This window comes from Leucoraja erinacea, chromosome 29 (assembly GCF_028641065.1).
Source record: "Leucoraja erinacea ecotype New England chromosome 29, Leri_hhj_1, whole genome shotgun sequence".
In the NCBI taxonomy this organism is placed as follows: domain Eukaryota; kingdom Metazoa; phylum Chordata; class Chondrichthyes; order Rajiformes; family Rajidae; genus Leucoraja; species Leucoraja erinaceus.
In genome coordinates this window covers 12,369,988-12,499,368 of record NC_073405.1, presented here as the reverse complement: position 1 = coordinate 12,499,368, position 129,381 = coordinate 12,369,988, and the positions used below count along the sequence as shown (strand labels likewise).

Sequence of the window (129,381 nt, the reverse complement as noted above, 5' to 3'; positions counted from 1 at the left end):
CCCAGCCTGTCTGTACAAAACATGATGGCAAGTTAAACTAATCTCATCTGCCCACCTGTGATTCATACCCCTCTATTGCCTGTTTATCCAGGTGCCTATATAAAAGCCTCTGAAATGCCACTATCGTATCTGCCCCACACATTTCAACTTTGTCCATCTCACATTAACGTTTTTTCCTCTAGTCTTTGACATTTCCACCTAGGGGAAAAAAGGTTCTGAATGTCATCCTTATCCATGCCTCTCATGATTTTATATACTTCTATTCCTCCACATCCAGCGTTCCAGAGAAAACAATCAAATTTGTCCAACCTCTCCATGTGGCTAATACCCCCATAATCCAGGTCAAATACAGTTCTTCTGCTGGAACCCTGATATTTGATTATGGACGAGCATTGAGACTACATCAGCCACAACATGTTACTCGTCTCCACAAACACTCGCTCCATGTGCTATTGGCGTATGATACATAATTGGGATGATTGGTTAGTCCAAGCTTGGCAGGATATCTGTTATCCTCACACAGTGAACCTCTGAAGAGATCAGTGGAGCAGTTTATCCAACTGTCTTCCTTTAATGTGAACCTTATGTCAAACTGGTGTCAGATTGATGCCTTTATTTCTTAAAACCGTGCAGACCTGGTGATTTGATGACAATTAAAAACATTTCGTAGTGAAGAGAAACAAATTTATTTATTTTATTCCATATTTACAATGCAATGTGCTCGGAATATGGAAGTTTGCTGCATGTCTGGGACAAGGGGTCACAGCTTAAGGATAAGGGGGAAATCCTTTAAAACCGAGATGAAGAACTTTTTTAGTGGAGAATCTCTGGAACTCTCTGCCACAGAGGGTAGTTGAGGCCAGTTCATTGGCTATATTAAGAGGGAGTTAGATGTGGCCCTTGTGGCTAAGGGGATCAGGGGGTATGGAGAGAAGGCAGGTACGGGATACTGAGTTGGATGATCAGCCATGATCATATTGAATGGCGGTGCAGGCTCGAAGGGCCGAATGGCCTACTCCTGCACCTAATTTCTATGTTTCTATGTATGGGTCCTGTCTCATTGTCCAGTTAAACTGTGAACTATTTAGAGAAAATTTAACAAAAGAACAAATCATCAAAGGCTACCTATTTTTGTTACAGATGGGTGACTTTTTTATTTGACCAGCCACGACCTCGGTGATCTGAAATTAGCAAAGAGCATTGCGGTCCAATACAGGCTTTCGCGAATGAATGAATGACGGAATGAATGAACACTTAGTCACAGTGAAATTCTTTGCTTGCATACCCAAGGTATACAAATAGTCACCCACAAAAGGTGCTTCCAAAGTTACAAAGTATCCCCGCCAGGTCCTCCTTTGATCTCCCACCCCCCCCCCCTCCCCCTCACCTCACTGCCCCCCCACACCGGGGGGTCTGCTGTTTTGTTTCCTTGCAGCGGCGTCCTCACTTCCACATGATCCGACCTCGTCCGTCCAACGATCGGCGCCATCATCGACCCTCGCACCGACCTTTCCACTATCGCTGCTGGGTCTTCTCCAGGCGCCTCCGTGGCACCGAAACAGGACTAAATGTAGATCATCAGAAGCTTCTGACTGATTGTGTGTGTGTGTCTCTATGTATAAGTTTATGTGTGTGCGTGTGTGTATTTGTCCATATGTTTATGTGTGCCTGAGCACCCGTGCCTGACTGTTCTTCCAGGGTAAGAGTATGCATGGAATATCAGTCACATATAAATTCTTTGCCTGAGGAACACATCCATGTTCTCCAGAGATGCTGCCTGACCTGCTGAGATACACCAGCATCTACATTCTACTGCTTTGCTGCTAAATCTTCTCAAGGTTTGCTTACTTTGTCTTCAGGCTGATTGTAGGGGGGAGGGGGGAAGGGAGGGCGATAAGCTGTAGAAGCGTTTTGTGTTCGACCCAGGGTGATCAGGTTTGTCAAATCACCTGAAGGAAAAATGACTAACAACATTATCTTGGATTCTCAATTCTCACATTGGTATTGGTTTATTATTGTCAAATGTACCGAATTATTGTGAACAGCTTTTGTTTGCATGTTGTCCAAGTAAATAAGATATCACTGTACATGAATACAATCAAACCATACACAAGTAAGGTAGAGCAAAGGGAAAAATACCAGAGTGCGTAATGCAGTTTTTAGCATTGTAGTATTACAATTACAATACAAGGGCAGCACGGTGGCGCAGTGGTAGAGTTGCTGCCTTGCAGTGCCATAGACTCAGGTTCAGTCCTGACTATGGGTGCTATCTGTATGGAGTTTGTACATTCTCCCCCTGTCCTGCGTGGTTTTCTCCAGGATCTCTAGTTTCCTCTCACTACAGGTTTGTAGGCTAATTAGCTTGTTATAATTGTATATTGTCCTTTGTGTGTGTGTTGGACAGTGTTAGTGTGCAGGGACCGCTGGTCAGCGTGGACTTTGAAGGCTGAAGGGCCTGTTTCCGCGTTGTATCTCTAAACTATCAAAAACGAAATTTCAGGAGAAAAGCCCAATGTCCGCAATAAGATAGGTTGGAGGATTGGGACTACACTATAGTTTATGAGAGAACCTTACGGCAGTCTGGTGACAGCATGGAAGAACCTGTTCTATAATCTGATGGTACGTGTGCTCTCGAGCTTTTGAACAGGACCTGGGAAATGCTGTAAATCATGGAATTTTTATTTCAAGAAAATCCAAAACATAATGGGTTAAAACACTGTTAGATTTTAGATTGCTGTGTGGTAGCAGTGAACAGTTGCGGTCATGAAGTGGAGTATGAAGGTTGTGCTGAGAAGATCTTTAAATTGTTTCCATATATAGTAATTCACCATCAGGTTTCTCTGCAGCCTCACTCCGTGAACAGGTGGCTACACCACACCTGTCCTGGCATTCCCATGGGCAAGTCTCAACCTGATTTCCTATTGAAATGTATCTTTTAATTGGTCCATGCATGCTTTATTAACACTCACCTTGCCTCCTAGTAACCTTGCTACAAGTTTTATCAGGAATAAAACCATTAAATAAAAGTGGTCATTTGCAGCACAGTGGTGCAGCTGGTAAAGCCGCTTTCACTGCACCAGACACCTGGGTTCAATCCTGACCTCAGGTGCTGTCTGTGTGGAGTCTGCACATTCTCCGTGAGACTGCGTGGGTTTCCCCTGTTTGCTCCAGTTTCCCCGCACATCCCAAATACGTGAAGGTTTGGTGGTTAATTGACCTTTGTAAATTGTCCCACCTGTTTAGGGAGTGAATGTGAAAGGGGGGAATTACATAGAATTAGGGTGAATGGGTGAATCATCACATTCAGGGCAATTTGTTTGTTTACAGAGGTCAATTACCCAACAAATTTGGGTACCAGGCACTGTGAGACGGCCACTCTACTGCTCCTATACTGATTATACTAGCATTAATACTGGTAATCCAGAACATCCAGAGAAAACAATCCAACTTTTTTTTTCCAATTATCCTTTTGTCTGTTTGGTAAAACAGAGACAGTTACTTTTCCTGTACAATCAGGTCCCTAATGCCTCGTTTTCTTCGAAGCGATGTTATTAACTTGTGCATAGCACACAAGGAATATAAAACCTAAACGTCCAAGGTCAAGTCTAACTAATGATAGGCTGTGTTAAATACTTCGGAACCTCAAATGGCCAATGCAGAATTAGGTCAAACCCTGCAGTGATTGGAATATGAAATTATATGTTATCTGCATCATAAACCACTACTTTACAGATTCAGATTCTTCATCATCAATATCACTTTATTAATTTATTAGACAGAACAAATGTAATATGCATGGTCCAGGGGAAGAAAATAGAGTCACTGAGTTATACAGTTCACAAACAGCCCCTTTGGCCCAACTAGTCTGTGCCAATTAAGATGACTATCTAAAGCATCTTCTTCTAAATCTGTTCTATACATCTACCTGTCCAAATGTCCTTTGGACAGGTAGATGTCCAGATAGACAGGTAAACAGGTGAAGTCCCGACCATGGGGGAAACTGGCCAAATTTTGTGCCTTCCACCACAGTGATGAATGCTGTGGTGGATGTTTTAAATTTAAAAAAAAAATTGTTTGCGTTTTTGTGGTTTCTTTTTCATTGTACTGCTGCTGGCAAATCCATTTCACTTGCACTTTATGAAACTGAATGATAGATTAAGCAAGATCATTTTGCCTACCTCTACCATTTCCTCTGGCAGCTCATTCTGTATACCCACCACCACCGGTGTGAAAATGTTGCTACTCGGGTCTCCTTTAAATTTTTTACCCTCTCACCTTAAACCCATGCACCTTCTAGTGTTAGACACCGCTACCCTGGGTAAAAGACTGTGACCATTCACTGTATCTATGCTCTTGAATGAGGAATGTATCTCTACAAGGTCACCTTCAACCTTCCTACAACCCAAGGAAAATGCCCCACCCTCTCCAATAGATCAATCTCATGAATTTTGTTCACCATTCCCATGCAAGTTATTCCCTCTCATATGTCCAGCAACCCTCCCAAGATTCTCTTGCCATCCACCCAATATGAAGAAGGGTCCCAACTCAAAACACTACGTCCTTTCCCTCCTCAGATGCTGCCCGACCCGCTGAGTTTCTCCAGCACTTTATATTTGGCTCAAAATACCAGCATCTGCAGTCTCTTGTGTCCCGGCCATTTATAATAGCCAGGTAATCTACCAGCGTGTCCGTGAGATGCGGGAGGGGTGTGAGACTGCAACCTTCGCGTGGTCCGCCCTTGTTTCGACGAATGCAATCAACCTGGCGTGCACAATCAAATAAGATCAAATAGAACAAGTTGTCCTACAACTTTAGACTGTGCACGCCATATGCAAGAAGAAGAAGAGATGTGGGAGGAAAGCAGAGAACCCATATACTTGAGGGCGTAGCTTTAAGGTGAGAGGAACATGGTTTAAAGGAGATGTGCGGGGCAAGTTTTTTACACAGATTGGTTGGTGAGTGCCTGGAATGTGCTGCCGGGGGTGGTGATGGGGGCAAATACAATATGGCATTTAAAAGATTTTTGGATATGTAGGGAATGGATGGATATGTCCAGTCCCTGGAAAACAAGCTGGATAACCTCAGGGCGAGGATCAGATTCCAGCAGGACATAAGGGACTGCAACATCCTCTGCCTGACTGAAACATGGCTGACCTCGCTGATTCCGGATCGGGTAATCTGCCCAACCGAGTCCTTCACTGTCCACCGTGCTGACAGAACAGAAGCATCTGGGAAATCCAAGGGTGGAGGAGTCTGCTCCATGACCAATAACAACTGGTGCAACCCTGGAAATATCAAGATGCTTTCCCGTTCCTGCTCGCTGGACCTGGAGCACCTGACGATCTCATGCCGCCCATTCTACCTTCCCCGGGAGTTCGGCTCAGTGATCGTTAGAGCCGTCTACATTCCACCGCAGGAGGACACCGACGTGGCACTATCGGCCCTACACGATGTGCTATGTCGACATCAAAACAAGTACCCGATGCAGCTATGGTGGTGGCTGGAGATTTTAATAAATCAAATCTCAAGAAGGTCATGCCGAACTTCTATCAACAGATCACGTGTGCCACCAGGAGGGAGAGAACTTTGGACCACTGCTACACACCGTTCAGGAAAGGCTACAAGGCCGTTTCACTCCCTCCCCTAGGAAAATCTGACCACGCTGCCATTTTCCTGCTGCCGGAGTATAAACAGAGGATAGTTCGGGAAGCAGTAGAGACGAGGGACGTAAAGCGGTGGTCCGGCCAGTCAGAGGCCATGCTGCAAGATGCACTGAGTGATGTCGACTGGAATATGTTCGAAGCAAGTTCCAGTCACGTCAGTGAGTTCTCGGAAGCAGTCACGGACTTCATCGCAACAGTAACCGACAACATCGTCCCCACGGTAAGGGTAAGCAACTTTCCGAACCAAAAACCCTGGGTAGACAGGTCCATTCGTGTGGCCTTGAATGCTCGCACCGCTACCTACAACTCGGGCCTGGCATCAGGAAACATGGACGTCTACAAGGCAGAGTCCTACCAACTGCGAAGGGCGGTGAAGGACGCAAAAAGGAGGTACAGGGACAAGATGGAGTCACAGATGGAGCAGCAGGACACCAGACGCCTGTGGCAGGGGTTACGGACTGTAACCAACTACCGGAGCACCCCACCCTCATCCGCAAGTGCTGGCACCTCCCTGGCTGATGACTTGAACTCCTTTTACGCTCGTTTCGAGATGGGCAACACCATCCCAGGTCTGCCGACTATCGACAATACCGCCAGCGGGCTGGCTACCGAAGCTGAAGGGACGAATGTGCACACATTCTCGCTGTCCGAGCACGACGTGAGGAGGGCTCTGACACGGGTGAACACGAGGAAAGCTGCAGGCCCCGATGGCATCTCGGGGCGAGTACTCAAGTCCTGTGCTACGCAGCTAGCTCCAGTGCTCACTACAATATTCAACCTCTCCCTGGACAAGTCCGTGGTCCCTGCCTGCTTCAAAAAATCCACCATTGTACCGGTACCAAAAAATGCCTCCCCAGCCTGTCTGATTGACTACCGTCCAGTGGCCGTCCGGTGGCCCTTACCGTCCGGTGGCCCTTACCTCGGTAGTCATGAAATGCTTTGAGAGACTGGTGAAGAATCACATCTGCGCCTTCCTCCCTCGGAACATGGACCCGTTGCAGTTCACATACCGTCCGAACAGATCCACGGACGATGCGGTCTCCCAGGTTTTGCACACCACTCTCTCCCATCTGGACAGCCAGAAGGGGGGCTACGTGAGGATGCTGTTCATAGACTACAGTTCAGCCTTCAACACGATAGTCCCTACTAGACTGGCCGGGAAGCCACTGGAATTGGGGCTCAACACCTCCCTATGTGCCTGGGTCCTGGACTTTCTCACCGATAGGCTTCAGGTAGTCAAGATGGGAGGGAATACATCGATGTCCCTCACCCGGAGCACAGGATCGCCCCAGGGTTGCGTCCTCAGCCCCCTATTGTACTCCCTGTACACACATGACTGTGTGGCTAGGTTCAGCTCCAACTCAATAATTAAGTTTGCTGATGACACTGTGGTGGTGGGCCTGATCTCAGACAACGATGAGAAGGCCTACCGGGAGGAGGTGGCTGATCTAGCATTCTGGTACCAGGACAACAGCCTTCTCTTGAACATCAAAAAAAAACTAAGGAGCTGATCGTGGACTTTAGGAGGGCACACCATCCGAGGACGTACACTCCATTGAGGATAAATGGGGATACTGCGGATAGGGTGAACTGTTTTAAATATCTGGGAGTCCACATCTCTGAGGATATGACATGGACATCACACGCCTCAGCACTCGTGAGTAAGGCAAGGCAGCGCCTTTACCACCTCAGGCAATTGAGGAAATTCAGAGTGTCTCCAAGGATCCTCCAGTGCTTCTATGCAGCGGCTGTGGAAAGTATCTTGTCCGGAAACATTACCATCTGGTTTGGGAATTGCTCTGCCCAGGACAAGAAGGCTCTGCAGAGAGTAGTGCGTTCGGCCGAACGCACTATGGGAACTTCACTTGCTCCCCTGCAGGAACCATATAACAGGAGGTGCAACTCCAGAGCAAATAAAATCATGGGGAGACCCCTTCCACCCATGCAACGGACTGTTCCAGCTGCTACAGTCAGGCAAACGCCTCCGTTGCCATGCTGTGAGAATGGAGAGGTTGAGAAGGAGTTTCTTCCCAGAGGCCATTCGGACTATAAACTCCTATCTCACCAGGGACTAACTTTACTGAACGTTTTTCCTTCCAATATTTAATATGTAAAAGAATATGTGTGTGTTTATGATTGTGTTTATAGTTTGTTTGGTTGTTTGTTTGTTTGTCTTTTTGCACAAAGTCCGCGAGCATTGCCACTTTCATTTCACTGCACATCTCGTATGTGTATGTGACAAATAAACTTGACTTGACTTGATGTGGATTATGTGCAGGCAGATAAGACTTTGTCTTGCCATCATGTTCAGCACAGCCAACATGGTCCGAAGGCCTGTTCTTGTGCTGTTCTGTGCACTATGTTCATTATGATTGCACAGCTGAAAGCTATCAATTAACCCTCATTCGTTTAATTGAGTTTGTCTTGCCATCATATCCAGCACAGACATTGTGGGCCAAAGGTCCAGTTCCTGTGTTGCACCTTTCTATGTTCTAAGCATTGTGAATCATCACCATATTTTATATATGCTCCTAGAAAAATATTCTATAAAGAACTTTTCTCTCCGCATTGCAATCTTGTTTTTGACACTAAACATGTGAAGCAGGTGGATGAAACTAAGAAACATCATCTCTCTGCTGTATTATTTTGCGTCACATTCTACACAGCGAGTTTCAAGCTTTGACCCAATTCCTGTGTCCTGCTTTCAAGAAGGCAAAAGTTGATCTGATCTAATTTCTAATAATCTAATCTAAGATTCTATTGGGAATTGTAATACTGATTTATTTTTTTTCTTGGGATAAATTAGTAATCCATCTTGTGCACAGCTTTCAGGACTTAACGATACAGAAAGCGTAATGGGAGGAAGGTAGGGACTATTTTTATAATAATATTCGAAAATATCTCCATAATATTTTTATAAGCCGGCTTTACTGGAGAACAGGCTTTGTTCACTGTGCAAATCTCACACTAACCTCTTCTTGTGGTCTCTCATTATCAACATTGATGGCATCAAATATGTAAGGAGATTATACCCAAAAAACTAGTACTATTTCATTTAGCAAATGAACATTACATTGGCACGTGGATGAAAACACCTCAACATCATCCTCTCTGCTGTATTATTTTGCGTCACATTCTACACAGCGAGTTTCAAGCTTTGACCCAATTCCTGTGTCCTGCTTTCAAGAAGGCAAAAGTTGATCTGATCTAATTTCTAATAATCTAATCTAAGATTCTATTGGGAATTGTAATACTGATTTATTTTTTTTCTTGGGATAAATTAGTAATCCATCTTGTGCACAGCTTTCAGGACTTAACGATACAGAAAGCGTAATGGGAGGAAGGTAGGGACTATTTTTATAATAATATTCGAAAATATCTCCATAATATTTTTATAAGCCGGCTTTACTGGAGAACAGGCTTTGTTCACTGTGCAAATCGCACACTAACCTCTTCTTGTGGTCTCTCATTATCAACATTGATGGCATCAAATATGTAAGGAGATTATACCCAAAAAACGAGTACTATTTCATTTAGCAAATTAACATAACATTGGCACGTGGCATAAAGTGCTAGTGAAACTCAGAGGGTCAGGCAATATCTGTGGAGGAAGATGGACAGATCATGTTTTGGGCTAGAACGTCTGTAAAATGGTCCCAACCTGAAATGTCGGCAGTTCATTTCCACCACAGATGCTGCCTGACCCACTGAGCTCCTCCAGCATTTTGTGCTTTACTCAAGATTCAGGGCCGCACTCTAGGTGATGAGAGGGCTGTTCACTTGCCCAATAACAGCTAGGAAGAAACTGTTCCTGAATCTGGAGATGTGCATTTTCAAACCACTGTCCCTCTTGCCTGATGGGTTAGGGGAGAAGAAGGAATGACCGGGATGAGACTGGTCCTTGAGTTGGAGTTTGAAGTTGAAATAGTTGACAAGTACGTGAGATCATCACAACAATGAACACTAAAATTCTTCCAAGACTGAGTCATCAGAAATGCCAAAGTGTTATATAAGTGACTCATCCCCAACTCGCATCCATCATGGTTATATTTAGTTTAGTTCTGTTTGCCTGCAGTTTCACTGGGATATTACCTGCGGGAAGTACCCAGTCGTATAAAGGCCGCTTTTCATCTCTAGCCTTCGTTACTATCTCTATCTCTCCTTGCCTGAATCCTGAATCATGGATCCGCCCATTACTGGCCCCACTCTTTCCCTTCATGTCTCTATCCCAGATTTCTCCTCCCTACACCATCAATCCGAAGATGGGTCCCAACCCAAAACGTGGTTTGTCAATTTCCCTCCAAAGGGGCTGCCTGACCCGCTGAGTTCCTACAGCAGTTTGTTTTTTGCTGCAAAGTATTGGGTACTATGTTGGTGGAATAATTTACCGGATGGAATTTATTTTTGATTTCTAATAATAGAAAAGAAGGTCTTACCTTAATCCTACATTTGTTATGTTGTCTCATGCTGTTACCTTCCTTTGTCCTTGCTGTACTTTGATGTGAGCGGAATATATACTGTTCAATCTATTATTAATTCCAATTATATTCTTACATAGAAGTAACATATCTAAATCTATTTCAGTTCCTTCCATCTGTGTGTTGATGAAGAGGCAGACAGAGACAGGGAGAGAGCGGGAAAAGAGAAGGAGAAAGAAAAAGAGTGAGACCAGCAGGGACAAAGACAGAGGGAGCAACAGTGATAGACAGTGCAAGAATGAGAGAGGTAGAAAGAGAAGGACTGGAGAGAGGGGGAATAAAAGGAGAGGTGAAGAGAGAGAGCGAGAACATCCTTGTAAATCTTCCCTGTACTCTTTCATCTTTCCTACAGCAGAGAGACTAATACCAAACCAGTATTCCAAATGTGGCCTCACCAAAATCTTGTACAACTGCCTCTCATCATTTTAAATCATCCAAGTTTGTCCAACCTCTCCTTTTAGCTAATGCCTTTTAATCAAGGCAGCATTCTGGTAATCCTCTTCTGCCCAAAACGTCACCCATCCTTTTTCTTCAAAGATGCTGCCTGACCCGCTGAGTTACTCCTGCACTTTGTGTTTGTCTTTGGTATAAACCGGCATCTGCAGTTCTTTGTTTCTACAACTAGCCTCTTCTGCACCCTCTCCAAAGCCTCCACATCCTTCCTGTAATGGGAAGTTCTAGTATAGCTTTTCTGTTCAAAAAAGCAAGCAATTCTGGAAGTGCCAGTCTGAGGTTAGTGCTGGAGAAATTTCTAAGGTGCAGTATATTTAATTATGATTACCAATACAAATACAAGATGCTGATATACTAAGCAGGTCAGGCCTGATCTGTGGGAAGTGGAACAGAGTTAATGTTTCAGATCAAAATTGATTTTCACTATTTAATTTGCATGCATTGCAAAGTTATGAAACATTATAAATTCAGCTTAAAGAGCTTGGATCTTCTTCTCTCACGATCCAGAGTTAAGGTTTAGGTTTATTATTGTCACGTACCAAGATTCAGTGAAAAGATTTGTGATGCGTGTTAGCCAAACAGAGCAGAAGTACCATACTTGGATGCAATTAGTTCAGCCTCAAGTACAATAGATAGGGCAAGGGGTTAATGTATCATATGCACTAGATATTAACCAGAACAATGAAATTCTTATCTGTTGCGGCTTTTATAGGCAGATAAGATGCAACAGCAACAACTACAAATTACCAGTTATTCTTGGTAAACTAGACCATGATAGTGCAAAAGACAAAGTATGTAGAGCAACCGTCGTGCTGTTAAGTCCAAAATGGTTCAGTGGGGTTGAGGTGGTTTGACGGAGAATTGTGGTTGGGGTTGTGCTGGGTGGTTCAAGTACCTTGTTGGCACAGTGGCACAGCTGGTAGAGCTACTGCCTCACAGCCTCAGACACCCGGGTTCAATCATGACCTTGGATGCTGTTTGTGTGGAGTTTGCACGTTCTCCCTGTGACCGCGTGGATTTTCTCCAGGTGCTCCAGTTTCCTCCCACATCCCAAAGACGTGCGGGTTTGTAGGTTAATTGCCCTCTGTGTGTAAGTAGTGGCGATAAAGTGGAATCGCGTAAAACCAGTGTGAAGGGGCAATCAGTCCTTGGTGGTATCTCGGTCCTGTATCTCTCCACTAAATGAAACATGATTGTTGAAGGGAAGAAGCTGTTCTTAAACCAAGGGGTTATGGTTCTCTGGCTCTTATACCTTCCTTCCAATGGTTGCAGCAAGAAGAGATTGCGGCCAGTGGTGTGGGTGGTTGACATTGGCTGCTTTCCTCAGGTAATTTGTCCTGTCTTCTTGCAAATGGCGTGCACAGCCTAAAGTTGTAGGTCAACTTGTTCAATTTGATCTATTAATTTGTGAATGTCGGGTTGATTGCATTAGTTGAAACAGGGTGGACCACATGAAGGTTGCAATCTCCCACCACAATTTGTCCTGTAAACATCTTCGATAGTGGAGTCCTAATTATAAGTTACACTGTGTGTGTGTGTGTGTTCATGTGTTCGCTCATGTGTTTGTTCATGTGTGTGCATGTGCTACATGCACTTGGAGGAAATCTATGCAGTGACGGGGAGAATGTGCAAACTACACACAGACAATACCCAAGATCAGGTTTGAACCTGTGTCTCAGGCACTGTGAGGCAGCATCTATAGCAGCACCACTGAGGAACTAACACCTAATGATCCTTCAGTCTGAATTGTTTGCAGGAAATTCATCTGACAGAGCTGAGTCGCATCATTGTTGTTCATGAATGTTATCAATGTGTATAAAGTGGCTTTTATCTAACCTTCCTGTAAATGATTATTTACTTTAATGCCACTGGTGGAATTGCTGCTGAGCGTGAGATGATAACACTAAACGCTCTCACCTCAGCTTTCAAATGACAGCAGGTTCTCCCCCCTCTTAATCATGGACATCCACAGTTCATTTATTTTAAGGATGTATCCTGTCTATTGTCTGAGCTGAATTTGAAATTGGAATCCCAGCAGTATATTTCCTTGTAGAAACAGGGAACGGCAGATACTGGTTTACAGAAAAAAGACACAAAGTGGTGAAGCAACACAGTGGGTCAGGCAGCGTCATTGGAGAACATGGGTAAGTGCTGCTTCAAGTCTGGACCCTTCCGCAGACTGATTGTATAGGGGAGGGGGGAAGAAAGCTGGAAGAGAGGATGGGCAGGACAAAGCAAGGCAGGTAATATGTGAAAGGCACAAAATGCTGGAGTAACTCAGTGGGACCGGCAGCATCTCTGGAGTGAAGGAATGGGTGACGATTCAGGTGGCTGATCGTTAACACAGGTGAGGGAGGGTGTTTGATAGGCAGATGGCTATTAGACAGTGGCCAGAGATGAAAAAAGGTGTCGGACAATAGAATTGAAGAGTTGCGAATTGTGCTGCCAGTGGAGGGGTAGAGGAGAAGTAGGGGCAAGTCTGGGTGGGACACAGTGGAGCGTGAGTGTGGGGGAAAGAGTGTAGAGGAGAAAGGAGATATATTTCCAAGGTGTTCCCATGCATTGTAACACAGAGTTTATGGTAATATGATAATATAAATATGGATTAGTGTAAAGAGATGCTTGATGTTTGATGTGGGCTGGATGGGCCAGAGGACATATCCAAGTGTATGACAGAGAATGAATAATGAGTAATGAAGTTATGTTGAAATCTACTGGCATATTTGTCACTATGGTGGACTATACCAATAATAAACCAACACTAGTATCAATTCCTACTCGTAGCAGATGGAAGCACTTGGACTCTAAGTTTAATAGGAATTTGAGAGTTATCTTTTTCACACAAAGGGTGGTGGGCATAGGAAACCAGCTGCCAGAGATGGTAGCTGCGGCAGGGACTAGCCCCACGTTTAACCAAGTTAGACTGGTATTTGGATAGGACAGGTTTGGAGGGATGGGCCAAACGTGGGTAGGTGGACTAGTTTAGCTGGGGCATGTTGGCCGGTGTGGCCAAGTTGGGCTGAAGGGCCTGATTCCACACTGTGTGACTCTTTGGCTCCACAACTGTCTCTGTGCTGTTCCTCATACAACATTCGTAGAACTTCTTATTCATTGCCAGGTACAGTGGCTTGCAAAAGTATTAATACCCCTTGAACTTTTCCACATTTTGTCACGTTACAACCACAAACTTAAATGTATTTTATTGGGATTTTATGTGATAGACCAACACAAAGTGGCACATAATTGTGAAGTGGAAGGAAAATGATACATGGTTTTCAAATTGTTTTACAAATAAAAAACTGAAAAGTGTGGCGTGCAAAATGTATTCAGCCCCCTTTACTCTGATACCCCTAAATAAAATCCAGTGCAACCAATTGCCTTCAGAAGTCACCTAATTAGTAAATAGAGTCCACTTGGGTGTAATCTAATCTCAGTATAAATACAACTGTTCTGTGAAGGCCTCAGACATTTGTTAGAGAACATTAGTGAACAAACAGCATCATGAAGCCCAAGGAACACACCAGACGGGTCCGGGATAAAGTTGTGGAGAAGTTTAAAGCAGGGTTAGGTTATAAAAAAATATCCCAAGCTTTGAACATCTCATGAAGCACTGTTCAATCCATCATCCGAAAATGGAAAGAGTATGGCACAACTGCAAACCTACCAAGACATGGTCGTCCACCTAAACTGACAGGCCGGGCAAGGAGAGCATTGATCAGAGAAGCAGCCAAGAGGCCCATGGTAACTCTGGAGGAGCTGCAGAGATCCACAGCTCAGGTGGGAGAATCTGTCCACAGGACAACTATTAGTCGTGCACTCCACAAATCGGGCCTTTATGGAAGAGTGGCAAGAAGAAAGCCATTGTTGAAAAAAAGCCATAAGAAGTCCTGTTTGCAGTTTGCCACAAGCCATGTGGGGGACACAGCAAACATGTGGAGGAAGGTGCTCTGGTCAGATGAGACCAAAATTGAAGTTTTTGGCCTAAATGCAAAACGCTATGTGTGGCGGAAAACTAACACTGCACATCACCCTGAACACACCATCCCCACTGTGAATCATGGTGGTGGCAGCATCATGCTGTGGGGATGCTTTTCTTCAGCAGGGACAGGGAAGCTGGTCAGAGTTGATGGGAAGATGGATGGAGCCAAATACAGGGCAATCTTGGAAGAAAACCTGTTAGAGTCTGCAAAAGACTTGAGACTGGGGCGGAGGTTCACCTTCCAGCAGGACAACGACCCTAAACATACAGCCAGAGCTACAATGGAATGGTTTAGATCAAAGCATATTCATGTGTTAGAATGGCCCAGTCAAAGTCCAGACCTAAATCCAATTGAGAATCTCTGGCAAGACTTGAAATTTGTGTTCACAGGCGCTCTCCATCCAATCTCACTGAGCTTGAGCTATTTTGCAAAGAAGAATGGGCAAAAATTTCAGTCTCTAGATGTGCAAAGCTGGTAGAGACATACCCCAAAAGACTTGCAGCTGTAATTGCAGCGAAAGGTGGTTCTACAAAGTATTGACTCGGGGGAGCTGAATACTTTTGCACGCCACACTTTTCAGTTTTTTATTTGTAAAAAAATTTGAAAACCATGTATCATTTTCCTTCCACTTCACAATTATGCACCACTTTGTGTTGGTCTATCGCATAAAATCCCAATAAAATACATTTACGTTTGTGGTTGTAACGTGACAAAATGTGGAAAAGTTCAAGGGGTATGAATACTTTTGCAAGCCACTGTAGGTATGCTGATTTACCTACCAGGTGTATACAGGCTATTTCATCACTCATGCAAACACCTTATGACATTCAACATGCTTTAGGAACTCAGCAGGTCAGGCAGCATCTGTGGAGGGAATGGACGGACATCGTTTTGGGTCAGGACCTGCCAAGGCCTCATCTGCCGAGTTCCTGCAGCACTTTGGGTTTTGCTCAAGATTACAATGTTTTTTTGCCTCCATCTTATGGTGCTCCTTGTTTTTGACATATTTTGTTTCTCTACTGGAAATAGTTGCATCTTTCATTACAATTTTCCCTCTCCGTGAAGATGCAGCTTAGCATAAATATTCACTTCGAACATGCTGACATTTGAAATATGAATGACTGAATTTAGTGTTCCTAATTTACATGCATCACACATTCAAAATAAATGTCCAAAGGTTGTATACATCAGCAAGAAATTTCACAGTTATATTTGTGGCAGGGATGCACTGACTTCTAATTTGGAATAGTTTTAATTCCACAGAATCCTGCTTATGGATTGGAATGTTTTTAACCTTATTTCCTACCTTTCTCTGTCTCACCCTCTCTATAATACCCCACCCTCTCTCTCTCTCTCTCTCTCTCTCTCTCTCTCTCCTCTCTCTCTCTTCCCGTCTCTCCATCTCTCCCCCCCCCCCCCTGTTTCCCCCCCCCCCCCCCCCCCCCCCCCCCACCCCCCCTCTCTGCAAATCTCTTACTTCCCCGCACTTTATTGTGCTTTTTGAATCTGATGTTGAATTCACTGTTCTAATGGGCACTTTCAGACATTTCATAAATTCTTCTATTGGATTAATTAAAGAGGCTGTTCACCCAGTGCACAAAGATTGCCTGATGCAGGATCACAACTTCAAATGTTGACTATCCCTTTACCTCGGCAGACGCTGCTTGACCGACTGAGTTCCTCCAGCAGGTGTTCTTTGCTTGAGATTTCAGCATTTGCAGTCTCCCCTTGATTCTCTGAAAGTCTGCACTCCATTACTGTGGCAATTTGCTAATTCCCATTGGACCCATATCATTAATTGTGTACATCATTCTAATCTCCCACCCACAGCAGCAAGATGCTGACCTTCATGCAAATTAGAAAAATCTAACAAATGAGGGATCATTTTCCTCATGAGTAACTTCTGGCCAATTTTGATTCTTTGGGTGGAATTTCTTGGAATGGTGGATATCATTACTATATGACATCTTGCTTCCAGTAGGTTTGTTCTTGGACATTTGACTCGAGTAGATCATTTCCCTGGAGACACTAAAGACTGCTGATGCTGGAATCTTGATCAGAACACAAAGTGCTGGAGGAACTGAGCAAATCAAATGGCTTCTGGGGAGAGAATGGACAGACAATGTTTTGGGTCGGGACCCTTCTTCAGACCGCACCTTGTGGTGATCCTTCAGTCTGTAGAAGGGTCCCAAACCAAAACCTTGTCTGTCCATTCCCTCCCCAGATGCTGCCCGACCCACTGAGTTCCTCCAGCACTTTGTGTTTTATTCTTTTCCTGGTATATACTGGAAGTGTGATCTGACATCACATATTGTGGGTATCAACATGTCTGGAACCCCAGTAAAAAAACAAAGACAAATATTTGGGGCAATCTTTTGTAAGGAAGATAAATTAGAAGAAAGGGATTTAGTATAGAATTATTTGCAGAAGGGGAGCAAAAGATAAAAAAATAAGACATGGAAAGGAAAAGTAACGGAAAATCACGGATAATCATTCACTGTGTGAGGAATTGAGCCATCATACTTCTGCATGTGATTATTTTTTTACAGCAACGCCTGAGCAAAAAGTATTTGATTGTTTTAGAGAAAATGCCCATATTAATTAATGGACGTTAGAGTCCAGTTGCAGCAAATTTGTACTTTATTAAGAAATGTTATGCTATGCTGTATCCTGGTAAATCAATCATTCTAAATATTTGAATAATGTGTGTCCACAGGCACTTACACTGTGCCAGTTAAATGAACTTTTGATACCGTGAAATAAAATTTAAAACTACTGGAAAGGGTTTTCAGTTCAGACACCATCAATAAGAGAAAATTACTCAATATTTCAGGATGAAGAGCTCCATTTTATCTATGTAGTCATGGCCTCTTGCGTGCATTACACAGTTGTTTGAATTTCTGATTTAGGGCAACACTATCTTCCCATTAAGTGCATTGCATCATTCCTTTTATGTTAATAGCTCCAACATCTAAAATGTATCTATCTGTTCTTATTACCCACACATCTTCCTGTCGTGAATGAAGCTGTTACATTGAAGTCTGCCTTCAGTTCTCTGCAGTTGGTTTACTGTCTCTCCAATTAACTCGTTCAGGTACTACCTTTGGTTCTCTGTTATTATCTGAAGGTCATCCATTTTCAACTGCACATATATCATCTATTTTCAGCGGCACCTCATTAACATTTTCATTACATTAGGCAGATTTGGTACTCTGGTCGCCTTCTCTGTGTTTCCTTACATCTCTGGATTAATTCTGCTATTTATGTTGTTTCTTCTTTGATTTTGCTTTTGGATCTTTGGTAGACATTTGCTGAATGTTTGCTTAGTTCTTGTTGGAGTATTTTCAACATATATTTTTTTAAATGTTTAATGAACACATACCCATTGCCCATTTCTCATATTCGTAGGACAAAGAACAACGAACAGTACAGCGCAGGGACTGGCCCTTCGGCCCACAATGTCCGTGCCAAACATGATCCCAAAGTAAAACTTATCTCCTCTGTCTGCACGTAATCCAAATCCCACTATTCCCTGCATATCCAAGTGCCTATCTAAAAGCTTAAATATCACTATCGTATCTGCCTCCACCACCACCCCTAGCTGCACATTCCAGGCCACCATCCTCCATATTTAAAAAAAAAAAACTTGCCCGGCACATGTCCTTCAAAGTTTCACCTTCTCATTTTAATGTTATGCTCTCCAACATTTGATATTTCCATCCTGAATAAAGGTTCTGACTGTCTACCCTATCTATGCCTCTCATAATGTAATATATTGCTATCAAGTCACCAGAGAACACAACCCAATTTTGCCCAACTTTTCCTTATAGCTAATACCCTCTAACCCGGGCAGCATTTGGGTAAACCTCCCCTGCACACTCTCCTACACGTCGGTAAACCTCTTCTAGACACAGGGCTACACGTCGGTCCTGTAACGGGGTGATCAGAACTATGCACAATACCCCACATGCAATCCATCTAATGCCCCGTTTTCTAACTCTTATGTTCAATGCCCCAACTGATGAAGGCAAACATACCATACATCTTCTTTACCACGATCTACTTGTGTGTCACTTTCAGGACAATTAAACATCCACTCCAACTAAACTCTGAACTACAAACTACCTTGATTGCACTAGGGACTTGGCAGCATAGTTTTATGTCATTGTACTTTGTTTTTTACATATTGAGATTATTTTTGTCATTTACTATGATGTCTACTGCGTTTAAATATCTGTTGTGCTCCGACATAGAAAAATAGAAAATAGGTGCAGGAGGAGACCATTTGGCCCTTCGAGCCTGCACCGCCATTCATTGTGATCATGGCTGACCATCCACAATCAGTAACCCATGCCTGCCTTCTCCCCATATCCCTTGATTCCACTAGCCCCTAGAGCTCTTTCTAACTCTTTTACATTCATCCAGTGAATTGGCCTCTACTGCCTTCTGTGGCAGAGAATTTCACAAATTCACAGCTCTCTGGGTGAAAAAGTTTTTTTTTTTTTTTTCATCTCGGTTTTAAAAGGCCTCCCCTTTATTGTTAGAATGTGGCCCCTGGTTCTAGACTCCCCCCATCATTGAGAACATTTTTCCTGCATCTAGCTTGCCCAGTCCTTTTATTTTTATATGTTTCGATAAGATTTCCTCTCATCCTTCTAAATTCCAGTGAATACAAGCCCAGTCTTTCCAACCTTTCCTCATTTAACAGTCCTGCCATCCCAGGGATTAACCTCGTGAACCTACGCTGCACCGCCTCAATAACCAGGATAACCTTCCTCAAATTAGGAATTCCTCCTGCAAGTAAGGATTTCATTAATCCATTTCAAGAAATATGACAGTAAAACATTCTTGACTGTGGACTTGAACTATTCTCTAACTGATTACTCTCTTCTTCACATAAAGGGTACTTGGACCTCCAATTGGTAAATATTGAGATGTTTCCCCTCCGAGACTGAAGTTTTACATTAGATTTTGATAATGAAATGTAAAATTGAATCTTGAGATGAACAGCTAATATTATTCCAATGTATATAATTCATAGAAGCTGTTATCCTGACATCCTGTGCAATTACAGATTGGCTCCATGTTTTATATGGACAGGCATTGTGACTATTTACACAGAATATTTGATATGAACCTAATATTAAAGAAAATAAAAGTACCAATGTAATGTAATAGAATAATATTTATTTGTAGTTAAAGTTAAAACAAGTGTAGATTAGAATATTTTATTGAAAAATAACAATTCTGCAAGGAATTTATTCTATGTACAATATTTTCTGTTGTTAGACGTTTTATTTTTGATTAGGTAACATTTTTGAACATTTATGGTACAAATATCCCACAGGTATTTTTGACAATCATGTTAATCATGAGTGTCATGTAATCATTATTAGCAGATGGTTGGGCAAAAGCCAGAGCAGAAAAGACATGAAGTGTGAGATAAGAACCTACTTGGTTCTTCATTTCATAGTTTGCAATGCATGTGTGAATTTCATGTTGCTTATTTAGTCACAGATCTATGTTGCATGGAAGCAGATTCTTTGTCCCATCTTGTCCATCCTGAACAAATTGGCATTCTAGGCAAGTCCCATTTGCCTACATTTGGCCCACATCCCTCAAAACCATTCCTATCCATAAAATGATATCTCAAGCATGGCTACATAGGAGGATAGGAACACAAATTGGAGGTAGCCATACAAACTATCTTATCAGACCTGCCATTCAACAAGATTCAACCTCAGTGCAATTTCCTGCACTATCACCACAGCCTTTGATCAACTTAATCTTCTGTAATAAATGAGCTTGATGAACCGATTCTCAACAGCAGTGGAGGAGATTGAAGATGAGGAAGAGGATATTGAAATCGATTTCCTGAGAATGGAGTTTGAGAGAATTTGGCTTGAATGGGGTGTACAGAGGGAGGGAATCATGCTACTGAATGACGAGTTGGGTAAAATTACTGCAGCATGGGTGGATTAAGCTGGTGGCATGAGGGAGATGGGAAACGTTAACGATGATCTAGCAAGAACCAGGGGCCTGTCCTATTGCCCTACATCCCTCTGGGCCTGTGTTCAAATGTTCAATGTTCAAACTTGTTTCTCCCAGCTTTTTGAAACCTACAACCTTCTCCCAGCTTTTTGTAAAACCTACAATCCCTTGTACTCTTCATGTATGTGGACTCGCTATTTGTCCTGTAGCCCCTCCCCATCCCCGATATTCCTTCCCCTGAACAATTCGCCATTTCAGCTGCCAACTTGTCTTTTCATCTCTGGCTTTGTCCCATCTACTCTAAAATACCACCCCACCCCCCCCCACTTCAAACATAGACCTCTCTCAATCTTACAATACCCCCCCATAAAGGACCTGACCCTCCCATCTCTCCTGTCTCCACGACTGCCTGCGAGTTGTGTCCCACTTTTATTTTGTCACAATCTGGGTAATGTATCTTCATTGGACTCGCTCCTGTACCCTTATTCTTCACTCCCATTTCAGGATCCTCATTCCCCATCTGGCACCCACTGAGAAGAGCACCCCTCCAGACACTCCCATCCTCCTGCCGACCTGCAATGTGTTAAATATCACAAGGGTAAGCGCTTTATTTCAGGGATTAATTTCACTGAAAGGCAAAGACCCTAATGTGACATGATGTGTTAAATATTCATAAGCGCTGAAGGTAATTTCTGGCCCTGCGATTGTCGGTGTGTGTGTGTGCTGACACTGATAATAAACTGTTCTCCTGCAAAGCACTCGATGCGTTCTGCTCCATGTGAAATGGGGAATTTTATGCTGCAGGGTGAATATTTAATTTCCATTTACATATCCTTCCAGCATATTTCACTGGGGCGCCAGCATTAACAGCTGTGCAAGCAGCTGAGACACAAAGGAGACATTGTCTTCCAAAATCAGTAAAATACAAAGAATTTGCAATGTCATGAACACCATCCAGAATGGAATGGCAAGCCTGCCTATCCCAGCAGTTTAAACATAAGATGCTTCTGAAACATAACGTTTAGGGTGTACATAGGGATCTTGTGTAGTGTGGCAAATCCACAGTTCCCTGAATGTCACAGCACAAGTGGGCAGGGTGCTAACATGCTACATGCAATCCTTCATTGGTTGGGCCATTGGTTGGCAATTCCTGATGCAGCTGTTGGTTAATTCACATCTGGGGTATTGTAGTTTTGGTGGCCATTGTCCAGGAAGAATGCGGAGGGCTTTGAAGAGGTTCACCAGGAATTTGTCTCAATTGTAGTATATTACCTACATGGAGAATTTGGAATAACGTGCTCTATTTTGCCTGGAGCCAAAGAGGCCGAGAGGAGACGTGATTGGATTATATAACATTATGAGAAGCATTGATAAGGGTCAGTCTTTTCCCCCCAGGCTGGAAATGTCAAATATTAGAGGGCCTGGGCTTAAGGTGAGGGTGGAAATGTCTAAAGGAGATTAGCTAGACAAGTTTTTTACATCGAGAATGGTAGGCGCCTGGAATGCATTGCCAGGGCAGGTGTGGAAACAGATACAATAGCGTTGTTTAAGAAGCATTTAGACAGGCACATGAACATGGCCCTGAGCGGGCTGATAGGAGTGGTTAGACTGGCATCATGGTCAGTGCGGACATGGTGGATTAATGGACCTGTTCCTGTGATGTACTGTTTTGTGTTCTATGATCATAAACACAGGAGTAAACACTCCAGAGAGACAAGGACAATCAGTCATTAACATAGAAACGATAGAAGAGGTGAGCTTGGAGGCCATCTAGCATTCGTGGAAGCCACAGAGCCATTCAATATGATCATGGCTGATCATTGGACTCAGTAGTCGGTACCTGCCTTCTAGGATGACCCCCTGATCCCCTTAGCCACAAGGGCCACATCTAACTCCCTCTTAATATAGCCAATGAAAGAGACCTCAACTACCTCTGTGGCAGAGAGTTCCAGAGATGGAAGAGTCCGATTCACAGAGGTGAGCTTGGATCTAGCATTCGTGGAAAGACAGAGAGAAGGCAAGACCAAGGGGTTTGGAGAGGAGTCGGTACATGAAAGTGTTGCAAAACATGGTTTAAATTAGTTGCAATTTCTGAAGGGCTGCCATTGGCCAGTCAGCATGGAGAACTTTGAACACTCCAAGTCTGACAGTGATAGAATCCTTGTGTCACTGGAGATCGAGTGGAGAGAGAAAGGTAAATGTGTAAAGTCAGCAAGTGTTGGCCATATGGTGATTATCGGTGGTGTATGTAACTTAGATCAGGGTTGAATTGGACGCTACATTTCACCCCAAGAAGGTTGTCTGTGCAATGGATGGAGTAAGCACCGTTACAAGTAGTTTGTGTGAAGTTGATCAAGAATGTCTTTGCATGTGTTGAGTTTAAGGCTATTTGTGTTCAATACTAGCTGGACAGATGGACTGTTGGGTCGCAACTGAAGAGTCATAGCTGATGGAAAAGACATGCACTTGGGTGTCAATAAATACATTTAAAAACCAAAAGAGAATTTAATTGAGTAAAAAATAGTGCTTTGATATGGAGAGACAAATTTACAGTGGATAGGAGAGAACTGTTGAAGGGAGGATATTATGGAAGATGGACCCCTTGTGAATTTTAATGCAACCAACTGCATCAGCAGCTTAGCGTGGAAATTAAGAATCAGGGAGGAACCTCACAGCTGGAAGAACTGCCGCCTCACAGCATTTGAGACTGGGGTTCAACCCAGACCTCAGAAGCTGTTTATGTGGAGTTTGCATGTTCTCCCTGCGACGTAGAACACAGAACCGTGCAGCACAGGAATGGCCCCTTCGGCCCACAACATTTGTGCCAAACATGATCTCATCTTCCCGTGCATGATCCATCTATTATTTGCACTTCCCTGGGATGATACCTAAAAGTCCCTTAAACGCCACTGTCATATCTGCCTCCACCATCATCCCAGACAGTGTGTTCCTGGCCCCCGCCACCATCTGTGTGAAACAAATATATATCTGCACATCTCCATTCCCCCTCTCATCTTATAGCTATGCCCTCTAATGTTGGACATTTCTACCCGGGGGGAAAGGGTGGGCTGTGGGTGAAACACTCATGGGTTTTCTCTGAGTTCTCTGGTTTCCTTCCACACCCCAAGACATGCAGCTTTGTAGGTTAATTGGCCTTTGTAAATTACCCCTAGAGTGTAGGAGTGGGTGAGAAGATGGGATAACATTTAATTAAGGTGAACGGGTGATCAATGGGTGGTCAACATGGACTCATTGGGCCAAAGGGCCTGTTTCCGTGCAATTCTGTTCAATTGATGCAAATGAGGAAAGAAAAGTTGCTTGAAGGATTCAAGAGAATGAAGAAAATGTTCAGCAAAATGCACTGAGAGGGGAGTTCTTAATATCTAAAAGTAAATGTTTTCAGGGTGGGGAAAATCAGGCAAGATTATTAAATCGCTTTACCAAGTGTGAGATTATAAAGTCTGAAATTAATGCACATTTTCAATGAGTAAGATGAGCCATGCATGAGAGTTTAACTGTCCCAGGTGCCCACAATTTCACTACTTGCTGTCAGGATGTGATTCCATGTTCTTGAAATGATGACTGAGTGGAATATCCAGAGGAGGCTCGGAAACATTTATCATGTCAAATCTTTTAATGGTGCTGCCAGCCATGTCAGGCATTTGAGATACAACCTGCCAGCCAACTGTGGATAATTTCAAAAACACAAAACATTCACACAGCAAGTGCAGCTTTGAAGCCCGGTTTGCCGGCCCAAACCTTTGTGATTCCATTTGAAAGAGGAAGAATGGAGGGGACAGGTGACAGACGCACCCAGCTATCTGTTCCATCCCCATTCCTGTTGCTCCCACCTCCCTGCTCATTATTGCTCAATAGACAATGTAAAAATCGTGGGGCTTGAGGACACTATCCTCAGGTCAGGCAGGATTCCAGGCAGAAGACACGAATGAAAGCGTGCGGACATCTGCCAGATTTACGAAGATCCTTGGCAAATCTCACACCGCTTTTCCATTAAAAAAAAAAACAAAGCGCTAATCTACCTGATCAGGCAGTTAAAGAAATTAATCTTTGATTAAAAGTAGAATTGAGTTTAAATTGAGTAGACTTGAAATTAATCTTTGAGTAGCACAGTGGCGCAGTGGAAGAGTTGCTGCCTTTCAGCGCCAGAGACGCGGGTTTGATCCTGACTGTGGGTGCTTGGCTGTACGTATTTTGTACATTCTCCCCATGACCTGCATGGGTTTTCTCCAGGAGCTTCAGTTTCCTCCCAAACCATACAGGTTTATAAGTTCATTGGCTTTGGTAAAATTGTAAATTGTCCCTCGTGCTAATGATAGCGCTAGTGTATGGGGTGATCACTGGTTGGCATGGACTCTGTTGGTTGAACGGACTGTTTCTCACGTCTAAAGTAGCTGAATCGCAAGACCGAGGAAAAATGAAGGATGATATATGACGAAGTTGGGTTTTTAATGTAAGAGTCAGGAAGTCCTGTTGCAGCCTCTATAAAACTTTGGTAACGCCACATGTAGAGAGTACCGTGCACTGTTCTGGTCGACCCATTACAGGAAGAGTTGTGGGGGGTTTAAAGAGAGTGCAGATAACGGCCATCAGGATGCTGCCCTGATTAGAGGCTATAAACTACAGGGAGAAGTTGGACAAACTTACTTTGTTTTTTCTGGTGGGCAAAGTTGGACAAACTTGGGTTGTTTTCTCAGGAACGTCAGAGGTTGAGGGAAGACCTGTTGAATTATAGAAGGAGGAAGGAAAGAAAGCACCGAGCCAGAAACAAAGTAAAAGTTGTATTAATGAGCTTTGGGAAAACAGGTAGCAAGAGGGGAGGGATCGTGTGAAACGGTGCAGATTGAAATCAAATTATTCTGCTGTTAACAGTCTTAACAAAACAAGAAGTCTAGTCTTGCACTGTAGCAACAATGAGCCACTTCATGTCAGCTCAAAGATTGTCTAGATCTTGCTGTATTTCTACATAAATTACTATGTAAAATGGCAACAACAAAATCCTAATGGTGATACCAATGGCATTTCCATGTTCAAGACATCATTGAGCATTTTATGGACCTCATTCCTAAATGTTACTGTCATACAGAAATGACTGGTTCGTTCTAATTTCAAATAAGCCAGGTTCTAAATAAGCCAGCCACAGTCTGTTGGGATCAACAACCTCACCTCCTCCACTCTAACACTGAACACTGGCGTGCCACAGGGCTGTGTGCTCAGCCCTCTCCTCTACTCCCTCTTCACCCATGACTGCGTCCCTAAGTATGGCTCCAATGCCATAATAAAATTTGCCGATGACACCACGGTGGTAGGACTGATCGGGGACAACAACGAATCAGCCTATAGGGAGGAGGTCCAGAACCTGGCAGCCTGGTGTACCAATAATAACCTCGTCCTCAACTCTAAGAAGACGAAGGAAATCATCGTTGACTTCAGGAAGACCAGAGGTGGCAGACATACCGCCATCCACATAAACGGAACTGAGGTGGAGCGCGTCTCCAACTACAAATTCCTCGGGGTACACATCTCAGAGGATCTGTCCTGGTCCCTCAATACCACCAAACTGATCAAAAAGGCGCAGCAGCGCCTTTACTTTCTGAGGAGGCTTAAGAAAGCTCACCTGTCCCCCCAGATCCTGTCCAACTTTTACCGCTGTACCATCGAAAGCATCCTGACCACCTGCTTCACGGTATGGTACAGCAGCTGCACCACAGCTGACAGGAAGGCACTGCAACGGGTAGTGAAAACCGCTCAGCACATCATCGGTGCCCCGCTCCCTGCCATGGATCCCCTCCACCGAAAACGGTGTCTGAGACGGGCCGGGAAAATCATCAAGGACCCCTCTCACCCTAACCATGGACTGTTTGCCCTCCTCCCACCAGGGAGGTGGTACAGGAGCCTCAGGTCTCGCACAAGCAGGCTGAGGAACAGCATTTTCAATAACACCATTACACTCACAGTCCCGTCGCTAGCTATCTTTTATACTCTCCCATTTGTATACATTTATTTGCCTATGTACCAGTTTAATTCATCCATAGTCCACACATTGTTAACTAATATTTTTATTTCTACTATCTTGCACTATGACCAGACGCTAAACTGCATTTTGTTGTACCTGTACTCGTATTTGTGCAATGACAATAAAGTTGAGTTGAATTGAATTCTATTCACGATACATTATAGTTTTTTAAATTCGATTTGTCCCAGGCTGTGAGTTGTTCTTTGGCAGAGGGAAGTTACATTTGAACTCTCTTTCTGACGGGCATCATGCTCCAAAAGTGGACAATTCTGATGTGGTTGTATTGTGGTTCACAGTGGACTCTCCTTGGATTCAGCACACTGTCTCTTCACACTGGTCAGCCTCTTTCAGTGTGTGATCGATCAATTTAACAACAATACATTCTTCTGCAGCTTCTGCAAGTTTTGTCAAAAAATAATTGAATTCATACTGTGGGGTTGCATCACAGCGTGGTGTTGGAACAGCTCTACCCAAGCCTGCAAGAAGTTGCAGAGAGATATTGGTGTAGCTCAGTCCATCACATGGACTTAAATTCCCACTATTGATTCCCATCTACACTTTACGCTGCCTTGGAAAAACAGCCAACATAATCAAAGACTTGTCCCACCCCAGTCATTTATTTTGCTCCCACCAGGCAGAAGATACAGAATCGTGAAAGCACGCACCACCAGACTCAGGAATAGATTCTTCCCTTCTGTTATCAGGCTTCTGAACGATCCTTCCATAAGCTAGGGTACAGTCCGATTCACCTCTACCCCATTGTGGACATTGGACTTTGTCTATGGAACAGACATGCTCCAATGCTGAGAACTATATTGCACGCTGTAACTTCCCCTTTGCTCTCTATTGTACTTGAGTTTAACTTGTTTTTTGTTTTGTTTATTTTATTAGAAGTTAATACAGCACAAAACAGTACAGTGGTACCTAATTTTAGGTGCCAACTATGTAATACCGTAATCCATTCTATGACCTTTTTATGTTATATAAGCAAGACAAGAAAAAAGAAAACAAAAAAAAAAAAAGCTAGATGGTTCATGAAGTGTGTATATAAAAAAGAAAAAAGAAAGAGAAAGTGGAAAGTAGAAATAGAAGAGAAGGCCCCTTAAAAGAGAATTTTTCAAATCTGTATTCAGAGATGTAGATCTATCCGCGTCATGAACTGAAATCAGCAATCTTTACGGTACCGAGTTTAACTTGATTGTATTTATGTATAGTATTATCTGAATCTGATTGGGTATAAAGCAAAAAAAAAAAAAGCTTTTCACTATACTTCCGTACACATGAGAATAATAAACCTCGGCCATCCCTCACGAAAAGCAGTCCTGAATGCTAACCCTAAAACGGAGGTGCTGAAACGGCGGTGCCGAATGGTACCATTCCGTGCAATTCCACAGTTTCCCCAAGTCCTCGTCCTTCTCTCTGGCTTCACATTTCACTTTCTACTCTCCTTATCTTGTACAGTTTTGTCTCCTATCAATTTCTAGCCTTTGTCCACCCATCTGTCTGTCTAGCAAACAGCCCCCCTCCCCCAGACATAACTTTTTGACATAACTATTAGATACATTATCTTGCATTCTGTGGACATCCGCACAAACTATAAATATATTCTCTTAATTTAAGTGTAAATTTTTACTTTGAACAACTCATGAATCTCTTGCTCTCTCAGCATTCACACAATCAACAAATTCATTTCCTTCCTTATTCTTCCACCATGAGTTAAAGAGGAGGTTTGCAAATGGCACAGGAGTTGGCAGTGTAGTGGACAGTGGGGAAGATTGTTTAAGGCCACAGCAGGAAGTAGATCAGATGGAAAGTTGGGCAGAGAGTTGGCAGATGGAGTTTAATCCCCAAAACTGTGAAGTAATGCATTTGGAATGTCAATAGGAGTAGAGAGATTTTGGGGTGTCTCAAATACCATTTACCAACTGAATTTACAATTTTGCAGATGACACCACCTTAATGGGCCAGATATCAAATAATGGCGAGATGGAGTACAATTAGACAAATTTATTTGTCACATGTACAGTGAAATGAATTTACCATGCAGCGATGCAATTGAAAAAAAGAACACACAATACACTTGTGTGAATTTATTGTGAATTTAACACAAACATCCACCACATCATTCTTCACGGTGGTGGAAGGCAACAAAGTTCAGTCAATCCTCCTCCAAGAAGAAGATTGAGAATCTCGAAACTTAAGCGTGGCAAGTGCGACATAACTCATCCATGCTGAACAAGATGACCCATCTAAGCTAATCCTATTTGTCCATATTTGGCCCATGTATACCTCTAAAGCTTTCCCATTCATGCACCTGTCCAAATGTCTTTTAAATTGTATTATCAACTCGTTCGATTTACCCTCTGTGTCAAACAGATGCCCCTCGGGTTGCCTTTAAATCTTTCTACTCTAACCCTAAGCTTATATCTCATGGTTTTAGACTTCCTAGCCTGGGAAAAAAGACTGTAAATATCTCCCCTACCCCAGCCCCTCATGTTTTTATAAACCTCTAAGGCGTCCCCTCTCAGGCTCCTTTACATCAGGAAAAACAGTCTCAGCCTGTCCAGTCTATCCTGATAACTCAAGCCCTCCAGTCCTGGCAAGATTATTGTACATCTTCTCCGCATCCTCTCTTGCTTAATCGTAGCCTTCCCATAGGGTGTTTGAGTTTGACTTGATTCTATATCCAAGTAGTATTATCTGATCTGACTGGATAGCATGCAAAACAAAGTTTTTCAGTTCCGTTTATTGTCACGTGTACTGAGGTACAGTGAAAAGCTTTTGTTGGATGTTAACCAATCTACAGAAAGACAATACATGATTACAATCGAGTTAATTACAATGTATAGATACAAGATAAGGGAATAAAGTTTAGTGCAAGGTGGAGCCAGTAAAGTCCGGTCAAAGATAGTCCCAGGGTCACCAATGTGGTAGATAGTAGTTCAGGGCTACTCTCTAGATGTGGTAGGAAGAGATCACTGTAGTTTGGTATAACAATAAACCTAAACCTAAGACATTGCCTCCACTGCGCAAAGAAGCTGCAGACATCTGTCGGGGAGGATGGGCTGGTGTTAAACATTTAGTAGTTGCTGTCGTTGTAATTAACAGGGACGGAGCAGATGTGGAAGTGAATTGAGTTTTACAATCCAGAAGCTGGCAGCAATGCCAGTAGCATCCTTGAGGGGTCATTGTCAGAGAGATCCCTTATGGGAAGTGTGCGGCATGCTGGAGTGTTGCTGGATTCTCTTAGACTTGACACTATTTTTGAATCGCTCTTCCATTACAATGAGAGAGAATGGTATACCCACCTATATCTTTAAACACACGCACAGTAGTGCAGCTGATAAGAGATGCTGCCTGAGCTTCAAAGACCTGTATTTTATCCCAACGAGTGCTATCTTTGTGGAGTTTACACATTCTTTCTACACAGAATAAAGTCCCAGCCTTCCTAATCTCTCACTACAGCTCAGGCCCACACGTTCTGGCAACATCCTTGTAAATTTTCTCTGCATTCTTTCTAGCAGGGTGACCAGAAATTAAAACAGAACTCCAAGTGGGGCATCACCGATGTCTTGTACAACTGTAACATAACATCTGAACCTCTATACACAGTAGCCTGATTGAAGGCCAATGTACAGAAAGCCTTAATGATCTCCGTATCTACCTGTGATGCCACGTTCAAGGAACAATGTACCTGCACTCTTATATCTCTCTGCTTTACAACACTCCCCGACACTCTGACATTCACTGTGAAGGTCCTCCCCTTGTTTAACTTCCCAAAATGCCACCCTTTACACTTATCTGTATTAAACTCCATTAACCTTTCCTCAGCTAACTTGGCCACCTGATCAAGATATTGTATAATTTCTGATAACCATCTTTGCAACCTATGACACCACCAATTTTAGTGCCATCTGCAAACTTACTGATCATGCTTTTTAGATTCTCATCCAAATGGTTGATATAAGCAGCAACCTCAATGAGCCCAGCACCGATCCCTGAAGTGTACTCCAATGTGAAAAATAACCTTCCACAATCACCCTTGCCTTCCTTCCGGGGCTGCACGGTGGCACCGCGGTAGAGTTACTGCCAGTGCTTGTAGCGCCAGAGACTCGGGTTAAATCCCTACTACTGGTGCTGTCTGTACGGAGTTTGTACGTTCTCCCCGTGACTTGTGTGGGTTTCCTGACCTCCCACACTCCAAAGATGTACAGATATGTAGGTAAATTGGCTTGGTAACTGTAAAATAAAATTGTCCCTAGTGTGTGTAGGATAGTCTTAGAATAAGTGGCTACAGTCTTAGAATATAGGGGAGGTCATTTAAGACTGAGGTGAGGAAAAAAAAATTCACCCAGAGTGTGGTGAATTTATGGAATTCCCTGCCACAGAGGGCAGTGGAGGCCAAGTCACTGGATGGATTTAAGAGAGAGTTAGATAGAGCTCTAGGGGCTAGTGGAGTCGAGGGATATGGGGAGAAAGCAGGCATGGGTTATTGATAGGGGATGATCACGATGAATGCGGTGCTGGCTCGAATGGCCGAATGGCCTCCTCCTGCACCTATTTTCTTTGTTTCTATGATAGTGTTAATATTCAGGGATCACTGGTCGACGTGGAACCGATGGGCCAAAGGGCCTGCTTTGGCACTGTATCTCACAACCAATACTAAGCTAAATCAATTCTCTACCCAATTGGCTGGTTTTCCCTGGATCCCATGCAATCTAACCAGAGCAGACTACCATGCAGAACCATTTCAATGTCTCGCTGAAGTCCATATAGCCAACATCTATGGCTTTGCCCTCATCATCAATTTTGGTTACTTCTTCAAAAAGCTCAATCAGAAACCGTGGTGACTATCCCTAATCAGCCCCTGCCTATCCAAATTCATATATATCTTATCCGTCAGAATCCTCTCCAGTAACTTGCCTATCACATATGTTATGTTCCTGGGATGTCCTGTCTTATGAAGAAAGATTGATAGACTTGGTTTACTCTCCAAATTAGGAGATTGAGAGGGGATCTTATAGAAACTTACAAAAATTCTTAAGGAGTTGGACAGGCGATCAGAAAGATTGTTCCCTCTCCAGGGGTAACTTGGATATCACGAGAGATGTTTTGTTCACACAGAGAGTGGTGAATCTCTGGAATAGTTGAGGCCCATTGGCTTTTCCTTGCAGCCTTCCTAAAGAGAGAAGGCAGGTACGGGATACTGAATTGGATGATCAGCCATGATCATATTGAATGGCGGTGCAGGCTCGAAGGGCCGAATGGCCTACTCCTGCACCTAATTTCTATGTTTCTATGTTCACAAGTGTATAGTTCCCAGGCTTTTCCTTGCAGCCTTCCTAAATAGAGGCACATCATTAACCACCCTCCAGTCTTCTGGCACCTCACCCATGTCTAATGATAATTTATTGAAATATTTTTCTCTCTCAACCTTTCGCCAGGCAATGAATTAAACTGACATCTCGGGAGACAAGGAAACACTACTAGTATATAAAGCAGCAGCAGCAGCAAGCTGAATGTGAGGTCTTTGTTCAAATTACCTGCAGTTCTGTGTCTGTTCACATCGCTCGCTGCTCATTTGCTCTCCGTGAAATAACTTTGGCAACCGACCAAGAATTGTGTTAGCTGAGCAAGGTTACCATCCAAACCAGCTCCGACAGACAGCGTGTGTGACACATGAGAAACCAGAGCTGCCTTTGTTATTTTCCTTGCTGCCTGCGAAGATTACCTACAAATTATGGCGGCAAACCATTAAAGGCACCTCTGAAGACTCGTGGATATTAATACATAGATATAATGTCTATTTCTACAGTGGCGTTCACAGCCAGGGCAAGGGCATCTGGCTGCAGTGAGTGACAGGTGGTTCTCCGAACACCTCTGACAGATGTAACCTCGGCAGAACATTGAAGTTTTGGCTGGAAGCAGATCGGAAGAAGTGAAGGTTGATTCTGGGACATCAGCTCTTCCCCGAGATGTCCCCAAAGGGTAGAGGAATGAGCAAAACATATCTGCATTCCTAAAATAGCACCAGGCAGTGTGGGCTGGCTGGACAGCAGGAGGAAAAAAAAAACATGAAAAGTACCTTCCAGTCATTCCATTCAGATTTTATTTTGTTCAGTGTTTCACTGCAAGTCGCTCACAGTCCGCTTATGGTCAGCAGCTTAGACGAAAGCTGCAGCTGCTACTAATGCTACCCACGATTATGGCATGGACTGCAGGGATGAACACAAACCTCGGTAAGTGCTGTGTTGCATTGATAAATACTGCTTCATCGTTTCCACTGACTTTGAATATGTTGATGATTGCAGCTATTCCTGTTTCTCACTGTATTCTTCCATATGCGAACAGATAAGCAGAAATATTCCCCCCCCCCCACCGCTCTGTATTTTTGATGCTACACATTAAATCTCCCGCATAAAAGGAGATGTTACTGAATTTTTAATTCCCATCAGCTCCAGAATATGTCAACAAAATCAGCAGCCCACGAGGCATTCCGCACAATGAACTGCAGCAAAGCTGGGATTCAGTAATCTGCCTGAAAGTGGGATATTTGAGAATATGGTGAAGCATCAAAATTGTCTGTTAACCTGAATTAGAAACTGCATCCACATACCAATGATGCACATTGCTATTCATGTCAGACAGGAAGATCTTTTAAATCATTCCGCAGTTTTGCAAAAGGCTCATAAAAGTTATTTTACATGTCAATGTTATACTGTTGCACCAAAGCCCCTTAATTAACTGCTATTAGTGGTTTAGATTGGATTTATCAAAATTTTTGATTTGGATTACATTTTACTGAATGTCTTATTACCCAACTCACTAATAATCAGTGTTATTAATTAATTATACAGATGCGAAATTGGATAAATGATTCTGTTTCAATCTTCAATTTAAATATCCGTATGGTTCTTCAATAGATATTTTATAACTGTATTCTGTCATATTAAGAAAATCTCACATGTTTGGATAAATGATTTTGATCGCAGCTTTGCAGGGAATTTCCGCGGTAGTTTTTGTGAATTAAATTAATTGCTTCGGGAACAAGATTAATCGCAAGGATTAAATGAAGTAACTATTAATATTATATGGCAAAGAGAATTAAAGTTCAGCAACCAGGAGATCAGGTAGGTTCAGGCGGACTGAACAAAAGTGTTCAGCAAAACGATCGCCCAGTCTACGTTTGGTCTCGCCGAAATATCCACATCTTGAACAATGGATACAGTAGATGAGGTTGGAGGAGTTGCAAGTGAACCTCTGCCTAACCTGAAAGGAAGGTTGGGGTCCCTGGACGGAGTCGAGGGAGGAGGTATAGGGACAGGTGTTGCATCCTTTAATTCTTCTTCCCATTCGCACAGATACATTTCTCTTCCATTGTCAGAGTGAGGCTAAATGCAAAATGGAGCAAAAGCATCTCATATTTCACTTGGGCAGCTTACAGCCCAGTGGTATGAAATTTGATTTATCGAATTTCAGGTAGTCCCGGCATTTCTTCTCTCTCCATCGCTCCCCCACCCAAGTCGCACTAGCTTCTTATCTTCACTCTACAAACAGCAAACAATGGCCTGCTTCTTTTATCATCATTACTTTTTTGCACATCTTTCATTCATTGTTCTTTATCTCTCCAAATCACCGTCTATATTTCTCATTTCCTTCATCCCTAACCAGTCCGAAGGAGGGTCTCAACCCGAAACATCACCCATTCCTTCTCTCCAGAGATGCTGCCTGTCCTACTGAGTTACTCCAGATTTTTGTGTCTAATGTGCAATTTGTTGAGGTCTTGGGAAGAGGTATTCCCAAACCAAACTGTGATACAATCCCATTGCACACTTTCTGTGGTACATCTATAATGGTTTAAACTAGCTTGCCTCGATTATAGCAGACATGGAACTCTTAAAGAGACAGAGCTTTGTAGCTGGGCTTGGTGATGGAAGTCATTCCAGTGGTCCTGGTAGCATCTTAAGGGATGATGAAACATTGGAGTGTGTGGGCAAGTAACACAGAAGTCCTTGGTCTATGTGTAGGAAAGAACTGCAGATGCTGGTTTAAATCGAAGGTAGACACAAAATGCTGGAGTAACTCAGCGGGGACAGGCAGCATCTCTAGCGAGAAGGAATGGGTGACGATTCGGGTCGAGACCCTTTTTCAGACTGATGTCAAGGTAGTGGGCGGGACAGAGATAGAATGTGCAGGTTTAAATCGAAGGTAGACAAAAAATGATGGAGTAACTCCGCGGGACAGGCAGCATCACTGAAGAGGAGGAATGGATGACTTTTCGGGTCGAGAACCTTCTTCAGACTGATGCCGGGGGAGTGGGTGGGACAAAGACAGAATGTGCTGGTTTAAATCGAAGGTTTGATGTGAAGAGGAAACGACTAGTCCTCTGATCTCAGAGGTTCATACAATCTTAGAGTACCACAAAACAGAAACAAGTCTTTTGGTTAAACAAGACCATGTTAACTAGGATGCAACAATTAACACTAATCCTACACTATTCCCATTTTATTCTCTCTATATTCCAATACTGTCCCACCAACCCTGTACAGATTCTAATACTCACCCAAACATTAGCGTCAATTTAGAGTGGCCATTTAAACTAATACCACATCTCTGAGATGTGAAACAGAGCAATCCAGGGAAACTTTCAGCGTCACAGGGAAAAGATGCAAACTCCACAGAGCACCAGAAGCAAGAATCAAACCCGGGTTGATGGAACTGTGAGGCAACAGATTCACTCATCAGGTCACAACGCAGCCCAGATACTTTCAAAGGCACTCTGGGCTATCTGCTAATGGAGCAGTGGGGAGCAGATATTGGAAAAAGTTGAGTCCCAAGGTTCTGGAAGCAGTGTTACAAGAAATTCAGTGACTTTCAGTGAAAGTCAATGTCAGTGAATACAAATCCCATAACTCGCGTGGCTGAGCCACAGGGAGAGGTTGGGCAGGTTGGGTCTGTATTCCTTGGAGCGCAGAAGACAGATGGGTAATCTGATAAAGGTGTATAAGATCATGAGTGGAATAGATAGGGTGAATGCACACATACTTTTACCGAGGATGGGGAATCAAGAGCTAGAGGACATAGGTTTAAAGTGAGAGGAGAACAAATTAATAGGGACCTGAGAGCCAACTTTTGGCGGGTATATGGAACGAGTTGTCTGTGGAGGTAGTTGAAGTAGATACTATAACAGCATTTAAAAGACACTGGATGGGAAACGTGGGCAAATAGGGACTAACTTAGATGGGGCATCTTGGTTGGCATGCACAAGGTGGGCTGAGGGCCTGTTTTGCTGCTGTGTGAGTGACTCTATTATTCCCCGTCTCTAACTTGTCAAATGTACCTGTGGACTCTCACTCTAAATGCACAATGTTCCTTTCATTAACTGGCCAATAATCCATCAAAAAAGACATAAAATGCTGGAATAACTCCGCGGGTCAGAACAGCATCTCTTGAGATCACGGATACCCGGCGTTTGGGGTTGGGGCCCTTCTTCAGAATGACTACAGTCGTCTCAAGGAGCTTCCCGTCCACGACAGACGGGGATGATTTGTTTTTAAAAAAGTCTTGAGGAGTAGGTTTAATCTACACTTGGTAATGTAGGAGTTACTAAAAGAAACTCAGCCTAGTTTTGCCAGCGGGAGATCCTGCCTGACCCATTTGATTGAATATTTTTTGTAGAGGTTAATATTGAGGGCAGTACAATGGATGTACTCTACTTTGGTAGCACTTTGTTCATGCCTTTAACAAGACCCCACATGGGAGATTGGTGCCCAACGTTAGATTCCATGGGATCCATGGGGAACTTGGAAAATTAGATCCAAAATTGGCTTGATGGCAGGAGCCAGTGAGTAATGATGGAGAATATACTTGTTAGTGGAAGCTTATGCCTGGTAGCGCACCGTGGGAATTTGTGCTGGGATCCTTAATGTTCGTTAGAAATGTTAACAATTTGAATATTGATGTAGGAGCTATGATTGGTAAGTTGGCAGATTTCATAAAATATATTTGGTGTGGTTGACAGCAAACAGGACAGTCCCAGGTTACGGGAAGTTATTGATCAGTTGCAATGGCAGATGAAATTTAATCCCGACAAGTATGTAGAGATCTACTTTGGGAAGTCAAATAAAGATAAGAAATACACAATGAATGGTTGGGCCCGATGGAGTTTTGAGTAACAAAGGGACTTTGGAGTACAGTCCTTGACAGTGGTTGCAGTATCGCTAGATAAGATGTTTAAGAAATAATATGGACACTTGTCTTCAATGGTCAGGGCATAGAATATAAGAATAAAGAAGTTATGGTACCAGGTTATAAACATAGAACAACATAACACAGGAACTGGCCCTTCAGCCCTCAATGGCCATGCCAAACATACCAGGTAAAAAACTAATCTACGCTGCATGTACAGGATCTATTTCTCTCCATTCCTTGCATATCCATATGACGATCTAAAAACCTTGTAAACGCCACAATCGTAGCTGCCTCTACCACTGCCCCTGGCAGCACCTTCCAGGCCCCGACCAGTCTCTGTGTAAAAAAAACTTGCTCTGCACATCTCCTTTAATTTTCTCCTAAAGATATGCCCTCTAGTCTTTGACATTTCCACTCTGGGGGAAAGGTTCTGTGTCTACCTTATCTATGCCACTAATGTTTATACACCTCAAACATTGGTTCGGTTACAGCTGGAGTAGAGTATGGGGTCCTTGGCTGCAACGCAAAGGTTGCAATGGAGAGGGTACAGAGGAGATTCACCAGGATGTTGCCTGCGATGCAGTGTTTCAGCGAAGAGAGACTGGAGAGGTTGGGTTTGCTCTCCTTGGTGTGGAAGAGGCTGAGGGATGTATATAAAATGATAAAGGCTATAAGAGGAGATATTTCCATAAGACAATAAGACCATAAAACATAGGAGCAGAGGTAGGCCATTCAGCCCATCCAGTCTACTCTGCCATTCAATCAAGGCTGATAATATTTTTCCCTCTTAAGCCCATTCTTCTGACTTCTCCCCATGACTTTTGATCCCTTTACTAAACAAGAACCTATCTTCCCTTTAACAATTCCCTATAATTCCCAGGCACCAAAACCCAAAGGACAATTTTTTGCAGGAAGGATGAAGCAGTTTACAGGCTGAGGAGGATTATTTTCACCCAGAGGGTGGTTGAAACCTTAATATAGCAACAGATTAGCACGCAATAAAGGAGTCAAATCTGATGCCTTATAAACCATTTACTGCTCAAAAAGAGAGATTTGAACAAAACATCTGAACAGTTTGAAAATAAAGAGTCGGAGTCGTAGTTGTACTGCCATGCTGAGCAAGTTGACACATTGGGCTAGTCCCATTTTCCTGTGTTCAGTCCAAATCCCTCTGAAGCCTTCCTATCCATATATCTATCAAAACACCTTCTAAAATCAAGATTAATGCAAAGTAATATTGTATTAATATACCATTGAAACATGAACGTATAATTAAACAACAGTGATATGACATATTATCAATAAACCTGGAAATTATTCATCAGATAAATCCAGATACAGTCAGAATTGATCTATGTTATTTTGGAATCGTAGATATCACTTTTCTCCCCAAAGGCATAAATCGATTGATTATCCCCAAAGTAAGTTATGGTACATGAATCATTTTCTACCCGCCTAAATTAATGAATCAAGTTAAGTATTAACCTGTTCACTACCAAGTTATTTTTTCACTATTGGCCATAACCTAAGTATACTCGGGGGGGTGGCACTAAACAGGTTACTAACTACAAGTAATCCTGGCATTCCCTCTCTCTCCATCCCTCCCCAACCAAGTCACACCAGCTTCTCGTTTTCACCCAACAAACAACTAACAATGGGCTATTTCCATTATCATCATTACTTTTCTTGCCTATCTTTCATTCATTGTTCTATATCTCTCTACATCATTGTCTATATCACTCGTTTCCCTTTCCCGTGACATTCAGTCTGAAGAAGGGTCTCGACCTGAAACGTCTCCTATTCCTTCTCTCCACAGATGCTGCCTGTCTCACTGAGTTTCTCCAGCTTTTTGTGTCTATCTTCGGTTAACTCCTCTGTCTGGTTTAGCTATCTTACAATCAGTGCCCTGATGCGCTCGTAACAAATAGTTAACGGTCTCAGTGTGTCCACGTTTTGATCTGCGATTTCGAGAGCATTTGTAGTCGTGTAAAAGCCAAATTCTCTGTTTTGTACCAGTACATTTATTTTAAAAAGTCAACTCCATTTCCTCTGTATCAGTCGGGGAGGAATTTGATTCCTACACCTTATTGATTGATTGATAGAATTTATTGCCACACAACCAAGGTCGGTGGAATTTTGGGTTGTCAGCAGCGGTACAATAATAAAGAACACAACCACAATAAAAATATAACATAAGGTTCTTATCTCATAAGAATCTAAAGGTCATTATGCCCATTGAAGCCTATCCCCTCAGTAATCAGTCTCTTTCCCTCTGTACCCTTGCACAGAAGATTGCTATTGCAAATATTAATCATCCCTTGAAAGAAAAAGTCTATTTGATTTTGTTTTTGTGATAAATTATTGTGTAGATATACAGTATATCCTCTGTCCCCGGTTATCTTTTGGATTTATTTTTTTATCAAACAAATTAATATTTTATATTCCTCGATGAGATGCCTCCTAATCTTCTATCTAGACTGGAGAGCTTAATCTGCCCTAATCTGTGCCTGTAGCCCTTTCTCGAGGCACTATACGATCATTACTCGGATGTTTATGCTCTTGTTGGTGTTTGACAATTGCCAGATCCTGTGTGAGGTGTCCCTGGCCTTAGATTCTTCATGTTTTGGTGTCACTATAATGTACAATAAAGCAGAAGGATGTAGCAGTGTAAAAAGCAGGTAGTTCAAATCAATTGATACACAGCCACTGTTTAAGCAGTCATTTCTGTCTATGGAGGGTTGGATCCCACAAAGTTGCACTGTAGAAACTAAGATCGGGGACATACCTTTAGAAAGGAGATGAGGAGGAATTTATTTTGTCAGAGGGTGGTGAATCTGTGGAATTCATTGCCACAGATGGCTGTTGACGCCAAGTCATTGAATTTTAAAGCGGAAATTGACAGGTTTTTGATTACCATGGGAGTCAAAGGTTACGGGGAGAAAGCAGGGGAAAGGGAAAGATGGATTAGCCATTATTGAGAGGCAGAGTAGTCTCGATGGGCTACTATGACATGAATTTATGAAGTGCAGATGCTGGCTAATACACAAAAGGACACAAATTGCTGGAGTAACTCAGCAGGTCAAGCAACATCTCAGGAGAACATGGATAGGTGACGTTTCAGGTCGGAACCCTTTTTTAGACTGAGGAAGGGTTTTGACCCAAAACATCACCGATCCACCTTCTCTGGATATTGCCTAACCTGTTGAGTTCATTACCCCAGCACTTATTGTCCCTTTTGTCATTTTTTACATAGTTGCACATAGTTTAAGCAGCATTAACAGGCTGAAATGTCAAACAATCCAAGGCTCGCCAGATCCAGCATCTTTTGCTTCAATGGATTTCGATAGCATCTTTGGAACATCAGAACATTGAATAGTTACCGTGTCAAACAGCGTGGAAACAGGCTATTCGGCCCAATGTGTCCATGCCGAACAAGATGCCCCATGTGTGGAGAGATCCGGAAAAAAACAGGAGGTGCCGTCGCACCGCCGTGGACTTGCCATCGGAGCCTGTGATTCCTTGTCTGGGATCGACGCTCCAAACGTGGCCTGTGGATATCAACATCGAGGAGCTCGCAGTCTCGGGTAGAGGCTGATGTCGGGAAGCTCCAAGCCAAATGAGGTTTAACCAGCCCCGACCCGGGGTCTGATCGCCCAGCGCGGGGGAAATGAGGTCCCACCCCGATCGGGAGCTTGATCGCCCCGACGCGGAGGGTTCGACCGCCGGCTGCAGGGGCCAAGATCGCCCCAACAACGGAAGGTTCGAGTGTCCCCGACCCCGGGAGAACGAAGGGAAGAAGATTTAACTTTTTTGCCTTCCATCACAGTGAGGAATGTTGGGGAATCGCTGTGGTAGATGTTCATGTTAAACATTTATTTGGGTGTCTTATTGCTCTTTATTGGTATGACTGTTTGGCAAATCAAATGCCTCGTATGTGGCAAAACATACTTGGCTAATAAAATACTGTAATGATTATATATATTCTGTCAGGTTTAAGAGACCTAGTTCTAGGTGAAGTGAGGTGGGGGAGTGAAGAGGGAATTTTGCAGAAGAGTCCGAGTGACGGAAAGGATACAGCATTGGAAGCCCTGGTCAGGGTTGAGTGGGAATATGAGGCGGAATACAATCGGGATCATCCCCAGGAAGTGACTGGGAAAAGGGATGGACACATGGCTGGCGGGCAGTGAAAATGGTGACTTTGTTCATCTCAATATTTATTGGAGGACACTAATGCTCTTGTAACACTGGATCCACTCCGGGACCCTCTTTGTCCTCGGCAGCCTCTCCCTGTGTCCTTGGGACTCCGGCCTCGTGAGGTAGTGGCTATACCATTAGTGCCACTGTGCTGTTTGAGTAGGGTAAAAGTAGAATTGTGAGACATCGCTACCATCTACAACTTTTTTCAGCATCGGATTTGATCCATGGTTCAACAACTCCAATAAGTGGATCTCAAGTTATTACGAGCAGCTGAGCACATTTACCACTCGACCTAGTTAAGCGATAACATGGAGTGCACCATTATGATGCCTAATTCTTTCAAATGGACACGATGAGTTTAGTCGCATCAGGATGTGCATCTCTTCGGAAGGTTGGTGATGAAATTGCAATCAACTGTATGAAATATTCATACATAAAACCTGTGCATGTGGGCTTGTATTTTTCACACCAGGAATAGCTTGCTCAACAGATCTGAATCTCCCCGTTGCACCATTTGTTAAAGATTATCACAAGGACTGGATACAATGGTATCTAGGCATAATTACAAATAAATCTGGTACAACAATTGATAATCTAATTGAATGGCAGCCATACTTTGATGCGAGGGATGGATAATAGATAGACATTGGTCATCAGTGGCAAAGTATTACTTATTTATTGTAATCATTCCTCATCAGGTCCACCTTAACTCACAGTAAGCCGACACGGACTAATAACTGATCAAAATCTCTAACCCCGCCTGTTATGAGAAGCCAAACGAGTCTGTGATAAACTTCTAAGCCGACACGTGGGGAAACAGTAAAGGTGTTGTTGATATAAACACACAACAGGATGCTGTTGGAATAAAAAAAATAGTTTTATATTTCTCTGCATCCTAGTGACGTGTCACTGAATAAGATCCACAAGTCCACACAGACCTAAAAACCATGGTCCTTGGGAACTTCACTCTATTCACAGGCTTAAGATGAGAGGGGACATGTTTAAGAGGGAACTCGGGGACAACTGTCTCATTTTAGAACAGTCTGTATCTGGAATGAGCTACCAGAGGAAGTTATGGAAGTGGACTTTCAAATTTGGATGGATTTATGCACAGAGGGATATGGGCCAAATACAGGCATGTGGGACTGGTACGTTATACTAACTTGATCGGTATAGACAAGGTGGGCCAAAGGGCCTGTTTCCATGCTTTAAGGCTCTACTACTATACTCCTAATAACCTGTGAAAATGGGAAACGTAGGAATCATCATGGGTGGAAAACCGATTCACCTAAACTTTGCCCAATCAAAGTATTATATGATTGGGCCATACAAAGTAGTGTAAAGAAGGGTCCCGACTGGAAACTTAATCTGTCCATTTCTCTCCAGAGGGAAGGAACCCAGACAATTCAGCATGTCAGGCAGCATCTCTGGAGGATATGGATAGGCAAGGTCTGGAGAAGGGTGCCAAACTGAAACATTGCCTATACACATGCTCCCGAGATGCTGCCTGACCCGCTGAGTTACTCCAGCACTTTGTGTTACACGCATTTCCACTTCCATGTGTCTATGTCCTCCCGCAGTCTGCTTGTTTTGCTCAATGTTCCAACATCCGCAGTCACCTCCTTCTCCAGGGCTTTGGTGTTGAGCCAATGATGAAACATCTAATGTGGATAGAATGCAGGCAAAGTGGGAGGGTGGGTGTGTAGTTTGCCTCAATCTGATCGTCATGGTGTGAGTTCTGTGCAGTAAAGTGAGGAAGCCACTAAATAAACTTTGCAACTGACAGGAAGCTGAACAAGACTGATTCCCTGTGCATCGTGATAGCATGTTCCTCCAAGTGATCATCTGGGTGAGATATGTTCAAGATCTGGCAGAATTAAAGAGTACATAATATTTACATTTTCAGGACCATGATTTTAAGGAAACTGGGCCCACAGATTATGTCTGTAGAAGGATCTTGCCCCGAAATGTCACCCATTCCTTCTCTCCAGGGATGCTGCCTGACCTGCAGCTATTTGTGTCTATCTTCTAGATGTTTAAACGCAGCATCTGCAATTCCTTCTTACACCCACAGATTATTGCCTGGTTGGATTGTACTTGGATTATTTTGTTTGGAGTGTTTGGAGACTGAGGGGAGACCAGAGAGAAGTAAGCAAAATTATGAGAGGGATAGATAGGGCTGTCAGAATCTTTTCTCCAAGGTGGAAATGTCAAAGACTAGAGAGCATAGATTTAAGTTGAAGGGGGGTGGGGGATTTTAAAGGAAATGTGCGGGGCAAAACCTTTACACAGAGGGTGGTAAGTGCCTGGAATGTGCTGCCAGGTTGTTGAGGCAGATACGATAGTGGTATTTGACACTATTGGATAGACACATAGATATGCAGGGAATGGAGGGATATGGATCATGTGCAGGCATCCCACAAGGCTTGGACATAGTGGGCTGAAGGGCCTGTTCCTGTGCTGTACTATTCTGTTCCAGATGGAGAAGGCACCTTCAAATTAGCACCAGAGTGAGTTGCGTTTAGAGGCAGAGCTAGGGGCAAGTACATTTGAGAAGATGTTTCAGTTACAAATAGGCATTATAGCCGTACAGGACCATCATAATGCATGCATTGTATTTTGTAATATTTCACATTATATAATCTTTGATATTTTCAAGTGACATTTTATGTCACACTCTAGTGCATGCATTTACATTTGCGCAGACTTAACAATTTTTTAGAAGAATTCTGATTCATGTTGCTCTGTAAATCTTGAGCAGTTTTACCAGAAATGCATGACAAACCGCAGAGACATGTGTGAGAGTTAAGTACTGTACCAACAAATCAGCAAAGCTAGAACTTTGATTGCTTCTTCCAATAAAGTTCATGCTTCACTGGGAGGTATTACTGAGCTCCTAGTAAAGCAAGGGCAATATTTAGTTTACCGTTCTCTACAAATGCACCTGGGCCAACTCGTGGGTTGGCCAATGAATTGTCCCAAACAGAGTTTGTGCACGAATATCTGGCACTTGGCTGCATCATGACTTGGTTCATGACTTGTCGTGTTCCGTGCATTAGCTTGATGCTTGCTTTATGTATTCCGCCAGTTGGCTCATGAATAGCACGCTTGATTCATCAGTTCTTCATGATTGCTGCCGATTTGGTTCATGCTTTACGCTCGCATGGGAGTAAATTTGAAAGCACTGCCCGCTTGAGGTGCGCAATTTGCGGGGGAAATCATTCGTGTTGTCACCAAAATTCTGTCTGTCCACGCTGATTATTTTTCAACCTGCTGCACCAGGTGGTTGAAAAATATAAGGGGTTGGACAGGCTAGATGCAGGAAGATTGCTCCCGATGTTGGGGAAGTCCAGGACAAGGGGTCACAGCTTAAGGATAAGGGGGAAATCCTTTTAAAACCGAGATGAGAAGAACTTTTTTCACACATAGAGTGGTGAATCTCTGGAACTCTCTGCCGCAGAGGGTAGTCGAGGCCAGTTCATTGGCTATATTTAAGAGGGAGTTAGATGTGGCCCTTGTGGCTAAGGGGATCAGGGGGTATGGAGAGAAGGCAGGTACGGGACATTGAGTTGGATGATCAGCCATGATCATATTGAATGGCGGTGCAGGCTCGAAGGGCCGAATGGCCTACTCCTGCACCTAATTTCTATGTTTCTATGTTTATATAATATACCATCCCAGTCAAATTGAGGGAAAGAAAAATCAGACAAGATGTACAGCATGGCCCTTCAAAGAACATATGTAGAATAGTGCAGCGCAGGAACAGGCCTTTCAGTCCACAATCTGCATCCGAACATAATGCCAACATAAACTAATGTCCTCTGCCTCCACCTGATCCATATCCCTCCATTCCTTGCATATTCATGTGCCTATATAAAACCCCTTAAACCCCACAACTATTGTATCTGCCTCCACCACCACCCCCTGGCTATGTGTTCCAGGCACCCACCATTCTCTGTGTAAAAAAAAATAGGCGAATCTCTTTTAAACTTTGTCTCTCTCACCTTACAGCTATATCTTACATAGAAACATAGAAACAGAGAATAGGTGCAGGGGTAGGCCATTCGGCCCTTTGAGCCTGCACCTCCATTCAATATGATCATGGCAGATTATCCAACTCAGTATCCCATACCTGCCTTCCCTCCATATCCCCTGATCCCTTTAGCCACAAGGGCCACATCTAACTCCCTCTTAAATATAGCCAATGAACTGGCCTCAACTACCTTCTGTGGCAGAGAATTCCACAGATTCACCACTCTCTGTGTAAAGAATGATTTTCTCATCTCGGTCATAAATGACTTCCCTCTTATCCTTAAACTGTGACCCCTTGTTCTGGACTTTCCCAACATCGGGAACAATCTTCCTGCATCTAGCCTGTCCAACCCCTTAAGAATTTTGGAAGTTTCTATAAGATCCCCCCTCAATCTTCTGATCAGATTCTGCCCTTTGATACTTCCACCCTGGGAAGAAAGGTTCTGACTGTCTATGCCTCTCGTAATTTTTATTTACTTCTATCTTGTCTCTCCTCAACTACTGACACTCCAGAGAAAACAATCTGAGATTATCCAACCTCTCCTTGTGCTTTGTGTGTCATGACCATCAAGAATGTTTGTCATATGTACTGACATTGGAACAATTATATTCTTACTTGCCGGCCTGTAAATACAATATTCATAGATAACGTATAATAAACAAAATATTCAATATATTAATAATTCCAATGCTAGTGCTTTCTAATAAAACTGTGCATCTGCCAAATTTACATTTGGTTCCTGGTGTCAGAGAACACACATGATAATCATCCACATCTATAGAGTCATGTCTGTGGTTTTACACACACAACAACTAGCAGTGTGCCTGACAAGGGCTGTATATGTATGTGATGTCGTTAAGAATGATACATTCCTATTTGGGCAAAAATAGGACTGATAATAGGCTTGTGATGCCAAATGCATGCAAACTCACAGACTATTCTCAAAATTATCAGGAGGAGGAAAAAATCAATTTTCGGCTTATAATCCACTGAGCGAGTCCAAGCACTGATCCCAGATTATAGCACCAGCCCCCAATGGCATTGCATATCATGGAGAAATCTCTTTTTTTAGATGCAGCGCAGCACGCAATGTGGTTGCTCCGTCTCTGTGAATGGGGAACACTGAACAATGAAGGTCAGTCTCCTGCTCGTGCGGATCTAGTGTCCACACCGATGTGTTGTGTAATGTCTGCAGGAGGTGAGGGGCTTGTGTTCCAGGTGGTTCTCGACCACGGACTAAGAAGAAATGGGGAAATGAACCTTGTAAAAATTGGGGGGAGTTTCTGTGTCTGTTTGTACGTGCTAGTGTGCACATTTACAAAGATTATTGAGAAATTACATTGAAGAGGTGTTGACACAAGGAACTGCAGATGCTGGTTTACAAAATAAACACCCACAAAATGCTGGAGAGCTCCAAAGTGCTCCAACATAGTGGGCGGCACTGAGGTGCAGCAGGTAGAGCTGCTGCCTCACAGCGTCAGAGGCTTGGGCTGGATCCTGACCGCTGGATCCTGGTGCAGTTTGCACGCTGTCCCTGTATAGGTTTCCTTTGGATGCTCAATTTCCTCTCATGTACCAGAAATAGAGTTAGTGAATCTTTTGATTTATGGAAAGATACAGCATGGAAACAGGCCCTTTGGGTCACCGAGTCCACACCGACCATCTATTGCCGTTTCACACTAGTTCTGTGTTGTCTGACTTTCTCATCCACTTCCTGCACAACCTGGGGCAATTTACAGAAGTCAATTAACCTAAAAACCCACACGTCTTTGGGAGGAAGCCAGAGCACCCGGAGAAAACCCCAGCAGTCACTTTGAGAGCGTGAAAACTCCACACAGACAGCATCCGAGGTGAGGATTGACACTGTGAGAAAACAACTCTATTTGCTGCACCACCATGCTACCCTCAGATCTGTATATGGGGTAGACAGTTTGAATCTATATCTCACAATGGAAATATCTAACACTTGAGGGCATAGCTTTAAGGAGAGAGGGGTAAAATTAAAGGAGATGTGCAGGGCAAGTTTTTTACACAGAGGGTGTAGGGGCCTGGGAACATGCTGCTACAGATGGTGTTGGAGGCAGATACAGTAGTGGCATTTGGAATACATGTAGGCAAATAAGAATCGATCTTGGCATTATGTTCGGCACTGACATTGTGGGCCAAAGGGCCTGTTCCTGTGCTGTACTGTTCTATGTTCACCCATCCTGGACAAAACATCAGAGAACTAATTCAGCAGAATGAGCCGTGCTTTCATCTGCACATTTAATATAGTCTGTTTCTAGGTCAGGCATTTTTCCTCTAACTATGGAATCTCTTGTTTATAAGGCAGTGGACCAGGTGTGAGCATTCATAATTAGAAAGGCAAAGAGAGCTAGAAAAAAAAAGGATTTTGACAGGAGATTAAAGTACAGTGGAACAGTACAACAGTTGACATCGAAAATAACATTGCAAAAAAACAACTGAGATGGAAATAGGGCTTGGATTCCAGACTTGCTTTCTCTGACTTGGTTGCTGGCTACAACAATCTGTTCTACTCGTACTGTTCTGAAGATCCTCTTCATTTCACCGCATTCCCACACACTCCCTTCCAGTGATGTTACAAAGGATTAATCTCTGTGTGAGCTTACGGATGAGTAAGTAGCTCCCTTGTGAGTGATGAAAACAAGTAATATTGGATGTGGAATTGATGTGTCATATTTTCAACTTATTTTCTGTACTCTTCGAATGTCCTTTCCCGAGCATCCCTGGACCTGAGTCACAAACTGTTAAAAAATCTTTCCACGGATCCCGAGTGTTTAGAACATTTTCTCTTTTTATGTCCCTGAGATTTTCAGAGGACTCGTTCTTGTTCTGAACAACTCTCTGTGACTTGGTGTCTCTGTGCAGTCAAAGCTTTGTACAAAAACTGGGGGCACATCACTGTGGGGTCAATGCCTTTGATTCATAAGTTGTGAGAGCTGAATTAGGCCATTCGGCTCATCAAGTCTACTCCGCCATTCAATCTATCTTTCCCTTTCAACCCCATCCTCCTGCCTATAACCCCTGACACCTCGGATTACTTCCATGTAGGAAATTATCAACACGGTGGCTGAGCAGTCGGTGCAGGGACCCAGGTTCAATCCTGACCTCCGATATTGTTTGTGCGAAGTTTGCACATTCTCCCTGTGGCCACCTGGCTTTCTCTCGGGTGACATTACATCCCAAAGCCAGGTTATTTGACCACTGAAAATTACTTAAATAACTGTAATCAAAGAGGAGCAGATGGGCAATGGTGACAGTGAATCGGTGACAGGAAGGAGGGGAGGGGAATGGGAAGGATGGAGCAGCTCTGCTGAGAGATAGCATTGGGCCAATGGTCTCTGTCTGTCTTTTAAAAAAACAAGAACGTTCTTGACACTAAACTATCTGCTTTTGTTACATCACCCGGAAGTGGCGGCGCGGCTCTGGCTGCAGCGGCTCATCGGCAGTCCTGTTTGTTTTGTGCTTTTTTGTGTTGTTTATTTTGTTTGGTTAGTCTAGTTTTTGTTTTTTTAGTGGTGTTTTGTGGGGGGGGGTGGAACGGGGTGTGCAGTCTCTCCCTGCGGGGGAATGCGACTTTTCTGTCGTATTCCCCTTCTCTGCCTCCGTCGGCGCTGAGGCCTAAATGGAGCTGGCGACCTCGAGGCTCCGGAGGCAGAGACCGTCAAGACTCGCCCTGAGTTCGCTCCCGTGAGGGCGGTCCGGCACAGGAGAGGAGCGGCCAGCTCGAGATGGAACGAGGTTCCCGTCGGAGCGGCCGAGCTCGGGGAGGTGCGGCGCTCGCAGCCCGAGGGAGGTTCGGCCGAAGGGAGGAGCAACGCCCTAGTCGGGGCGGCCCGGCCCGGGGAAGAAGCAACGCTCGAGTCGGGGCGGCCCGGCCCGGGGGAGGTTCGGTGCCCGTGTCGGGGCGGCCCGGCCCGAGGCTGAAGTCGACAGATACTCACGTGAGGGTGGCTGGGACGGTGTTCTGGCGGCGGTGGCCTAGAGTCCAGGGTTTGGCCGCGGACCAGCGGCTGCGTCTGCAGGTCTGGGTGGGCGGCAGCTACGACCACCCCGGGCCGCGTTATAACATCGCCCGAGGGGGGGGGTATCGCCTCAGCGCAGAGGGAGAAAAGGAGGGAAGAGACTGCAGACCTAAGACTTTTTCCTCCATCACAGTGAGGAGATGTTGGGTGGTCTCACTGTGGTGGATGTTAATATGTGTTTATTGTTGTTTTTTATTGTATGTATGACTGCTTAGATTTCGTTCAGACCAGTCTGAATGACAAATAAAAGGCTATTCTATTCTATTCTATTCTATCTCAGCATTTTCCATAAAAGGGAGAATCACATTTAAATGACAACGATGCATTCTAGAGACATTCTATCAAAACAATCAGACTGAACATAGAATATAGAAGAGTATAGCACAAGAACAGGCCCTTCGGCCCACAGTGTCGAACATGATGCCAGGACCAATTCTTATCTCCCTGCACATAATGCATACTCCTCCATTCCCTGATTATCCACATGCCTATTGCATAGTCTCTTAAATGTCACTAATGTATCTGCCTCCACCACCACCCCAGACAGCATGTTCCAGACACCCACCATTCTCTATATAGAAAAATGTTGCTCTGCACATCTCCTTTAAACTATGCCACTCACCTTAAAGTAACACCCTCTAGTATCTGATTTTCCATCCTTCAAATGTATATATGCCGCGCTACTCTTCATGGATTTCTCGACACAGTACCAAGTTTTCAAAAGAAAAGCTAAACTACTTTATCTCCTTGCTGAAATAGAATTCGTAACATGTTTCATTTGGAGCTCCCATTCACATTTTTAATCATTGCTGACTGCCTCAAGGTTGCAGAGCAACTGTTCCATCATTGTCTGTGAGTTAATTTGCCCAGAAGCCTCCATTGAGATCAAATTAGAAAAGGATCATCTTCACCTCTGGTAGATTAAGCTTTAGATTTCCTCTCGGCACCGTTACAGATTCATTGTGGATCCAAAGACATTGAAGTGCAGAGGCAAGCTGAAAGGTGATACTGTCGGAGTTTTTGGTCGTCTTTGTTGCTGACATGTCCCCCAGATGGACGCTGACTTATGGTGTGTGCACGCTGAGCGTCTGTGCCCCAACGGTCCATCTGCACTGCACATGAATGCTTGGGTTACAGCTGTCATTTCCCATTGAAATCAACTGCATGCTGGAGGAAAGAATCCTTTTGTTTATGGGGATGTTGACAAAGAGATGGTTTCGGGCTCAATGGAAGCCTGCCAAAGCTCTGCTTCAAAGTATCCGAGAAAATAAATACAGGCTAAGGTGCAATGCATTTATAAAGCTGCATCCCTGGCATTCTCCATGTTTACAGCAAACTTGGTTCCTTGTAATAAGGAGTAACTTCAGATGCTGATTTATACCAAAGATGGACACAAAGTACTGGCATAACTCAGCAAGTCTGAAAAAGGGTCCTGACCCGAAACGTCATTTATCCATTTTCTTCGGAGATGTTGCCTGACCCGCTGAGTTCCTCCAGCATTTTGTGCCTGTGCTTGGTTCCTTGTTGTTTCATCTCGACTGCTTCCCATGAGTTGAGCATCTTTTATGTTTCAAACATAAAGATCAAGGCATTTTCATTGAGAAACCTTTTGCCATTTAGAGACACAGGGGACAGCAGATGCTGGAATCTTGTGCAAAAAAAACCCTAAGGAACTCAAAGGGTCAGGCAGCATCTGTTGAGAGACAGATGCTGTTCCGGAGAATGCCTTATTTGAAGGGGAGTTCTGAGAGCCCATCTCTTACCATTCCCCCAAAGCACTGCCCACTGCTCCCCTACTCTTTGACAATCAGTCTGAGAAAGGGTCCCAGCCCAAAAATGTCATCTCACAGATGCTACCTGGCCCACTGAGTTCATTCAGTACTTTTTTGTCTCATCTGTAATGCCTCTGTTGGGCAATCGTGCTTGCAATAGAGTCATGGACTTACACGGCACAGAAAAGGCCCTTCTGCCCAATTCCTCCATGCCCACTAAAGTACGCCATCTAAACTAGTCCCATGTTTCCCACGCTGGGTTCACATTCCCTCTAACCTTAATCCCTCTAGCCATGCACCTTTCCAAATGATTTTAAAATATTGTTATTGTACCTGGCTCAGCTACCTCCTCCTATATGTTGTGGAGAGCAAGGCAGTGTCCTGAATTAATTTGTGTGGCTCTAGGTCTTTCTGAGTTGGTTTGGGGAATATAAATAACATTCTGTGGGGAGTGGGAGGGAAATGTGGGAGAAAAATAATTATATTGTATTATATTATATTATTATTTTATTGCAAGAGGGTGTTTGGTGGGCAGTGCAGACTCAATGGGCTGAATGGACTGTTCTATATGGGCGGCATAATGGCACAGAACTTTACAATGCCAGAGACCCGGGTCCCTATGGGTTTTCTCCGGGTGCTCCTGTTTCCTCTAACACTGCAAAGACTTACAGATTGCAGATTAATTGGCTTCTGTAAATCGTCCCTAGTGTGTAGGATAGTACTAGTTAGGATTTACGTGCCAATCTTCATTTATATTCCTTCCAGTGGCTTCACATTTCACGCCACTTATGGCTTCACATTTCCACGCCACTCTTATTTACTTTATCTCTTATCTAACACTTTTTGTCTTTTTCCTCTCTGGCCATAGTCCAACATTTGCCTATCAAACATAGTCCCCTCCCTATGTCCCCCACCTATCCACCTATCACTTTGCCAGACTTTGTCCCCACCACCCACCACCTTCCTCCTTCCAGCTTTCTTCCCCCACCCCCCACCCCCCCCCAGCAAAATCAGTCTGAAGAAGGGTCCCAACTTGAAATATCATCATCCATGTTCTCCAGAGATGCTGCTTGACCCGCTGAGTTACTCCAGCACATTGTTTTTTTGTGTAAACTAGCATCTGCAGTTCCTTTTGTCTCTAATCATCATGTCATCTGCTATAAGCACACATGTCAGTCAAGCCTTTGATGCTACATTCCTCTTCCATTGGTCTGAAGGCTCTAACCTTTAGTATTTTGCTCCAAATGTTTGACATTCAAAATGAGGTGAATCAAAATTCCCGTCAGCTTAATATTTATAAAACAAAAAAAAGCATCTCCTGCCAGTATTTACATGCCTTGGAGCTTGTGTTCCTATTGGGTCACGCCAAATTTAGCTTCATCAATTTGCCTGCCTGACAATGTTAGACTCTGCACTGTTCAATCCCCACGCAAACGCCAACCTATTCCTAGATTCACCATTTCAAACTCTGCAACATCACCGATGCCTTTCCAGCTTAATGTCTCTAAACTTTAAAGAATGCAGGGGAGATTTACAAGGATGTTGCCAGGACTCGAGGGCCCGAGCTACAAAGAAAGGTTGGTCAGGCTAAGACTTAATTCCATGGAGCGGAGGAGGCTGAGGTGGTGACATAGAATGCAGAACAGTACAACACAGATTATCTGACCATTCAGCCGAACACGATGCTTATTTAAACTAATCTCATCTGCCTGTACATGGTCCATATACCTCTATTACATGCACTTCCGTGTGCCTATCTAAAAGCATTATAAATGGCACTGTCATATCTGCCTAAACAAATCTTCTCTGCCTGCACACGATCCATATCCCCCCCCCAGCCTGCATATCCATGTGCATATTTAAAAGACAACATTGAAAAGACCAAGACCAGACTGGAGTAATCGGGGCTTGCAGCCTCGGACTATCTTTGATCAGACTTTACTGAACTTTATCTTGCACTAAACGTTATTCACATTAATGACTTTATCATGTATTCGTATAGTGGAGATGGCTAGATTGCAATCATGTGTTGTCATTCCGCTAGCTGGTTAGTACGCAACAAAGCCTTTCACCGTACATCACTACACGTGACAATAAACTAAATCAAACTCAAACTCAGTCCAGCCGTCTACAGTACACTCCCACTGCCTCTGACTTTACAGGAAGGGAAGTTTACGTTTTCTACTTGCGTGCTCTGACATTATCCGAACCAGCAAAATTATACAAATAGATGCCTATCCATCCTCACAATGAATTCCCCGCAGTCATCATTAGTGATGTTGTTTATTCAGTGAATATCTTACTCATGTCACAGTGGGAACCATTCAGCGGTCTGCAGCTGCTCCATGGTATTTTATATCATGTTTACTGATTTTCTTTAGAGCGTTTTTTGTTGTTCCTGCAGTAATGACCGGACAAGCAGCACATTCCATCTCAGGGGGTTACTTTTACCTGTAGTTTACTTCTGTTTTCTGTTTTTACCATTGGTCACATCTTTGATACGCGATGGCATCTTGACCGTTTCAAGCGCCCAACTGTAGTATACAGTGAGAATGCTAAGCTGCAAAGGGTGCTGAGAAGATTTACCAGGACATTGCCAGGCCCCAAAGATCCCGGAGAAGACGGGCAGGCTTGGACTTAATTCCTTAGTTGGAGCCCAAGAGACTGGGTGATTTTGTAGAGGTGTATAAAATTATTAGGGGAATAGATAAGGTACAGAAAGGCACAGAGCCTTTTACCCAGGGTGGGGAAATCACAAAAAAAAAGGACCTAGATTTAAGGTGAGAAAGGAAAGATTTAATAGGAATCCGAGTGGCAACATTTTTCACACATAAGGTGGTGGATGTATGGAACAGGCTGCCAGAGGAGGTATAGTTGAAGCAGGAATATTAACAGCATTTAAAAGTTACTTGGACAGGTACATGGATAGGAAAGGTTTAGAAGTACTGTATATGGGCAAGCGCAGGCAAATGGGGCTAGCTTAGTCAGCATCTTGGTCAGCATGGATGAGTTGGTCTGAAAGGTCTGTTTCTGTGTTGATTGACTATGAGACTTGACCCGGCTGTAGCTGTTATGAGGGGCTGTTATTAGAAGTTATGAGGGGAGCCCTTCCGTACGAAAGGCAAAGGAGCAGAACCCTGCCAGTTGGCACTCACTTATGGTCAGCTTGGAACCACATCTTCTGATGCAATAGAGGTCCGCTTGGATGAGACCATTTGCAGGAATAGTCAGATATCACACCTCAATACACTAACCATGTCACCGTAGCCTCAGCATAAATAAATGACAAAGAAGAATTCCATTTCATATTATCATTAAAACACATTAGGGGCTTAAAACGGCAAATAGATTGGTCTTCAGGAAAGAACTGCAGACCAATGTACATTTACAATGTTTATGATTTTAAACGTTTATATTTGTTTCAATTATTTTAATTTCATATAAACCTTTTCAACTCTCAACTGTTCTCAACTTAATTTTACTAAAATAAAACAAATCTTAATTCAGGTTATAAACTGAAAGTACCAATAGAATTATTCTACGGGATTTATAGATGGAAATACAGCATGGAAACAGGCCCTTCAGCCCATTGAGTCCATGCTGACTACCCGTTCAAACTATTTCTATGTTTTCCCATTTTTTTTCACCCAGTTTATATTTTCAAACTGTTTTATTTTGTAGCTTCACCAAATTGAGGTACACTTTTTGGAAGGGATCGGAAAAGTTTAGAGGGACGTGGGCTAAATGCAGAACAGGTGGGACTAGTGTATATGCATCATCTTGGTTGGCATGGTCAAGTTGGGCCGAAGAGCCAGTTTCCGTGCTGTATGACACTATCATGCTGTTGTTAGTAGGTTTTTTTGCACTCCAGATTGAACCAGACTTGGTCTCTTAGTTTAAAAGTAATGGTTGAGTAAGGATTAGGCAGGGATGATATAGTTATGGAATAGTTCCACATTCTGACGTTACACAAGTAGAACTTCCTTCAACAAAGGCTCCTCTAATTCAGGTTACTCAACTTCAACTGTTTGTAATTGTTGCTTTATTATTTAACAAATACAGATGGGCCATGTCCTTGCTATATTGATATGTAGCTATCAGTTTTCTACTGATATATTTTGTGCTAAGCAGCTGGCGTCAAACCTATGCATAAATCATCTTGCAGGTTGAATCTGGCACCTTCTGAGATCGCTAATCTAGAAATGAAGAGATATGTGTGTCGGTGATGGATCATTACTCCTGCAGCTCTTTGATGTATCATTTTGGATTCGATACCCCATTTGGTTTATTTGGCAAGATTCAACAATATTAGGTTTAAACAACACGGTGCATCAACACAGATGATGAAGTCAGGACGTGGATAGGTACATAAGACGAGGATATAATAACTATCACAGAAACGTGGCTGAGGGAGGGAGGGAGAGGAGAAGCAGCTCGATGTTGCAGGGTACAAATGCTACACGAGGGATAGAGGTGGAGGTATGAAAGATGTTCTGTTATTAAGGTCATGGTTGACTGAACAGGAACCTCAACTTTGCATTCCCGCCTATCCCCTGTGTAAACTATCCACCTACCATGTTCTCCAGAGATGCTGCCTGACTGGCTGAGCTATGCCAGCACTTTATGTCCTTCCCTTTAACCATTCACTCTCTTGTTTGCCACAAATCCACCCACTGGATGTTCAAAGATTCTGTCTCCATCATCCTTATTGAGGATGAGAGATCCAAAGACTCGCAACATTGCGAGAGAAGACACAAATCCCCCCCGAGTAGCACGAGCAAGCTGCCCTGCAAAGTCATTGATCCTCTTCCAGTTCGGGTACAACCCATCCCTCTTGTATAGACCCCACCTGCCCTGAAAGCAAGCCCATTGATCCGATTATGCAGGGAATGGAGGTATATGAGTCACATGTAGGCAGAGGAGATTAGTTTAACTTGGTGACTGAAGATACCGGTTTACACAAAACGTCGCCTATCCAGAGATGCTGTCTGAGCCACTGAGTTGCTCCAGCACTTTGTGGGTTTTTTTTGTTGTAAAAAAGCATCTGCAGTTATTTGTGTCTACACTTTACTGTTCTCCAGCAAAATCTCCTCCGGGTATGATCACTTTCAAGAAGCTCTCAATGCGACTCGACTTCTGCGAGACACTCTCACTGCTCCCCCTCTGTGATTATCCACCAATTACTTGCCAGGCTTTGTCCTGTCCTGCCCCTCTCTCTTCCAGCTTTCTTTCCACCACAATCAGTCTGAAGAAGGGTTCCGACCCGAAACATCGTCTATCCATGTTCTCCAGATACCGCCTGACCCACTGAGTTACTCCAGCTCTTTGTGTCTTTGGTTTAACTTGGCATTATGTTTGGCACAGACATTGTGGACTGAAGGGCCTGCTCCTGTGCTGCGCTGTTCTACCTTTTGTGTTCTATATCTGAAGCCCTCCCTTCTGCAGCAGCTCCTTAAAGTCAAGTCAAGTCACATTTATTTATATAGCACATTTAAAAAAACAACTCTCGTTGGCCAAAGTGCTTTACATTTGTTATAAGAATAGTATAAACAAACAAACTACATACATATATACATATAGCCCTCGCTCAGTGGACGTCAGGAAAGGCTTGGGAGTATAGATAAGATTTTAGTCTTGACTTAAAGGAGTCGATGGAGGGGGCAGTTCTGATGGGAAGGGGGATGCTGTTCCACAGTCTAGGAGCTGCAACCGCAAAGGCACGGTCGCCCCTAAGCTTATGCCTAGACCGCGGGATATTCAGCAGCCCCAAGTCGGCCAATCTGAGGGACCTGGAGGTGGAGTGGTGGATGAGAAGACTTTTAATGTAGGAGGGGGCAAGCCCATTGAGGGCTTTGTAGACATAGATATAGACATATTATGGATATATATAGGATATAGACATATTAAACTGCACTATCCTTCTATTTCTGAAGAAGGGGTTTGAAAAAGGGCCTTGACCCGAAACAACACCTATCCATGTTCTCCAGAGACGTTGCCTGGCCCACTAGATTACTCCAGCACTTTGTGCCCTTCTAGCTCTTGTCTCATGGATAGTGGCACAGGTACCAATGCTGATTTATTGTATTGAAATGTATTTAATTGTTTATAAATGTGAGTGTATTATTAATGTTTTAATTGATATAAAAATGCATTACAAAAGCTTTACGTTTTTATAGTATTTGAATAGTTATGAATAGTTTCCCACTGTTTCTGAATGTGAATGTCAAGGATAGAAAGAATCTTTAGTAATACCTTTGAGAGGTGTGATGGATCATGAGGGATGTAAGCATCTTTATATGAGTGCCTCTGGCCAGTTGGATTGGCAGTGGGATGACACAGCGCTGTGATAAACCACACCGATTCTTGATTAGAACGGGTGTCAAGGGTTATGGGGAGAAGGCAGGAAAATGGGATTAGGAAGCAGGGATCAGCCATGATTGAATGGCGGAGTAGACTCGATAGGCTGAATGGTCTAATTCTACTTCTGTAACTTGTGAACGTGAACCGACGTTCTGAGGGTTGGTCTCAGCCCATTGGTGGTAGAGCCACTGCCTCACAGTGTCAGGGACCCAAGCTCCATCCAAACCTCAAATGCTGTCTTTGTGGAGTTTGCACATTCTTCCCGTGATGATGGCGCGGGTTTCCTTCGGGCGCTCCGGTTTCCTCCCACAACCCAAAGACGTAGGCTAATTGGCCTCCATAATTTGTCCCTCTTGTGTAGGGAGTGGATAACATAGAGCTGCATTCCTTCTATACAGAGATGCTGTCCATCCGGCTGAGTTACTCCAGCATTTTGTGTCTATCATCGGTGAATGGTTGATCGATGGACAGCATGGATTTGATGGGCAAAAGGGCCTGTTTCCATGCTGCATCTTTCAATCAATCGAACCCTGAGGAGGCAGAATATCTGATCCAATAACATCATTAATGGGAGCTTAGAGTTTACTATGTGGGCTCACAGGGGAGTTTCTTAAAACACTATCAACTCTGAGACACTGCCTAACTTCACGTTGTCAGTCAAGATTAAAGTGCAAGCTCCCTTTCTTATCTGCGGCTTTGCTGATATTCATTTGCAATTGTGTTCCCTGAACCCATTTTGATTATTGCAAATGTAATACGTTTTGGCACTGCTTTGTAGAATGAGTTGTTCAATTAATAGCACTCCCTTTGCTTATGAGTTGTCTGATCTCTGCTGCTGTTAAGAGATTAAGGTGGATGTACCGATGTATAAAGCAATTTTACTCACCGCCGTGAAGGATATTTTAAAGCTTCTGCAGACTGCAAAAGAGAAGTCTTTTATGCAATGTAGTGATGGCTTGTAATCTCACTTGAACAGCCAGAGGGTAGATAAAAGATTACTGATCAAGCCATGTGGGCATCAACTATTTTGATCTATTTTTGTTTTCATGTAATTCACTATATTCGTAACATTACGGTGAAATGACAGGCACCTTGAAGAGGAAAAAATGAAGTCAATAGTTTTCCCGATTAATGATGTTACATAAAATGTACAAAATCTTTCATTTGTTTCCTGACAAATGAAGAGGATTTAGAATATCATTAATATTAAATTGCACTCATTAGTGAATACAGCGCATTCACAGCTTTGTAATGAGTTGCTTACCACTTGGCTGGGTATGTGTTGTGTTGTTAGTGCAGACTGAATATTACCAGCAATGAGGCACAACAAGGAGTGCATTAGTTTGTAGCTGGTGTAGAAGGCAGCTTTACCACTGACCTAAGGTGACACAATGGCACAGCTATGGAGTTGCTGCCTCACTGCACTCCAGCAACCTGGGTATGATCCCTCCACAGCTGTCTGTGCGGAGAGGTTGTCGTTCCGCCTGTGGCAATGCAGGCTTCCATGCAGACTGTGCAGAAAAGGAGATTTTGGTGCAAAAAACATAATTAGAAAAAAAAAAACCAAGTGCATAGTACATAATACCCATTCTGTACACGCTGTACCAAAGAGCATTGTATGCACAGTCAAAACTTGATCACTTCAGATACAGCTTCCACTTGATGCTAGAGGTTTACCTGTCTGTGGAATTATCTGCATCAGAGCGTGGTGGAGGCAGGTTCTCTGGTTGCTTTCAAGAGCGAACATGATAGGGGTCTTAAAAATAGCGGAGTTAGGGGATATGGGGAGAAGGCAGGAACTGGGTACTGATTGGGGTTGATCAGCCATGATCACATTGAATGGTGGTGCTGGCTCGAAGGGCCAAATGGCCTACTCCTGCACCTATTGTCTATTGCCTATTGTCTATTGTCTATTGACTGAGCCTTGCAGAAAGCTCAACAAGTAGAGTCAGCAAAGATGTTTCTGGAGCTCTGCTGCATGTCTGCAGTGGAAATGTCAAAGACTTGCGGGCATAAGTTCATGGTGAGCGCTGCAAAGTATAAAGGAGATGTGCGGGGCAAGTTTTTCTACACAGGGAGATGTGGGTGCCAGGAATGTGCTGCCGGGGGTGGTGCGGGAGGTAGGTACAAGCGTGATTTTTAGATAGGCACATGGACATGCATGGAATGGTGGATATAGAGATCATGGGCAGGCAGAGGAAATGAGTTTAACTTGGTATCATGTTCGGCACAGACGTTGTGGGCTGAAGGGGGCCTCATGCTTCAAGCCCATTGAGAGGGGATCTTATAGAAACTTACAAAATTCTTAACTGGGGTTGGACAGGCTAGATGCAGGAAGATTGTTCCCGATGTTAGGGAAGTCCAGGACTAGGGGTCACAGCTTAAGGATAAAGGGGAAATCCTTTAAAACCGAGATGAGAAGAACTTTTTTCACGCAGAGAGAGAAGATGCTGAGTCAATTATTAAGTGGTGAATCTCTGGAATCCTCTCTGGCTGCCACAGAGGGTAGTGGATTGAGGCCAGTTCATTGGCTATATTTAAGATGGGAGAATTTAGATAGGTGGGCCTGTTGTGGCTAAGCCGGGATGCTGGGGGTATGGAGAGGAATTAAAAGTAACACTAGCAGGTACGGGATACTGCGAAGAGGAGCTTGGATGATCAGCCATGATCAGATATTGAATGGCGGTGCAGGGCTCGAAGGGCCGAATGGGGCCTACTCCTGTAAACTACTAATTTCTATGCCATTTCTATGTTTCTATGTTTCTATAGCTTCCTGCCCAGGTTGTCTCATTTATATTGGTTCCTTTGCTGTTGCATTAGATGTCACAAGAGTCTTGTGAGACTGGTGCTGGAATCCCCCAATGTTGGGGGATTCCAGCACCAGGGGCCCCGGTCTAAGAACAAAGGGGAGGCCGTTTAAAACTGAGATGAGGAAAAAGTTTTTCACCCAGAGAGTTGTGAATTTGTGGAATTCTCTGCCATAGGAGGCAGTTGAGGCCAACTCACTAGATGAATTTAAAATGGAGTTTGATAGAGCTCTAGGGGCTAGCGGAATCAAGGGATATGGGGAGAGGCAGGCACAGGTTACTATTTGTGAATAATCAGCCATGATCACAATGAATGGCGATGCTGGCTTGAAGGGCCAAATGGCCTCCTCCTGCGCCTATTTTCTATGTTTCTAAAATTTACCAATTGCACTGACTATAACACATTGACTATATTACTTGCTCCTTTCAACCATTCACTCTGTTAAAATGCACTTAGCCCTCCTCCATCTAAGGCCAAATGAATCATACAGATCCTGTATCTATCTGAAACACGACCTTGCTTTTCAATTCAATTCCTTCAGAAATGAACTTCAGAACCATTCATTCCTAGACCCTTTATAAAGGTACCCATAGATATTCCACCCACATAGGCACTTATTTTGCAAGGAGAAGATGATTTTCTCATCAAAATGCATCACTCCACACTTATATGTATTCAATATAAATGTTATAGCCATTGTGTAAGTTTATATTCCCCATCTACATTGTCATTTCTTCACAGCCATTTTATGCTCCCATCAAGTAGGATGTTGGCATTCTTAACACATTTGAATAGGTCTTTGTGTTGCATTGTACATTAAGGATCAGATTGGGAATAATTGTGGCCTCACCACAGATCTTGTGGGTTTTCATTAATGCCTTCCTCTTTATCCCAGTATAAACCCATTAACTTAACACTTTGTATTCTACCGAATCATTCTCCACTAGGTCATTAACTTGACTTCATTTCCATAAAGTTTAGTTTAGTCTAGTTAAGTTATAGTTTTCGAGATACAGCAAAGAAACAGGCCCTTCGGCCCACCGTGTCCACATTGATCACCTGCTCGCACTAATTCTATGAAACTTGCGTGGTCACAGGGAGAACGTGCAAACTCCACACAATCAGCACCCAACGTCAGGGTTGAAGCAATTTCGAATCAACCACAGTGCTGAGTCTGGAGTCACGTATGCGTGAAGATGAAGATGGCAGATTTCACTCCCTCTGTGAATTCGATGCATTTTTACAACACAATAGTTTCATGGTTATTGTTCGAGTTAACATTTTAACCTCAAAAGGATTTAATTTAATTAAATACTACAGCTGCCATGGTGGTATTCGAACTCATCTCCTTGGAGGGATTCACATCTGTGAATTAGAACACAATTTCCAAAGATAGAAGTCTCAAGCGAGGTGTTAAAATCATGAAGACTCAAAAATATACTAATGCAAAATGTACAAAACCCTTAGTACAACCAAAGACAGTCCATTGTTCATAGCAAAGTCTGTATATCTACTCTATCAATTCTGCTCATGATCTTGTACATCCCTGCAAAATTATCCCTTCTCCTCTTGCACTCCTGCTAAAGTCTTAGTTATGGAATCATTGAGCCATACTGCATGGGAACAAGCCCCAATTCAGATGGAGAGGCAGAGAGGGAAAGGAATGATAGGCCATAGAATCATACAACATGGAAACGGGTCATTCAGCCTAATTTGCACATGCTGACCGAGTTGTCTCTTCTATACTAGTCCTACCTGCCCACATTTGGCCCACGTCCCTCTAAACCATTCCTATCCATGTAATTGTCCCAATGTCTTTTAAATGTTATTATCTTCATTCACTTTGGCTCAGCAGCACACCAAGACGGCCCTTACCCAACTTCCTAACTCCCGTCATCCTTGGAGCTATTAATTTCCCTGCAACACTAACTCCATGTAACATCTGTCCATATAATAACCCAATTAGAATAATTATAAACAAATCAGACCTGACTTCTGGCCAATTGCTGCACTTGGAGACGTTCTCTCAAATTACTGATGAATAATAAATGAATATTTGGTCCAATATTTGTAAAGAAATCTTGGAGGTGGTAACCTAAAGGCATGAATGACTGGGATTGATGTTTGACTGGGATTAGATAGAGTTACGGACACCCACACCCTGATAAGTAGATGAAACAAAACCTCATGTTCAAACGTGCTGAGGTTTAAAGGGGCATGGAACACACCGATCATAATAAATTGAGCTCATCTGTGGGTGAAGCTATTTGAAGACATGTTTGGTGCTGTTCAAAACCACGCACACCGTTACTGCACAGTCACCCACCCTCTTGCTACACATGTTTTGATGCCACTTCGAAAAACCTTATCTTACGAGGTTGATGCCAGGACTTGTGTGCCTGAGTTTAGGGCAGCACAGTGGCACAACGGTAGAGTTGCTGCCTTACAGCGCTTACAGTGCCAGAGACCCAGGTTCAATCTTGGCCATGGGTGTTTGTCTGTATGGAGTTTGTACTTTCTCCCCGTGACCTGTGTGGGTTTTCTCCGAGAACTTGGGCTTTCTCCCACGCTCCAAGGACATGCAGGTTTGTAGGTTAATTGGCTTGGTATAAATGTAAAAAATGTCCCTAGTGTAGGATAGTGTTAATGTGCAGGGATTGTTGGTCTGTGCGGACTCAGTGGGCCAAAGGGTCTGTTTCTGTGCTGTATCTCTAAACTAAACTAAACACAAAAATATAGGGGAAGGTTGGGCCGGCTGGGACCATATTTTAATTGCATATATTAATATTGCATTTTATAGGAATTTGTTTAGGCCACATTTAGAGTGTTGCATGCAGTTCTGGGCACCCCATTGCACACAAATCCAATAGGTTCTTTCTCATTACGATGTCTTTGTATGAAAATTCTGACCACCTATTTTGAGAAAAAAAATATTGCGTGCTTTTTGTTTCAATATTGTTCATATCTATCAATTGTATGTTTACTCTTTGTAATCGATAACCATCTCTTGATAAAGTAAAATAATTTTCTTGTTACCCTTTTCTTCACTAATCCGGTGAATATCAAGCTAAAGTTCAACTTTAAAAAATAACAATATATTTTGCCAGGTCTCATTACAAAAATCGAATTATTTTTTTAATTAATTTTAATTGAAATTTTTTTTTAATTAATTGTTCTGCAATCGATTGCAGCACTTTATGCGGAATTGATAGAAAGTTTCTAAGTTTGTTTTTAACATCAATAACAAGTGCTGAAAGTTTACATTCCTCACATAAAACGTAGGGGGTCATTGGGAAAAGCCAGGGGAAATTGCCATATCACGTTGGCAATCAGTTAGTTGTTACACCTTATGGGAGGAAGCCGTTTGCGATCCTGATTGATATTTTTGTCGCTTCCTTTAAGTCAGTGTGCTTTGATATGTGTGAGTGCATCAATTTAACTACTAAAATGGAAGTAGATTTGTGATCAATAGGCGCCTGTGATCCTCATGTGTAGGATCAGAGACCACTGTGCTAACATGTTAAAGGCAGCACCAATCTGTTAGCCTCACTGGTCTTCAAAATATAAAGGGCTGGATTGACCTGCAGGCTAAAATGCACAGAACAAGAACATATAACATATAACAGTGCAACACAGGAACAGGCCCTTCGACCCACAATGGCCATGCCAAACATGATGCTGAGATAAACTATTCTTTTTTAAAAAAGGGGGGAAACAAAAAATGTTAAGCAAAATGTCAAATATGGAACTATCCATGTACTCTAGAGATGCTGCCTGACCTGCTGAGTTACTCCAGCAATTTGTTTTTTTTCTCCCTCTCATAAACCAACATCTGCGGTTCCTTGTGCGAACATAGAACAGGACAGGAACAGGCCCTTTGGCCGACAACGTGCCCACAATGGTGCCAAGATAAACTAATATCCTAAAATAAAAGTAGGAAGTGTTGAAATTACTCAGGGAGACGGGGAATATGGACAGAGAAGAAGTCTATCGTCATAGATCAGCACCTTCTACCACCTGCAAGTGATCTATATCCCTCCATTCCTTGCATATCCATGTTCCCACCTAAAAGCCTCTTAAATGCCATCATCATATCTACCTCCACCACCACCCATGGCTGCACCCTTTTGCCTCCTTTTCACCTCTTGCCTTTGTCACTCAATCTGTCCATCCAATTGCCTCCTCACATGTATCCACCTATAACTTGCCGAGCTTTGCCCTTCCCCCACCTATTTTGCAACTCTTCCCCCCCCCTCCCCCTCCTGCAATCAGTCTGAAGACCCAAAATGTCGGCTGTCCATTTCTATACAGGTGCTGCCCCACCCGTTGAGTTACTCCAGCACTTTGCCGTAGATTCATGCTGCTGTAGTTTCTTGCGTCTCCATTTCACGAGTCCAGCGTACTGAACTTTAATGGTCAGGAAGCAGAGAAGTATGGACCCTGTTCAGTGAAAGATGGGACCGGTACACAAAGCAGGCCGTCACCAACTCAAGCCCACAGATTTACAGCTGGAGTGTTTTATTGTGTCAACATGTTTTATGTACATCACACACAATGAATCACGTGCTGAAACGCAGTAAACGCAGCCAAGTTTTATGACCATCCCATAAACAACACAGAACCTACCAGCCAGATATTATTTCCTTTGGTGGTAGGAAGGATCTCTAAGCTTGGTGCAAGATCTTTAACGTTTATACTAAAAGCATAGTGAAGAGGAAGATACAGAGTGCAGAATATAGTCACAAAATGCTGGAGTAAATCAGTGCGACAGGCAGCATCTCTGGAGAGAAAGATTGGGTGATGATTCGGGTCAAGACTCTTCTTCGGACTGAAAGTCACAGGAAAGGGGAATGAGAGATATAGACGATGATCTAGAGAGATACGGAACAAACGAATGAAAATATGCAAACAAATAACAATGATAAAGGAAACAGGTCATTGTTGGCTGGAGCTAGGTGAGAACGGAAGACTTAAGTGTGGGAGGAATGCTCTCCATCTCCGAGAGGGAATGCAGTGGTTGATTCAAGTTAGAGAAATCAAGATTCATACCCCTGGGTTGCAAGCTGCCCGAGCGAAATATGAGATGCTGTTCCTCCAATTTGTGTTTAGCCTCACACTGACAATGGAGGAGGCCAAGGACAGAAAGGTCAGTGTAGGAATGGGAAGGAGAATTAAAGTGTTGAGCGACCGGTGAGATCAGATAGGTCCAAGCGGACTGAGCGAAGGTGTTCAGCAAAACTATCACCCAGTCTACGTTTGGTCTCGCCGATGTATAAGAGTCCACATCTTGAACAACGGATACAGTAGATAGGTTTGTAGGACGTGCAAGTGAATATAGTTCTCAGCATTGCTCCACAGTTCAGTTCCAGAGACAAAGTCCAATGTCCACAAAGGAGTAGAGGTGAATCGGACAATATCCTAGCTTATGGAAGGACTGTTCAGAAGCCTGATCATAGAGGGGAATAAGCCATTCCCAAGTCTGACGGCCCGTGCTTTCATCCTTCTGTATCTTGTGCCTGACGAGAGCAGGGAGAAGAAGGAATGGCTGAGGAGGGAAAGGTTAATGAGTCATGGAGTCATACAGCATGGAAGCAGGCCCTTCGGACCATGAAATCCATGCCCTCATTTACATTAATTATACACTGATCCCATTTTATTTTCCCTATATTCCCAAAGTGCTGGAGTAACTCAGCAGGTCAGGCAGCAGAGAAATGGATAAAATGTGTATGAAAGAATTGCAGATGCTGGTTTACACTGAATGTAGGAGCCATTTATGCTTGTTAATATATTATAGCCATGTCTAAATATTTCTAGTTTTATCTTTTTTAGTAGGCGTGTGGGTGGGATTTGATACGTACTAGGTCATATCTGAGGACACAAAAAGCTGGAGTAACTCAGCGGGGCAGGCAACATCTCTGGAGAGAAGGAATCGGTGACGTTAAGGGTGGAGACTTCTTCCCCTCTATTATCAGGCTTCTGAACAGTCCTCTGCCCGTCCCGCTGAGTTACTCCAGCTTTATGTGACATTTCGGGTTGGGACCCTTCGTCAGACTGATTGCTGTAGGAGGGAGAAAGCTGGAGAAAGACTTTGTAAACCAGCATCTACAGTTCCTTGTGTCACCCAATCACCAGGTTTTGTTTAAATTCAGTAGGGAGCAGGCTGCTGAGAAATAAATAAAAATCACCCAAGCATTCAAAGGACATTAAGATCAGGAGAAAATTGATGAAAATCCTACCAGTGACTTCTGCCATTGGGAACAAGGTACAAGAGTCTGAAATCCATGACCATCAGATTCAAGAATATCTTCTTCCCAACAACCATCAGGCTTTTGAACACCACCCAACACTAATCTTTCCCATGAACTATGGACTGTCTTTGGTTATACTAAGGTTATGCTTTGGGTTTTTTTGCACTGGTAAGGTATTGATTTTTTTGTTTGTTATATATTATCTACGCATACTGTGTTTACAGACAGTTGTGCTGCTGCAAGTAAGAATGTCATTGTTCCATTGTCAGTACATGTGACAAAGAAATATTCCTGACTTGACTCTCTCTTGAAATGTATCACGAGAGGTCAGGTGTAATGACCAAGCAGAGGAAGATCAATGGTACCAGGAGCTACCAGGAACCAGACACTTGCACTGTTCACAGACCTAGTCAGCTAAAGAGTTAAGTTAGAGCAAGCAGGAACAGCACACGATCAGGCTGCAGCATGCTTCCAAACATTAGCAGCTGGAGCTGGAAGCTTGAGGGAGGTTCCATATTAAATCTGAAGTGGAACTTATTTTGTGTACCGCTGCCTTACATAACCTGGATGCCTCCAAGTGCAGCAGCAGAAATGTGACAGATTTACTGGATAGCTGAGCTCGAAGCAAAGAAGACAATTAAGAATTAAGGTGCAGACGATGACTCACCACATCCACCCCCAAGAGGAAGTGCAACATCGAGGAGGAGGTCAAACGACCTGTGAAACGAAGCCAGTCTTCGAAAGCTCAAGGTGATAAGTAAATCAAACAGCCCTGCTACCTGGGTTATATTTTTATCTCCCATGACTGAGCCATCAATGATAAATAATTTAAACATTTTGCCATTATCCAAATTAGATCCCGATTGCTTCTTACTTTTGTAAGAACATTTGCAATGTGATGGTGGTAATTTCCTATCTGTTAATTGAATTTCCATTTCAAACTTATCTTTACAAAATGTTGACCATATCAAGGGACCTAACCAGCACTGTTGGTCGACTAATAGGACTCGGGAGAGAATATGAATCTGAATGCATAATACATTTATTTAGAGCCAACATCACTCCGTGACTCTTTTGCCTTAAACAAAGTATCGATGCACTTTTCTTGAATTGTAATGGGATGCCTTAGTAATTGGTGTAGGATGCAAATGTTAAAGTGTTCCATATTAATATGCAAGACTGTTCAGCAGAAGCACATCTTGGCGGCACAGTGGCACAGCTGGTAGAGCTGCTGCCTCATGGAACCAGAGACCTGGGTTCGCTCCTGACCTTGTGCTTTTTGTGTGGAGTTTGAAAGTTCTCCCTGTGACTGCGCAGGTTTCCTCCGGGTTCTCCCGTTTCCTCCCACATCCCAAAGACATGCGGGTTTCAAAAACAAGAAGGGTTTCGGCCTGAAACGTTGCCTATTTCGTTTGCTCCATAGATGCTGCTGCACCCGCTGAGTTTCTCCAGCATTTTTGTGTGCCTTTGATTTTCCAGCATCTGCAGTTCCTTCTTAAACATGGTTTCATAGGTTAATTGGCCCTAGGGTGTCGGGAGTGGAAGAGAAAGTGGGATAACATGGAGCTAATGTGAATGTGAATGGGATATCAATGTTTGGCATGGACTTGGTGGGCCGAAGGGCCTGTTCCGAGCTGTATGTTTCAATCAGTCAATCCAATCAATCAATCAATCAATTAATCAATCAATAAGGACAAAGGGCAGTATGGACATGGTAGGCCAAATGGCCTGATTTTGTGCTGCATGACTTTATGTCAGAGGTAATAGGGGGTGGGGAGTTAGGAGTTGTGATGGTGCAACTAAATTGTGCTCGTATGGGAAGCATAATTAAGAAAGAATGCATTCAAAAACCTGCAAAGATGAACTGAGGCATGGCATAGTATTTAATGGAATGTTACATGGAGGAAAATGAATGGATAAAATCCGGCATCCTTATTAAAGAATGAAGAGAATCTGACAGCAATTATTCTCCATTCTGGTGAAGGTAACAACCGGGGTCTTTTGTAAAAAATTGCAAATGCTGGGAAACTGAAATAAAAGTAGGAAATGTTGAAATTACTCACGAAGACGGGATGCACGGACAGAGATAAAGTCTAACATCACAGATCAACACCTTCTATCAATTCTGAAGAACATCATCGGCCTGAAGCATTAGCCGTGTTCCTCATTCAACTGATGCTGCCTGACCTTTCTAAAAGCCTCTTAATCACCACTATCATGCCTGCCTTCACCACCACCCCTGGCAATATGTTCCAGGCACCCACGACTCTCTGTGTAAATAAAAACATGCCCTGTACATCTCCTTTAAACTTTGCCCTCTCACCGTAAAGCTATCCTGGGAAGAAGGTTCTGACTGTCTATGCTATCTATTCCTCTCATAATTTTATAAACTTTTATCAGGTCTCCTCTCAACCTCTGATATTCCAGAGAAACAATCCAAGCTTGTCTAACATCTCCTTGTAGCTCGTATCCCTCTAATCCAGGCAGACTTCAAAGCAGTTCGCTTGCCTTATATATCTCTCCAGATCCTATCCAATTTAGTCCCTGCAGTGTTTTGACGTATTGATTTCCACCTAAGTTATTTTTGTCGAGCTTGTTACTGATCGTGGATCAAAACTTAAAAGATGCCTGTAGTTTGTTAGCCGTACAGGAGAGGCCCCGTGACAGCGAAACACACCACCGCTGCACACTGAGAATGTGAGATAATAGCAGAACATGTTGCCAAGGCTTTGTGCCTGTGGAGAGGAAAATAGTTCAGATGGACAATAGACAATGGGTGCAGGAGTAGGCCATTTCATTAAAGACACAAAGTGCTTGAGTAACTCGACGGGTCAGGTATCATCTGTGGAGAATGTGAATCAGCAACGTTTCAGGTCAGGCTGATTGTAGTAGGAGGGAGAAAGCTGGAGGAGCAGTGGGGGCAGGGGTGGGGGATGAATAGATAAAAGACTGTGAGATAAGGGGAAAAGGATAGATGAGGCCAGAAATGTGAAGCCAGAAGAAGGAATACAAATGGAAACGGATGGTGGGAAGGGGAATGGGGGTGGGATTGTGAGAGAAATGGGTGCACATCCAGGTGGGGCACAGGGGAAAGGTGGTGGGGGAGGAGTGGAAGAGGTCAGAGTGCAATTTGAGTAGTCCATGCATTTTCTATTTCTACACAGGGAATACAGGACAAATCTGATTCATTTTTTCTACTGTTGGGCACAAACTCATGAATCATTTTGCTTATTCATTTTGCCAACCTGTGCTACGTTATCAAATGAGAACAGATGATTCCAAGTGTGTTCCTGTTAAATAATCTGCACTTTCTCCCTGGGTTTTCTGACTTAGACTCCTATGTCATTCCCTCTGTCGCCTTGCTTTCTGTGGCAAGTATTCCTCATTGTTCCCACCGGAAGTTGGAGACACAATTGACATGGGAGGATATTGAAAAGCACTAATGTCTACTTAAGCCACAAACTGCTAGAGGAACTCAGCAGGTCAGTCAACATCAGATGGAGGGAATGGACAGACAACGTTTCGGGTCGGCAAGAAGGGTCCTGACCCCAAAAAATGCTTATCCATGGATAAAGGCAGGTGCAAGACTAGAAACTAATTGACAGTGCTTGCTGCAGGGCTCACAAGGCCAGTCTTTGTACACTCCAAAGATGTGTAGGTTAATTGGATTGGTATAATTGTAAATTGTCCCTAGTATGTGTAGGATGGTGTTACTATGCAAGGATCGTTGGACGGCATGGACTCGGTGGGCCGAAGGGCCTGTTTCCGCACTGTATTTCTAACCTAAATTAATTTGAACTAAGCTAAACCCTATTTCCATCTGCCCTGGTATAACTAAGCATAGCAACAATCTACAATGTTCTTTCTCCAGCATCCAGAACTCTAGCTATCCGTACACCAACCCTATTCTCCTTCATACCTCCACACTGGTTCTAAGTCAGTGATACACAAAGCCCAAAACAATTAGGAAATGTTACTCACACCAATCCCATCATTCCCTTCCCCAATTCAGTACCAGTGTGGCACAGCTGGTAGAGCTGCTGCCTCACAGCGCCAGAGACCTGGGTTCAATCCTGACCTCGGGTGCTGTCAGTGTGTGGAGTTTGCACATTATCCCCAGTGGCATTTTCCCCGTTTCCTCTGGGTGTTCCGGTTTCCTCCCACATCCCAAAGACGTGCGATTTTCTAGGTTAATTGACCTCTGTCTGCAAATTTCCCCAAGTGTGTAAGGAGTGGATGTGAAAGTGGGATGGCATAGAATTAGTGTGAACGAGTGATCGATGGTCACGTGGACTAGGTGGGCCGAAGGGCCTATTTCCATGCTGTATTTCTAGCACTAAAATGGGGTGTTTATAAAATCTTTGCCGAAATGTCTGACAAAATAATAGAGGTGAAAAATATTATGTGCTTATGCTCTAAAAATGTCTGTGCTTTTTAAGTTTGCCTGTTCCTTAATTCACCTTCATTTGTAAGCTATTCAGGTACTTTCTACCTCGATCACCATCGATTTCAGATTAAGGTGTACTGTGTATATCGCAGAATGCTGATGAACCACCGTCCTAAATATTAACTGCATCAAAGTCCACAAAAGCGTCATTTATCTTGTTGTATGTGTCAGACACAGAACCTGGTTTGGCCCTGTCTTCTGGACCATCTCATTGGCACGACGCAGAATTTCCTTTTGGTTTTTTTTATTAGCTTGATGACCTTCCAAATAAAATGCAGTCCCATCACCAAAATGTCACCCTACAGCCAGAAGAGATACAAGGTGTTCCAGAACGCTCGGTGATTTCTTCAGGACTTCATGAGTCAGGAGTGGGAGGCATCAAAGGCTAAAGACACAGATTCTATCTTCAGCATTCTCAAAGGGAATTCATTACGTAGTTACTGATTTGACTCACAAAACCAGGTCAAAACTTTCACGTAGATGAGTCACAATTAAAGTCAAAGCAACTTTGCATTGGAGAGGGAGCAGGAAAATTTGGCAGGATGTTGCATTTGTTGGAATGTTTCAGTTATGAGGAGAGTGGACATGCTAAGTTTATTGGCCACGGAGCAGAAGAGGCTGAGGGAGATCTGATAGAGGTATGCAGAATTATGAGGGATGTAAGAAGCTTTAAAATAGGTACATGGATATGCAGGGAATGGAGGGAGATGCACCGTGCATAGGCAGAGGAGATTCAGTTATTTTATTTGTGTTCGGCATGGACATTATGGGCCAAAGGGCCTGTTCCTGTTTTGTACTGTTTTATGTTCTATGGACATAGATAGCAGGAAACTATCTACCATAGCAGCGGTGTGGCAGCAGAGTGTGGGCCACAGTGGCACAGCGGCTAAAGCTGTTACCTCACAGTGCCAGAGACACAGGTTTGATTCTGACCTTGGGTGCTGTCACTGTTTGGGTTTGTACATTCTCCCGGTGATTGTGTGAATCTCCTCTAGGTGCTTCAGTTTCCTTCCACATCCCAAAGACATGTGGGTTTGAAGGTAGGCCTCTTTAAATTGCCCCTAGGGTGTCTAGAGGTGTCTAGTGCTGAGGGTATAGACTTGAGGCAGGGGGTGGGATATTTCGAAGAGATCTGAGGAAGAATTCTATCACACTCTGGTGGGGTTAGAGTTTGTAACGCACTGCCTGCGGGGGTGGTGGAGGCTGAAGGGCCTGTCCCACTTGCCAATTTTTTTGGCGACTGCCGGCATCATTGACTGACGTATCACGTCACTGAAAAAGTTGCGGCGTGACGAGGCGTGACGCGGCGTGATGATGCACGGTGTTTCGGCAAGTGTCGCAACATTTCTTTTGTCGCCGTTGGATTTTGAAATGTTCAAAATCTTTTGCCGACCCTGATATGACGCCAGCAGTCGCCAAAAAAATTGCCAAGTGGAACAGGCCCTTGAGACTCTCACAATAATTGAAGAATATCTAGAAGGGCACTTGAATCACTAAGGCACTGCAAACAGTGAAGCAAGTGTCACGGTCATAGAGTTGTACAGCATGGAAACAGGCCCGTCTGCCAGCTTTGTCCTTGCTGATCAAGTTAACATATTGAGTTATGGGCCAAATCCATTTACATGCATTAGGCCCATAACCCTTTTAAACCCTTCCTACCAATTTATCTGTCCAAAAATGCAAAAAATGGGATTGTATGAATAAGTAAAAACAAGGAAACTGCAGATGCTGGTTTACACAAAAGGATATAAAATGCTGGAGTAACTCAACAGATCAGGCGGCATCTGAGGAGAACATAGATAGGTAACGTTTCGGACTTCAGACTGAACAAGGGTCCGAACCCGGAATGTCACCTGTCCAAGTTCTTTTGAGACTCTGCCTGACCCACTGAATAACTCCAGCACTTTTCTATAGATATGTACTTTGTGGTTGGCATGGACACGGTGGGCCGAAGCGTCTGCTCCTGTACTGTATAACTTTAGGGCGACAATAGTAAATACCTTTGATGTTTGTATATCAGCGGCAGCAAAGAGGCACAGCAGGTAGTGCTGTTGTTCATATCCATAGAGGACCAGGATTTCCTGACTTTCAGTGTTGTTTGAGTGGAGTTCGCACGTTCTCCCTGTGATCACGTTGATTTCCTTCGGTTGCTCGGTTTCCTCCCACATACCAAAGACATACGGGTTGGTAGGTTTGATGGAATGAGGGATTCAGCATTGAAACAGACCCTTCGATCCACTGAGTTCACTCCGACCATCGATCACCCATTCACACCAGTTCTATGCATTCCCTCTCATTCATTCCCTGCACACCAGAGATGATTCACAGAAGCCAATTAACCTACAAACCTGCACGTATTTGCGATGTGGGAGGAAACTCATGTAGTCATAGGGAGAATATGCAAACTCCATGCAGACAGCACCCAAGGCCATGATCAGTAAATTACCCTTAATGTACAGGTGGTAGGAAAATTCGGCATGTGAAGGAGAATAGATTACGGGGGAAAATAAGAGGAAATAAATAATTCAGAAAAGTGGTAAAGACACGACAGATCGTTTGGTTCCTTCCTTTGTCATAAGAAAATATGAAATAAACTTCCAGTCATTATATCAATGTGAATCATGCACTGTTGCTTTGATAAAGTACTCAAGCCTAAAAATTGGTATTTCAATCTATGTTTGTTCTTCCGAACAGCTGAATGCAAATTGACAATTCATTACCAGTAAATTTAACCATCTCAGTCCCGAACTAGGGGATCTGGCCTGGGAAGAATCATAGAGTCATGCCACATGAAACATGCGGTATGGTAAGAAGAGGCTGACTCGGGAGCTCAACGCCGCGGGGAGAGTTTCAACCGCCCCGACGTGGGAGTTTCAATCCCCCCCGATGGGGGCTTCGATAGTCGGCTGCAGGGGCTTTGATCACCCCAACAGCGGATGGTTTGACTGCCCCGACCGCAGGAGAACAAAGAGGAAGAAGATTGAACTTTATTGCCTTCCATCACATGTGGAATCCACTATGGTGGATGTTTATGTTAACTTTTATGTGGTTGTGTGCCTTGTTGCTTTTCACTTAGTATGACTGTATGGTAACTCAAATTTCATTGTACCTTAATTGGTACTAGTGACAATAAACTGACCTTGAAACCTTGAAACAGGCCCTTCAGCCCAACGTCCATGCCGACCAACATGCCCCATCGAGACTAGTCACATTTGCCTGTTTGGCTCATATCCCTCCAAACCTTTCCTATCCATGTATCTGTCCAAACATCCTTTAAATGTTGTTATAGTACCTCCCTGAGCTCCTCTGGCAGCTCGTTCCATATACCCACCATCCTCTGAGTGAAAAAGTATCCATCAAGTTCTAATTAAATCGCTCACCTTAAACCTCTGGTTCGTGATTCCCCGACTCTGGGTAAATGTTCCTATGCATCTACCCTATCTATTTCCCTCATAATTTTGTGCACCTCTATAAGATCACCCCTCATCCTCCTGCGCTCCAAGGAATAAAGTCCTAGCCAGCGCATCCTCTCCCGACAGCTCGGGCTCTGAAGTCCTGGCAACATCCTTGTAAATCTTCTTTGCACTTTTTCTAGTAATGGTAGCTTATGGCTTTCAATATTGAACTTGGTTCCAAACTGAACAAGGGATTACATGAGAATGTTTATGGTTGTGAATGACATGTTTTTGCAGAAAGCCGGTTGTGCTAAGGAGACGTCTTGCATGTATGGGTTGGTTTGCATACTCTTTCCAAAAAAGCAGCCTGTTATTAAAACAAAATAAAACGACCTAAATAAAATTTCTAAATAAAATAACAGTACAGCACAAGAACAGGCCCTTCAGCCCACATTGTCCATGCTGAATATGATGCTAAGATAAACTAATCTCCTTTGCCTGATCCATATCCTTCCATTCCCTGCATATCCCTATCTAAAAGCCTCTTAAACACTATTATCTTATCTGCCTCCACGACCACCACAATGAGTTCCAGACACACCACCCTCGCTCATCTCCATTAAACTTTGCCTCACCTTAAGTGAAGCTTATGCCTCACCTTAAAGTCTTTGGTGTTTCCGCCCCGGGAAGAGGTATCTACCCTGTGTATGCCTCCCATAATTGTTATATCATTTAAAATTATACATATATCCCTGTCTGGATATTAAGCACAAGTGTAATTTCTCTGCTGATAATCTATGCATAACTCAGAGATGTGAAAAAGCGAGTTTAAAATCTGGGTCACCATCAATGCCAGATTTCCTGCTGGTGTTTAAAACATCAGTAGATTTCGATCCATTATTTTATTAAGTGAATGTGTGTTGCCGTGGGATTTGAACAGAACAGTATTTGTAATGCATTCACAAGCACCACAGAGCAAAAATAGAACCAAATTACCCTCTTGTTTCATTTGGAGCACTGAAAAAGCATTGCTTGATAATTGCTAATTCTTCATCCTTGCTTCTAATATACTTTGCATTCACAATTTGCACTGAATGAATATTTTAAGCAGGAGAATGGAATTAATCTCATTCTTACCTGCCAGAAAGCAACGGGAAGTGGGAGTTTACTAGACTTGTAGCTTCCCAATGTTGAAGGTCACAGTAATCATGTTTTATTATAGGGGTCATATGTAACCTCTGGATAGGCTGAGCAAGTGCTGAACATCTATACTGAGTGCACTGGGGTGGTCAGAGCAGAAGGTACATGAAGCATCTCTTGGTTAATCATTTTCAGGCAGCACCTTGGTAAAATTGGTGGAGTTGCGGACTGTGAGGAAGGCTGTCAAAGTATACAGCAGGATATAGATCAGCTACAGGAATGGGGGGGGGGGGGGGGGGGGGGAGAAATGGCAGATGGAATTTAATCTGGGCAAGTGCGAGATGTTGCACGTTGGCAGATCGAATGTACAGGGAAAATGCACAGTTAGTGGCAAGATCTTTAACAGCATTTTATTATGTTATCTTGAGTACTATGTTACAGACCTGTTATGTTGCTGCAAATAAGAATTTAATTGTTCAGTTTCAGTACATATGACAATACGACTGGGGTTCGGAGTCAGCCTTGGTCCTCTATAATCTAATATTATGAACAAATCCTTTCCTACTGTGCAGGGAGAGACGCTCAATGACAGCTGTGAAGGCCCTGCAGAATTTTGGACAACACACACTCTCTGCTGCTCTTTAATGTTTCATCGCATCCTCATCCTTTTACCATTGACTTTAAGTGTGGTTGGTCACTAAAGTTGGAGTTGGAGTGGCTCCAATATGCCACAGCGTTATTTTGGTTCCACAAAGTTAGGCAGTTAACATTGAGAAGTGGAATGATGAACTGTGTCATCTACAGAGCCTCAAACACTTGGTTCAGTAGTAGTTCTGCACAATGTGCCCATGAACAAATTATTTAAACTTAGCGATGAGGTTAATGAGTGAAGGCAATGCCGCTTTCACCACATGTAGCTTACATGTCATTGAATACTCCAACTTCTACCCAAAACATCACCTGCCAATGTTCTCCACAGATGCTGTCAGACTCGCTGAGTTACTCCAGCATTTTGTGTCCTTTTTGTAATATGCAGGTCTTTGTTTTCTACTGTAGAAAGTATCCTGATTGATTGCATCATGGCCTGGTAGGTTAATTCCAAAGTTCATGAACAACGGAAGCTCCAGAGAGTGCTAGACTCCGCCCGGTCCATCACAGTCTTCCCCATCATCGCAAGCATGTACATGAGGTGTTGCCTCAAGAAGGCAGCATCTATCATCAAGGATTCGCACCGTGCCCTCTTCTCACTGCTACAGTTGTGCAGGAGGTACACGCACCTGAAGTTCCACACCAGCGGGTTTCAGGATCAGTAAGTTTCCTGCAACCATCAGGTTCTTGAACTGACTCACACAACCCTAATCCCACCTCAACACAGCAACACTACGGACCACCACTTGCATTCTCATGGACTTGTTTTCTAATTGTACTTTTCACTAAAGTCTTGCTCTTTGGACTGTATTTTTCTTGCAAAATTTATGTGCAATTTATGTATGGCATTTTGTCGATGGACGAGCCTATGTGCCTGTAACGCTGCCGCAAGCAAGGGTTTCATTGTATCCTTGAGGTAGTTACAAGGTTTAACTTACGCCAGTGACGACACTCGCTGAGTTTGGCATTCCAAAGATGTGATAAGTGGAGGATTTCTCTCCTTTGCATCGCAGCAGGGGCTTTCTAGGTTTGAGACAGGGAGCTGTGGCTTGAGAGAGAAACTTAAGCAAACAAAGTACTGAGGGAGAGCTGCTCTGTGAAGGTGTTGCCTTATCAATGTGTGATTGAACTCCTGTTTGTTGTCTTGGGTGCCCATAAAAGATCACCTGGCACAAACCCAAGGACTTGTAGGGATATTATCTCTTGCATCGGACTGATTTTAAACCATCAGTGAAGCTCACAGAGAAAAAATGCTTTTCGGGACCATAGCACAGTTGTGCCTGTGCAATTTTAGTTCACATAATAAGACTGTCAGGCTTCCTGCAGCAAAATAATGATTGCATTTCAAAAATCACATGCTGGGTGTGACAAAATCAGAAATTGTAGACAGAGTGTATTTATCAGTCTGGGCATTGAGTATATAAGTTGGGAGGCCATGTTGCAGCTGTGTACAAAATTGGTTGGGCAACATTACACTGTTTTGTGGGATTCTGGACCACACTACATATAGGATACAGAAGCTTTGGAGAGGGTGCAGAAGAAGTTCTCCAGGATGTCGCCTAGATTAGTGAATAAGAGCAATGAGAAGAGATTGGACAAACGTGGGTTGCATTCGCTGGAGTTGTTTTCAGAGGCTGATGGGGGGAATCTGATTGAAGTTAAAAAAATTCTGAGAAGCATAAATAGGAATGATAGTGTATTTTTGCCAGGAGGGAAAAATTAAATACTAGAGTGCACAGCTTTAAGGTGAGAGGGGGAAAGTTTAAAGGAGATGTGTGCAGGAAAACTTTGTTTATACACATTGTCGGGGGAGATGGTGGAAGTAAATATGATAGCAATATATAAGGGGTATTTAAACAGGCACATGACATACAAAGGATCAAAGGATGGGGGATATGGGCCATAGCATGGCAGCAGAGATTATGGGCTGAAGGGCCTGTTCCTGTGCTGTCTTGTTCAATATTCTATGTTCTAAGGGCACTGACAAATGGTAGTGGTTGACTGGAGATTCAGCCATATGGTATGTCGAACGATAAATGTCAAAGAACAATTGTGAGTAATTTATATATCACAGAGACTGGATGCACATTTCCAAGTGTAAAACTATTGCAACTATTGCCCCTATAGTGAGGCAAGGAAGCCATTGGCCCTACTGTGGTGGGAGTTTAAGGCAAGGAGGCCATCACCCACTCCTGGATGTGGTTCCTGTGCCCATGTTTACGATGTGCCAGATATGATATGATCACCATTGGCAGTGTGTTCTAGGCACCCACCATCCTCTTACCTTAAAGCTATGTCCTCAGTCTATGTTATTTCTGTTATTTCTACCCTGGAGAAAAGGTTCTGACTGCCTACCCTATCTTTGCTTCTACTAATTTTATATACTTCTGTCAGGCCTCCCTTTAACCTCCAGCATTCCAGAGATAAAAAATCCAAGTCTGACCAACCTATCGTTGTAGCTAATACTGTCTAATCCAAGCAGCATTCTGGTAAGCAACCACCTAATCAAAGACTTGTCCCAACCTTGTAATTCCTTCTTCTCCCTTCTCATGTTGGGCAAAAGATACAGAAGCTTGAAAGCGTGCACCACCAGACTCAGGAACAACTTCTGCCCTCTGTAATCATGCTTGTGACCGGTCCTTCTATAAGCCAGGAGACTGTCTATTTCACCTCTGCCCCATTGGACTTTGTCTAGGGAACTGATGCGCCTCAATGCTGAGAATTACATTCTGCACTCTGTATCTTCCCGTTTGTTCTATCTCTTGTACTTGAGATTGGCTTGACTGTAATTATGTATAGTATCACCTGACTGGATATCATGCACAACAAAGTTTTTTGCTGTACCTCGGTACATGTGACAGTAATAAACCTAAAGCCCTAACTATCCTTCTCATCATTTTATATACTTCTATCAACCCTCCGCTCAGCCTCCGGAGTCTCGGAGAAAACAATCCAACTTTGTCCAACCTCTAATCTCATCAGCATTCTGGTAAACGTGGTTTTCTGGTTTTACATTGACCTTTATAACAAGGATATTCCCCAAATGTTCATTTCAGGGATGACATATGTGGCAGTGACTGGAACATTGTTAGTCTGGCTGTTAGCATTCGCAAGGACAAAGCATGACATAGTGCAGCAGGCAATGATAAGGAGAGCATTGCCGTGAAAGCTGCAGAATGGTGATAACACGTCCACCTGCAAGTGAAAGACTAATATTCAACTTATTTCTAACCACAAAGGTTAAATTCAAGTGTAGAATAATGTTCGGAGGCACTAACAAAATAGAATACTGGACAAAACATACTGATACCACTCAAGAGATAATTATGGTATGTGTTCACCAACAAACGCATATTTGAGTCATAGAACCTTTGTGCTCAGAGTTCCAGAAATTCCACACATCCATTATTTTGCACTATCACCTTGTTATGATTGAAGTGAGCCAATTAAATAATGGTGTTACCATTAAAATGTCTAATCTGTAATTCAAATGTAAGGCTTATTTTTTTTAATTAGTCCAGTATTTTATTTTGATAATGCCTCTGCATATTCTCGGCACTATATGTAAATCTTTGAATTCAGAACCGTTAATTATTTTCCTTTTACTTGTTGGGGCAGAATGTGTGATAAACTGCTGTGCTGCTTAGTAATTACCCTACAAAAATATATATCATTCTGATCCGTTCATTTGTAGATCCACCTACTCTCACAATAATGTAGAAAGCCATGATGGGAATAAGGTGAATGCACAGAATCTTTGACCCAGGGTAGGAGAATCAAGAAGCACCAGACTTGGGTTTAAGTTGGGATGAAAAACATTTAATAGGAACCAGAGGGTCAACTTTTTCACTCAGAGGATGCATGGATATATGGAACGAGCAGCCAGAGGAGATAGTTGAGGCAGGCCCTATAACAGCATTTATAACACATTTGGACAGGGACATGGCTAGGATAGGTCTAGAGAGATGCTGGCCAAATTTGGGCAAATGGGACTAGCGTAGACAGGGCATCGTGGTTGGCTTGGATGTTTTGGGCCGAAGGGCCTAATTCCGCACCTGTGTAACTCCATGACTATGACTCTAATGCTTACAAATGAACTCCACTTAAAAATGGCCCACTTTGAATGCTTACCAGTTAAACATTAGTCTCCGTCGAAGCACATCAGCTGTTTATAGCAGGACTGATATAAATTAGGATAATTTGAAATATCACCATTGCTCCATGGTTTGTGTGCTACCTGGAACAATAAATAAAATATTTCATGAGCTTGATGTTTTCACTGTAAATGGTAACATTCAACCCTTTTATTTGTGAATAATTATGTTTGGGAATTGGTTTAGTAGCATGTCTCCATTTATACCGAATCTAATCTATTTTCCATTCCTGAAGCATTCAATGTGACAACATCATCTGTATTCACCTCACCCCCTCAAACCACAGGGCTGAGATTCAGACGGCATTTGACAGTGGCTTTCAGATTAATGTTGTTGTGATTCACCTCACTGCATCAGTCCATAAAACCTGAAAAAAAATTGAATTGCAGATTCTAACTCATTTAGCAATGTTTGCAATTACCCTCTAATCTCTGCCATTAGTGAGCTATCACAAAACAAGGATTAGCATCAGTGCACTTGCTGCAGGTTCCTGCTGCTCGTAAAATCTGCAGCACTGCGGTTAGTCCTTAAAACACTCCCTTCCCCAATGACATTGGAACTGACATTTAAACATTTCTCTTAACATTTGTTTTCCTTTTCTTATGGATTATTTTCTCTGGAACGTCAGTGGTCGAGGGAAGTATATACCTGATTGAAGTATGGAGAAATACAAGAGGCATTGATAAGGCAGGCAGTCGGAATCTTTTAGGTAGACACAAAATGCTAGTGTAACCCAGCAGGTCAGTCAGCATCTCTGGAGAAAAAGTGTCGTTAACATTTCGGGCCAGAACCTCGCATCAGACTGGTCAGAATCTTTTTCCGAGGGTGGAAATTAAAAAAATTAGAGGGCATAGCTTTAAGGTGAGAGGGGTAAATTTTAAAAGTCAAGAGATGTGACCCCTGGAGGGCATGCCGTTTTATCTTTTCACAAAGAGGACACAACATAATTACATTTTTACATAAACATCCATCACATAGCTGTGATGGAATGCACTTACTCTTATATAAAAACAGGAGATGTGGTGGCAGGTTTTATTTTTCACAGATATGCACTACCACAGGTGGTGGTGGAGGCAGATATAATAGTGGTGGTTTTAGATGCTTTTAAACTGGCACGTGCCTATGGAGGGATATGGATCATGTGCAGGCAAAGGAGATTAGTTTTAACTTGGCATCATGTTCGGTACAGATATTATGGGTTGAAAGTACCTGTGCTGTACTGTTCTATGTTCTAATTTAACCAGCTGCATTTGCAAATTATTGCTGAGTTTTATGTCAGAAGGGAGAAAAATAACTTAATTTGAAAATAATTGGACTCTCCAATGCAATTAAGAGTTGATGTCCCTGAATGCCATTTAAGAAATTATAATCAGACCACGGTTCCCTTTGAGGACCAGCTAAATGAAAATATATAAGGACTAATTCAAAAAGATCAACTAAAATGTCTGAGTAGCTCTATCTGAAGTCTGAAGAAGAGCCCTGATCAAAACATTGCCTATCCATGTCCTTCGGAGATGCTGCCTGACTCACTGCGTTACTCCACCACTTTGTGTGTTACTCTGATCTAACTGAAGCAGGTTGTATTGCGAGCGCTCAAAGACCACCCTCTATTTTGGAGCACCCTATTATGTCTCAGTTGAATAGTGTCCCATCACCTTCCTGTATCCGAACCTCAGGAGATGGAAGCTCAATGTTTAATTCTGCTCATTCATACACAAGACTTGATAATCACTGGTAAGGGCAGCATCTATTGTACATGCCCTTAATCTCAATGGTTTGGTTTTAGTTAGAATTACATCCATGTGGTTGATTCTGGAGTCATAAACAAGGCGGGATAAGGCTTCCTTCTCTAAGGGACACCGGTGAATTAGGAGACACAAGAGACTGCAGATGCTGTAACCTGGAGCAACAAACAAGCTGCTGGAAGAACACAGCAGGTCAAGATGCATCTGTGGATGGGAGTCAATGGTCTTAATGCGGAGTTTCAACCTGAAACGTTGACTATTCTTTTCCACCCACAGATGCTGCTCGACCAGTGAACCAGGTGACTTCTTGCAATCCGTCGTCACTATTACTGATGTTATGAGGCGCAAGGAACCTTAGATGCTGGAACATTGAGCAAAACACAAAGTACTGGAGGAAATTAGCAGGTCAGACAGAATTTGTGGAGTGAAATGGACAGGCAACGTTTCAGGTGGGGACTCTTCTTCAGATTGATCCGCACTTTGTACTGCAGTTTGTTTAATTTATTTCAGAAATCAACACCTCCAGAGCTTTGAATTACCAGCCAAGCAATGTAGCCACAATATTATTCTTTCTTACATGACTGAATCCAGCCCGTTCCCCACTCATGCTCTCATCTGCCGACGGGACATCTGCTTCAGTTACATTTCGAGCCAAGACCAAGCAGATGGGACTAGCTCGGTTATAAAACCTGGTCGGCAAGGCCAGGATGGTTGAAAGGGCTTGTTTCCATGCTGTGTTGCTCTCTATACTAACATAGAAGTGTAGAAACACAGAAAATAGGTGCAGGAGTAGGCCATTGGGCCCTTCGAGCCATTCAATATGATCATTGCTGATCATCCTAAATCGGTACCCTGTTCCTGCTTTCTCCCCATATCCCTTGATTCTGGTAGCCCCAAGAGCTAAATCTAACACTATATACCTCATCCCTGGATCTAGACTCCCATTCATGTCACCGATCTTGAATGGAATGGTGTAATGTCAGGTACAAACCAAAGCATCTTACCCAGATGCAAAATGCTAGATCATGGAGCGGTAAAAGCTTTTCATGTAAAGGTATTGCGAGTAAATGGATTAGTTTTCCTACCTATGCCCCTGTCCCACTTAGGAAACCTGAACGGTAACCTCTGGAGACTTTGCGCCCCACCCAAGGTTTCCGTGCTCAATGGGTCAGGCAGCATCTCTGGTGAATATTGATTTCAGGTTGGGGCATTTCTTCAGACTTATTCCTCAGACATCCACTTGCCTCTCACTGTGGCCTTAGCTCACCTGTCTCCCAATTAACCCCACACATCCATATCCATCCATCCATCTAACCCGTCTGAAGAAGGGTTTCGGCCCGAAACGTTGCCTATTTCCTTCGCTCCATAGATGCTGCTGCACCCGCTGAGTTTCTCCAGCTTTTTTGTGTACCTTCCATCTAACATTTGCCTGACTTTATCTCCCCCACCACCACACACACACACACACACACACACACACACACACACACACACACACACACACACACACACACACACACACACACACACACACACACACACACACACACACACACACACACACACACACACACACACACACACACACACACACACCCTCCCTGACTACAGTCAGTCTGAAGAAAGGCCCTGACCCAAAAAGTCATCTATCTATGTCCTCCAGAGGTGCTGACAGCCCCGCTGAGTTACTCCAGCACATTGAGTCTGAAGAAATGTCCCAACCTGAAATGTTGCCTATCATTATTCACCGGAGATGCTGCCCTGCCCGCTGAGTCACTCCAGTACTTTGTGTTTTTTGCTCAAGATTCTCGCATCCACCATTCCTTGCATCTACGTTGGACAAAATCCATACAGACAGCATTCGTAGTAAGGATCAAACCCGGGTCTCTGGCGCTGTGAAGCAGCAACTCTACCGCTGCGCTCTGTGCCACCCTATATAGTTGTGGCATTTAATATCTCAGCATTTAATAGTGTATCAATTCCATAGATGAAATCCATAGTCATCAATTGGGCAGAGGTTTAATCCAGAATAAACCATACTGCTGGCTCAACCAAGCAGCAATTGCTTGGCAACTTGTTGGTAAGCACCATCATCATTTGAACATTGAAATGCTCCTAAGTTTTCTATGGTTCCCTATAATACACAGACACTTGATCATAAAGGCATCTGCTCCTGAGCTCACCCTGTGGTAAAACAATCTCAGTCAAGGTGCAAGAGAATATTAATTAGCATCTTTGGGATCGGGACGGGAGCATAAAGGACCTGATTAAAATTCCTGTTACAAATTCCTGCAAGAATCAATGCAAACGCAGACAATCAGTGGGCAATTGAACACAACAATCTCTGTGGCCACACAGTACCTAGGCTAAATTTAATAATTTATTTTCAACTTGCTATTATTAAATGGGCACTCTGGCACTGAACTAATAAAATTGTTCCTCAGTTTAAAATATGTGTTTGTGGTCGAGCTAAAAATAAATAAAATATTTATTCAGTTGCTAACCTTTTTAAGTTATCTAAATTATTAAAAGCTTGTATTACTGATTTAAATCAGACAAATATGTAAAATCTCAATGACATTTAAGACAAGTTTGATTCATCTGTGATTTCAATTTTAAAAATACCTTGGAGAATTGGCATTTATTATCACGTGATATGGAACGCTCATTACTGCTTTGTGACTTTTCCATTCTCAGAATAACCTGGAGGTAGGATAGAATATAAGACACTTATGGGATAACATTCTCTGTACACTCATATTAATGGAAATGTCATCACTCTAAATCATGTTGACCTTTTTGTTAGCATTAGCAAACTGAGTAAAATCTCTCCTAAATGAAATGCTTTGAAGTACTCGAGCTTCATGGTAGAGAAGATTCAATTCAATTAATTTCAATTTCAATTCAATACAAGGAATGAAAGATACCTCATGGAAACAGACGCTTCAGCCCACTGAGTCCACGCCAGCCATCGATTACCGAGCATAACACAGTGCTGTAGTAACTCAGTGGGTCTGGCAGAAGCTGGGCAGGGAATGGACAGTTTTTACTTTTAGTTTTTTTATTTTAGAGATACAGCATGGAATCTGCCGACCAAGATACTTCCCTGATCTATTCAAATATGCGCATGTTTGACCCGCATCCCTCTAAACCTTTTCTAAACCCATGTACCTGTCCAAATGTATTTTCAATAGTTATTGGACCCGCTTCATCCACTTCCCTTGACAGCACATTCCGTATATCTCTGTGTGAGAAAGTCACCTCTCATGCCTCCTGCCTGACACGATGAGTTCCCCCAGCACTTTGCGATTTTCTCAAGATTCCAGCATCTGCAGTACCTTGTGTCTCCTTTAAATCTTTCCCCTTTCTCCTTCAACTTATGCCTTCCAGTTTTAGACTCCCCTACCCTCGGGCAACGAATGTGACCATCCACCTGACCTTCATGACTTTACAAACCTCTATAAGAACACCCCTCAGCCTCCTTCGCTCCAGAGATAACGCCCCAGCCTTTCCCCAAGCCAGGAGGATTTATTTCTAATCAGACATAAGTGGCTGAATCATTTTTCAATTTATTGCAGAGGAACCATGGCAATAGTTTACTGCAGCTGCCCTTCATTCACATAGATCTCAATGCTCTTCAGTGTGAATCATGAAACACTAACGTTCAGGGCCCTCCAGTAAATTATCGGCAAGATAATTACTGCGCAAGATGAAGTAGGCATGCCCACCAATGCTAGTAACAAAGAACTGCAGGTGCTGGTTAATACATAAAAGGACACAAAGTGCTGGAGTAACTCAGCAGGTCAGGCAGCATCTCTGGAGAATGTGGATCGGTGATGTTTTGGGCGGAGACCCTTCTTCAAACTAAACACGAGTATGTGACATTTTGGGTGGTGAAACCTCCCTCAGACCCACAAGGATAGGTGACATTTCAGGTCTTAGAACCATAGAAAATAGGTGCAGGAGTAGGCCATTCGGCCCTTCGAGCCTGCACCGCCATTCAATATGATCATGGCTGATCATCCAACTCAGTATCCTGTACCTGCCTTCTCTCCATACCCCCTGATCACTTTAGCTACAAGGGCCACATCTAACTCCCTCTTAAATATAGCCAATGAACTGGCCTCAACTACATTCTGTGGTAGAGAATTCCAGAGATTCACCACTCTCTGTGTAAAAAATGTTTTTCTCATCTCAGTCCTAAAAGATTCCCCCTTTATCCTTAAATTGTGACCCCTTGTTCTGGACTTCCCCAACATCGGGAACAATCTTCCTGCATCTAGCCTGTCCAACCCCTTAAGAATTTTGTAAGTTTCTATAAGATCCCCCCTCAATCTTCTAAATTCTAGCGAGTACAAGCCCAGGTCGAGAGACTTCTTTAGACTGAAGAAGGGTCTTGCCTCCCAATGGGGTTCACAGTATATTAGATTCGCTGAATAGAAGCTGTGTACAGCCCTCATTCAAAGTCATTTAAGAACACTGAAACCTGACAGTATATTTCTCATGTAAAACACAAAGTGCTGGAGGAACTCAGCAGGCCAGGCTGCATGTGTGGATGGAAATGGACCAACAATGTACAGGATCAGGCCCTTTGGCCCACAATGTCATTGCCGAATATGATGCAACTAGTATATGATTAAACGAATCTCCTCTGCCTGCCTGTGATCCACATACCTCCATTCCCTGCACATCCACTTGCCTATCTAAAAGCATCTTAAACACCACTATCGTATCTCAGGTGTGAATTGCCAGTATCATTTGCCCACAGACCAATGTGTCAATGCTTTCAAAGCATTTTCCCCATGCAACCATGGGCGGCACAGTAGCACAGCGGTAGAGTTACTGCCTTACAACGCCAGAGATCTGAGCTTGTACATTCTCCCTGTGATCGCCTGGGTTTAGGCGATTCTCGGGGTGCTCTGGTTTCCTCCCACACTCCAAAGAGCTCAAGGTTCCTACTTTAATTTGGCTTTGGTAAAAATGGTAAATTGTCCCTAGTGGGTAGGATAGTGTTAGTGTAGGGAGTGATTGCTTGTCGGTGAGGACCCTGTGGACCAAGGGCCTGTTTCCACACTATATCTGTAAAGTAAAGTTTAAAGCTTAAAGCTTAAATCCAAAAGAAAAGTGAAGTGGAGCAACAGTGCATGAGCCTTCCTCTGACCGTGGAGTGTTGGTGAGATGCACGTGTTAACAGACCAGTAACCCAGAGACCGAGACTAACAATCCAGAGACATGAGTTCAAATCTCACCAAGGTAACTGCAGCATCTAAATTAAGCTGATTATTTGGAATAAAAAACAATTGGGCTTCATAATAATGAGCTGGAAGCAACTGAATCTTTGCAGCAGCGTTCAGCAAAGAAAACGTACCCCCTTTAGCTTTTCCAGTGTCTCTGCCTCTCCGATCCTACAGGAATGGATTGATTAACAAATGGCTCACATACCACTGAGTGGAGGTATCTATTGCCCTCTGTAAATTAAATTACCATCAACCTCCTTTACATTTTCCCTCTCTGATCTCATAGTTTGAAATTTCCACTCTGGGGAAGAAAAAACTCCCATGAAGTTGTACACTTCTTTCAGGTCTTCTATCAGGTCTCCTCTCCGCCTCCAAATCAGGTCTCTTCTCAGCCTCCAACATTCCCGAGTAAACAGTCCAACTTTGTCCAACCTCACTTTCCTAGCTTTCTTCTAATCCCGGCAACATCCTGGTGAACGTCGTCTGAACTCGATCCAAAGCCTCCACATCTTTGCAATAGGTTGGTGGCCAGAGCTGCACCCAATACCACAAACATTCTGCCTTTAACCTTAAACAAAAATACAATGGCATTGTTTCATCTCAATTATACCCCGACACGAGTGTGTTTCATTCATCCACTCCAGAAGATATTTTCAAACATATCAATACTCTCCGTGTATGAATGACGTGAGGAGTTATTGGCATTCAGCCCAGTTATTATCCAGTGTACGATAACCTAAACCCCATTTACTGTGCTGATAGAACTTCTCATACTTAGTGTTCTCATAATAACCCCATAAGAATAGCCTATAGATTCTCAACAGTGTGTATGTCACGAGCCTAAAGCTGCCTATGACAAAATGTGTACTGGATATTAGACAGCAAGTGGTGTGCAGTAACTTCAGCTTTCTTCTAAATTCTAATTTTAATTGGAGCACTGGGACTTTGTGTGTCAATTCTGTTGATGGTAAAAGATGATACTGTTTCCACAACCTTATAAATAAAAAGGCCACAGTGCTTCAGCTCGTCTGGTGCAAGAGTCACCAAACACAGTCATAGAATCATTGCGGCTTACAGTTCGGAAACAGACCCTTCAGCCCAACTCATCCAAGCCTCATCTATGTTAATCCCATTTACCTGCATTTGGCCCATATTGCTCTAAACCTTTCCTATCCATGTACCTGTCCAAATGTATTTTAATCATTGTTATTGTACCTGCCTCAACTACTTCCAGGTCATTACATCTACCGCCCCTCTTCTGTGTGAGAAGGTTGCTCATCGGGTTCTTATTAAATCTTGCTCCTAGAGTCATAGTAATAAAGCATGGATACAGGCCCTTCGGCCCAACTTGCCCATGCCCACCAGAGGCCCCACCTGCCCGTGTTGAATCCTTATCCCTCTAAACCTTTCCTATCCATGTACCTGTCCAAGTGTCTTTTAAATGTTGTCATGGTACTCGCGTCAACTAATTCCCCTGAAAGTTCGTTCAATTTCAAGTCAAGTCAAGTCAAGTCAAGTTTATTTGTCACCACCCTCTGAGTGAAAAGGTTTCCCTCGGTTTCCTATTAAATCTTTCCCCTCTCATCTCAAACCTACATCTCTAGTTCTTGATTCCCCTGCCCTGGGGGATAAAAGGTGGTTTCACCATATATCTATTTCCCTCGTGATTTTATATACCTCCATAAGATCACACCTGAATCCTCACCACACATTTTTCCATAACTTCATAGTATTTGGAGTATTGCGAGCCTGTTCAAGTTGCTCCATTACATGAAGGGTGTGGAGGCGTTGGAGAGGGTGCAGAGGATGCTTAACAAAATGCTGCCAGGATTACAGTGTTTCCACTGCAAATAGAGGTTGGATAGATTTGGATTGTTTTTTCTGGAACGTTGCAGGTTGAGGGGAGACTTGATAACAATATACAAAACTATGAGAGGCATAGATAGAGTAGACTGTCAGAACCTCTCTCGCAGGGTGGAAATGTCCCACTCTAGAGGGCATAACTATAAGGTGAGGGGGGGGAGGGGGAGGTTTAGAACATACATAGAACTGTACAGCGCACAAACGGGCCTTTCAGCCTACAATGTTTGTTTGTGCTGAACATGATGCCAAGGAAAAATGATATTATTTGCCTGTACATGATCCTTATCCCTCTATTCCCTAGATTTCCATGTGCCTACCTAAAAATACTCTGAAATGTCACTATCATATCTGCCTCCACCAGCACCCCAGGCAGAGTGTTCTAGCTCCCCACTACTACCTGTGTAAAAAAACTTTCCCCGCGCAATGGACACAGAAAGCTGGAGTAACTCAGCGGGACAGGCAGCATCTCTGGAGAGAAGGAATGGGTGACGATTCGTGTCGAGGCCCGTCTTCAGATTCCCCGCGCATCTCCATTACATTTCCTCCTCTTCTTATGCCCGCTAGTGTTGGACAATTCTATCCTGGGAAAAAGGTTCTGACTGTTTAATGGAGATGTGCAACCTCCCCAATGTCTTACGCAACTGTAACATAACATCGAACTTCTATACTCAATACCCTGACTGACGAAAGCCAATATACCAAAAGCCTTCTTGACCAGCTTGTCAACCTATGATGCTACTTTCAAGCAACTATTTACCTGCACTCCTAGATCATTCTGCTCTACAATACTCCTCAGAGCCCTGCCATTCACTGTGAAGGTCCTGCCTCGGTTTGACTTCCCAAAATGCAACACCTCACACCTATCTGCATTAAACTCTATTAACCATTCTTCATCCCACTTGCCCAACTGATCAAGATCCTGCTGTAGCCTTTGATAACCAATTTGCATGATAAAAGCGAGACCGAAAACAAGATATCAATTTCAGAATTGTTGATCAACGATGCAAACATGAGGACAGTTATGGAGTCATAGAGTGATACAGCATGGAAACCGGCCCTTCAGCCCAACTTGCCCACACCAGCCACCATGTCCCAGCTACACTAGTCCACCTGCATGCATTTGGTCCATATCTCTCCAAACCGGTCCTATCCATGTACCTGTCTAACTGTTTCTTAAATGTTGGGATAGTCCCTGCCTCAACTACCTCCTCTGGCAATGTGTTCCACACATCCACCAACCCTTTGTGTGAAAATGTTACTCCGCAGATTCCTATTAAATCCCCATCACCTTAAACCTATGTCCCAGGTCCTCAATGCACCTCCTCTGGGCCAAGAGACTCTGTGCATTTACCCGATCTATTCCTCTCAAGATTGTATACACCTCTATAAGATCACCCCTCATCCTCCTGCGCTCCAAGGAATAGAGTTCCAGCCGACTCAACTTCTCCCTATAGCTCACCCCCACTACTCCTGGCAACAAGATATTGCATAATCAGTCAAAATGAAAATGCACATCATTCCACAAATTCCACAGCTAGGCTACTCTTCAACAATGCATCTGTCTTGCTCATTGCTCGACCCCCATTAACTAATTGGAAAGCAACCAGCAATTGTCAACAACTAAAGAAACTACAAGGCCACAGGTCTGAGTCAGTGATTGTTCATAATGTCAGCCCACAGTCAGACAAATTCAACTATGTCAACAATTAGCACAGTGAAGAAATGTAACCCAAATGAGAAAGCCAAAGTCATTAGTCAGAACCTAGTTTCCCAGGATTAAAATGTCAAAGAGGCCATGGCTTTAAGGCGAGAGGGGCAAAGTTTAAAGATTACATGTCGGGCAATGTATTTTGTGTAAAAAATGGAGAGTGCCTGGAATGTGCTTCCAGGGGTGATGGTGGAGGGAGATAGGATAGTGGCATTTAAGAGGCTTGTAGATAGGCACAAGGATAAGCAGGGAATGGAGAGACATGTGGATCATGTGCTGGCAGAGGAGATTAGTTTATCTTGGCATCTAGTTCAGCCCAGACATTGTGGGCTGAAGGGCCTGTATTTTTCTATGTTCGGTGTTCTATGTTTAGCTCCGTAGAAACGTTAATTGGTTCCTGGAGTCAAACTGAGGATTATTCAGGCATCTCTCTCAGTTAATAAAATCCCTTCCCAAGAGCCTGTACTTCTAATTAAGCAAATCTTTCTCTATCTCCCAGAGTCCAAAGTAAATAATGGCAACGTATTGGGAACAGCCAATCATGGATTGAACTGAGAGAGGTTTTTTTTTAATTTCAGTGCCTGTTGTGAAAGTATAGTTCAGCCAAGAAACCTTCTCTATGATCAAAATAATAAATATGATTTGCCGCATTATGACAGCGTAATTATGCCTGATGTGAAAGCTAGTATTCTTGTGGGGCTCTTGAATTGCTATCAAAACCACAAGTAAACAAAGCTAAGTATGAAGCGGATGGCGTTGCAGTCTAGATATTGTCCTGCTCTGCACAGGAATCTAAGCTAAACATAAAATCCTTCTAATGGCTCGAAATGTCAGAGGTATCTTGCTTACTTACCAATAGGAACAAAAAAAAATTTTTCCTTTCCATTGTGGAATTGAATGGTGCATTTTCCTGCTGTTATGTGCAATTTATAGTGTCATAAACGCTCGAGGTAACTTAAGTTGCTCTCTGATCCCTTCGGTCACTTGAGAGGATGAAAAAAAATGTGGAGTCATTTTTCTATCTTTCCACTTGTCAACAAAAAATAAATTGAGGATCGTCAAATAAATGTCGCTGCACACAATTGATGGGGCTGAGGTGCAGGAAGAGCATGAATCTTTTTGAATACAGCCTGGGTAGATTTCAGCTTCACAGGGGAGGGATCATCGTGGCAATATTGACGGTTGTTGAAACTAGAGCACAATGTAACAGTGGTAAGGAAAGTTAATTGGATTTGCGGGCATTACGGAGCAAGGAGGATAAAGCTGAGAAACACCAACCCCACGTGGGGATAATAAGTCCGTGTGAGAAAGACAACAATGTTGGGTGTTGTATTGCAGCAAGGCTGTGCTCTCACCAGAGGGGAGCTCATGAGGGGGGGGTGCGGCAAAGGGAAGTCTAGTCAACACCCAGAATGCTGGCTACAGGGAGACGTTGGACAGATTTGGATTGTTTTCTCTAAAACGTTGGAGGTTGAGGGAAGACCCGACAGAAGTATGTAAAACTATCAGAGGCATAGATAGGATAGACAATCAGAACTGTCTACTTAATCCAGCCACTTGATATGGCCTCCACTGACACTGTAATTCTGGAGTCATGGATGTGGCCCCATTTCAGACTGGCCTGACTATAAGGGTCTACTTTCTAACTGCCCCTCAGTGTGAGGTGGAATAAATCCCATTGCCTTTTGAAGGAAAACTGCCTCATGGGCATAGGGGTAAAGAAGAGATTTTCCTCTAAAATGTGTCTTTCACCTATAAAGTAGGGTTGCCCCCGCTGTAGCTAAATGCTTGTTCCTCAGTAGGTGTGTATCCAAACCTTTCAGATTTGTGATAAAAAAATGGCCAGCTGGTCGAAAAATGTGGGTGACAGCTCTGTCATAGTCATACAGCATTGAAATAGGCCCTTTGGCCCAACCTGTCTATGCTGACCAAGGTGCTCTATATAAGCCAGTTCTATTTACCCACATTTGGCCCATGTCCTTCTAAACCTTTCCTATCCATGTCGCTATCCAAATGTCTTATAGTTGATGTTACTGTACCTGTTGCACCTACTTCCTCTGACAGTTCATTCCACATGCCCATCTCCCACTGTGTGAAAACCTTGCCCCTCAGTTTCCTATTAAACCTTTCTCTTCTCTCCTTGAACCTATGCCTCAGATTCTTGATTCCACCCCCCAACTCCCCCCCCCCCCCCCCCCCCCCCCCCCCCCCAGGGAGAAAGATTCTCTGCATTCACTCTATTCACCTCATGATTTTATACCCCTCTGTAATATTACTTCTCAGTCTCCTGTGTTCCAATGAATCAAACCTTAGGCTGCTTAATCTCTCCCGATAGCTCAGGCCCTAGAGTCATGGAGCATGGAAACTTTCCCTTAGATCCAACTCGCCCAGGCCAACCAAGATGCCCCATTTACTATGGTTCCACCTGCCCGCATTTGGCCCATAACCCTCTCAACCTTTCCTATCCATGTACTGGCTACATCATCGTAAGTCCTAGAAACATAGACATAGAAACATAGAAAATAGGTGCAGGAGCAGGCCATTCGGCCTTTCGAGCCTGCACCGCCATTCAATATGATCATGGCTGATCATCCAACTCAGTATCCTGTACCTGCCTTCTCTCCACACCCCCTGATCCTTTTAGCCACAAGGGCCACATCTAACTCCCTCTTAAATATAGCCAATGAACTGGCCTCAACTATCTTCTGTGGCAGGGAATTCCAGAGATTCACCACTCTCTGTGTGAAAAATATTTTTCCCATCTCAGTCCTAAAAGATTTCCCCCTTATCCTTAAACTGTGACCCCTTGTTCTGGACTTCCCCAACATCGGGAACAATCTTCCTGCATCTAACCTGTCCAACCCCTTAAGAATGTTGTAAGTTTCTATAAGACCCCCCCCTTAATCCTCTAGCAAGTACAAGCTCTTCTCTGCACTCTTTCCAACTTAATAGCATCTTTCCTATAGCAAAGCGACCAAAACTGAACATATTACCCTGAGTGCAGCCTCATCAATGTCTTGTACAACTTGTTCGTCACCTTGTATTACTCTGCCTTGGCACCTTTCCAACTAATGCAGAGGTTGTGAAAGGTTCAAGCTATCCATCTATTCTCTGCTCATTTCTCTTAATGTCCTTGGCACCCAGCTCACTGCTTCAGAGGCATTCATTTAAAATATGTCTTTTAAAACAAATCAAATATTGGACAAAACTTGGCAGATCAGGCAGAATCGGTGGAAATTTACTGTTCCAACTTGTTCATCACCTGCTGGGTGCACAAGGCTTGGAATGCATAATAAGTAACCGTGAACTCTGAAACCATGTAGTACAACACTGCGGAAAGATAGATTCACAGTTAACAGATAATTGGGTTGAAATTCCTCACACATCTTATCAACTAGCAGGTGTTGTAGGCAATTACTTTTTAGGTGTTATTTTTGTTCAATTTCCTTTAACTACTCAATTATAAGTACAACAATGCAACAATTATAAAATTCCACTAGTGCATTTTAGAGAATATTTGCACAATTACCATATTCCTTGCTGCTAATAAAACTTACAGTAATTAGAATAAAAACAGCTTTAACCTAAGAATGTATGTAGCATCATTTTCCAGTAACAGCTGAAAACTGTACGAACATTTCTGTCAGCACGGGGGAAAAAAAGACAGGGAAGTCTAAAATCCTAGAACATGGAACTATATAGCACAGGAACGGGCCCTTTGGCCCACAATGTGTTGCACCGAACAAGTTAAACTGATCTCATCTGCCTGTACGTGTTCCACATGTAAATGCTATTCCCTGCACTTCCATGTGCCTATCTAAAAGCTTCTTAAGCGTTTCTATCGTATCTGCCTCCACCACTACCCCAGGCAATGCTTCTCAGGCCACCACCACTCTCTGTGTAAAAGATAAACTTGCCCCGCACATCTCCGTACAAATTTCCCCCCTCAACTTATAGCTGTGCCCTCTAGTGTTGGACATTTTCAGGTTCTGACTGTCTCATCTATCTTTGTCCTTCAGTTTTATAAACTTCTTCCAAGTTTCCCCTCAACCTTTGACATTCCTGAGAAAACAAACCGAAGTTTATCTAACCTCTCTTTGTAGCTGAACACTTCTAATCCAGGCAGCATGCTGATCAACTTTCTCTGCACCCTCTCGAACCTCCACATCGTAAATTTATAAATTGGTGTAGTCATTTATTAACTGGAGTAATGAATATCTTGGATCGTGATTACATTGGTTCCTTGAGGGTGTCTATAGCACTGATTCTGCAGACCTTTCAATGCTAAATTGAATTCGCAATTTGCAGCAGCTGCTTCTTATGTATTATTTGGTTTCTGAATATAAGAACTGGATACATCAAGAATTTTCTACTCACCTTGTATTACAGTGCAGGAGCTAATTTAGACAGTGGCTACCTGTCGAGGGCCTGGCTTTAAGGGGAAACTGAGAACAGTTGTCCTTTTCCAAGGGTGAAAATGTCAAATACTTGAGGGCTTAGCTTTAAGGACAAAGGGTGAATGATTAAAGAAGATGTTTGTGGTAAGTATTTTTTTTACAGGGAATGATGGGTAGTTGGAAACCGCTGCCATGGATGGTGGTGGAGATGGAAACAACAGTAGCATTTAATAAAGGCACATGGAGATATAGCACATGGAGGGATATGGATCACACAGGAGATTTGTTTAACTTGTTATGATGCTCTGCACTGTCATTGTGGGCCAAAGAGCCAAATGCTGTACTGTACTGTTCCATACCAAAGATAGACTCAAAGTGCTGGAGTTACTCAGTAGGTCAGGCAGCATTTCCGGAGAAAAAGGATAAGTGACATTGGGTCCCGACCTGAAACGTCATCTATCCTTTTTCTTTGGAGATGCTACCTGAACCGTTGAGTTACTCCAGCGCTGTGACTATCTTTGGTATAAACAAGTGTCTGCAGTTCTTTCTTTCTACTGTTCTATGTTCTACATAGCTCTTACATTTGAGGATTCACTTTTACCGTAACCCAATTTAATTAAGATGCTAGTCTTGTTTTTTTATTGAAATACGTAATTTACTGATCAATACCAATTTTATTCTTCGCAATTTTCCCTCCTTCCACCACCCGCACCCGCTCGCCAATCTCTTTTTGTGCTTTCAATTCTTTCCGAGTTATGTGGACCCTCCTCACTCTGGTCCTGGAGGCTTTGGTAAGGACTTCTGACCAAATGTTCTGTCTTTTGCTTGCAAGCAACGGAGAAAGCCAAGGAAGCATCACTGCTCCCGCAATGATCAATTGATTTATTGTTAATCCTGAGACCTTCCCCAAATGTACTCTAACTTTCTGCCCCATTAATAATACCGTTTCATTGTGCGCTATAAAGCAGTATCCAACAACCCCATTGCATTGCAGTTGGAGGATGAATATGGTTACTTTCAAGTGGAGAGAAGGGATAAAAAAAAAACTGGTAGAGTGATTTGAACATTTATTCCTTGAGTTACCCTAAAAACTGTCAATGTCATTGTCAAAGAGTTTTCTCAAAGGTCCATTTGTGTTTTAGTTTAGTTTAGAGATGCCACACGGGAGCAGGAGCCGCAGCCCACTGAGTCCATGCCAACTATTGATCACCCGTTCACACAAGCTCTGTTATCCCACTTTCTCATCCACCCCCTGCACACTCGGAGCAATTTACAGAGGCCAATTGACCTACAAACCCAGATTCCTTTGTGATATAGGAAGAAACCGGAGCACCCAGAGGAGTCCCACACAGGGAGACATGCTTACTCCACACAGACAGTACCCATGGTCAGGATCAAACCAGGGCACTGGTGGCATGAGGCAGGGGTTCTGCCAGCTGTTATGTTCCACTGTGCCACCTTAGCAGGGCAGTCCGTCACTGAAGCATTGCCTTTGAACACAATTATTTTCAAGTGAGTATTAGTGGGCATGCCCATTCCTTGTGATCTCACTGAAGTGATGTTTCGATTAGATTGTTGGTCGTCATTTCTTTGATGAGACAATGTCACTGGATAAACAGTGAAGAGACTGACATTGTTCTAACATGACATGAAAATGATATTTTTTTATCGGGTTCATTAGGTTAATTAAATATTTACAAAAGTTTATTAGCTCAAGGCTATCAAATTAATTAAACCATCTGTATTGCTGAACTCAATGTTAAAAAATGTTCATCAGGCTCTCTGATGCTTCGTGGTGGTTACATTCACTGAGTTGTTTCTGAACTATCATCATGACCATTACTTTATTTTTGTCATTTAGAAGTTTATGAGATTTGCAGTTGAGTTTCTATTTAACGGCTACCTTTGACATGAAAGAGAAATGAGAGTCTGCTGTGATTTAATGTGTTTCATTGTCTGAAGTTAATGACTGTTGAGGTGGATGAGTTGTGCTGAATGGCCTGTTTCCATGCTGTATGACTCTGACTTTTTTATGATGCTTGGGCCATCCGCATCATTCGTGCATTGAGCAGATACTTGTTAATTCAGCTAAGTATTTCCGACTGTCTTTGAAAGAGGTCAGAGCCAGTGATATATCTTATTGGAAACACAAGCGATTAAAGATGCTGGAATCTTGAGCAAAACACAAAGTGCTAGAGGAACTCGGCAGGTCAGTCAGCATCTGTGCAGGGAATGGATAGATGACAATTTGGATCGGGATGGTTGTTTAGAATAATTGTTGTCGGGTCAGTTGTAAGATATTGTGCCTTTATGTGACATTAACTCCCTGGAATTCATCCACCTCCAGTGTGTGTCGTAACCATCTATATGTAGATTAACTATTGGACTCCAGCAAGGTTGAAGCAGGTTTACGGGTTTAATTTCATCATGGACAAGATACAGCTCTTGGCTGGGTCCACTTTACAGAGCACATGGTGTTGTAGCAAGTAACTAGCAGAGCAACGGGGAACAACAGCAGGAGCCATTCTTCTTTGATGGCTATACACATCCTTAATACATCCAACTCAAGAGTTCAAGAATATTTTATTGTCCTATGTACCAGCAGCAGAGAAATGAAATGCTTACTTACAGCAGTATAACAGGTCTGTAAACACAATTCTGTACAGATGATATATAATTTAAAAAAATCAGATGGAGATATTTGGGTCATCTTGGTTGACATGGAGGAGTTGGGCCGAAGGGCTGCTTTCCCTGCTGTATGATTCTGAGACTGAGTTATAATGGGCTGAAAATAAAGCAGACTTTAGCCTGACTGCAGTTCACAGGATATTAGCTACAAGGAGAGGTTGGATAAACTTGGACTGTTTTGTCTTGAACGCCTGGGGTTGAGGGGAGACTTGATAGAAGTATATAAAGGCATGGATAGATTAGATAGTTAGATCATTATTTTCAAGATGGAAATGTCCAACATTAGAGGGCTTAGCTATAAGGTTAGAAGGGGAATGTTTAATGGAGATGTGTGGGGTAAGATATTTTTACAGAGGGTAGTGAGTGGCTGGATTTTGCTGCCGGGGATGGTTTTTGAAGCAGACACATTAGGCACATGGATATGCAGGGAATGGAGGGATATGGGTTATATGCAGGTAGATAAGTGATGGTCCTGGCATCATGTTCAGCACAAACACTGTGGGCTGAAGGGCCTGGTGGTGTGCTGTTCCATGTTCTCTGTTTAAACTGCACTAAACAATGAGATATGAGAACGTTTATAATGCCACAGCTTGTATGCTGTCCTTGTAGTTTGTCTCAGAGAGCTGCTCGTTGATGTTTGGCTCGGCACTGATCCCAGCTGCTACCTGGATCTTGGCACTACCTGCATATTGCATTAGCCTGGGGCGACTGCAACTGAACTGCCAACCTTGAGTTCAAGTGTTCAAATCGCTAATAGTAACAAATAGAATTAAATAAACCTGGCAACTTATCACCGAGCAAGGCCAAATGCCTGTTTTAAAAGCTGCTGATCATTATCAATTAGTTCATATTATCAATTAGTTTGGTTCAGTTTTAGTTTAGTTTAGAGATACAGTGCAGAAACAGGCCCTTTGCCCCACTGAGTCTGCACTGACTAGTGATGCCTGTACACTAACACTCCAGGAACAATTTACAATTTTACCAAAACCAATTAACCTCCAAACCTGGACATCTTTGGAGTGCAGGAGGAAACTGGAACCCTGGAGAAAACCCATCCAATCACGGGTGTTTTCTCTGTACAGCCAGCACCCGTTGTCAGGATCGAACCCATGCCCCTGGCACCATTCGGCAGCAACTCTACCACAAACCACCAACCATCACTGCTGCCCAGCAGTTCACTGTTGTTCTCCGGTCAGAGAATGTGTCCATTCTAATGACAGATAAGTCCTGAACAGTACCACCTGTGCAGATATGCAATTAACATAGACAATGCTGTCGATATCTCAGAAATCTCGAAGGGCCAAATGGCCTCTCCCTGCACCTATTTTCTAAATGTTAACTTTGAAATTTCCACCCCAGCTGCTGACTCATATTCCATGGAGAAAGGTGGGTAGACGTTGCACTGAGACTAGGTGAAATGATCAGCTGGTGAGTTTGGGATGGGGTTTGGAGTGGTTGTGCGAGAGTCATGGAGTCATATAGCAAGTAAACGGGCCCTTCGACCCAACACATCCATGCCGACCAAGATATAGTGAAATTGCATCTTTCCTGAAAAACATCCAACTAGTTCATGAATGAGGTGAGAAAATGTACTGTTCATAACCTGCTTGGAAACCCAAATTGTCATTGATTTTTAATTGCCCTCTTAAACAGTGAGCAAAGCTGGACAGTTCAAGGGTGAAAAGAAAAAAAAAACAACTCTGGCCTCACCAATGACAATCACATACGGTGAAAAAATTAAAACGAGTAAATTATATGGATTACTATTGATTACTGGGTAATTGTATGGAGACATCGCCTATCCATTCCCTTCAGTGGTGCTGCCAGACCTGCTGAGTTCCTCCAGCACTTTGTGCTTTGCCTAATGCATATCAATTCATCTTTGAATTTGCAATATACAAAATAGAGATTGTTTCTCTTTCACACTTTATGATATCCTGATATGCTTTCAGCAATTTTGTCCCTTTTATCCTTCTCAAGCGTCTATAACAGCCAGAATAAATGGGTTTAATCTGCAATAAGAAGTTATATTGTTAATATTTCAAAGCATTATGGCACATAATGAAAACATTTGCATAAAAGATAACTTTGTTTGAGAGAAGAGGAAACATGATTAAATTAAAGAAAAAGGAGAAATTTATGTTGCATAAATGATTTAAAAAAATTCTAAAACGTATTTGGAAGAGTTTATTGGGCTAACATGAAAAAACTACCTCTGTCAGTTACTCGAATTAGATGATTTCACCAGATTTACTTAAAATTAGATGCTTAAGAAAGTAATTTTGCTGGTGCTGTGTAAAATAAATGCCCTGCCCTGGGACCTTGTATTTCATCCAGAGAATAGTTATGAACAAAAAACTTGTCCCACCAGGATATTTCCACATATTGAAAGACACAGCATGGAAACAGGCCCTTCAGCCCACTGAGTCCACTCTGATCATCGATCACCCCTTCACACTGTGTTCTATGTTATCTCACTTATGTATCCACTGTCTACTCACCAGGAGGAATTAACAGAGACCAATTAACCTGCAAACCTGTACATCTGTGGGAGGAAATCGGAGCACCCATCGGAAACCCATGCGGCCACAGGGAGAATATGCAAAGTCACATCAGACAGCACCTGAGGTCAGGATCAAACCCGGGTCTCTGGCACTGTGAGGTCGCAGCTTTACCAGCTGTGCTATTGTGCTGCCCCAATGGTCCTGACAAGATTATTATCTGCAGTAAGAACTCTCCCAGCTAACAATTTAATCGTGGCCCACAGCTGTCAAAACCCCACAATTGCAAAACACACTGAGATATCTATTCAAGTAACAATCATTTACTTTTAAGTATCTAGGAATGGGCGGCGTGGTGGCGCAGCAGTAGAGTTGCTTCCGTACAGCGCCAGAGACTTGGAAATAGATCCTGACTACGTGTGCTGTTTGCACGTAGTTCGTATGTTCTACCTGTGGGGTTTTTGGTCTCTAAACTAAACTATCTCTAAACTAACGGAAGAGTTTTGAGGATAATGGGCTAAATGCGAGAAAGTGGGACTAGCCATGAATTCAGAGTAGATGGGCCTGGACAAAGTGGGCCGAAGGTTCTGTTTTCACACTGTTCAGCTGCATAGCTCTAATAACTAAAGCAGGTTACAGTTGGGTGCAACTTTTCCAAAATAAATGATACAGTTTTAGTTTCTCTGGTCAGTACCTTTGCCCTTGCATCTATTAGTAATCTCTGTGTTGTCCACGACAGTTCATGACTAGTGATGCGACACAAAAATCTATTCATGCAGTCTTACAGAATAATTTATGAGGTGGCAATTAAGTGATTCTTTTGTCCTGCAACTTTTATTTGCCAATTGGTCCTGGTTCATTATAACTGCAGGTGCCGTTAATTAGCTTCCAAGCTGATTCAGTTGTATATCAATGCTGCCTCCTTCACCGCCAACACTGTTTGAGGCTTTCTCTGGCAAACAAAGAGAAAATAAATATTTTAAAACATTTTCCAAATTTGCTATTATTTTCTGGCATTGAGATTCTGGCACTTGGAACTTCCAATTATTGAGAAATAAGATTTTTTTTGTATTATGCACATTGAAGTGTTTCTGGTTTCAATAAAACTTCCCATAATTTCTTATTCTGTGGGTGCCTCGACGAGCTTTACATCCAATGAACCCACTTTGAAGAGCTCGGCATTATCTGCTCCTGGTTTGCAAACATATTGCCTTCCATCACAGTGAGGAGGTGATTCACTGTGATGGATGTTTGTGTAAATTGTGTTGTGTCTTGGTTCTTCTTCTTGTTTGTATGACTGCAGAAACCAAATTTCGTTTGAACCTCTGGGTTCAAATGACAACAAATAAATTGTATTGTATTGTATTTATATCTGTATCCGTCTGATGCTCAGTATCCCTGTAAAGCTGACATTTTTTTTTGAATCCATCCTTTCCATCATGAACCATTCCAGCAAATTTCACTCATTCCTTATCAATCTTATGAACACAAGAGCACAAGGAAATTGGAGCAGGCATAGACCACTCAGGCCCTCAAGCACACCCACCATTCAATATGATTAGGTTAATGTTGTCACATGTACCGAGGTAGAGTGAAAAGCTTTTGTGCACTATCCAATCAAAGAAAAGACTCAACATAATTACAATCAAGCAGTCCTCAGTGTCCAGGTAAAGGATAAAGGGTACAACATTTAGTGCAAGGTAAAGTATAAAGAGAGCATGAGCATAAGGAATGCTGCTGTTGAAATAAAGGTTTAATAGTGGAGCAAGTATAATGGATGATGATATCTGATCTCTTTCTGGGATCAGCATGCAAATCAGAGGAACACAACCTCACATTTCACTTGGGCAGTTTACAATCCAGCAGTATGAATATTGATTCCACTAACTTCATGTAATCCTTGCATCCCCTCTCTCTCCATTCCCTTCCCATCCCCTCTCCCCCCCCTTCCCCCACCCTAGTCGTCGAACTAGTTTATCTGTCGTCCTGATAAGTTTCACTGTTTGTACGCCTCATTATCACCTTTCCCACAGCCAACAATGGACCTTTATTGGCTCCACCCTTGCTAGATCATCATTGCTTTTTGCATATCTTTCATTCATTCGTTTGATGTACTTTCTATATCTCTTGTTTCCCTGTCCCCTGACTCTGAAGAAGGGTCTCGACCCGCAACGTCACCTATTAATTTTCTCCAGAGATGCTGCCTGATCCATTGAGTTACTCCAGTTTTTTTTGTGGCTATCACGTTTTATAACTGAGCTAGTCCCATTTGCTATGTTTGGCCCACATCCCCTAACTTTTTCTCAACCTGTCTTAGTGCTAAAAAATCATTATACTTACAATATTGCCAGGTTATATGGAAAGATTAAATAGAGTTGGATTGTTTCGACTGGAGTGAAGGAGGAAACATGATGAGGTTTATAAAAAACATGAGCGGCAGAGATAAGGTGAACAGCTGCAGTCTTTTTTCACAGGGTAGGGGTATCTAACACTAGAGGGCGAGAGAGGTGAGAGGAGAAAGATTGTGGTGAGATTTGAGTGATATGTTTTTAAACACAGAGGATGATGATTATGTGGAGTGAGCTGCCAGTTGAGGTGATGGAAGTAAGAATAATCACTATGCCTCAAAGACATTTGGACAGATTCATCGGGAGGAAAGAGTTAGGGGTCAATGCAAGCAATGCACTGCAAAGAAAACGGATCAAATGTAACAAGCTCAGGAAGACACCTTGGTCGGCATGGTTGGTTGGCCTTGGTTGGCCTATTTATGTGCTCTATGACTCCATGAGGAAGATTGTCTTTTATGCTTAGGTCTGGACTATTCTTATTGTTGACACCGACATAAATGCATTGGTTATTCTCGTCTGCTCACATGCTCCGTGACTGATCGCAACCTGATGTGCAGTCACCATTAACCTGAAAAACAATGAATCTGATGTGTCACCTACACTTCAAGCTATTTGTCATTTGTTACAGCTCCTGTTACTTGCAAACCTCTGCAGAAAAATGAGATTAAATGCACTTTTTGACAAATTGATTCAAGGAGGGGAGGCATAGATTTATTTGGTCTCTGAATTTTTCTGAATTTATGTTTAGTTTTTGTTTTTTAAAGATATACAGGAATCTGCAATGTTTAGTTTATTATTGTTATGTGTACAAGATGCAGTGAAAAGATTGGTTTTGCGTGCAATCCGATCAAATCAAACCAAGAGTATACATAAGTGAGAGAGTGAAATGATTGGAGGTAGATTTTCTTCTGGAACCACCTGCAGAGGGGCACCACGTTTCTGTGCCATCTTGCAACTTCCAAGTCTCTGAAAAGCCTGGACCTGGCCCGAGGGGATTTGCAATTTCATATTTTCTCACTTTAATGCCCGGTTTCCTGGTGGCACTGGATCAACGAACTAGGGATCGGCCTGGCCCAGCCGCTGCCGTCGGCTCCTTCCACCTCCGTTCCGTGCAGTTGATGCAGGCTGCGCTTGATCTGCCCACTCGCCTGACTGTTGCAGAGCCTCGATACGACACGATAGAACTTTATTTGTATCCCAGGAGGGAAATTAATCTGCCAACAGTCAAAAAACACAAATACATGAAACATTAAATTAAAATGACGAGTATTAAGGATTGGGGATGAGCAAAGATTTGGGGGGGGGGGGGTCATTCTACCCCACGACAGAAGGGGGAATGTGGTACAGTTTGATAGCCACAGGGAAGAAGGATCTCCTGTGGCATTCTGTACTCCCTTCTGTACTTCCGGCCTCCCGCCAACACCACGACCCACGACCACTGCCTTCTTTATCTAATGCCTGGTTTCAGGGCATTAGATAAAGAACCATCCACTTTCAGGGAAATGTGTACTACTACCCCTCAGTCTTATTGTTCAACAACACACTGCACTCGAGATTTATTAAACACCTCTGCGTTCCTTGATCTTACCAGGCAATATTTTCTTATGCACTTTCTTTGCCTTCTTAAATGTCTTTTTAATGTCATCCCTGCAGCTCCTAAAATCTCTTTCAGTTTCCTCTTATCATTGACAATTTGGTGTTGATTGATTGAAATATACAGCATGGAAACGTGGTATTTTGCTCACCGAGTCATATCCACCATGTCCACACTAGTTCTATGTTATCCCACTTTTGCATCCACTCCCTACACACTGGGGGCAATTTGCAAAAGGTCGATTAACCTAACAACCCGCATGTCATTTGGGTTGAGGGAGGAAACTGGAGCACCCGGAGGAAAGTCTCACAGTTACAGGACGAACGTGCAAACTCTACACAGGCAGCATCCAAGCTCGGGATCGAACCTAGACCTCTGGCACTGTGAGGCAATAGCTCCACCAGCTGTGCCACTGCATTGCCCATAGACTGTCAAAAACCTCTTTAGTTTTAGCTTGAGAGATATAGCATGGAAACAGGCCATTCGGTCCAGTGAGTCTGTGCTGACCAGCGGCCACTCATACACCCGTTCTACCCCACACACTAGGGACAATTTTCACAGAAGCCAATTAACCTCCAAACCTGCAAGTCTTTAGAATGTGGGGAGCATCTGGAGAAAACCCATGCGGTTGCAGGAAGAACGTACAAACCCCATACAGACAGCACCCGTAGTCAGGATCAAACCCAGGTATCCACGCTGTAAGGCAGTAACACTACCTGCTGCACCACTGTGCTGCTTCTCTTCTTGTCTTATTCCACCTTTGATGATCCTTGAAGCCCCGGACTGGAGGAATTGAGGGAGAAAGGATGTGGGTGCTGCTGGTGCCTACATTTGAGTCTTCCTTGAATAGCTTCTCCCTAAAATACTTCCTACGCTCACAGCAAAGCTAGCAGCCCAAGTAAAGCTTCTCGAAGAATACGACAGGTACAAATACAAACAACTTGCAGATGGTAATTTGTCACGATCATGATGCTCTATTAATCAGTCCCTGACTGCGCATCAGCAGAGAGCTTAGTGTTTTTCCTTTCAATTTCCCTGGTGCCCAAAAGCTCAAAATGTAATGACACATATTACTTCAAAAAAACCCTCGCAAGTGGAGCAGTCACAAAGCCCATTTATTTGGGGAATAGAAATCAATTTATTTAATGGGGATCTAAATTGCCAGCACCACAGATCTCATCTGCACAGGATGATTTGCAGTAGGTTGACAGAGAATCTTACAGACTTTGATATGGATTGCCAAGTAACTCTTGCTGTGTCTGTTACTTTCTAACACAGCACATAGGACAGAACAGTACAGGAACAAACCCTTCAGCCCACAATGTCTGTGTGGATCATGATGTGTAGGAAAGAACTGCAGATGCTGGTTTAAATCGAAGGTAGACACAAAATGCCGGAGTAACTCAGCGGGACAGGCAGCATCTCTGGAGAGAAGGATTGGGTGACGTTTAGGCTCAAGACTCTTCTTCAGATTGATCAGCCACCACCTGTGGAAGCACATTCCAGGCACCCTCCGCCCTCTGCGTGTAAAAAATACATTAAAAATTTGCCCCGCATATATCTCCTTCATACTTTACCCCTCTCACCTTAAACGATGCCTTACAATCTTTGACATTTCTGTGGGAAAAGGTCTGCCCCATCCATGCCTCATATCTTTATATATTTCTATCTGTTCTCCCCTCAACCTCCAGTGCTCCAGGGAGCAACCTTTCCATGTAGGTAATACCGTCTAATAAAGGCAGCATTAGAATGGAGACACGGAGGAATTTCTTTAGCCAGATGGTGGTGAATCTGTGGAATTTATCTCCACAGAAAGCTATGGAGGCCGAGTCATTGGGTACTTTTAACGCAGAGAGTGATAGGTTCTTGATTAGTAAGAGGCAGGAGAATAGGGTTGAGAGGGAAAAATAGATCAAATGGTGGAGCAGACTTGATGGACTGATTGGCCTATGCCTTACGGTCTTGTAGTCTTTCTCGTAAATCTCTTCTGCATCCTCTCCAAAGCCCCCACATCCTTCCTGTAATCAGGTGATCGACACCCAACAGAATACTACACACAATATAGCATTTAGGTCTGTAAACCAATAACTTGGTGACAACAGATGTATGTAACATATGTTATTCTCATCTGTGACTGATTGCAACCTAATGTGCAGCCATTGTAGGTTGTAAAGCTGTGTTTACATTAAAGAGATATGATGCAACATGTAACCCATCCTATTTAGGTCATTCATCATTTGTTATCGCTTGGATTATCTCCAAACTTGTACAGATAAATGAGATTGATTGCATTTATGGACACACCTAAATTTAAGTGAATAGCCAAGCTGCTCTGACGTTCCAAACCCATGGACTCTCCTGGATTTCACTCGTGCAACTGAAATCTATGTTGGTTTCTAAACTGGTCCAAATGGAACGTGAACGACAGCATTCACGACACAAAAATGCAGTTTTGTTGATGAGGGTTAACAGCAAAGACATTACTCTTCTCTGCCCTGGCATCACGCACCCTGGCGCTCGTGCATCTGTAGCTGTTTCTCTTCCAGATGTATCGGAGCAGTTTCCCCTTTGGAAAGGCCAACCCATCTGCTTGGCCCACAGGTGTCAGGAGACATGTTGTGCCTGAGAGTTGGAGCTGAATCTGAGGCTGCGAGTCCTTTGAAGCTTAGCTTTGTGGGCCAATGTTATCCCCATCAGCGATCACTCGGACAAGAATGATTGTCCTCCTGGTGGATCCATTCTGCGGGTATTGAGATGGTTGAGAGGCCGATGCTGGAGCCACAGACTTGTAGAGAGAGCAACTTGTTTAGCATGGACAAGTTGGGCCGAAGTTGTTTCTGTGCTGTATAACTCTATGTCTTTCTGTGCAGGTGTTGCCCCTGCAAGTGAATGCCTATGCATGACCCCTTTTAACATGGGGACACTTGTATACAGGCATCCACCGCACTCTTCCTGACAGAGGCAGACCCAGGTCCAATGGCATGGGAGAACATGCAAACTCCACACAGACAGCACCCGAGGTCAGCACTGGGTCTCTGGCATTATAAGGCAGCAGCACTACCTGCTGCTTTGTAATATAAGATTCCAATTTTTTTCCTGGTAGGCTAACTAGTCTACAGTTTCTTGCATTCCGCCTCCCTCCTTTGTTGAATAAAATAGTTACATTCGCTATTTGTCAATGTAATGGAATCCTCCCCTGAATCCAGGGAATCTTGGAAAGTTAAAAGCACGTCAAGATTGTAACCATAATTTCTAGAGCAATAGAACTGATCTTGCATCCTGATATAGTAATATCTGTTCATTTCATCTATTCTAGGATAAATGGACTGTCTGGTTTTCTCCAATTTGGTCATTTTAAATCGGAAAACCGTGATAGATAGTACTATTAAGAATCGGAAACTTGCCTGAAAGATAACCATACTGTATTGTGCATAACTGTGATTAATAATTATAATCTGACATTTACATTAAGCGTGGATGATAACATTTCCTACCTGCTAGAATCATTGTAGTTGGTCTATTATTTGTTCAGGGTAACATTATAGTTGCTAGCTAAAGCAGAAATGAAATCATTAAAACTGTGCAATTCAAACCTTGTATGTAATTCTTTGAAAATCAGCAATAGTTCATTTGAGAGAGTAAAACAGATCAGCCTTGTTCGAATGGTAGAGCAGGCTCGATGGACTGAATGGGCCCAATGCTGCTCCTATGTCTTATTGTCTATTTCTTTGGCCTAAAATTGAAGCAGATTTGTTCATTGTGTAACTGACCATGGGAATGCAAACTAATCCAGGGAAATGGAGACACGATTGGATTGTTCCACTGCTGAAGATAATCAATTTATTTCTTTAAAATACATAATCCATCATCTCAAAAAAAACAATGGCACCCAAATATATTAACAGTAATGAAAACTTTTTTCTAAATTGTTTAACATTTGGACAGATACATGGTTAGGAAAGGCTATGAGGGATATGGGCTAATCATGGGCAGGTTAGAACTAGTGTAGATGGGGCATCTTGGTCACCTGAGTCCAATGGACAAAGATGTGATGTGTACAAAAAGTGTGTTGCTAACTCTACTGGGTATAACACTAGCAATATAGAACATGTAGACACAATCAGAATGCATGAAGAGATTTGCATGCTTTTGATTTGTATATATCTTTCACTGCAAATTAAGTTTATTTTTGAAATTTAATAACAGGGTGCACTTGTCATGAAGAGAGTGCCATGAACTGGTTGCTGGGTTGATGAGTTTGATACATGGAGAGGTGGAGAGGGAGAGACCAGGTCAGGACTTTATTGCATGGTATGCAGGAGGATGAAGGATGATCCTATAGAGGGGTATATGATCATGAGAGGAATAGATAAGGTAAATGCACTGTCTTTTACCCAGAGTAGAATCAGAGGACATAGGTTTAAGGTGAAGGGAAGAAAGATTTAATAGGAACCGGAGGGGCATTTTTTTACATAAAGGCTGGTAGGTGTATGGAACGAGCTATCATAGGATGTAGTTGAGGTAAGTACTAATCACTATGTTCAAGAAACATTTAGACAGGTACATAGATGGGATATGGTTTAGAGGGATATGGGCCAAATGCAGGCAGGTGGGACTAGTGTAGATACACACAAAATGCTGGAGTAACACAGGGGAGTTAAAATGTTTGGCAACTGCGAGATCGCAGAGGCCAAGGAGGACTATTAACTCCCCTTCCCATTCCCATACTGACCTTTCTGCCCTGGGCCTCCTCCACAGTCAGGGTGAGGTCACCTACAAATTGGAGGAACAGTACCTCATATTTCCCTCGGGCAGCTTACAACCCAGTGGCATGAATATAGATTTCTCTAACTTCAAGTAACCCTTGCATTCCCTCCCTCTCTGGCCCTTCCCCACCTTAGTCACGTTGCTAATTTAACGGTCTGTATTTCTTCATTGTCACCTCTTCCCCAGCCAACAATGGACCATTGTGGGCTCCACGATTCCCAAGCCATCTATGCAGGCTCTGCTTTGTTCTGTACCTTCCCATACCTCTAGTTTCCCCGTCCCTAAGTCCCAGTCTGATGAAGGGTCTCGATCCGAAACATCACCCATTCCTTTTCCCCAGAGATGCTGCCTGTCCCGCTGAGTTACTCCAGCATTTTGTGACTTTCTTCGGTACAAACCAACAACTGCAGTTCCTTCTTGCTCATTTATAAATTTCATCAGAATTCATTCCCCAATTCAATTATAGTAAATGCTTCAGGAACACAGCAGATTCCTGCTCCTTGTTTTAATATTGTTATAGAGAACAATGCCTGTTGATCCTGGATTAAATAAGAATAGTCAAATTAAATTATTTAGAAAGTACCAGAGGAAGTCAATTATCTGTAAATCCTTCAGAAAATCCATGTGCTATTATTTTCTCATTACAGGTATAATTGCTCAGTTCAGGAAGTGCTCCCTGGAGCTTTACTGATTTCTTTAATAAATTGATATAACACCAGACATTAGCACAACAGATTAATTTTCTGACCCTCACATCAAATAACAGCAACCATGTTTACTCAGATTGGATTGCGGCAAATAGGACTAATGTATTAAAGGGGAAACGTCAGCTCTCATCTCACTGCTGCCATTGGGAAGAAGGTACAGGAGCCTGAGAACTGTGAACTCCAGGTTCAAGAACAGTTTCTTCCCAACAACTATCAAGCTCTTGAACCACTGCACAACACTTACACTAAACCACTGCAGACTTTGCTCTGCAATGATTGTTTCACATATTTTGCCTTTTGAACTATTGATAAGTGATAGGAGGAGAATAAGGCCATTCGGCCCATCAAGTCTACTCCACCATTCAATCATGGCTGATCTATCACTCCTTCCTAACCCTATTCTCCTGCTTTCTTCCCATAACCCCTAACACCCGTATTAATCACAAAATCACTATCTGGTTTACTAAGAAAAACTAATTGTTTATTTATTTGTTTCATTTTCTATTTTGTTGCATCTAATGTTCCTGTAAAGCAGCAGCAAGTCAGAATGTTATTATTTCGATTCATATCTGGTGCATGTGACAACTAACCACTTCACACTCTTGACTCATCTCATATCCAAGGAAGAAAGATCTGGTGAATGAATCACCAAATTAGCTCTGGATAGAAGCTGAAATCGTTGTTGTAAACATGTAGAAATTTTATTAGTTTGTCAGGTCTTGACGGCCTGAGCTGTAGGAAGAGATTGAGCAGGCTAGGACTTTATTCCTTGGAGCGCAGGAGGATGAGGGGTGATCTTACAGAGGTGCGCAAAATCATGAGGGAAATAAATAGGGCAAATGCACAGTCTTTTACTGAGAGTAACGGTATCTAGATTAGATTAGATAGATTAGATTCCTTTATTTGTCATTCAGACCTTTCGGTCTGAACGAAATTTCATTGCCTGCAGCCATACATATAATAATAAACAACAAAACACACAATAAACACAAACTAACATCCACCACAGTGAGTTCACCAGGCACCTCCTCACTGTGATGGAGGCAAAAGTCTTAAAGTCACTGTCTCTTCCCCTCCTTATTCTCCCCTCTGTGCTGAGCCGATCCAGGCCTCCGATGTTGTTACCCCAACGAAGGCCATAGGTTTAAGGTGAGAGGGAATGTTAGTAGGAACCGGAAGGGCAACATTTTCACACAGAGTGTTGGATATTTGGAATGAGCTGCCAGAGGAGGTAGTTGAGGCAGGTACTGGCACACTTGCCACACCTCCAGATACTTGAGACACTTTCCACACTACTCCTCTGAGCTATTAGGAGTTACTATCACTTTTTGGAGATATATGAAATCTAGATGGACAGACAACACTGGTGTCCAGATGCTTAAAGTGAACAACTGTCTGATCACTGATGACCAGGAGAAAGCAGAAACTCCTGCAAACCAATTTCAACACGTTTTCACCCGGGAAGATACGGAGCCTTCATCATTTCCAGATCTACCGCCCAGCCCGTATGCTGGTATGCCTGCTATTAAAATTGAGGTTGAAGGTGTCAAGAAGTTATTGCTCAACATCAATACAACAAAAGCTATTGGACCAGATCAGATACAGAATCAAGCCCTCAAGATCGCAGCCGAAGAACTGGCTCCTGTTTTGCAGTTCATTTTCCAACAGTCGCTTGACTCAGGTGATGTCCTGCTGGTTTGGAGGAAGGCTAACATCACTCCTCTCTTTAAAAAGGGCTCAACCCCAACCTGCCAAATTATCGTCCTGTTTCATTAACAAGCACTCGCTGCAAAATGCTGGAGCATTTAATCGATAGTAATCTGATGAGACACCTTAGCAAACATAACATTCTTGCTGACAACCAACATGAATTTAGGAGGCATAGATCAAGCGGGTCTCAGCTTATCCTGACGACAAATGACCTGGCCAAGAAACTTGATAGCAATGTCATCACAGATTTAGTAGGGCTAGACTTTTCTAAATCATTTGATGTCATCCCACACCAGAGACTGCATCGGAAGATTGACTCCTACGGTTTTGATTCAACACAAAACGATGGGTTTCCAGTTTTCTGACAAAACGTCTTCAGCGCGTGCTTGTGAATTGATAAAGCTCTGATTGGCATCCAGTGTTGAGGGGTACACCTCAGGGCACAGAACTTGGCCCACATTTCTTTTTGTTTACATTAATGACATCCATGAAAAAGCCCCAAGCATGACCAGACTATTCGCTGATGATTGTTTGCTGTACCATCCAATTAAGTCAGCTGATGATAAAGATGCTCTCCAAAAATACCTTGATACTATGGTTGAGTGGTCACAACAATGGGGCATGCAGTTCAACCCCTCCAAATGTGAAACCATGCGTGTCACCAGAAAGAGGAATCCAGGCGAAACATCATACAGTATCCTTGGTGCCACCCTGGAAGAATCCAAACTGATCAAGTATCTTGGCATCAAATTACAGAACGATCTATGTTGGAATGGTCAGACTCATCATGCAATGGTGAAAGCAACAGGTATCCTAAATTTTCTGAGACGCAACTTTCATCATTGTTCAACTTCTATCAAGGAGAAGTTATACTTCACCCTCGTTAGACCACATTTGGACTATGCAGTTGCAGCATGGGACCCATAATCACTTGGTATAAATACATGAGATCATCACCAATTGGGGGCCGACTAATCAGTTCTGCATTCTGTCGGTTCGATAGCAGTTCTGAGTTCTGTCGGTTCCAGGTCTTTATCTTGCGGTTTCATTCGTGTTTGGATTTTGGGTTTTCTTCAGTACTTCTCGGTGAGCCTGCATTTCTGAGCCTTCTGACAGGTACTATAACAGCAATTGACAGATACTTGGACAGGCACATGAATAGGAAAGGTTTAGAGGGATATGGGCCAAACGTGGGCAGGTGGAACTAGCATAGATGGATCATCTTGGTCAGCGTGGGCGAGTAGGGCTGGAGGGCCTTGTTTCTATGCTGTATGACTCTGACTATACTTCTAACAAACTTTGTGTCATCGACAGACTCAGGTTAGTAATGAATCATGAGCACACTCACTGTTTTTGGCTATTTATTTAATTGCTCCCGGCAATTTTTGCAAAAGGGTCCATCAATTCAGACGTTATTGCACAATAAAAGTAAGGTAAATTAACCTCAACGAGTATGTAGCATTGCAAGATGTTGAAATTGCTTATTAACATATACATCTTGAGTACAATGGGCATTTCAGAAATTATCTCATAAAATCTTCTCATTGAACTGTTTAGCAGCATCATTTTGCAATAGGTTTTGAGTTCAGGTTTGACTATAATGAGAATATATTACAATTAGCAGACCAAACCTTGGATATATATATATATATATATATATGTATATCTCCTCGGGCTCTGCATTTCAGTTTTGATATACCTCATTTAATGATGCCTTTCTTGAACCTCCCTCATTAAAGTAATGAGTTGACAGCATAAGAGACGCTGCAATCCTGGCCTCACTCGATCCAAGCTCTTCTCTTTGCCCTATTCCTCTCGCTCCCACTCTGTCTGCTACAGAGGATTGAATGAAGACCCGATTGAAGAATCAGAAATTATGAGAGGCATTGATAGAATAGACAGTTAGAACTTATTTCCCCCGGGGGTGGAAATATCAAAGATTAGAAGATTATGGTGGGAGGGGCAAAGTTTAAAGGAGATTGACAGGGCAAGTTTATTTATAGATAATAGTGGGTACCTGGAAAGTGTTGCCAGGGGAGGTGATGGAGGTAGATACGATAGTGGTAGATGCAACAAGAGGCTTTGGGATAGGCACATGGTGGTGGTTAGGGGGCCTGAGGGCCTGCCCCTGCCCTGTTCTATGTTTACACAAGGAACTGCAGAGGCTGGTTTACAAACAAAAAACAAAGTGCTGTAGTAACTCAGTGAGCCAGCAGTATCTCTGGACTACATGGATAGTTCTATGTTTGGTGTTCTGCTTAAAATTTGTTTTTCCCTCTTTCCCAACTCTGATAAAGCACATTAGATCTGAGACAATAACTGTAGTTCTCTCCCCACAGATGCTGTCAACCCTGCTGAATGTTTCTGGTATTTTTCTATTTCTTACAGTTTGATTTCCAGCATCTGCAGTGTATTTTTTTTAATTGATTTTCAGTGAGAAAATGCCATAGGCGTTTAGTGGGCTATGAAGATTATTTTATCAATGGTAACAAATTTCAACATAGCACAATCTGTGAATTTCATCAATTGATCTCCTTGACTCAGAGCAGCATAACAGGTCTGTAAACACAGGTTCATAGATAATATAATTTTTCAAAAGTTCAATAAATTAAATCCAATATTAGTGTAAAAATGCACAGAGTCCTTATTGCAACCTGGACAGTTCGTAGTTCATAGTTTATACTGTTCAAGAGCCTGATGATTGTTGGGAAGTAACTGTTCTTGAACCTGGATATCATGGTTTTCAGACTCCTATACTTTTTTTCCTGATGGCAGGAGTGAAATGAGAGCATGGCCAGGGTGGTGTGGGTCTTTGATAATGCTAGTTGCCATTTTGAGATAGCGCCTGCTATAAATCCCTTCGATGGTGGAGAGGTCAAATCCCGAGATGGATAGGGCAGTGTCAACCATTTTTTTGTAATCTCCTTCGTTCCCTGGCATTTGTCCATAATAATTGTCACTTAACAACCTTCCATTTAATTTTGTTGATGGGATTATGTGAAACTTCCTCTTTCTCTGAGATGGATTTAATATTGATTAAATCAAGAACTTCATAGACAATTTCAGGTGTGGTGATGGAGATCCCTATCCATGTGCCTATCCATGTGTTTAAAATGACAAACACTACATTGAAGGTCATACATATAAGCTGCAAAATGAAACAGAAAGATAAAATCCTCCTTACTTCCATTAATAACTCAACCAAAATGTTCCTGATGTTTATCCCTTGCTTAAATATCACTAGGTTCCGAAACAGAGCAAGAAAGTTACACTTACACCACCTGGCTACCGATCTAACACGCCCCTCACCTGTACCCACCTATCACTTGCCAGGCTTTGTCCTGCCCCCACCTCTCTATTCGAGTTTCTCCTCCCTTCTCTAATCAGTCTGAAGAAGGGTCCTGAACCGAAACATCATCTGTCCATTCCCTCCACATGTGCCACCTGACTCGTTGAGTTACTGCAGCACTTTGAGTTTTAACAGTTTCCCAGATGTGTACAAGTTTATCATATTACTGGCAAAATGAGGAGCCATAACCGTAACTGAGATGAGGAGGCCACAGAGGTGCAGCTGGTAGTGTTGCTGTCTTACAGTGCCAAAGACCCAGGTTTGACCCTGACCTCGGGTTATATCCATGTGGAGGTTGCACATTCTCCCTGTGGCCACGTGGGTTTCCTCAGTGTGCTCCGGTTTCCTCCCACGTCCCAAAGACTTGGAGGTTTATTAGTTAATTGGCCTCTGTAAATTGCCCCTAGTGTGTAGGGAGTGGATGATAAAAGTGAGATAACATAGAACTAGTGTTAATGGGTGATCGATGGTCGGCATGGACTCAGTGGGCCAAAGGGCCTGATTCCATGCTGTATCTTTTAATCGATTAAAACTTAAATAGTTGAGTTAATTTTTTATTAGCTCCAGGAACCAAATGCAAGATTACTGAAACAGCTCTCCAAGGTAATAAGACTCCTGCCCAAGAGCTGAAGTGAATCTTCCTGACTTTTCATGAGTAAATAGTAAAAATCTTGACAATTACAGAAAGCAGCAATCAGGGGAGGATGAAGGCGCGATTGATTCTTGGTTCCAGTTCTTGGGCTGTAAGTGCGGGTCAGCCAAAAACTCATTTCCTGGAACAAACTAATGCCTGTGATTTACCACTATGTGACAACATAATTATAACTGATATAAAGCTCATGCTCTTCTGGGCTCTTGGACTTTCATCAAAAGCGCAAGAAAAATAACGGATGCAAAATGTAAATAGATGACATTGCTGCTTCAGTGTCTTCCTTGAATAAAGCGGCAAGTGCTGGAAGAACGCAGCAGGTCGGGCAGCAAATGTGGAGGGAATGGGCAGGCAAAGTTTCCAAGCTAGAAAAGAGAGGTGGGGCCGGAACCATGCCTGGCAAGTGATAGCTGGATACACACAAAAGGGGGGTTGATTGGGTGAATTTACCGAAAAAGGTTAGAGGTGAAAAAGAGACAAAAGGATGTCAGATAATGAGAGGGGAGGAGGAGTAGAAAGTAAAGCTAGAGGGAGGGATGAAGGTGGAGGGAAATAGAGAGGAAGGGAAAGAGAGGGGATACAAAGAAAATGGAGGACTCAGGGATGGGAGATGAATAATAATAATAATAATAATAATAATATATTTTATTGTCATTGCACATAAGTGCAACGAGATTTGGGTTTGCAGCTTCCATCCGATGTCATACTTAAATATAACCATATAACCATATAACAATTACGGCACGGAAACAGGCCATCTCGGCCCTACAAGTCCGTGCCGAACACATTTTTTTTCCCCTTAGTCCCACCTGCCTGCACTCATACCATAACCCTCCATTCCCTTCTCATTCATATGCCTATCCAATTTATTTTTAAATGATACCAATGAACCTGCCTCCACCACTTCCACTGGGAGCTCATTCCACACCGCCACCACTCTCTGCGTAAAGAAGTTCCCCCTCATATTACCCCTAAACTTCTGTCCCTTAATTCTGAAGTCATGTCCTCTTGTTTGAATCTTCCCTATTGTCAAAGGGAAAAGCTTGTCCACATCAACTCTGTCTATCCCTCTCATCATTTTAAAGACCTCTATCAGGTCCCCCCTTAACCTTCTGCGCTCCAAAGAATAAAGACCTAACTTATTCAACCTATCTCTGTAACTTAGTTGCTGAAACCCAGGCAACATTCTAGTAAATCTCCTCTGTACTCTCTCTATTTTGTTGACATCCTTCCTATAATTAGGCGACCAAAATTGTACACCATACTCCAGAAATAACTAATAAAATTTAGATTTAGATACCCCGAGAAATATGGTTTGTAAAAATAACATTTCAACAGTAAAACAGTTCAAACAGACTAAAGTGCAGGGGAATAGAGAAGGGAATAAAGAGGGGAATAGAGCAGGTTGATGAAGGGGAGAACTGAGGGCACATCAGGGTGGGGGGGGGGGGGGGGGGGGGGGTAAGACAGGGGGAGGGGGGGGGGGGGGGTGGGGGAGGGGACAATTCAATGTTCATATTATTGGGTTCTAACTTCCCAAGTGGAATATGACGTGCCATTCTTCCTACTTGCATGAAGGAAGTAATTGTCAAAGTTAGTATTCATCTTTCAGTCAATCCTCTGATTCCTTTGAGGTTTGGTTTGGTTTGGTTTTATGGCATGGAATCTGGCCATTCGGGCCACTGGGTCCACGCTGACCTGTACACGCTAGCTCTTCGTTATCCCACATTTCTCATCCACACAACAGCGGCAATTTGCAGAGGCCGATCAACCTACAAACCCGCTCGTCTTGGAGATGTGGGAGGTCACTGGAGCATCCGGAGGAAACCTGCGCGGTCATGGGGAGAATGTGCAAACTGTGCACAGGCATCAACCGAGATCAGGGTCAAATCCGGACCTCTGGCGCTGTGAGGTAACAGCTCTACCAACTGTGCCGCACGAGAGGTGTTATCCTTTATAATTGTCAGATATCAGTGCGTATATCTGAAAGAGTTCCAGACATTTGCCCTTGCAAATTTCTTAAGCATTTGCAAAAGCATGAGAATCAAGTGAGATATAATATATGCATTAAATGCAACAAAATTAAACATGACTACCAATTGAGCTAAAGATTGAATTGACTCAATCTCAAGGTAATAATTCTTACTTTGAGCCAAAACACAAAGAAGGATTTGAAACTGCTGATCCATATTACTGAGTCTAATCCCCTGAACACCTCATTTCGCTGCTGGCCTTGCCTGCTATTTATAATATTCAGCTGTAATTTTTTTTGTCGAGTATTTAATGCCACACTTTAACCAGCAATTTCAATGTGTCTGATTCACAGCCACAATGGACACATAGCCAAACTATGCAACATTGTTATTTTGCAGGGAATTACTTTACAGCATTCTATGGTGTATGGGTCATCTAAACATGCTTCTGACTGGGCCATCTCCATTCCCTGTACCCCCAGAGTGTTAGGGGGCAGCATGTTTAAGGATAAGGGGGAAATATTTTAGGACCGAGATGAGAAAAACATTTTTCACACAGAGAGTGGTGAATCTCTGGAATTATCTGCCACAGAAGGTAGTTGAGGCCTATTCATTGGCTATATTTAAGAGGGAGCTATATGTGGCCTTTGTGGCTAAAGATATCAGAGGGAGAAGGCAGGTACAGGATACTGAGTTGGATGATCAGCCATGATCATATTGAATGGCGGTGCAGGCTCGAAGGGCCGAATGGCCTACTCCTGCACCTATTTTCTATGTTTCTATGTTTCCATGTTGATAGGTTGAGGTGTCGGACGAGAACAGCTCACACGCTGGAGGCCCTGCTGCAGCCGGGACAAATGTCATAAGTGATAGACGAATTAGACCATTCAAGCCCATCAAGTCTGCTCTGCCATTCAATCATGGCTGATTTATCTCTCCCTCCTAACCCGTTCTCCTGCCTTCTCCTTCTAACCCCTGACACCAGTACTAATCAAGAATCTATCGATCTCTGCCTTAAAAATATCCATTGACGGCCTCCACAGCCTTCTGTAGCAAAGAATTCCACAGATCCGCCACCCTTTGACTAAAGAAATTCCTCCTCATGGATGCGTGGATCGGGTGCCGATGTAGGCTTACAAGGGTGTGAATCAGACATGGCCTTCAGTGGCACAGCAGCGGAGCAACGATGGAGGACATAAAAAGCATCACACGCGATTGAGAGGGTTCTCCCAAAGTTCTATATATATAACAGGGCACATCCATAAGCCACGTGACAACTTCTTCCCGCCAAACCTAGTCATGTGACACTGCCAGTCCTAGGGCCGAGGGTTCGCCCAATAAGTGCCACAGGACCCCCCCCCCCCCAGAACCAGAGGCATGAAAACAAAACGGCAGATGAATGAGGTCGCCGGACCTAGTACACAAATCCCCCCACACAGGGGATACAACTGGTAAGGACAAAATCGGAAGTGGCTGGGACCACTGACGTCCCAGACGACGAGGCTGGGCCACCTGCACAGGTTCACTAATGTTCAAATGGGCCGGCTTCAGGCGAGCAACCGACACAGTCTCACGCTGCCCCCCCTTGTCCAAAACAAAAATGGTAAGTTCATGCTGCAACACCTGGAAAGGACCCTCATACGGACGCTGCAGCAGCGACCGGTGAGCGTCTCGGAGCACGAACACATACAAACAGTCCTGGAGTTAGTCAAGGCGCGAGGAGCACCTTGGAGTAGTCCACGAGGAGCAGGCGGATGTCGTCCGGCATCTGCTCCAGAAAGACGTGTTCAAACAGGAGACAGGGCTGATGACCGTCCATCAGAGTGAGCATTTCGCTCATGAGCACCGACGGCTTGCGATCGCCGAGCCTTCCCATGTGCATGAGCCGCGCTGCTTGATCCCGGCAGCTGAGCACGAAGGTTACGCTGGAGAAGTGCTATGATGCCCTCGTACTTGTCCGCAGCTGGCGGCGCACATAGGTAAGGGACCAGGCGACCGGCCGTCTTCTGATCCAGCACGCCGACCACGTAATAGTATCGGGTGTCATCAGCTGTGATGCGGCGAATGTGGAACTGGCCCTCGGCCTGCTGAAACCACACTTGGGGCTGCGATGTCCCGAACACGTGCAGCTTAAGAGCGACAGTGTTTTGCTGGGCCGGATTGACGGCAACTTCAGGTTGAGCGTTGGCTGCATCCATTATTCAAATCCAAAATAACCGTTTTGGATCGTCGGGGTCACCAATATGGTGAGACACGTGTTGTTAAACAAAGTGATCTTTATTGAGATAAACAAAGAACAGCTCACACGCGACTGGGGAGAGTTCTCCTAAAGTTCGATATATATAACAGGGCACACCCCTATGCCACGTGACGTCTTCTTCCCGCCAAACCTAGTCACGTCCTTCAGTATTCATTGATTCAATGGTATTTTATTGTCACATGTACCGAGACACCGTGAAATTCTTTGTTTTGCAAATAATTCACTAGAGTTACACGATACCCAAGTACAATCATTAAGTGGGACGATTGTTGTGCAAAAATAGTAGACCTCTGAGTCAGTACACAGAGAATCACCACGCTTCTGCCGCCACCTTATGCTCTCCAGGTTTGTGGCACCACCCATTGGTTATGCCACTTATTGGGTCGAGGGCCAAGGGTTCACCCAATACGTGGTCTAACCACCAGGTGGTGCAACAAACCTGGAGAGCATAAGATGGCAGCAGAAGCGTGGCAATTCACTGTATCTCGGTACACGTGACAATAAAATACCATTGAATCAATTAATACTGAAGGACGCGGGAAAAAAAGAAATTAAATCCAACTCATTTTAGTATTTTGGCTGAACAGCAGAGACACATTTCAAATGAGAATTGAAATCCAGTTCATGTATCACGTTACACATAAGCCAAACCCCTCGGGATTACTGCAAGGCAATTAATGCAACTATTCCCAGAGAAACTACTTGGAAGACATTTAGAAGATTAATTCCCCGGTTGGCTAAGATGGGTTTTTTTTAATATGCTATTTTATCTTGTGTTTCCTTTTTATAAATGTAGGTCATTGCTAAGCCCCTACATGCACTGAAAGCTTTAATCCTGAGGAGCAGTGGAATGATTCTATGCAGCAAAATCTTGTGTCATTTCAGAAAATATGTTCATTATTTGAGACATGAATTACAGAAACGCAGACAAATAACTTCTTTTATCGAGGAATAATTGAGCTTTGCACACAGCTCTTTCCACCGGATCACAGCTCCTCACGGTGGTATTGGCTTAAATTAGCGCTAATGCTGAGAGTGTAATTAGATTGCATTTATATATCCCCTTGCCCATCCGCTGCAGTGATTTTATATCATCCTATCAACCGTTGGATTATCCTGCTTACTTATAAGCATGTTACTCTGGCTACTCATCTTCTGCATTTCAAATATCTTCTTGCCTTATCTGACACCCTTGTGTCTCCTTCTCATCTCTAGTCTTTGTCCTCTCTCTCCCCGCCCCTTACCTGTATTAATCTATCACTTGCCAGGCTTGTCCCATCCCCACATCTCTTTCCAGCTTTCTCCCTCCATTACAATCAGTCTGAAGAAGGATCCTGACTTGGAGTGCAGCCTGTGCATTCCCTCCACAGATGCCGCCTGACCCGCTAAATTACCACAGTGCTTCTGTGTTTCACTCAGGATTCCAGCATTTGGAGTTCCCTGTATCACCATTTGCATTGTCCGACCAGACCTCTTTTGGAAAAAGTAGTGTGAAAGTTGGAATACCTTAAAAATAGCAGTCTTCAAATAATCAACAAACTGGAAAGAGAATGGAAGGATATGGGTCACGTGTTGGTAGAATTTAACTTGGCTTCAAAGTGCTGGAGTAAATCAGCGGGTCAGGTAGCATCTCTGAAGAACATGATTAGGTGATTCTTCAGATTGGCATCACGTTCGGCATGGACATTGTGGGCCAACGGGCCTGTTACTGGGTTGTACTGTTCTATGTTCTATGAGGAAGTCAAACTTTAACTGAATCATTGACATTTCCATTAGGTGGTAAATAAGTAACAGTGACATCATGTTTTACCACCGTACTTGTGTATAGTATGATAGGATTAATGTATCTGGCCGATGGGCGTCGTGGTGGCATAGTGGTAGAGCCACTGTCCTATGGCGCCAGAGACCCGGGTTCGATCCTGACAACGGGTGCTTGGCTGTGCGGAGTTTAGACGTTCTCCCAGTGCCCTGTGTGGATTTTCTCCAAAATCTTCATTTCCTCTCACACTCCAAAGATGTACAGGTTTGTAGGTTAATTGACTTGGTGTAAATGTAAATTGTCCCTCGTGTGTTTAGGATATTGTTAGTGTGCAGGGATCGCTGGTCAGTGCAGACTCGGTGGGCCGAAGGGCCTGTTTCCGCGCTGTTTTTCTAAACTAAGAAAAAAACTCTATACTGTAGTTCTTCTCAAGCTCTTTTCTAGAAGTAAAGCAAGGAGACAGTGTCGAGCCGTACTCGGACAGCAGTGGGACATGACATTCACCCTTGGTCCATCCCAATCGGTGGACACCCCATTAATCCCATTTCCTGGCACATGGCCCGTAATCTTCTGCCAAGGCAAAGCGTTCAAGTACTTGCCTCAACGCTTCTGACACGCAACTCTGCTTTTTACCCACCCTCTGTGTGATAAGGTACAACCTTGGATTCCCACTAAATATCTTCTCCCTTACCCTAAATCTATTCTCTCATCCATCTACCTCTGATGTGGGGATAGTTTCCTGCACACCACCCTATCTATACCATGTTCATATACTTCAGTCATGACCTCTTAATCTATTCTTCCCCTCTGTTATCAGGTTTCTGAATGATTCTTCCATAAATTAGAGTACTGTCCGATTCACCCCTACCCCATTGTGGACATTGGACTTTGTCGAAGAAACAGTGACTTAACATTGCAGCTGTACAAGACTTTGGTTAGGCCGCATTTGGAATATTGTGATGTCTGTGTGCCATTACAGGAAGGATGTAGATGCTTTGGAGAGGATGCAGAAGTTATTTACCAGCATGTTGCCTGGATTAGAGGGTTTTAGGTTCAAGGAGAGTTTAATTTAGAGATACAGAACGGAAACAGGCCCTTCGGCCCATCGGGTCCGCGCCGACCAGCGACCCCCGCATTTTAACACTATCCTACACATACATTTTTACATTTACCAAGCCAATTAACCTACATGCCTTTACGTCTTTGGCGTGTGGGAGGAAACCGAAGATCTCGGAGATAACCCACACGGGTCGAGAGCATCCTTACCAACTGCATCACAGTATGGTATGGCAACTGCTCTGTCTCCGACCGGAAGGCATTGCAGAGGGTGGTGAAAATTGCCCAACGCATCACCAGTTCCTCGCTCCCCTCCATTGAGTCTGTCCAAAGCAAGCGCTGTCTGCGGAGGGCGCTCAGCATCGCCAAGGACTGCTCTCACCCCAACCATGGACTGTTTACCCTCCTACCATCCGGGAGGCGCTACAGGTCTCTCCGTTGCCGAACCAGCAGGTTGAGGAACAGCTTCTTTCCGGCGGCTGTCACTCTACTCAACAACGTACCTCGGTGACTGCCAATCACCACCCCCCCCCGGACACTTATTATTATTTATTCAAATCGTTTGCTATGTCGCTCTTCCAGGGAGATGCTAAATGCATTTCGTTGTCTCTGTACTGTACACTGACAATGACAATTAAAATTGAATCTGAATCTGAATCTGACGGATCACGGGGAGAACGTACAAACATTCGGTTGAGGGAAGACTTGATAGAAGTATATAAAATATAGAAGTAGATAAGGTAGACAGTCAGAACCTTTTTCCCATCGTGGAAATGTCCAACACTGGAGAGCATAGCTATAAGGTAGCTTAGATACGGGGAAAGTTTAATGGAGACGTGCGGGGCAAGTTTTTACATAGAGAGTGGTGGGAGCCTGGAACACATTGCTGGGGGAGTGAGGGGGGGGGGGGGAGAGGTAGATGCGATAGTGGGGTTTAAGAGACTTTTAGCTAGGCACATGGAAGTGCATGGAATATAGATCACGTACAGGCAGATGAGCTCAGTTTAACTGGGCATCATGTTCAGCACAAACATTGTGAGCTGAAGGGCCTGTTCCTGTGCTGTACTGTTCAATGTTCTAATGCTGAAAACGATATTCTGCACTCAGTATCTTCCCGTTTGCACTATCTATTGTACTTGAGTGTGGCTATATTATATGTATGTATAGTTTATTTGATAACGCAAATCAAAGCTTTTCACCATACTTCTGTAGTTCAGCTTAGTTTATTGAGTTACAATGAAAAGCTATTGTTGCGTGCTGACCAGTCAGCAGTCTGTACATGTGACAATAATGAACTTAAACTAAATGTTCTGCTTTTTCATTATTATTTTAGATCAAGCGGGATTACCTCTCCCTAATGTCTATTTTCTTTTCTACGCAGGTGCACGGGGGAATGACAGACTGTGTCAGTAAGATCATGTTTCACACCATGTCAATGTGTTGGCAGCAGGTCCTGGGTCTCACCCTGATGGCTCTGATAACTCGCTGCACAGTCAGCTGCCCGCCTCGCTGCGACTGCGCTCCCCACATCAGGTCCGTGCTCTGCCACAGGAAGCGTCTGACTGCCATTCCCGAAGGCATCCCCATCGAGACCAAAGTCCTGGACCTCAGCAAAAACCGCCTGCGCTGCATTGGTCCCGGAGATCTGGCCACCTTCCCTCTGTTGGAGGAAGTCGACCTCAGCGAGAACATCATCACCAACCTCGAACCCGGGGCTTTCAGCAACTTGTTGAACTTGCGCTCCCTGCTGCTGAGGGGAAACCAACTGAAGCTGATCCCCGCTGGCGTGTTCTCCAGGCTTGCCAACCTGACACGCCTGGACCTCAGCGAGAACAAGATTGTTATCCTGCTGGACCTCATGTTCCAGGATCTGAGGAATCTGAAGCAGCTGGAAGTTGGTGACAACGACCTGGTCTACATCTCCCAGCGGGCATTCAGTGGACTACTTGGGTTGGATCAGCTCACCATTGAAAAATGCAACCTGACCTCCATTTCGGGTGAATCTCTGTCCTACCTTCAAAACCTGGCCACTCTCCGTCTGCGGCACCTTGCCATCAGCTTCCTGGAGGAGCAGAACTTTCGGAAGCTCTATAACCTGAAGGAACTGGAGATCGACTCTTGGCCACTTCTGGAGACCATCACTCCCACCACGCTCTATGGTCTGAACCTCACTTACCTGTCCATAACCAGCACTAACCTCTCCTCCGTGCCGTCCGGAGCCTTTAGAAACCTAGTCTATCTCCAGATGTTGAACCTGTCCTACAACCCCATCACCACCATCGAATCTGGCTCGTTCCGTGACTTGATCCGTCTGCAGCACCTGTACATGGTCAACACCTTGCTCAGCACCATCCAGCCGCACGCATTCCTGGGGCTGAGGCAGCTCAGGGTGCTCAACATTTCCAACAACCTCTTGGTGACCCTGGAGGAGAGCGCCCTGCAAACGGTGGGGAACCTGGTGGTTCTCCGCTTGGACAACAACCCCCTGTCCTGCGACTGCCGCCTCCTGTGGCTGGTCCAGAAGAAGATAGCCTTGAGCTTCGACGACAACCAGCCAGTGTGCGCCTCCCCGGCGGACATTCAGGGAAGCCGGCTGCAAGACTTCGAGGACACCGCCCTTCAGGACTACTTCACCTGTCAGAAGCCCAAGATACGGGACAGGAAACCTCAACGGGTGACGGCGGGGGAAGGACAAACCGTCTACTTCACTTGCCGGGCGGACGGAGAGCCGGCCCCGGTGATAATGTGGGTGTCACCGCAGCGCAGGATGATCACCAGCAGAAGCAGCGGCAGAGCCACCATCCTGCCGGGTGGCACCTTGGAGATCCGCTTTGTCCAGGTCCACGACAGTGGCACCCACATCTGCATCGCCAGCAACGCCGGGGGCAACGACACCTCCTTCGCCGTGTTGACCGTGAAGGTGCAGAGATCAGAAGGCGCCCTGTTTGCCAACATGACCGGCGCTCTCTTGGAGTTCAACGAGACTGCCTTCAACGACACCCAGGTCTTCCTGAAGTTCACTCTGGACCTCAAAACCATCCTGGTGTCCACTGCGATGGGCTGCATCACCTTCATGGGGGTGGTACTCTTCTGCTTTCTGATTCTGTTCGTGTGGAGCAGGGGGAGAGGACACCACAAGAACAACTTCTCGGTGGAATATTCCTTTCGGAAGGTTGACGGGCCCACAATGAGCAGCGGGCAAGGAGGGGCCAGGAAGTTCAACATGAAGATGATCTGACCCGGTGGGTCAGTCGTTGGTTGTTTGGTTGGTTGGTTGCAAGTACTTACTGTAGTCAACATGTTGAACCATAATAGACGTCTGCCTATGATGTTCTAATGATAAGCATCATCAATAATATTTGTATGAGTTACCCTGGTTCGGCTAGGGCAAGATCAGTATTGCATGCTGTATATAGTCACTCAGTCCTAAGACAAATGTTGTCACCCGCCCGGTTTGCAAAAATACCTGTTTTTGACACATCGGGGTAGAAATCAATTTGTGATCCAGTTTGAATGTGTGTCCTGTGGTAGCAAGGGTGAAATGGGATGGTAGGAATCTCATGCGGGTACGTCGTCAGTGAGCAGTTGCTTTGAGGTGCAAGGAGACTCTTCCAGCTCGGCCTGACACAGTCAAACATGGCCCAGAGGTTGGAAGTAAGGTGGAGCCCTTGATTTGCACAGATGCAGAGCCAAGCTGCTCATTTCGGGCAGATGCCAAGAACAGCTGGATGCTCCCATCCAGATGTTTGGCCTTTGGCCAAGGGAAGTTGTCAGCCTGGGAACCCGGTTCAAGGCCAGAACACAAAGCAAGGGCCAGTTTCGCTCGCATTCATTCTCTATGCATTCCACTCAGGTAATCTACCTTTTGAATTTTTCTTAAATGCCACATATTCAGGAAAGCGTAAAAGCCCAGGTGGAAAATGTTGGCTTAGCTTCCCATGACACTTACTGAAGAAGGGTCATGACCAAAAACACCCCCTATCCATGTCCTGCAGAGAGGCGGCCTGACGTGCTGAGTTACTCTAGCACTTTGTGTTTTACTCTGTCCTAACTGATAGAATCTTGGGCTACAGTGATTGTTAAGTCAAATAGTCGACTTGTAACCTGAATATTTCCAGCCATTCTGTATTATACGACCTTGAGAAACCATGGTCACCCCCTCTGGGAGGTGGAAGGTTGAAATCATTCCTTAATGTTGGAAGCATTGGTTGGAGGTATAACCTAGATTATTTTGGCCAATCTTTTCACCTCTATTGCTTCAATAATCATCTCCATTTGGAGTCCTTGCAATAGGCAATAAAATGGATAACTATTCAGATTGTACACATTGTGAGAAAGTAATGGAACTGATTAATTATGACGATGCAATTTTCTTGAATATGACTACGTAAATGTATTATGACCTTTTTGTATGCAGAAACTTGTTTTAACTTTCGGAATAGTATCGCTGTTTTGGCTTACAATGTCAAGAACACCATAACAACTTGTGTAATATTGTTTAATTGAGTGTATTTATTGTATTGTAAAAAATATCCTAGCAAAGATAGTGCATCTTTACTGATGATCTGCAAAATACTTCTGCAGCTTTCCACATCATTTTATCCAGGCAACAAATGTTTCTCGATCCCACTTGATCAAAAACGCTTAGAGCAATGATGTATTTTCCATCCACATCGTTTCACTGACACCATAAATAATGCTCAAATTGTGTGATACTTTAATAAGCAGATAATATATATTTTTTAAGAGGCTGCCTTGGCATGTGGGACACGATTGACTCCAGGAAATAAATCTCAAGCAAATACAAATATTTGTGCAAAGTAAATGTTCATCTTTCATTTTGATGATGCTGTCATTTTGGAACAGACACAAGGCTAGGAATACTCTCTTACTGATGGATAATCATACTTACTTTATTAGCCAAGTATGTATACAATTTGATTTGCCATACAGTCATATTAATAAAAAGCAACAGGACACACGAAATACATTTTAATATAAACATCCACCACAGTGACTCCTCTGCATTCCTCACGGTGATGGAAGGCGAAAAAAAGTTCAATCATTTCCCTTCTTTGTACTCCAGCAGTCGGGGGCCTCTGACCTTGACGGGACGATCTTAGTCCCGTAGCCGGCGGCTGGCCTCCTTGTCAGGACGATCAAGCTCCTGCATCGGGGGGGAATCTCAGCTCCCCCACGCCGGGCGATCTACCCCGAGTCAGGGCTAATCGAACCTTCTGCATCGTTGGAGCCTCCCAACTCAGTCTCAACCCGAGACTGCGAGCTCCTTCATGTTAAAGTCCGCAGGCCGCAGTTGGAGCGTCAAGCCCAGGCAAGGAATCGGCTCCGATGGTAAGTCCACGCCCCACGGTGGGGCTCAAAGTCAGTCTTGAGCAAGGTCTCCAGCTCCATGATGTTAGGTCGTAGAGCGACCAGGATACGATCCAGTAAACAAACGCATCTCCGGCAAGGTAAGCGATTGAAAATAAGTTTCCCCAACGCCCTCCTCCACCCCCCACATAAAATAAACCAGAGAACATTAACTCACACTTTTTTAACACACTAAAAAAAACAAAGAAAATTGAAAAGGACAGACAGACTGTAGGCGAGGGTGCCATCGAAGCGGATAGGATTGGGAGATGTTTTGGGATGTCCCGGAGGAGAAACTGGGGTTTGACTTTAAGGGTCAGGCTGAGATGTAGAATGTAGAACAGTACAGGAACAGGTCCTTCAGCCCACAATATCCGTGCTGAACATGATGCCAAGATAAACTAATCTCCCCTGCCTGCACGTGATCCATCGATCCAAGTAAGCACTCCTTTAATCTAAAATTATGAGAGGGTTTCCTCTGGGTGCTCTGGTTTCCACCCACATCCCAATGGCGTGTGGGTTTGCGGGTTAATTGGCTTCGGTAAATTGTCCCTAGTGTGTGGGATAGAACTAGTGGACGTGGTGATTGTTGGTCAGCATGGACGCGGTGGGCCGATGCGCCTGTTTTTATGCTGTATCCCTGAATTAAACCAGAAATGGGCCCTTTCAACGTCTTTGTCCATCTACACCTGCCTGCTTTAGGTCCGTCTCCATCCATGCCTTTACTGGTTCTCCGATTGCCTACGTGATCCCAACCACCAGGCCAGAGTCGCAAATCAACATCGAAGGCAAGAAACAATGAAATCTGAAATTGAAGAATCATTGCGGATTTACTTTTCCTTTGATACAAAGTGCAAAATATCAAGAAGGGCAGACCCATTTATGAATCAAATTTGCACATCAAAACTATATTAATTCCAGTGGTTTTTTCAGACAGTGCTGAAATAAATCAACACTGGACTTCATTAAATCATTTATCCACATCTCTGCTGTTCAGTATATATATTGAATGACAATTTTAAAGTGTTGTGATGGAGTTAATCACTTTTATACCATGTGTAGATCTGCCAAATGGGTGCAGTAATGAACATGTTGTACAAAGAGATCTTCACATCGTTGATAACAAGCACTGCTGATATATCACCTGTGCTTCCAAATCGAATGGCAATAATCTGTTGTGTTTTCAAACTTGTTCAAAGTATATAAATATGTAAAAACTGTAACGGGAGAGCAATTTTTTTGAGGAAAAAAATTACCTGTCGCATAAATTTATTTTTTTCCTGAACCATGGGTTTCCATTGGACTGTACTTCTCTGTGTAAACTGCAGAAGAGTTAATATAATAAATCTGGAAATGTCTAGGGGTAATCATGATTAATTGTACAACAAAAAATAATTGTGAGTTTATCATGGTTTTAATTGCACTGTTATAAATAAAATACCCGTGTTTTTCCAAAGTCTAACAGATGTTTATCTTTCATTTTCTGTGGTAAATGGATGCATTAAATAATGGTGAAAATCGTGGTAAAAGCAGGAATTGTCTCAGGTAAGAAGGGCATGGAATGCCTGTTGGACATGACTACTGCAGTGGGGAATCCTCGCATCCATTGGCACCGAGGGCTTGGGGACAAACAGGGATGTACGTGGGCCATACACGCCTTCG

General features: G+C 43.4%; 1 protein-coding gene across 1 annotated transcript; it reads left to right on the top strand.

Moving 5' to 3' along the window:
• Positions 1-31,911: 31,911 nt before the first annotated feature.
• LOC129711171 (leucine-rich repeat and immunoglobulin-like domain-containing nogo receptor-interacting protein 3) lies at positions 31,912-129,175 on the top strand. The gene is made up of 2 exons (XM_055658630.1): positions 31,912-32,838; positions 123,731-129,175. Exon 2 carries the CDS (start codon positions 123,743-123,745, stop codon positions 125,585-125,587), a length of 1,845 nt encoding a protein of 614 aa, XP_055514605.1. The 5' UTR covers positions 31,912-32,838; positions 123,731-123,742; the 3' UTR covers positions 125,588-129,175.
• The last annotated feature ends 206 nt before the right edge of the window (positions 129,176-129,381 follow it).

What these genes read in the sequence shown, in the direction of transcription:
- LOC129711171 (XM_055658630.1), top strand. Translation starts at nt 123,743, where the DNA reads ATGACAGACTGTGTCAGTAAGATCATGTTTCACACCATGTCAATGTGT.